This window comes from Pelophylax lessonae, assembly GCF_965119305.1.
Source record: "Pelophylax lessonae genome assembly, chromosome: 3".
Lineage (NCBI taxonomy): Eukaryota > Metazoa > Chordata > Amphibia > Anura > Ranidae > Pelophylax > Pelophylax lessonae.
In genome coordinates, this window is record NC_138770.1 from 95120541 (window position 1) to 95264719 (window position 144179).

General features: G+C 44.7%; 1 protein-coding gene across 1 annotated transcript; it reads right to left on the reverse strand.

Annotated features, from left to right (window-relative positions):
• Positions 1-15126: 15126 nt before the first annotated feature.
• Positions 15127-66391, reverse strand: XKR5 (XK related 5; the record flags this gene model as incomplete). The annotated part of the gene is made up of 7 exons (XM_082250551.1): positions 66313-66391; positions 46467-46650; positions 44457-44644; positions 36652-36861; positions 33425-33594; positions 24727-24838; positions 15127-16265 (listed from the first exon to the last, which is right to left on the reverse strand). The coding sequence occupies exons 1-7, from the start codon at positions 66380-66382 to the stop codon at positions 15127-15129; spliced, it is 2073 nt and encodes a 690-aa protein (XP_082106677.1). The 5' UTR covers positions 66383-66391.
• Positions 66392-144179: the final 77788 nt, after the last annotated feature.

Here is a 144179-nt window from a genome sequence, read left to right on the forward strand (position 1 = left end):
AAGAAAAAAGTACTCTTCCCCCCTGTGAGACCCTTAATGAGGTCATCCAGGGTAGCTCTAAACAGGCGATCTCCTTGAAAAGGAAGATCAGATCAGTCAAGGCCTTCTTAAAAGTCTGGTCCGCAGACCAGCATTTGAGCCAGAAAATACGCCGAAGGACCACTGCTGAAACAGAGCCTAGTGACTAGAGGAGCCACATCCACAGAGCCATTACAGATAAAACTGAAGCCCCTGGACCATCTGGATCACCAGCTCAGCAAAGGCAGGGGGGAGCTTCTTCCCCTCCAGGTCACAATGTAAAAGCTTAGCCCACTCGGTCAGAGTTTGTGACACTAGTGCAATGGTAAATACCAGCCTCAGTGCCGAACCAGCCAGGGTGTACATATTGCGGGCCACAGCCTCGGACTTCCTGTCAGCCGGGACCTTAAAGGTCGGGGACTCTTCAACCGGAATCATGGTTGCTTTGTTCAATCTAGAGACGGGAGGATCCACCACCGATGGAACAGTCCACTTTTTAAGAGACTCCTCATAGGGTAACCGCATAGCAAATTGCTTTAGGGACCACAAGGGGACGTTTTGGCCGTTCCCACTCTTTAGAGAAAATTCTGCTGCTCGGAATGGCTTGTGCGTGCCAAAAGGGAACCGACGCCTCCGTCGCAGCTTCAGCTGCTTCCTCCATTTTTAAGGTCTCACGCACAGATACAATCAGTGCATCTACCAGCTCCTTTTCGTGCACGGTTGCAGAAGTGGAGGAATCATCCTCACTATCCGAGAACTCAGGGCGCGTGGTCGTAGACCCAGCAGTGTCCCACGTCTGTGGAGGCCGAATCAGATTCAGGATCTGAGGAGACAGGTGAGGCAGGGGTGCTTTTGCTAGCCTGTTGCCCAACAACCACCTCCACCCGGGAAACAAAAAAACTCCAGGACCGCCATTAGTGCATCGATGGATGGTTGAGACCCAGAGGGCTCCGCAGCCTCTGAGAGGGGACCAGGTGGCGAAACGTGCTCCAAAGACTCCATGAGTCACCAGGGGGACCCCACAAGAAAAAGGTGTAAAAAACACTAAGGGATAATTCACTGCTCCAGCAGCACCACTTGGTCGCCAGTAATTCAGCACCTAATCAATCCTCAGCAGAGAGGGAGAGGTCCCCAGCCAGCAGAAACAGGCACCTGCAGCCACCAGGATAATCTGCATTCCATGTGCGGCGATCAGGAAGTGAAAAGATCCAGGAGTCAGCACCAGGGGATGAGGAGGGGCTCCCACCGCCAAAACTGCCGCTCACAGGGCTCCACTGTCATGGCCGCCACTATTTTCAATGGCAAACCACCGCAAATAGGACACCGGACTATACAAACATGGCCACCGTGCATTGAACACACAGCCTACAGCAAAATGGCAGCACCAGGAGGGATCCCTAAGCTTTAGAAAAGGGGACAGGCAGGAAGGAGGGTCCCTGGCAAAAGCCTCCACCAGGTACAGCCCTCTCCCATAGCCAATTGCCGGACCCCCTCATCCCCCAGCACAGCACCCTGCCTCCACCACAGGCAGTGGACCAGGCCACCCCACAGCCCCAGTAAAGGAGGAGGGGGGGCGCGATATGGCCCACAGGGACCACCAGACTGATGAGGGGGGGTGCCTAACACGAAGCAGGGGAACCCAGGGGTCCGATCGCCCCATAGAGGGGCCCACGTCCACCCCTCAACCCTTCAGGGGGAGAGAGAGGAGAAAATCACTTACCATACCAGGAGGGCACCGCTCCAGACAGAACCTCCTCTCCATCGAAATGGGGGCTGTCGGCCAGGAGGAACACTGACACGGGCCAAGACCCGATCGTATACGACCTCGCAAAGTGTTTAACTTGCAGGCCAGTCTCCGTCCGGTAGGGCTATGTTGCAGCCGACCTAGTGCGGAGCTGAGGTCTGCGCTCGCTCGCTGGCCACACTGGGGTGACCACTGGATCTAGATTATCCAGCCCGTCGCCCAGTCCAGCAGTTTATTGTGGATCTTACAGAATAGAGCAGGAGAAAAAAAAACTATCTAAAAAGAAAAAACATTGCCAGGACCAGAGATCCCAGCAAGGAACTAGGTACCTATAGCAGAGAGAGGGAGTATACCCCCTTGGACTGTCCATATTTTTAGCCAGACTTTTTCTGCCTAGTGTCCTACTCCTGTAGGGGGCAGTATAACCCAATGGCTAAGATGATCAGGAGCTGTGCCTGTCAATGAACAAAAGAAATACTGATTTTAACTTGTAAGCAACAAGTGTCAGAAAAAGGATTAATCTTTAAGTGGTTAAACTGACCTCATGTGTATACCAACGTTTATCCCTTTGATCTCTAAAAGAACAGAAGGATACAATGTTTCTTTTTATCGCTCTTTCAGTGGCTATGTTGTTGGACAAACATTTCTGGCTGCTTTTGACAGTTGTGAGCAGGAGAACTGCTCTGCACTTGTTAAATGAATCGTGGAAATGCTGGATTAAGCGGGAGGGGGCTTAAATCGAGATTGCGATTTTTTAACGAACGTGCAGCTCTAATTAGGAGAATGAAGTTACACTTTAAACTGAATCAGTGCTTTGCTTAGGTTAAAGGAGCTGTAAAGTCAGAAGGTTTTTTATCTTAATGCATTCTATGCATTAAGATAAAAAGGCTTCTGTGTGAAGCAGCCTCCTCAGCACCCCCTAATACTTACCTGAGCCCCATCTCTGCCCACAAGTCCCTTGGCCATCTGGGACTCTCCCTCCTGATTGGCCGGAGACACAGCCATTGGCTACTGCAGCTGTCAAAATCAGTTAGCCAATCAGGAGAGAAAGGGGTGGGGCCGAACCGCAGCTCCATGTCTGAATAGGAGGGAGGTGCAGCTCGGCTCGAGTGCCCCCATAGCAAGCTGCTTGCTGTGGGGGCACTCGATAGGAGAGAGGGGCCAGGAGCAGCAAAGAGGGACCCGAGAAGAGAAGGATCCGGCCTGCTCTGTGCAAAACCAACTGCACAGGGCTGGTAAGTAGAATATGTTTGTTATTTAAAAAAAATAATAAAAAAAAATAAAGACTTTGTCATCACTTTAAAAAGGAAGAGTTTTTACTTTAATGCAAGCCCCAGCAATTTCCGTCATCAATAATTGCACCTCTGAGTTTGTCTGGAAGGAGCAAAGAGAGGATGCCCTATGTAAATTTCAAGTCTTACCTTAGAGCTTACACAGAGCTAAGGAGTCTCTCCCAATCCCCATGTGACTCTGGAGCAGCCAATCACCAACCTCGTCTCATTGGTGGAACCAGAGCGAATCACATTCTCCCCCTTCTCAGCAGTACCAGCTAATAAAAAGGTTCTGGGCACAGAACAGAAAGTTTGCTTTATCACTTATATGAAGCCATTCCAGGGCTCAACTGGCCATAAAACATGAAAATCTGTCAAAATGTGAGCTTTTACATCTACCGTCCATTCCCAGAACACATGAAGAGAAGGCAGTAAGCCACAGACAAGAAACGTGAGACCTCTTAAGAAATAGTCAGTACTTTTAATAAATATTTTAGAATACAAACCGTGGTAGTGTATGCGAAAAAAGTTGACCTAAAACATTGATTAGAATACGGTATATTATGTTATGCACACTACAAATACATGTTTAATACAGAGATATTTCGTTTCAGGATTTTAATCCAAGTCCAGTACATATTCATGTTACAAAATAAAATACGAAAGGAAAAGCAACTGGCTACCGAAAATATTTAGCAAAGTATCTTCCAATACCAGAATTCATTTGCAGAGCCCCTGCTGGTGAAAGGTGAGAATTTTCTGTCATTACTAAATAGACAAAATTGTCGATTTATGAAGGATATTGATCATGAAAGTATCTACAAATACATAATAAGACACTAAAATATTACATTAACTGCCAGCAACTGCCCTTTCCAGTTATTATAGGAGCGTAAAGAATTGAAATGTAAGGTCCACATAAGTAGCTACCTCCACCTCCTGGCAGCCAAAACACTGCGTTACAGAAAATCTTTTAAAGGCTTACCTAAGTAGTCCCCACGCTCTCCCAGGTAAGGGGACATTGGTGGGTCTTGTGGAATTCTGGGAAGAATAAGAATCCCAAATCCCACAAGAGCTCCTGTACCATGCAGTAGTGAGAATTAGGCATCACTCCTGAGAATTAGGCATCCTGAGCTTTCCGAAGATCCCTCTGTAAGATTCAGTGATGGAAAGTGAGTCCCAGCTACTTTGTATTCGTGTGTTTTTTGTTTTATTTTTTTACTGTAATGCAGTGAACAGGGGGGTTGGGGACAGCCATATTATATGGACTTTGCATTTTAGTGCAAGGTTCCCTTTTACCCACTAAACATTTACATAACATACAAACATTTAGATATATAATCTAACCAAGACCAAAATCATAGGGGGAAAAAAATTGGATCTTTACTAGGGATAGACCAATTATCGGCAAGGCCGATATATCAGTGGCCGATATGCACTGTCCTCGATATATCGTTATCGACCCCGGAACAGGCCAATATTGCCAATATTTTTGTGACGTCATTCTGCCTTCTTAGGCCGCCTCCCTCGCCTTGGACAGCCTCGTCTGGAGTCGGGACTAGTCTTGTGGGAGTGTATCACAGCCATACATCCACCCACAGCAGCCCCATGCCAGCCACCCACATCCAGAGACCCTGTACCAGCCAGCCACAGGCACTGTACCAGCGAGCCAGTCAGCCACCCACAGGCCCTGTACCAGCCAGCCACAGCCCCTGTGCCAGCCAGCCACCCACCACAGGGTGCCAGCCAGCCACCCACCGCAGGGTGCCAGCCATCCACCGCAGGGTGCTAGCCAGCCAGCCACCACAGGGTGCCAGCCAGCCAGCCACCACCGGGTGCCAGCAATCCACTGCAGGGTGCCAGCCAGCCATCCACCGCAGGGTGCCAGCCAGCCATCCATCCACCCACCGCAGGGTGCCAGCCAGCCACCCACCACAGGGTGCCAGCAGCCAGCCATTAATCATTAAACAAAAATTAACATGTTTAGTACCAGATTTGTGTAAAAAATTGTCTTTATTTTTCAAAACTTTACTTGTACAAAATATCGGCCGATACCGATACGTTGTGACCAAAATATCGGCATCGGCGCTGAAAAAAACATATTGGTCTATCCCTAATCTTTACTATATAGCCTATAGCCAAAGTTTTAGCACCATGGAGGTACAACTTTTTTTTTTTTAATGCACGTTTGTGCATCCTGTATTTCAATGGACATATGAGAAATGTACAAAAAAGGTGCCTGCACCATTTTAAAGAATCGTGCAAAACCTAACACACGTACTGTGGTACCATGCGCTTTGTAACACACGAATGCAGTAGAAAGATGCATGGGGTGCCATTAGGAATTAATGGCACTGCCGCACATCTGCAAAACAGCAGCACATAAGAGTTTGGAAGAATTACCAGCAGTGTCAAGTTTCTAATGATCCAAATCCCCATTGTTTTGATCTCCCCCCCCCCCCCCCCCTCTCTATTTGCATTGGTGATAACACCTGAAACAGAAAGTGGATTTTGCAGTGGTCATCCTTCCAAAAAAAAAAAAAAAAAAAAAAAGAAAAAAAAAAAAAAAAAAAAAGGGAACTTTTTTCGATGGGGACACCCATTTTAGTGACAGCTATTTAAGAGGAGGAAGTGCCCTCACAATAGATATTTCTACAATCCCAAAAAAGTTGTGATGCTGTGTAAAACACCACAATAAATTCACAAATCTCACAAACCCATATTTTATTCACAATAGAAGATAGAAAACAAAGGAGGTCATTTTGAAATGAATGACAGCAACACATCTTAAAAAAAGTTACTAAAAGCTGGCAAAATGAGTAGTACTAACAAGGAAGAGCTGGAAAAACATTTTGCAACGAATTAGGTTGATTGACAATTAGAGCCCATTCAGACAGGGGTGACACGACTTGCTGGGGCGACCTGTGAAGTGATGTAATTGAAGTCAATGCAAGTCGCAAAGTAGTACAGAACCCTTTTTCTAAGTCGGAGCGACTTGTGTCGCTCCTATTAGAACGGGTCCTGTGCTAATCAATGGCAGGCGACCGACCGCGACTTGTCAGGCGACCAAGTCGCCTGACAAGTCGCGCTAGTGTGAATGGACCCTTAGAGCTGCATGATTAATTGAGGCTGCTAGATAACTATAAACACAATGTTTTACAATATATAATTTCCTTCTTTTAGATCAGGGTTTCTCAACCAGGGTTCCTCCTGAGGTTGTTAGGGGCTCCTTGAGCAATGGGCAATTTCTGCCTCTCAGATAAGTTCCCAATGACACCATTGTTCCTTTTAGCTCTCTGTAAGGGGGTAATTCTTCCCAATGATGACAAGAGTAAGGAGCATTCTTCCCACTGACTGTCACACTAATGTCCATACCAGAAATTTTTGGGTTCCTCCGTGTTGAAAAAGGTTAAGAAAGGCGGTTTTAGTTTAAAGGAATGAACCATAAGAGTCGGTTCACACTGAGGCGACACGACTCCTTACTACTTCGGGGGCGACTTGTGCATTACATTGCACCACGACTTTGGAGCGACTTGCAGGGACTTCACATAATGGAAGTCTATGCAAGTGGCTCCGAGTTCGCCCCGAAATAGTACAGGACCCTTTTTCTAAGTCGGAGCGACTTGTGTCGCTCCTATTAGAACGGGTCCTGTAGCGGTCAATGGACCGCGAGGGAGCGCGACTTGTCAGGCTGACAAGTCGCGCTAATGTGAACCGGCTCTAAGGCCTCATGTACACTGCTACTTGTAAACGACCGTTTTGGAACAGTTGGGCGTTTTTTTTTTTTAGAAGCCCCTGAACCCTCCTCCATGTTATCTTATCTGTCCATGTACAAACGGTCGTTTACAGTCATTTAGAGGTAGTTGAGTTCAGTGTCGTTTTTTGGAAAGCAATTATTTGCGTTTAGGATGTTCAGAACGTGTGTTTACCAGCGGTTCAAACGCAAAACGCGACCGAACACGATCACCCGCGTTTAGCGCTTGTGTTTTTCCATTTTAAAAGGGGAATGATTTTTTTTACCTCTAAAAACGTATCTGAGCGCAAGCGCCCGCTAAACGCGGCTGCAAACGTGACACAACGGACGTTTTAAATGTCCTTTACATAGCTGTTAAATTCCAGCGTTCAAAGGACTTTTTAAAACATTCCGTGTACATGTAGCCTAAGGAATATCTATAAGTGAGGGCTCAGGGCAGTTTAACCTCTTAAAGAGAGACTAAGTTTTTCTGACACTTGTTGCTTACAAGTTAAAATCAGTATTCTTTGCTAAAAAACTAGTTAGAACCCCCCAAACGTTATATATCTATTATTTTTTTCTTAGCTAGAGAAAAAAAACAGCAATCATTGCAATCTTTTATGCCACACTGTATTTGCGCAGAAGTCTTCCAAACAGCTTTGGGGGAAAAAAATACACTTTAATTAAAAAAAAAAAAAAACTAAAACAGTAAAGTTAGCCCAATTTTTTTGTATAATGTAAAAGATGATGTTATGCCACGAATCGTGATCTTTATTCTAAGCAAAAAAATCGTGATTCTTATTTTATCCATAATCATGCAGCTCTATTGGCAACAGATCAGTAACATGATTGGGTATAAAATGAGCATCTTAGAGAGTAAAAGTCTCAGAAGAACGGATGGGCAGAGGTTCACCAATCTGAAAAGCTGCGTCTAAAAATTGTCAAACAATTTCAGAATAAATGTTCCTCAACATAACATTGCAAAGATTTTAAATATATGGTCATATTCAGTACATAATCTTTGGAGGATTCTCTGTGTGCAAGGCCGAAATGCAATATTGGATGCCCATGATCTTCGGGGGCCCTCGGACAGCACTGCATTAAAAACAGGCATGATTATTTGATGAACATCACTGCATGGGCTCAGGAATACTTCCACAAATCACTGCCTGTGAACAGTTCTCTGTCATCCAAAAATATAAAAGGTAAAGCTCCATCATGCAAAGAAGCCATATCTGAAGATGATCCAGAAACGTCACCATCTTCTCTGGGCCAAAGCTCATTTAAGAGGGTCTGTTGCAAAGTGAAAAACTGTTCTGCGGTCAGATGAATCAAAATTTGACATTCTTTTGGGCAACCATTGGCGCCATATCCTCCAAACAGAAGAAGCGAGGGACCTTCAGGGTTGTTATCGGAGCTCGGTTCTCGAAGCCTGGATCGCTGATGGTATGGGGGTGCATTAGTGCCTATGGAATGGGTAGGCTCCACATTTAGAAGGGCACCATCAATGCTGAAAGATATATCCAGGTTTTAGAGCAGCATATGCTCCCACCCAGATGTCCTTTTCAGGGAAGGCCTTGCTTATAACAGCAGGACAATGCAAACCGCATACTGCATCTATGTCAACAGCATGGCTTTTGTAGTAGAAGAGTCTGGGTGCCTAACTGGCCTGCCTGAGGTCCAGACCTTTCATCAACTGACAATATTTGGTGCATCTTGAAACAAAAAAAATATGACAAAAGGTGACCCAGGAGCAGCTAGAATCCTATATCTGGAAAAAATGGAACGCTACTCTTCTCCCAAACACCAGCAATTGGTCTCCTCAGTTCCCAGACATTTAGAAAGTGTTGTTTAAAGAAGAGATGATGGTACACTGTGGTAAACATGGCCCTGTCCTAACTTTGAGACATGTTGCTGTCATCAATTTCAAAATTACCATATTTTTTCTCAGAATGGTACATTCTCTCAGTTTACATTTTTTTCTATTGTAAATAAAATACAGGTTTATGCGATTTGCCAATCATTGCATTCTGGTTTTTATGTAGAGATTACAAAGCAGCTAATTATTTTGGAATTGGGGTTCTATATCTGGGACAGGAAGTTAAATCTCCCCCCAACAGGACACAGGCAGGCAGAAAATAAGCTGACAGGAGAAAGGAAACCTCAACTTAAGACAAATACAGAGGAAGCCACTGCTGACCTCATAATATAAAAATATAGACAGACACTGACCTAGAATAAGTGCACAATCAGGAAATTCCATATCTTTATACTTGCTCTGAGTCAAATGAAAAGTACTAAAGCTGCTGGATCAGCATAACAGGCAGAAAGTTAAGCCTAGTACACACTATCACACGAAGGCGCCTGCTGTACTAACTATCTGATGTTAGTACAGCAATATCCACGCTGAGCTATTTGATCATGTGTACAAGGCTTAAGATGCAGACAAGTTAGATTTCTTAGGACAGTCCAGGGTGTCCAACAATGAAAATATTGTGTGTCTGCATCCTGTATTCCGTCAAGCAGCTGCACAGCTTACACTGAGATATAGGCTCCTTTTGCAGAAAAAAGTTATCTTTTTTTTCCTGGACCAGACCTGTCCAGCTCCATTGCATGCTGAAGAGTACTAATATATAGTCCAAAAATTGAACAGACATAAGCCGGCATCTGGTTTCTACACAGGAATAAGCAGCGATTCGGTTTTAAATGTATTATGGCTTCAAAAGAAGCTTATAAAGCATAGATAATAAAATCATCCCCAGTAACAGGACTTCGTTTGTACCCTAGGCATAGGTGCAACATGTACACTTTACAATAAACACACACACACAAAAAAAAATGATATACGATCATAACTAACCACTTTCCACATTCAGTGAAAAAAAGTCTCTTCCTGTTCCACCAAAGGCTCATAAACAAATACTTAAGCCTCGTACACACGCAACGATTGTTGGCCGTGAATTTTCGGCCAACGTCCGATCGGCCGATTGTCGGCTTGTTAGTATGATGCTTCCGACAACCGACTGCGACTTTTCGGCCGAATAAAATCTGGTGTGCAGGCTATAAAATTTTTGTTGGCCGTCACCACAACGGCCGATTTTTCGTCAGTCAGTACAGATTTCGGCAGACAAAAATCTGATGAGCAAGTCTGGGCATGCTCAGAGAAGAAAAAACACACGGAAAATAAACCATCACATGACATCACTTCTGAAGTTGGTTTTTGTTGGCCAACAAAAGTCCAGTGCAAGTCTAGAGCACATTTCAACCAACACAACACTGGACAAAAGACGGCCGATCGGTCGGCCAATAATCGTTGCGTGTGTACGAGGCTTTAGACCCCATTCAGAGTTGTGGTGTTAAAGTAGCCCATTCATTGTGTGGTCAATACATCACTACCTATAGAGCACCACAATGCCAGGCACTGTGGCGCTTTATTGTGTTGTGCTTCCACAAAAGCGTGTTTCTTCAGTACATTGGAGTGTTATTCAAAATAAAATTCAAAGTGCACTACTACACATCCTGGTAATGCAAAGGTGTGAATCTGCTTTTGAAAGGCACGTGTTTTTTTTTATCTTAATGAATTAGGATGAAAAGCCTTCTGTGTGCAGCAGCCCCCCCCCCCCCCCCCCAGATATTTATCTGAGCCCTATCAAGATCAAGTGATGTTGTAGGAGTGTCTCAGGTGCCCGGGACTGCCCTCCTCATTGGCTCCTGCTGCTGTCAAAGACAGTCAGCCAATGAGGAGAGAAAGGGGGCGGGGCTGGGGCTCTATGACTGAATGGACACGGAGCTACGGCACGCAACAGGAGGGAGGGGCCAGGAGCACTGAAGGGGGACCCAAGAACAGGAGGATCTGGGCTGCTCTGTGCAAAACCACTGCACAGGGCAGGGTAAGTGTGACTTTATGTCTAGAGGAAAAGAGATTTCATCCCCAAATACTGAAAGGTTTCTTCACAGTAAGAGCTGTGAAAATGTGAAATAGACTCCCTCCAGAGATGGTTCTGGCCTGCTCACTAAATTGATTTAAAAAAGGCCTGGATTCTTTCCTAGGTGTACTTAATATAAATGGGTACTAATATTTTTAGGTAAAGTTGATCCAGGGAATATCCCATTGCCTCTTGGTGGATCAGGAAGGAATTTTTCCCCTGCTGTAGCAAATTGGATCATGCTTTGCTGGGTTTTTTTTTGCCTTCCTCTGGATCAATGCGGGTATAGGATTGGGTATATGGGATTGTATGGTTGTATTTGCTCTACGGTTTGTTTTTTTATTGGTTGAGCCAGATGGACTTCTGTCTTTTTTTAGCCTCACTATGTAACTAGGTTTGTTTTTTTTTTTGTTAAAAAGTAAGCATGAGACTTTACAATCACTTTAAGGTCTGTAAAAAACAAAAAAATGTGACGTACACTATAATACAATATTTAAAAAAGGGGTTGCAGCGCCTAAAACAAGTAAATTGCAACAATTACACACATTATCCCAGTGAGGGGATTATAACAAATCATGTGATGAGAATGTTCATTCAAAAGATATTAGATTAGAAAGTTATTCAAAATATATATATCTTTCTAATATCTTTTGAATGAACACTCATCACCTGATTTGTTATAATCCCCTCACTGGGTAATGTGTGTAATTGTTGCACTTTAATAGGTTTGCAACTTAAGGTCTGTGTCAGGGTGATGCCAGTGTAAAGCCTAAAGTCTAGGTAAACTGAAGAGTAGAGACCCCACTAGCTTTGTGCATTCTCTCGGGACTCCAGCAGTCAGAAAGACACCTTTAATCTTGCAACAGCTATACTGCTGACAGAGCCAGGAGCAGAGATCTCCATTGGACTTTATTATATATATATATATATATATATATATATATATATATATATATATATACACACATACATACACACACTAAAAAAAAAAGAAAAGTGTACCATACATGTAATATGGGGTCCAAGCCAACTGCACCACTCCTCAAGATCCTGCTCATAAGGATGCAATCCCCTTTGTTAAGTAGGACTGATCTGCTCCCTGTTCTACTGTATGCTGTGTCTGTGACAGACAGAGTACTGAAGAGTACAGCTGGAGCTGCTTTCTCCAGTCTCTATGCCCTACCCTCATCCAGCTGAGATCACAAGGAGGGAGGCTGTGCAGGCTCTGCTCATGCGGTGTATGCACGAGTAGACAGAGGGAGTACCTACAAGTCACATACCCTGGCAGGGATCTACAGCAGTTTACTATATTGAAAACTGCCGCAATCTCTTAGTTAATTAGGTGCAGAACTTGCTCTAAAATGAAAACTGGTTTGAGTGGCACAGATAGACCTGAAACAAGTCAATCTGCTTTATTAATGTGGTGCATGCTGCTTTCACTAGTTTTGGTTCAGGAAGCTTAATTAAGCACTGCATTGTTTGTGCACTGGTGCGCAGTCATGTTGGAACAGGAAGGTGCCACCCCCAAACTGTTCCTACAAAGTAGGAAACATTAAATTTTCCAAAATGTCTTGGTATGCCGACGCCTTAAGAGTTCCCGTCGATGCAACTAAGGGGCCAGGGCCCAACCCCTGAATAACAACCCCACAACATAACCCCCCCTTTACTAATTGGTTTGGACCAGTGCACAAAGCAAGGTCCATAAAGACATGGATGAGTGAGTTTGGGGTGGAGGAACTTGATTGACATGCAAAGTCCTGACCTCAACCCTATAGAACACCTTTAGGATGAATTAGAGCGGAGACTATGAGCCAGGCCTTCTTGTCCAACATCAGTGCCTGACCTCACAAATGCGGTTCTGGAAGAATGATCAAACATTCCCATAGACACTCTTAAACCTTGTGGACAGCCTTCCCACAAGAGTTGAAGCTGTTATAGATGCATAGGGTGGGCCAATTCAATATTAAACCCTATAGACTTAAACTGGGATGCCATTAAAGTTCATGAGCGTGTAAAGTCAGGCGTCCCAATACTTTTGGTAATATAGTTTATTGTAGCTGCTGACTTTTAAAAATCAAATACTTACCAGTGCATTGGCTCTGCCGCGGTTTTCCTGCAGTCCGTTTTACTTACCAATGCAGGTCCCCGGTGCCGCCATCTTGGATACGGGACCTGGCTGCCTCTTCCCAAGGAACCCTAATGCACCCTAATGCACAGCACTTTGAGAATGGTCCTGCAGCCTCCTGGCTGGCATGTCCCAGGAAGCTACAGGAGGGGAGGGGCCAAGGCAAGGGGCGCCATCTTATCCTAGGTGAAGATTTCGGCAGTGAGAGCAGGTACCATTATTTAGAAGTACTTGCCCCCCCCCCAAAAAAAAACCCAACTCATTTACAGGCTGCGGGAGGAAGAGAGTCAGCGGGACTTCGCTTTTTGAGAGAAGTTCCTCTTTAAAGCGGAGTTCCTTCCACCCGAAAGTGGAACTTCCGCTTTAGGTAGTGCTAACTCCCACATGCCACATTTGTCATGTCATTTGGGGGGGGGGGGGGGAGCGGGTACCTATTTTTAACAGGTACCCGCTCCCACTTCCGCTCGGAGCGCCGCGGCGCCCTGAGCGGAAGTTCTCCTCTCCCCCTCCCTCCCTGCAATCTTCTGGGACATGTCAGAGGTCCCAGAAGATTGCCGGCCAATCACGACGCGTAGCGCAACTCGCGCATGCGCAGTGCATACCCGGCTGTGAAGCCGCAAACTGTCACAGCCGGGTGCCCACACGAGTGATGCCGGCGCCGGAGAGCAGAGAGGGAGAAGAGCGAGGCTTCGGGCGGCCGCATCGCTGGACAGGTGAGTGTGTTAGGCTGGAACTCCGCTTTAACTCCCCTGTCTGTTTTAAGTACTTTGTACTTACGTACACTAAGCCCATTATTGCTAAAGCTGAACTCTAGGCAAACCGCTAAATACAAAGATGAAAAAACATAAGAGATTGTGTTTTACTGTTAAAAGGATTATATTTCAGTCTATCCATTTTTGGGATCTCAGGACACCATAGGACAGCTAGAAGGGTGATGCCACTTTATTAAGGAAACAAAGATGTTGGTGTCATCTGCCCATCCTTAGCCTTCTGACTGGACAATGCTTGCTCTCTCCTTTTATCAGCATGCTCCTGGTCAGCACATTTGAATGCTGCACACCTAAATTAGTTCTCAGTCCTATCCCTACCGCTGCCATTCTGAGCTCTGCTGTCTAGGGCAGTGGTCTCCAAATTGCAGACTAGGGGCCAGATGCAGCCCTTTGCCCCATTGTTGGTGTCAGTGGAAGGAAAAGTGCCCCAAAAAAAGGCACGCAAGGTTCCTGCAGCTAAAAAACAGTGCGACACTATTTTTCCCATTGACGCCAATGATGGAACACTAATCCTCAAACTTACACCAATGAGGGAGCACCATTTCTTCCATTGACACCAACGACGGTGCACTATTCCTCCCACTGACACCAGCGATGGGGCATTATTCCTCCCCCTAATACCAAAGATGCATTGTTTATTCCCACAGGACAATTCCTACTCCCAAAGGCCACAGTCCAGCCGCGCTAAAGTCTGGAGGACTGTAAACTGGCCCTTTGTTTAGAAAGTTTGGAAACCCCTGGTCTAGGGAATTGTAATAGGCTGAAAACAGCTCACAGGATAAATTATCCCCCAGACTAAAGGGGGAAACATGAGGACAGCTCTCCAGAATGTAAATACATCAATAATGTACACCAACAACTATTTCTTTTGGATTGGGTCATAGGTGCCTACAGTAAATCTGACTAGGCTATATGTGACTAAGCTTAAGGCAAGTTTTATGGCCTTATACATCACATGTATGTGCGCAGGAGGAGGAGTGGGCCTAGTCAAATCTCAGCAACCACAGATCCACTCTGCCTAAAATTTACAGCACACCCCCCACATTCTAGGCTTTTATATTACAGTCAACAAAAGGCACCAGTCCTCTGGCTTCTCAATACTGCCTACTGAAATGCACTGACCTCTAAATACATATGGTTATCGGATGACAGAAGCCTGGCAACATTGCCAAAACGTACCACTAAGACTAGATACAAAACACAGATTTCATAGAAATATAGAATAAATAATATACATTGGCGTTAAAAAAAAAAAAAGCTTTAAATATTATTTCTGTTAATTGCACACCGGATTGAATGTTGAAAAGGTCATGTACCATCAACACTGAATTCCATCACAACAAATCCTTCATACTCTACTCCACTGGACGGGATTCTACCATTATACCATCAGTATTAAAAGCAGAGATCGAAATGGATATTCCAGGCATTTTAAGACATACTATATGGAGTAGGCTCCAAGTCATGCATCCTATCAGATGGGTACTGCATCATGATCATGAACCAACTGCTATCATAGCTTAGAAGACCTTCATGTGTCTAGATTCTCTCAGTCAACTGGTCCAGCCTTCTCCTGGCCTTTATGGACTCCCGTGGTTCCGATTCCACATTGGTGGCTTGTGGTTTGGGGGTGGAGGTGAAACAAGGCTTCTCTTCCTGGACAAGCCTTCCTTTTACAGATGAAGGAAGGACACCAGATGGTAGCAAATGGTAGCCCCGTTTTGACATAGGCTCCTCTATTTCTGGAATTCCAGAATCATCATGGGAAATATCGGACTCCTCGCACAAACTTCCCGTATCTTCTCCGATGCTCCTGTGGAAGTTGCTGTTGGTGGCCAAACTCAGAATAGGGCTGACACACATAACCGGAATATTCTCTGTCTCACTCTCTGGCAACTCTTTTAGTGGGCTATCACTCTGAGGTTTCATGCAAATTTCTGGAAAATCTAAGTGTGAATCCTTCCCAGGATGAACCGTTCCTTCAGTGTGAGCGCTAAAGTACAATGTTGGGCTTCCAAGGGCTCCGTTGCTAGGAGATCCACCAGCATAAACATCTGGGGATTTTCCACAGTACCCCAACCCGTCACAATCCATTTGGTTCTGCACGTTCTTCGGGATAACATTTTCAGTTTTGGAGTTTTCAAGTGTAACATAAGCAGAACATTCATGTAGAATGTACTTCTGATCCTGCCCAATGTCAGTTTGTCCTGGGTCTAACATCCATGGGGTAGACTTTAAAGAACTCGTTTTAGCATTTTCATGTTTTTTTTCATCAGCTAAGGCACAGTTCTGAATTAATGGCTGCTGGACATTTTGCGCACATCCAAGTGCAAAAAGGTCCCCAAAACCACCCTCGCCAAAGGCAGCATTGATTTTTGATATGTTTCCAGTTTTCATGGCGAGTTTCAGTAGAAGCAAGTGATGCCGCTGATCCGCAACCTTCTTCCAAGCGAAATCTTCGTCGCCTGCAACACCCTCATGGTTTGCAGTCTTTGGACCCAGTTCCTCTCTCCCAAATAAGTCATTGACCTCTTTCTTGGAAGTTCGGCTCCACCATCTGGAAGAGAGACTAGATGCTTCTGGTTTGGCGTGCTTTGTTCCAGTTTTCTTACAGCTTTGGGAAATCTCTGTGGATTTCGGGTGCAGGAGAGTATAGTAAATAATTAGGGCAGCACAACCTGAAAATGATAAAAAAACAAAATAAATTTTTCAAAAATGTGAACCTACCCTGAGATACCTGGAGGCAAATTATACAGTTATCCTACAAAATGCTAGTTGCTTCCCTGTTATGCAAACCCTCTTGATTCATTGGCCCCTGAACAGATGCATACAAGGGCTCATGACTTTTCCTTGAGAAGAGTGGACCAAAATCCCACCTGAGATGTGTGCAAACCTGGTCACCAACTACAACAAACAATGGTTTCCCCACCAAGTACCAAGTCATGTTTTACTTGGGGATGAAATACTTAATTTTACTCACTGAACTGCAACTCAATTTATAACAATTGTATCAGGTGTTTTTTCTGGATTTTTGGTTGATATTGTATCTCTATCATTTAAAATACACCTATGATAAAAAATATAGACCCTTCATTTTTTTTGTAGGTGGGCAAACTTTTTTTTGCTTTTTGCCCCCACAAAAGTGGAGTTACCCTTTAAGTGTATTGAAACCCTAACAAAATAACTTATTTTCCTTCATTATGGGCTTTTAAAGACCATGGTTACAACTGTGATCACATGTAGACTTAGAGCGTTGCTCAAAGCTGGAGGATAACCGGTGTTAAAGTGGGAGCAGGCGTCAGGCACCAATTCAAAAGCGTGGACTTATGTGGGGTAAGACGCCGCTCAAAACCAACCCAGTGCTTTTCGATGTGGATATGTCTGTGTATGGCCTCCGCCAGCACTGGTCCCGCTATGCCCCCTGACATGTTTTGCCTCGCCTACGGGGGGCTTGACTGAAGCCATACACAGCCATATCCACATCTTAAGCACTGGGTTGGTTTTGAGCGAGGTCTTACCCCACATATGACCATTGTTCTAGTTCTTTGTTAACTGACAAATAAAAAAAAGGGGGATCCTGCCACAGATCCAGCAATCCTGGAACATTCTGTGCAAATTTTAATCAATGTCTCTAAACTAAAGAACACCTAAGTTATTGAGGTGAGGGGAGTGAAAGGTGTTCAGTAGCCCTAACACATCCTATCCTACAGTGAGTGAGTATTGTCACCCTAAGACAGAGTGTGTTACTGGCAGGATCAGCAGGTAAAAGACAAAAAGGTAAATGCCTGTGAAAAAAATTTGAGTCATTATACAGTATCTAAGACCAACAAAATTAAAATATATTAAATTACCTTTTTGTTCTTGGGTGTAGATAAACTTTAAAGTCAGTTGGCACAGCTTTCAAAACATTATCAAGAGCCAATTACTGTTAGCGGTTTGTTACTGCAATACCAAAATGCAGCAATGTAAATAACACAAATTAGACTGGTCAGACATTCCAAAGTTTTGAATTAACAGTCTAGTTTAATAGTAGGTACCACAAGCTTCTTTTGAAGTTTGTTAGCCAGTTTGATTTAAAGCCCCAATCCTTCTCTTCTTGGGTCCCTCGCTGGCGCTCCAGGCCCCTCCCGCCAAGTGCCCCCAGAGCAAGCAGCTTGCTGTGGGTCCATTCAGACAGAGCCGTGGCTCGGCCCCATCCCCTCCTCTCTCTCATTGGCTCACTGGCTGTGGTTGACAGCAGTGGGAGCCATTGGATCGCTGGATCCAGAGGGGGCTCAGGTAAGTAATAGGGGGGCAGCTGCACATAGAACATTTTTTACCCACACGCATAGAATGCATGCAGGTAAAAAAAACCTTGCGCCTTTGCAACCACTTTAAAAATACGATTTTTGTAAGATCTTACCGTAAAATCTTTTTCTCTGAAGTCCCATCGACAGACGCAGCCTGATCTTCAGCTAAATGGGTTATGCTGCCCCCTGCAGGAGTAGTCTAGGCCAGTGTTTCTCAACTCCGGTCCTCAGGGCACACTAACAGGCCAGATTTTAAGTATTACCTTGGGGAGATGCAGACTAAAATACCGCAATCACTGAGCAGCAAATGATATCACCTGTGATGCATTTCAGTTTTCTTGCAAACCTGACCTGTTAGTGTGCCCTGAGGACCGGAGTTGAGAAACCCTGGTCTAGGCAGTACAAAAAATGTACATGTACACGCCCACAGGGCTGTCCCAGCAGGCATAACCCACCCACACTCAGCTCAGCAAACCAGTTTAGTTGCAAGCATAAGAGCGGCGGGTGCTGCGTCTGTCGATGGACTTCAGATAAAATAGAATTTTTGTAAGAACTTAACGTAAAATTATTTTCTCTGAGACCTCTGACAGTCGCCGCCCACTCATACAATCTGCACGTCTGGGTATTGGCCTTCTCCACAGGAGTAAGCTAGGCAGAATATTTTCAAAAGCTTTGTAGAGACACACCTACAGGGGGCTGTCCCTCTGGTCCAATACCCCCAGCTAGCTTCATTCCCAATTCAGTTTGGTAGCAAGCAGTATAGAGATCCACGAACCCCAAAAGAGGGGCGGCGACTGGCAGAGGACTCCGAGAAAATAATTTTACGGTAAGTTCTTACAAAAATTCTATTTTCTCTTACGTCCTCTGACAGTCGCCGCCCACTCATACAATCTGCACGTCTGGGACATCCTAAAGCAGTGTAGATGTGAGGGGTGGGAAAACGTAACCGTTAAAAAGGCAACGCAGCACCCAGGTCAGAGAAAAGAACCTTTTCTGAACCAGAAAGGTAAACACTGGGCAACAAGAAGGCTCAACAGGAGCGAAAGCCCAGGAAAAACAAACAAAAAAGGGAAAAATCCCCAACAGGAGGAGACAGGCCAAAAACTAAGGCTAAGGCACTGCCGCACTCAAAACTTTGCGGCCAAAAGAGGCAATCCGCCGATGCCCAAGACATCAAGTTTGTAAAATTTGGTAAAAAAGGTATGCACGGAAGACCAGGTCCCCGCTTTGCACACCTGGGTCAGCGACGCCCGATGGTGGAAGGCCCAAGACGCACTAACCGCTCTAGTAGAGTGCGCTGTGACAGGGAAAGGTGGAACCTGATCCCTAATTGAATAGGCCTGCACAATCGTCTGCCTGATCTATTTAGAAATGGTTGCCGCAGACGCAGCTGTACCCTTCCGAGGTCCCTCAGGAAGGCCAAAAAGACAATCCGACTTTCTGAAGGATTCAGTAGACGACAGGTTAACCCTGATCGCCCGGACCACATCCAAGGAATGCAAGGCAAACTCCTTAGGATGCTTAGGCTTCGCACACAGCGAAGGCAAGACAATGTCCTTGTTGAGATGGAAGTCAGAAACCCCTTTCGGAAGAAAGGACTGATGAGGTCGCAAGACCACTTTATCCCTATGAACAACCAGATAGGGGGAGCGGCAAGACAGGGCCGCCAAATCCGACACTCTGCGAGCAGATGTGATTGCCACCAGAAAGGCAACTTTACGTGACAGCACCGGCAGAGGAATCTCCCGGATGTTCTCAAAGGGAGGACGTTGCAAAACGGACAGAACCAAATTCAGGTCCCAAGGGGGACCTCCTAGGGGGAGCCAAATGACGCACCCCTTGAATGAAGGTCCGGATCAAGGAATTCGACGCCAAGGGGCGCTGAAAGAGAATGGCCAGCGCAGACAACTGGCCCTTAATAGTGGTCAGCGCAAGACGCTGCTCCACACCAGTTTGCAGGAAAGCCAACACTCTCGCCACCGAAAAGGAGCATGGATGGAACCCCTGCGACTCGCACCAGGCGAAATTAGCCTTCCAGGTATGATAATAAATCTTACCAGAAGAGGCCTTTCTGGCCTTGAGCAAGGTAGGAATGACCGCCGACGAGAGACCTCTGTCTCTCAAGACCTGGCTTTCAACAGCCATGCCGTCAAAGCCAGCGACTGTAAAGCAGGATGGAAGATCGGTCCCTGAGACAGGAGATTGTCTCTTAGCGGGAGCCGCCAGGGAGGTTCGACGACCAAGTGCATGATGTCCGCGTACCAAGACCGGCGCGGCCAGTCTGGGGCCACCAGAATCACCAACCTCAGTTCCGAAACCAACCTGCGAAGGAATCTGGACAACAGCTGAATCGGGGGAAAGGCATAAATCAGCCGATACCGAGTCCATGGCACTACCAACGTGTCCGAGGCGCCCGCCAGAGGGTCGCGCGTTCTTGCCACGAACCTTCCCACTTTGTTGTTGAGACGAGACGCAAACAGATCCACGTCCGGGGATCCCCACCGCGCACACAGCATCTGAAACACCTCTGAGTGGAGGGACCATTCCCCTTGGTACAGGGTCTGGCGACTCAGATAGTCCGCCTGCCAGTTCTCCACACCTGGAATGTGAATTGACGAAATCGCCGGGACCTGCGTGTCAGCCCATGACAGAATCTCGGCCACTTCCTAGGCCGCCGCAGTTGCGTTGTCCGTCTGCACGTGCACTGGGCAGCCCCGCAGAGGATCCGACCAACGGAGCAAACAGAGCCCGATTGCACGCAGTTCCAAGACATTTATCGGTAGGGAGGATTCCCCCTCCGACCAAGTGCCCTGGGCAGACAAGTTGCCCAGAACTCCACCCCAGCCCGACAGGCTGGCGTCCATGGTGACCACCCTCTATAGCAACGGACGAAAGGACTTGCCTTCCATCAGAGCCGGAGACTGGAGCCACCACAGGAGATCCGATCCGACTTGGGGGATCAAGGAGATCCTCCTTTCCAAAGAGTGAGGATGTCTGTCGGGCCAGAATCTCTGCTTGAAGAGATCTCGTGTGAAACTGTGCAAATGGGATCGCCTCGAAAGCAGACACCATCAAGCCCAGGGACCGCATGCAGGTCCGAAGCGAGGAGACTCGGTGTCCCTGAGGGACCTGACCTCTTCCTGCAGGATCCGGGAGTTTGTCCTCCGGAAGAAAGACATTTGCCTGGGCAGAGTCCAGAATCATCCCCAGGTAAGGGAGGCGAACAGAAGGGGAAAAGGTCTACTTCTGAAAATTGATGGTCCACCCGAACTCCTGGAGCGTCTGAACCGTGATCGACAGATCTCGCAACAGAGGCACTGGAGCTCGACCTTAATAGAAGATCGTCCAGGTAACCGAGGATGGCAATCCCCTGTACCCGCAGCAAGGCTAGAACAGGAGCCAAAACTTTGGTAAAAACCCTTGGAGCCGAAGCGAGGCCGAAAGGCAACGCCACAAACTGAAAGTGCTCCTCAGCTATTGCGAATCGGAGGTACCTTTGATGACCCTCGTAAATAGGGATGTGTAGATACGCATCCTTGAGGTCGATGTAAGCCAGGAAATCTCCTGGACTCAGAGGTGTCACCACCGACCGGAGGGACTCCATTCGGAACTTCTGGACCCGCACAAAGCGGTTTAGAAACTTTAAGTTCAGAATCGGACACACCTTGCCCTCCTTTCTGGGCACTGTGAACAGATTCATGTAAAAACCCCGAAACCTGTCCCGCTGTGGAACCGGGACAACCACCCCGTGGGCGAGGAGATCCTGAACCGCCCGGTGGAGATCTTGGAAACAATCTAGGGTCAAGTGAAGATTTGAGGGAAAGAATCTGTCTGCTGGGCGTGATCGAAATTCGATGTTGTACCCTGACTGAATGAGTTCTTGAACCCACCTGTCCTGAATCTTGGCTAGCCAAGGCTCGGGAAAACAGTGCAGACGTCCCCCCCATCCCTGAAACGGGTGAGGGCGCCCCTTCAGGTCGAGACGTACTGAGCCGCCATGCCAGTGTGGGCGGCTTTTGACTTGCCCGCCCAAGGCTTCTTCTGGCCACCAGAGGCCTTGAAGGACTTACCTTTGTCTTGTGCCTTGAAGGCACGAAAGGACCCCTGGTTAGGTTTAAAGGAGGGACTCCGCTTGCCCCCAGTGATCCCCTTAACCAGTTCATCCAGAGAGTCCCCAAAAAGACGACTCCCCGCATAAGGGATGTCAGACACGGTCTTCTTGGAAGACTGGTCGGCCGACCAGCTTTTCAACCAAACGATGCGACGAATCGTAACTGCGACTGCAGAAAGTCATGCAACTAAAGGGGCCTCATCACACAGCTATAAAACAGCCTGACCTATTTTATCCACCATCTCCAGTGCAGCAGGGGAGGCGGAGTCAGCAATCAGAGTGCACTTAAGCGCCTTGGCCCACTTGCAAATCACTCAGATATCCATGTTTTAGAACGTAGACTTCAACTGCCATGCCAATAATGCCAGAACGACATGGGTAAAAGGTACTGCTCTGAAGGAGGCCATTATTAGCCCCAAGACTCCACAGAAGTGCAGAGTGTCAGACAGCTTCTTGAGTTCGAACCCATGAACAGGTTTGAAATGTTTCTCCCAGAGAAGAGATTTTAGCCTGAGACATGACTATAACCAGATCAAGGTACCCCCTAAGCGAGTCGATTAAAGCAACGGTGTGTGAAGGTTCACCTGAACCTCTAATGATGACATTTAAAGACAATGTTGTCTTTCAGTCTTCGCTGACCCGAGGTGCAGAGGAAATGCCCAAGAGCAAGGAACTGGTAGCGTAGTGGACCCAACAACAAAATGTAGAAATTGCGGATTTGCTGAAAACAGGAACACAAGCAAGTAAGCGTTTGTCCACCTAAGCCAAAAAAGTCTTTCTGGTGGAGGGAAACTATGACAGATCTGGTGGATTGAAATTGGGAATTTTTGGACTCAAAAATGTAAACACACATTCAGAACTTTGAGATCCAAGTTGGAGCGCATAACCCCTGTCATTTTGGGAGAGTGAAAACACCTAAAATTGTTCTGCTACAGAGACTGGGGAAATTAAACTTTGATCCAGAAGACCTGGGAGGGTTTAATGACAGTCTTTTTGGAGACACGGGAATGCTGTAGGTGAAGAGACGAAGAGTGGGCAGGGAGCAAAACTTTAATTTTTAGCCCTGGGACACTACCCCCTGCACCTAGGCATTTGGAATACAAGCTGTCCCAAACTGTTTACAAAGTTTACTCTGGAAAGTGGGGACACACCTTCATGCAGAGTAACCCTAGGTTCACACTTCTGCGTGTGGCTGCAGGCATCGCAGCGATTCTCTCGCCCGCAATGAAAATTAATTGCTCTGCAGAAACATGCGGGGCTGCCATTTATTCTGAATGGCACCCCCACACATGTAAAATCGCAGTACATTTGCATTAACCGCATGGTCAAAAAGGCCATGCAATTTCCCAGCAGCCGCGGTTTTGAAAAGGTGCAAAAGGAAACGCAGGCACAGCAGCCCATTGAAACTAATGGGCTGCCGTGCCCAAGCAAACACGCAGAGATGTGAATCTAGGGTAAAGCTGGCCATACATGGATGAAATTCTGCCGCTTCAGCAGGGGCTGGCAGAGTTTCCCCTCCATGTATGGGCAGGGTGGCCCTTGCTGACCTATGGGAATTTTTCCTGCTCAATCAGCACTGCTGGCTAAAGCCATCAGTACTGATTAAGGTATTCTGATGGTGGGGAAATCTTACAGCTGTCAGAACACTATAGCTCAGTGGGGAGGATTACACCATTCACCTTATATGTGTAGATGGGAGGGGAGGGGGGTGGGGGGTTCTTAGACAGGTTTTTTTATTCAACTTGCTGGGGGACTGAAAAAAAAAAAAACTGAATAATGTATGGCCTGCCTAAGGCATGTCTGGGGATTTTTCAGACTTGGGATACCAAAAAAGAAAAAATTGAGAGAAAGAAACGAAAAAGAAGAGAAGTTGAGGGTGCTTGGCAGAGATTAGAAATGCAGATAAAAAAAAAAAAAAAAGAAAGAAAAAGCCGTCTGTGCTCACCGTCTAGGAACTAGCATGTAGCAAGTAAAGTGTCAGGACACTTACACATATTGCAAGTAGAACGATGGCCAAACTTTAAAAATTCTGGGAAGGAAGGAAAGAAGGAAGGAAATTTGAGGGTGCTTGGAAGAGGTTAGAAATGCAGTTAAAAAAACGTAAAAGCTGCTTAGCCATGTTCACTGCCTAGGAACAAGCATGCAGCCAGTAAAGTGTCAGGACACTTGACATATATATATTGCAGGTAGAACGATGAGCACAAGCTTGTAACCTTAAAAATTTGGTAAAGGCAGCTCCTATGTTGCAAGTTTTACTCACCAACCCACACTCCCTGCTGCAGAAATCCATCCTGATTTTGGAGCTTACCTGAGTGGATGACATCAACATTCTCCCCCCACCAAGGGGACCATGTTCAGGACCTTAAAATTGGCTACAGAAGTTAGTGAACCATCACAGGAGGGGGGTCAGGTGCTTCCTCCTACCTGGAAGCCTCACTCTGCAAGAGCAACAAGGCTAAGGCTCAGTCGGAGCGAGAATTGGCGAGGATATATTGCTCTGAATAGCCAGAGTGACAATGCAAAAACAATTAAAATGCAAATGTGACAAACCAACTAGAATACAAGTGTTGTATTTTTTTGTGGTTACTTAAAAGCAGTTTCACATACAAACCATGAGAAATGCAGATAATGACTGTGGTTCACGTTAACAAAGAGCCCCATTGAAGCAGGGCTTTCAGGCTGTTACACTGCTAACAAGGCAAACTGAATTATGACCCTGACGAATCTTCGTTCACTCACCAATCAGGAATCCTGACATGACAGCTACAGACAGTTTCACGTTACTCCACACTGCCCCCTGCAGGAAATTCGTAGCCAGCAGCAGCAGAATGCAATTCTCCAGCAACATAATCTAAAGAGAACATAGGAGAAGAATAAAATATATTCAGGCACCATCACACAATAAGCACTCCTACCTGCAAAGGCTCAATTTTAATCTTTGCACTGTGGTAACATGTAGTAACCAAATGCGGTGCATTGCAATGTTTTGAATAGGTTGCCAATACAAGCAACCAGCACAAGACAGCCAACGTCCATTTTAGTCAACCACAACCCACATTAGAGATCCAAAAGAAAATATAAAACACAGCTTTTTCTGTAATATTCAGCTTCAATTCAGAGACTCTTGTTTCCTGTTGCTACATGTCCTCCATCATTCAACCCACTTCCTCTGAGCCCAGGGCATCCTAGAGCTGCCTGTGACTGGACAGTGAAAGGATACGAAGCAGTGATGCTCTCATCTGAGTCACTCGGCTCTTTACTCCTATCAGCATGAACCTTTTGAGCTGCTTCTCCTCATACTCCAGCCCTGCTGTACTGGGATACCAAAAGGCATTATAATACCAGGTCACATTTAGGGACTTACACTATTTGTATTTAAAAATGGGATTTGTGACTTACCGTAAAATCCATTTCTCTGATGTTCATCGATGGACACAGCTCCTGATTTTTATTAACCATTGGGTTATACTGCCCCCTACAGGAGTAGGACACTGGGCAGGAAAAAGCTTGTCTACGCCTATGGGCAGTCCCAGGGGGTATATACCCTCTCTCTCAGTTATAGGCACTCAGTTTTGTTACAAGTAGTGTCAGAAGGATTACAACTTCACAGAGGGGTGGGAACTGTGTCCATCAATGAACATCAGAGAAAAAGGATTCTACAGTCAAAAATCCCATTTTCTCTTTCGTTCATTGACAGACACAGCTCCTGATTCATAACCACTTGCCTACTGTGCACTTAAACACCCTTCCCATCCAGGCCAATTTTCAGCTTTCAGTGCTCGCACACTTTGACTGACAATTGCGCAGTCATGCTACACTGTACCCATATGACATTTTTATCATTTTTTTCACACAAATAGAGCTTTCTTTTGGTGGTATTTAATCATCTCTGGGTTTTTTTTTTTTTTTTTTTTTGTAAAAAATAAGAAGAATAAAGACAGAAAATTTTGAAAAAAAAAAAAAAAAAAAAAAAAAAGTTTCTTATTTTCTGCGAGTAAATTTTGAAAATAAATTTTTCTCCTTCACTGATGTGCGCTGATGAGGCGGCACTGATGGGCACTGATAGGCTGCACTGATGGGCACTGATGAGGTGGCACTTATGGGCACTGATGAGGTGGCACTTATGGGCACTGATGAGGTGGCACTTATGGGCACTGATGAGGTACTAATATGCCGCACTGATAGGCGGCACTGATGAGCACTGATAGGCGGCACTGCTGGGCACTGAGAGGTGGCACTGCTGGGCACTGAGAGGCGGCACTGATGGGCACTGGCAGATGGCACTGATGGACACTGATGGGTGGCACCATCAGTGCCCACACTCAGTGCCCATAGTGCTGCCAGTCAGTGCTCATCAGTGCCTAGATGAGCAGGCACTGATGGGCACTGACTGGCAGCACTATGGGCACTGATTGTGGGCATTGATGGGGGGACACTGATGGCGGGCACTGTGGGCACGGTTGGGGGCAATTTGTGTATTTTTTTTACCTTTTAGTAATCAGGGCACTGGTGATCAGTGCCCTGATTACATATCTCTGTGTCCCCGGCGCTGTGAGGCTCCCCCTCCTTCCTCACACTGCAGGCTCTGTGTGAGGAAGGAGCGCCGGCGATGAGAGATGATCTCATATGTTTACATATGAGATCATCTCTCATTGGATGGTCCGATCACGTGGTGAATGGCCGCTGCGATTGGCCATTCACCACGATCTGTGATCGGCCGTGTCCAAGGGACACGGCCGACACAGATTCTCCCCGATGCGGGAGCGCGCGGGGAGCGTGCTTCTGGGAGGCCGTTTAAAAACGGCCTCCCGAAAATTCGAGTCCGCGCTGCAGCCGTATATAGGCTGTAGCGCGGATGGGATGTAGTTAACCATTGGCACATTCCAAAGCAGTGTTAAACATAAGGGGTGGGAAAACATCAGAAAAAAAAAATTCCCCAAGACTAACCATAGCCAACCAGGTAACCGAGCTCAACCATAAACAACCGGAGCTCACCTGAAAAACAAGACACCCTCAACAGAGGACCAGGTCCTCTAAACAGCAGCCAGCAAAACCTTGCGGCCAAAAGATGCATCCGCAGATGCCAACACAACCACTTTACAAAAAAACTTTGTAAAAGTGTGCACCGACAACCAGGTGGCCGCCTTGCAAAACCTACATCACTGACGCTAGAAGACGGGAAGACCAGGAGACTCCAAGCACCCTAGTAGAGTGCGCCTAAACAGGGAAAGAAGGAACCTGACCCCTGATGCAATAGGCCTGAACCACCGTCTGTCTGATCCATCTGGAAATGGTTGCAGAAAAAGCGGGCAACCCTTTGAGAGGTGCGTTTGTGAGCGCAAATAGAGAGTCTGACTTCCTGACAGACTTCGTAGCTGCCAGGTACACCCCAATTGTCCGAACCACATCCAAGACATGCCAGTCAATTTCCTTTAGATGTTTAGGCCTGGGACACAGGGAAGACAACACAAAGTCTTCATTCAAATGACAGTCAGAGACCACCTTAGGAAGGAATGATGAACAGAGGCAAAGCACCACCTTATTCTTGTGAAGCACCGTAAGGTGAACAACTGAATAATGCCTTCAATGTAGACACCCTACATGCAGAGATGATAGCCACCAAACAAGACCACCTTCTGGGGCAATGTAAGCAGGGAAACCTCTCGAATACTTTCAAAGAAAAGCTTCAGTAGACCTGAAAGCTTCACATTAAGATTCCAGGACGGCAACCGAGCCCGCACTGAAGGAACCAAATGTCGGACACTCTAAAAAAGGTACGCACCAGGGAGTGTATGGTCAAAGGTCGTCGGGAAAAAAAACGCTAAAACCTGATACCCGGCCCTTGATGGTACTCAAAGGCCAATTTTTGCTCAACCCCCTGTTGAAGGAAGGTTAAGATCTGATCCACCGAGAAGAAGCGAGGATGAACCCCAAGAGACTCAACACCACGCAATGTACGTCTTCCACTTACGATGGTAGATCCTCCTAAAGGCATATTTCCAAGCTATTAACAGCGTAGGAATCACCAATTCAAACAAACCTCCACCCTTCAGCACCTGGCGTTCAATAGCCAAGCCGTTAAAGCCAGTGACTAAGGCAGAATGGAAGACTGGTCGTTGGGACAGCAGATCCTCCTTGAGAGGAAGTCCCCAAGAAGCATCGGCAACCAGCCATACCAGATCGGCATTCCAAGACTGGCGAGACCAGTCTGGAGCCACTAGAATGACTGGAATCCCTTCTGCCTGAATCCTGCACATGAGTTGTGGCAGAAGTCACCTTAGAATGCCGGCTACTTACCCAGCCGCCAGGACACTTCTTGTGCCCCCTTGGTGATTGCAAACACAAAACAGAGGTCGTGGGACATTAAATAAGGCAGGTCACGGACTAAGATATACATAATTAGATTATAAATGTAATAATTTATTATACATACAGTATTTGATACAAATGTTGACAGTTCCAAATATGATGCAGACATGTATACAAAAAAGGCTGACAAAAAAATGCATATAGTAAAAACATTGTTATAATAGTAAGATATATTCAGTAAAAAAGTACATGGTCGTTGTTAAATGTTACATCTGTGCGTCTAAGTAGCTCTACGCGTTTCGTGGAACCCTGTCCACTAATCAGGAGCCTAAAGCCAAAGATATACCCAGCATCTGTGGGGGGGCGGGACGAAATGTACATGCCAGGGCAGACGTCTGATCCGGGGCTGTGGCAAGGATGAACCACCCATTCCAAGGGGAGGGAAGGGCTGGGAAGGCAGCCAGAGGGCAAACCAGGACATGAGGAACTATTCCGTGAGAACTGAACATACGTGTAGACAGGTGCTAATCAGTAGTGTAAAGAGTTTGCTGCTGTAGGTGCTCCCAAAATCCCCACCACATAAATAGCTGACCTGGTCTGGGTGGTTCATCCTTGCCATGCCCCCGGATCAGACATCTGCCCTGGCGTGTTCATTTCGTCCCCCCCAGATGCTGGATATATTTTTGATGCCGACATGTGTAACTCTTTGGCTTTAAGCTCCTGATGAGTGGACAGGGTTCCACGAAACGCATAGAGCTACTTAGACGCACAGATGCAACATTTAGCAACAACCACTTACTTTTTTTTTACAGAATATATCTTCCTATTATAACAATGTTTTTACTACATGCATTTTTTTTGTGTCAGCCTTTTCTGTCTACATGTCTGCATCATATATTTGTAACTGATGTCAACATTTGTATCAATTACTGTATGTATAATTATTAAGTTTTATAATCTAATTTTGTAAATCTTAGTTTGTGACCTGCCTCATTTAAAGTCCCACGACCTCTGTTTTCTGTTTGCATTAACCATTAGGGATGGAAGCACGTCACTGTATGCTACGGATCATATTCCTCCCTCTTGGTGATTGACGGTCGTGGCATTGTCCTAATGAATTTGTACCGGACACCCCTGAAGACGATTGTCCAATGAGCCAAAGTATGATCGCTCGAAGTTCAAGTGAACCAAGCCACAGCCTGGGCTCTGCCAGAGTTCAGACCCCCTGAGCACATCTGTGCTGAGGACACCTCCCCACACGGACAGGCTGGCATATATGGAGACAACCGTTCAGTACAGGAGGAGAAGGATTTTTCCTGTCAAAGTGCTAGAGAGCGAAGCCACCTCTTGAGACCGTGGATCCTTGACCCATTTCAGCAGAATCTCTTTAGCAGAGATCTTGTGTGAAACTTTGCAAACAGACCGCCTCTAAGGTTGACACCATCAAGCCCAGCATGTGCATGCAAGCCTGGAGGGATGACCGTCTGCTGAACAGCAGAAGCTGAATTACTTCCTGCAATATTTGGAGTTTTTCCCGAGGAAGAAAGACTGTGGCTGAGGCAGAGTCCAGAGTCAGACCCAGATAGGCCATTTTTTGTGGACAGAACCAAAGCAGACTCCTCAATGTTCAGGATCCTACCAAACTCCCTCAGAATTTGCAGCGCAATCTCCAGTAGTCCATCAGAGCAGTTGGAAACTTTGCTCGCAGAGGATCATCCAGGTACCCCAGTAACGCGATCCCCCGCTGACAAAAAAAAAAAAAAAAAGCCAGCATCGGGGCCAACACTCATGTGAAGAACCGAGGTGCAGAGGCAAGACCAGCACCACAAACTGATCATACTCCTTGTCCACGGCAAAACGGAGGAAGCGCTGGCGACCAGCACATATTAGAATGTGCAGGTAGGCATCCTTGATGTTGAAAGAAGCGAGGAGAAATCCCCCTGACGCAGGGACGCCACAACCATGTGAATGGACTGATGCGGAACTTCTGTACTCGCACAAAGCAGCTTGGCGCCTTGAGGTCCAGGATTGGACGTACCTTGCCTTCCTTCCTGGGGACTGTAAAGAGATTTGAGTAAAAAAAAAAAAAAAACCCTTGAAAATGTCAGAACCGGAACAATCACCCCTTGAAATAACAAGTTTTGCACTGCTCCAAAGAGACCCCATAAGCGATCTGGGGACAAGTGCAGGTTTGAAGAGAAAAAACAAAAAAAAAAAACAAAACAAAACCTTTCCGGAGGACAAGACTGAACTCAATCTCATAGCCTGACCGAATAAATTTGTAGACTCACTTGACCTGTACTATGGAGGTCCATGGATCCAGAAACCACGGAAGATGTGCCCCCAACCCCAGATACGGTTGAGGGCGCCCTTTCATGCAGAGGCAGCCTTGTCCGCAGGTCTGGAAGAGCCGGTTTGTGGCTTGCCAGACCGGGTCTTCTTGGAACCCCTGACTTTTGATCCCTAATCTTGAGATCCTGAGAGGAAGAGGCCACTTAAGAGATGAGGAGAATGGCCCATGTCTAGGACGGGGCTCCTTGCCCTTGGTAGCCTGCAGAAGAAGAGTATTTAACAATGTCATCCAAGGAAGCTTCAAACAGGCGACCTCCTACAAGAGCAAGATCAGACAAGGCCTTCTTAGAAGTCTAGTCCGCAGACCAGCATTTCAGCCAGACAATACGGCGAAGGACCACTGCTTATACAGAAAGCCTAGAATCAAAAAGGAGCTGCATCCAAAAGAGGCATCACAAACTGTAGCCCCTGGACCAATCGGTCCGCAAAGACAGGCGGAAACTTTTCTTCCTCCAGGTCCCAGCGTAAAAACCAAGCCCACTCGGTCAGAGTTCACGTCATCAGGGCAATAGTAATTACTGGCCTAATTGCCGAACCAGCCACAGCACACATATGGAGGGCAAGAGCATCCACCCTCCTATTAGCTGGACCTGTAAAGGTTGGGGACTCCTCAACCAGGATGAATATAACTCAAATTTGACCTGGAAAGTGGCACATCCACTACAGGTGGGACCGTCCACCTTTTTACGCATTAAATCCTCATAGAGATATCGCAAGCAAAAAATGCCTAGCAACCACAGCGTTTTGGACAACGTCACTGTTTGTGACAATGTTGTCTAGGTAAGGAGAAAGATGAACACCCTTGGCTTTGGTGGGCCTGTGGGTGCCAAAAGGAACCGGTGCCTCAGACGCAGCAAAAGCCGCAACTTCCATTTTAAAGTTTCACGCACTGACAAAAAGAGTGTATCCACCAGCGCCTATTTAAGCGCGGCTAGAGGAGCTGAGAAATCATCCTCACTATCTGAGCACTCAGGGTGCGTTGACGCAGACCCAGTAGTGTCGCTATATACTAAGCTCACCCTGAAAACATAACAATCATGGGAGGCTGCCGACTGCGATCTCGCAAATGGGATGCTGGCCAAGAGTCTACAAATGGACCACCTATTGGACCCCGCAAAAAACAAGTGGGGGGGGGGGTCACCCTCCATAGAGGACATAGCCCCCTTAAAAGGGGGCCGCCCTCCGTGACGCAGACACGCAGGCAGGGTACCCTTGCTAAAACAAGGCAGGTGCCCCACACAATAACGGCAGCATGACTGTCAAAAATGAAGCACCTCACAGCGCCACCCGGTGCGAGGAAGGTGCCAAGCTGACCATATGGCCCAGCAGGCCACAAGTCATGGCCTAAATTTTTATGGAGACCCAGACGCAATTGCACAGATCCTCAGCCCAGCAGATGCACAAAAGAAGATTGGGGGCTTCAGCTACACGCACTGGGGCTGTCCTCCCAAAAGCGGCGCCTGAATAGTAGGCTGCAAGCCACGGCCTAAATTTTTTAAGGGAGCCTGGCCGCCAGCCTCAGCAGAGCCGACCACCCAGGGGCAGCGCAGGGGAAGGCAGATGCCCAAACGGGAGGCAGTGGCTTCAGCCATCCTCACAGGGGCCGCCTCACATAGGTTCCGACAAGTAAGCCACAAAGCCGCGGCCTAAATTTTTGGCCGGATCCATCCGCTTGAGGCGCGTACCCGCAGATGGCAACATCCGCTTCCCCAGCCCAACAACCGCCACAGGGAGCCCCAGAGGACATCCCCGCCCTAGTCACTAATCCCCAGGATGGCAGGGAACCCTGCTCAACCCCCCTGTTGCACACCAGTAAAACCTGGTCAGTAGCAATTCCAACCAGCCCCCCTCAAGAGCATGTGTGACAAAGCCAGCTCAACACCTCATCTGGAGGGACTGAAAGACCCACAGTGACCGAAATTTTAGAGGGGTTGGGGCGGAACCTGGTGGTCCAACAATCCCAGGGAGGGGCACATGTCCACCCCAAAACCCTCCAGGGGTAGTGGGGGGGACAGCTACTTACCACACCAGGAACAGAGTGGGTACCGCTCCGGACAGGACACTGCTCCATCGTAATGTGGGTGCAGTTGGGCAGAAGGAAACGCTGCAACTCAGGTCAAAGCCAGTTCATATGCGTCCTCACGAGACGTTTAACTCGCGGCCAGCCACCGTCTAGTGGGGCTATGTCGCAGCCCACCTAGCGCGGATGTATATAGAAGGATCACAGGGGCTCTATGATCATTGCAGGGAGAAGAACGGTCAGCTGTGTTTACAACAACCGACCATTCTCTCTCAGCGGGGAACGATCGTGGATGTCAGGCAGCAATCGGAGCTGCCTGTCACACGCATCGGCTTCCCCGCTGATGAGCAGGAGCGCGCCGCCGGCTGCGCGCACTCGCCCCCTAGCCTCCTGAGAGCGAGCGACGTATACCTACATCGCTTTGCTCAGGAGCGGCTGCCTGCTGCAGTATATCTGAAGCGGGCGGTCGTAAAGTGGTTAAGGCTGTCAGCAGATCGGCCTCTACAAATTCGGCAGAGCCTCAAAATAGAGTGCAACTGAGCATGTGCAGAGCAGGGTGCCAGTGTAATCCTGGATTTTAAACAGTATAGACATTTATTTTTAATGATTTACATTGCTATACCTGCAAAAGGGGCCAGCCTGAAGTGATCTAGCAGGACCTCATTTTCTGACTTAGGTTTCACTTAAATCTTTTAAACAGTGGAATTTCCCTTAACTAGGTGCATGAGGGTTAAACAAAGTACAGGAATGCCTTACCACATAAAAGATAGCAACACGATACCGTGAGGGCCCATCCCTGACGTTAATAAAGCAGAAGACATAGACAGCTCCGAGGAGGATATTGAAGAGTCTCCAGTAACATGGCCTGCTGATAACATCGGTCTGCTGAGCCACCAGCCAGAAAGACATCACCAGCCAGTGAGCACCTGTACAAAGAGACACAGACACTTAGAACATCTTTGCAAACTCAACACCAAGAGACTGATAAGATACCTGGCTGTTCTGTCTATTTAACGATAAAAAAGGTACACTGCAAACATAGAAAAAAAAAAAGCAATAAAACAGCTTAAAGTGATATTAATAACAAACATGTTATACACTTTCCTGCTCTGTGTAATTGTTTTGCACAGAGCAACCCAGATCCTCGCCATTTTGGGTCCCCTGCCAGCGCTCCTGGCTCCACCCTCCTGTCAAGTGCCCCCAGAGCAAACAGCTTGCTTTGCGGGCAACCATGCTGGCTGGATCCCAAGCCACTGCTCTGGCTGTCCATTTGGACACAGAGATGTGGCTCAGCCCCACCCCCCTCTCCCCTCATTGGCTGGGATTGACAGAAGCGGGTTCCAATGGCTCCCGCTGCTGTCTCAGCCCATGAGGAGGGAGAGTCCCTGGAGAGCCAAGACTCTTGTGCACATCACTGGATCGCAAAGGGGCTCAGGTGGGGATTTGAGGGGGGGGCTGCTCTACATAGAGTGCATGAAGGTAGAATACCTTGAGCCTTTAGAACCACTTTAACTGTTAAGCCTGGAACACACTAGTTACTTACTTTTTTAGATTTTTAATGCACTTGAAGTTATTTTCACCCACCCCTGCTAAATCCATGTCTTTATGGACCTTGCTTTTTGCACTGATGCAGTCATTTTAAAACCAGAAGGGGCCATCCACAAAATGTTCCCACAAAGTTGGGAGCGTGACATTTTCCAAAATGTCTTGGTATGCTGACGCCTTAAAGAGTAAGTAAACTTCTCTTTAATGTTTGTACCTATAGGTACTGTAAATATCTCCTAAACTTGCACCATTTAGGAGATATTTACTGTATACTGTGGCGAGGACGTCATCGTTGCATGTGCTCTGAAGGAACGGTCGCCCGTGCTGTTTCTTCAGAGCCCTATGCCGTGACTGATGGCTCCTGGTGCACAGCCGGAGTCCGCAGACCCAGAAGGAAGATGAGCGCAGAAAGATGCAGCCTCCAGCGGAAACAACGAGGGCTTCATTTGCAGGTAAGTGTCACATAATATGCTAGCATGCGAGGCCTATTAGCACATTATGCCTTTACTAAAAAAAAAAAAAAATAATGACAAACCCCCCCCCCCCCGAATTTACTTCCTCTTTAGGAGTTCTCTTCACTGAAACTAAGGAGCCAAGCCCAACCCCTGAAAAACAACCCAACACCATAATCCCCCTGTACCAAATGATTTGGACCAGTGCACAAAGCAAGGACCACAAAGACATGGATGAGGGAGTTTGGGGTGGAGGAACTTGATTGGCCTGCACAGAGTCCTGACCTCAACCCGACAGAACATCTTTGGAATGAATTAGAGCAGAGACTGTGAGCCAAGCCTTCTCTTTCAACATCAGTGCCTGACCTCACAAATGCTCTTCTGGAAGAATGGTTAAACATTCCCATAGACACACTCCTAAACCTTGTGGACAGCCTTCCCAGAAGAGTTGAAGCTGTTATAGCTGCAAAGGGTGGGCCAACTCCATATTGAACCCTACGGACTAAGACTGGGATGCCATTAAAGTTCATGGGTATGTAAAGGAAGGTGTCCCAATACTTTTGACAACAGTGTGTGTTTGAGCTTATATTTTTTTTTTAGGGTAACAAACTCTTTAAGGTTTGCTATAGTGGCAGGTTGAGAAGAGGAAGGATATTCCTCAAGTGGCCGCGTGAATTGTAATGAAGAATGGGACCTAGCTGGGAGCCATTCACCTCCTTCCTGCCTTCCTATATTTTTTTAAAGTGGAAGTAAAATTTTTATTGCTTGTTTGTACCAATAGGTTAGTCTTATTGGGAGATATTTACTGTATATGCAGCCGTTGATGTCACGGCGCATGCGCTCTGAACGAACGGCCAACCAGTGCCATTTATTTATATCCCTATGCTGTGACCAGCGGCTCCTGCACGGTAGTGACATCCCGTGGCTCTGGCAAGTCACACAGCCGGAGTCCGCGGACCAAGGACGAAGACAGCGGAAGATGGATGCGGCCTCCAGCGGTGACAACGAGGGGTTTGCAGGTAAGTTTCACATGATGTGCTAATATGCGATGCATACTAGCACATTATGCCAAGTACTTCCTGATACCAAATACACCTTTGCGGTGCGGTTTGCATCTCACACTGCATAGAATTGCATGCATTTTGAACAGGAATGCTGTGCGATTCCCATGCAATTTTCCCCACCACTCCGGTGTGTGAACCTAGTATAAAAAGGGAATCTAGTGAGCAATGGGCAGTTTATTAAAAATGTTATAACAATGCACAATAAAGTACACATCTAGTCAAATCTGCATAGTATCCCCATCCCGTAGATAATAGAAAACCATGGCCGCTGGAGATGCTCACGGGGCTGAAGAAGTTCCGGGACCCCTGTGGTTATAGGGCAGAGATGATGTCAGCTTGGGGGTGGACCACCTACTCATCTCCTCCAGCGGCTGGATTTGCTATCATTGGCAGGATGGGGACACTATGAAGATTCGGATATAACTAGATATGTACTTTAATGTGAGTGGTTATAACATTTTTAATAAACTGCCCATTGCTTCACTAGATGGCGCTTCCCTTTCTATACTGAGTTTGCACACATAGGAGCGGTGGGGGAAATGACATGCGATTCGGACAGGAATCACATCGCATTCCTGTTCAAATTGCATGCCATTCTTTGCAGTGGGATTTGCGCCCATTCATTTTGTATGGACGCAAATCGCACCGCAAGTATCAGTTTTATGCATCGGGAGCATTTTCACAAGTACTTGTGAAAATACTCAGTATTGGCACCGATGCATCCCTAAAGAACATCATACGAGTATGCAGACCAGAAAATTCAGTTGTCTCAATCTATACATTTTTCCAGATAAGTAATCCAAATTGTTTAAAAAAAAGGTAGGGAAGGTGGCATGCATGCAGGCATTATCAGAAGGAAAGGTCATCAATAACAGCCTTCATACTTGGAAGTGTACAGTAAACATGTAAGATGATTTCTCACCTCCCACAGCAAACACCCAGAAATGAAAGGCTCTGGCAAACACTACCAAGACCATCACACGGGTTCCAACCATGCCCATCCTCCACAGCAGCTGGCACAGCACTGACGCCCATGGCAGACACAGGTTTCCAGGTCTCAGGAGGCACAGGAAGTGACTGAAGGAGACTAGTGCCCAGGACACAGACAAGAGGCATGACAGGGAACAGCTGGCTGAAAAAAAAAAAAAGACACACAACAGAAACAAGAAGTCAGATTAGCAGATATATTTATAAAACGTTTTACAAGACATTCCAAAAACAGTTCAGAATAATGCAAGACAGTTGGACCTCATTAGCAAAGACCTTCTAAAGGCCCAATGACTCTTGTGCACGGAACTTATAAATGTGTTTTATTAAAAAGGAGGGAAAGAAGTCCTTCCTGTAAATATATGAAGCTACCTTTGATTTTACTTGCATTTCCGGCCTCAAAAATTATTTTTCGATAAAAATACCCCCGGGACAGTCAGGGCTAGTGCATTTCAGCAATGATAGCCTCTGAACTGTCCCCGGGTTCACTTACCTTTTAGAAGAAATACTTACCTTGAAAAGGTCTTGTCCAGCGCTGTCTCAGTTGTGGGCAGCTGAAGCCAGAGCGTCCTCTTCGGTGACGACGGTCGACGGAGTCCCAGAATGCCCTGCACCGGCCCTGCTCGTCACTTCCGTGCAGGCGTGTCATCCCTGCACAGCTTCTGGACATAGCAGGGAATGACGCGCCTGCACCGGAATTGACGAGCAGGGCCGGTGCAGGCGCACTGACTCCTGGGAGCGATGACGTTCAGCTCCCAGGAGTCAATGCAAGCAGGAAGTGATGGCGTGGGCCGCGGCCGCAGAGAGAGAGGAAGTGGAAGAAAGGGGAGTATATTTTCTTCAAAAACAAGGTAAGTAAAGCAAAAAAAAAAAAAAAAAAAAATCATGATTATCCAATTCTTTTTCAGGTTACTTAGAGCAAGCGGATGTCAAATTTTCGTTTTGAGGCTGGAACTCCGCTTTAAAGTGTTACTAAACCCAGGACCCTGCATTCATTACATCTGGTCTCCCACAATACACAGACATACAATTGTTTCAATAAATATAAACTGCTAAATCCCTTTTCTCATCAGCAGTATATAGCATTCCTGTGACTTCTATCAGTGTCTGGTTAAAGTAGGAGGGGTTTTCATTCTACTCTGACTGTCCGATGAGGCTGCAGGACCCCTAACCCTCTCTATCTGGGCAGTACTGATTGGTCCTGTACTGATCACATGCACCCTACCAAGAAAAACATAACACACCACACAACTCTAGCTATACACACAAAAGTGAGCATGTGCAGAATGACTGCAAAGGCTCCGATTTATCAGGAGATGGATTGGGGACAGTGGAAGAAGGGGTTGAAGACAGGATCAAACAGCCTTTTTTACACAATGCAGAGGATTAACCCCTTAGGTTCCACAGCGAGTATAACAAGTATGCTTCATTGCATATACAGACTGATTTTACTGTTACTGTATCTCTAGGTAGGTGTGTACAGGGCAACCGAACAGAAACTGCTGTGGCATGCAAGATTTAAAAAAGGAAAATAGCAGTGAGTGCATAAGATGGACGTGTATTGAACAGCTCTGCACCAGTTTGGGGAACAGCAGGTTGAATAGATCGAACTGCTGAGATTTCAACAATCGGCCATTACACCTAAGCTGCCATGTTTGCTCAAGATGGCAGCCATGGATATGGAGAAGCACCCCCCCCCCCCACTTTGTGGAACCTTCAGATTCCATGGAGGAAGAGACCTCCTTCCAAACAAAACTGATTGCCTCACAAGTGTTAAATGAGCAATTTAAAGCTACAGGCAGCCCTAGACAGAGTCTCAAAGGGAGTTACATTGCAATTGATTAAGGTAATATGGGACACTGGCAAGAGTTCCTTGACCCTATAGAGATGCAGTAATAACTTCTGTCCTTGATGAGCAAGAGGATGAAATTGAGCACTTACAATCAGCTAATTTTTTTCCCTTTTGATGCAAATGGAAGATTCCATAAAACTGCGAATCCATCCTTAGGCTCCATGGTATACCAGAATCCGTTGGTAGACTTACAATGAACGTTGACCTCTCTACTCCAGGAGCTAGTGCTATATGTGCCCATCGATCGAACAGCGTTTGACAGAATTCACTGAGCCCTCACAGGAAGGTCCCCAGAGGGCCCTCCACATGAACAATATTATCGTACCTGAGAGCGGCTTCTTTAAAGGGGAGCTGCACTGCATCTGAGCACCAAACCAAAAAATGCTATTTAATTTGTATATTATATATATATATATATATATATATATATATATATATATATATTTTTTTTTTTTTTTTCAAAGCAAACTCCACCATCCATCCATATCTCAATGCTTTATTTTGCTGAGAAATCGCTTCGAAAAACACCTCCTTAGCATTTCTGGCCGTGGTCATCTTGAGTAAGGGCAGATAATTCATGTAGCATCTCCTTCCTGGAATCCATCTGCCCTTAGATCAGGCATGCAAGCAGGAGGGCGTGCTTAGCTGAGAAAACCCCTCCTTCCCTCCTAAAACGTATATTCAATACAAGTAAAACTGGATTTTTGTAAGAACTTACCGTAAAATCCTTTTCTCTAAAGTTCATCGACAGACGCAGCGCCATCTAATCAAAGACTATAGGGTTATGCTCCTCCTATCAGGAATAGGCACTAGGCAGGAAAAAAGCTTAACCACACCTATGGGGGCTGTCCCTGCAGGCATAACCCCACACAGCCTTCTATCATCAATCAGTTTAGTTGCAAGCAGTGTTTAGAGTAGAAAAAACCCTATTCACTCAGAAGTAGAGGGGCTGCATCTGTTGATGAACTTCAGAGAAAAGGATGATTTTACGGTAAGTACAAAAATCCAGTTTTACCTTTAGTTATACTTTAAAGAGGAAGTAAACTCCCCTGAACAACTTTACAGCATGCAAACCATTTTACAATCACTTACATGTAGGTGGCTTTAAAAGTAATACAAACTGCGCTGTTTAAGAGATATTGCCGTTGTTTGTGTCCGTGACGTCACTCGCGCATGCGTGTTTTGTCCCTCATTGCCGTGCCTCTGATTGCAAAGCTCCACGGCATTACAATCCCGCGAGATACCAGTGTTCTTGAAACACCCCATGTGACCAGCTAGGTCACAGGGGGTGTGAACAATGACATCCATGGTTAAGAGGGAGGATATTTACATGTGTACTCCTATTGGTTTGCTGGCCTTTGTCACCAAGGTAACAGTATACTAAAATGAGGCTTGGTTAGTTTTTACTGAGCATGCATGGGATTCTGGCTGTGACAGAGAGGAAAGGGCGGAAGTACAGATAAGGCTTGAATTGGAAGGCAACCACAAACATGGCGCCGGCTTCAGCCAGAAAAGATGAAAAAGAAACCAAGCTGCACAATCAGTAAGAAAGATCCTGTAGGGCTAATTCATATCCTTGTGAGTTTTAGAAATGATATACATAGTGGCCATATGATTACTGTGAAAATTTCTTCAGGGTTTACTTCCTCTTTAAGTATGCACATTATGAAAGTGCTTACAAAAATCCAGTTTGCTCTATCGTTTATCAACAGACGCAGCTCCATCTAGTCAAAAGACTATAGGGATGTCCCAAAGCAGTATTTTCATGAGGGGTGGTAAGACAACGCAAATGGAAACGTAACTCCCCAAAAGGCTAAACTTAGCCAACCAGGGAACATGGAGCTCAACCAGAGCTCACCCTGAAAACACAATACACCCTCAAAGAGAAACAAAACAAAAAAAAAACAAAACAGTTCTCTTTAAACAGCAGCCTGCAAAACCTTGCGGCCAAAAGAAGCATCCGAAGATGCCAACACATCTATTTTGTAGAATTTTGTAAACTTCATTTGGAAAGAAAGAAAAATCACTTCTGCCCTATAACAACGCTTGATTTTAAAGCTGGTTTACAGGGGTCCCTGGACTTCCTATATCTCCTCCAGCCCTTTGAGCACCACCAGCAGCCGTGGTTCTCCCATCATCGGCAGACACTATGACCATGCAGATTTAGGTTTAACAGATTACAGATACGTTCTTTTACCACGCGAGTTATAACATTTTTTTGGTATATGCTGGAAATGTTCACACCACACAAGAATATTGCATCCTTTCGGGAAACAAAGGTATATGGTGGAGAGTGGTTGTCAACTTAAAGTGTTACTAAACCTACAACAGTATACAACAGTAAAAATCAGTCTGTATATGGCAGCGCCTCTCTCAATCTTTTCAACACAGAGGAACCCTTAAAATACATTTTCAGATCTCAGGGAACCCCTTCTAATAAGGACTATATCTACAACTCATGAAACATTAGTGTATTGGTCAGTGGGAAAAATGCTTCTTACACTTGTGGGTTTTTGGGAAGAATTACCCTCTTTAAAAGATAGTTAAAAAAGATCAATGGTGTCAGTGGAAATTTATCCAAGAGGTGGAAATTGCTCATTGTTCAAAGAACCCCTAGCAACCTTTTGAGGAGCCCTGGTTGAGAAACCCTGATATAAAGTAAAGCATGCTCGTTATACTCACTGTGGAACCTAGGGGGTGAATTCTCTGCATTGTGTAAAAAAAAGGCTGTTTAATCCTGTCTTCACTGATCCTCCCCTTCTTCCACAACCCCCAACCCATCTCCTGATAGAAGAGAGCCTTGGGGACAAGTTTGGTGTGTATTGTTAGAGCGTTTTTTTTTTTTTTTCTTCTTCTTGGGAGAGTGCATGTGATCAGCACAGGGCCAATCAACACTGTCCACACAGAGGATCAGGGGTCCTGCAGCCTCATAGGACAGTCAGAGCAGAATGAAAACTCCTCCTACAAGCTTTAACCAGACACTGATAGAAATCACAAGACTGCTATATACTGCTGATAAGAAAGGGTATTTAGCAGTTTAGATTTACTAAAATAATGTCATTTCCATGTTCTGTGTACTGTGGGAGAGCAGATATAGTGAATACAGGCTCCTGGGTTTAGTAACACTTTTGGATGTACAACTGCGGCTCTTTACATCAAAAGGCTGTTCAGTATTTATATTGCTAGAAGACTCTCACACTGCAGAGATACAGTAGAATGTGCAATTTAGCATGCAGGAAAAAGGTCTGCCTAATAGTTGCCCTACATTCTGACTTTTTAAAAATCCAAACATCGATGAGTGATTGGATCAGAACAATCGAATTAGCAAACAATAGTCATAACTTCCTAATTGATTTAGACTCAATTTCAATCAGATTTGATCAAAACAAGTCGATTGGCGGAAAATAAATTGATCATTTTGCATCAATACTTTGTTTATAAAATAAGATCTTATGATCTTATTTTGATCGATCAGATTTTGAAACTACATGGAAGAAACAAAAGTAGTAATGGAAGACTTACGATTGTAAGTTATGATCACATGTTGTGGCAATATAAAAAGCAAAGGACCACACATTGAAATTCCCCCTATAAAACATACAAAGCCGCTGAACACTTCGATTAACACACACAAAAAAAAAAAAAAATTTAAAAATTCAGTACAGTGCTATAAGCGAGCCAACCCAAAGCATGAAACCATGCAATAAACTTCAGAAAATAGTTAACCTCCCTGGCGGTATGATTCTTTTGGATTTTAGGTGCTGAAAGCGGTACCATTATTTTGCATGTAATTCTTGTGAATGAGCAGCCCAAACCAACTGTATACATACATATATATATATATATATACACATAAATACACATTATATATATATATATATATATATATATATATATATATATATATATATATATATATATATATATATATATATATATATATACACATACATACATACACACACACACACACATACATACATATACACACACACATACATATAATAAATGTATACAGTTGGTTTGGGCTGCTAATTCACAAGAATTTTTTATATATATATATATATATATATATATATATATATATATATATATATATATATATATATATACATACACACACACACACACACACACACACACACACACACACACACACACACATAAAAGGTACGGTAGAACTGCAGGAAAGGGCACTGGGGGGCAAACTAATATGATTTTTTTTATTTTGAATAGCATCAATGTGTTTGGTGTCTTTTTACATTTGAATTTGCCGCCAGTTCCACCCCCCTGCGAACGTCACGTCGCAAGAGAAGGAAGCCGGGGCTCGCAGACGACCGGGAGGAAGATCCACCGCGAGACACATCGCTGGATCCTGGTGACAAGGTAAGTAACCCTGCTTACAGGATCCAGCGATGCTTCTGGCGGTACCCCGAGTGTGGCTCAGGGTTACCGCTTTTGGCTCTGAAATCTAACCCCGAGCCACGCTCGGGAATACTGCTAAGAAGGTTAAAGTATGCCATAATAGGTCAATAACCAGTGAATGAATAAAGCCCCGTAATAGTGATTCTTCACAATATCTTGCATCAATACACATAAAAGTGCCTGTGATACCCAACACTCCTGTTAGATGCGCCACATGTCTACACACAGCCAAAAAAAAAAAAAAAAAAAAAAACACACGCTCACCCCTTTAGAGACCTCCACGTTATAAGAAGTCTTAAGTGCACCAGAGGTATAACACATTTCCATTGATCCAAGGCTTCCCCCACCACAGCACCAAGAGGCTTCCCTCCTTAGGTCAATAATGCACTCTTCCTCCTCCGTCTGAGACAAAAATAAACACTCCTAGTGCCCTCTGTATAATGCTTTATTAGAATATACAGCACTATTTTACTTACATAAAATATTAGCACATAGCTTTAAGACAGGATCATGTAGCGACCAGGTACGTTTGGGTATATCCTCCACACTGACTCACACAACGGCTTTGGGATAGCGTGAGGACATCATGCGCCTGTCTCCACCTTACCGTTATGTCCACAAGGCGAGGCTTTGTCTGGCACTCCCTGATTATAACTAATCAAATCAAGCTTGGTTAAAAAAAAGGGAGAGCAGACAGAGGCATATACACTAGCATTCTGTACATTGATATGGGGTACAATGGGGCTGGGGGCATGGCTGTAATTGACTACAGAGTTACAGGCACGATGTGCAACAGAACCGCATCTTGTAATTCCAAGAGGGAATGACTTACGGGGCAAACTGACCACACTAGCAGACATCTGCTTCCATGCTTGGTGTGGTCAGATTACAGCAGCAGGCAAGGACTGGAAGGATGACCAGGTATTGCTAAGGAAACTAGCAAATAAGACAAAATAAGCTGCAGGCATACACACCAACTAATGCCTCATACATTATCGGCCGACCGATCGTCCGACTTTTCTCCAGAGTGGTGTTTTGTTGGTTGAAATGTACCTAGACTGCACACAAATTTTCTCAGCCAACAAAAATCTACTTCAGAAGTAGTTTTGCTGGTTTACTTTCCGTGTGTTTTTTCTTCTCTGAGCATACCCTGTCTTGCTCATCAGATTTTTGTCTGCCGAAATCTGTACTGACTGACGGAAAATCGGCAGTTGTGGTGACGGCCAACAAAAATTTTATAGCCTGCCAGATTTGTTGTCGGAAGCATCATACTAACAAGCCGAAAATCGGCCGATCGGACGTTGGCCAAAAATTCACGGCCAATTATCGACGCGTGTGTACGAGGCTTTAGAATTGCATACACAGAATAATCAATTTTAAGCCTAGAATTTAACAGTGCATTCGAGGTTTTGCTCTCCGGTGTGAAGAGCTGGTTTTCTTCCATTTTCTGTCACACAGCTTACCTGCATAGAGATCCGCCTGCTCCAGAGTCATATAAATGTAAGTCTGAAATAATAACTGGGGGAGAGCTTGAAGAAGAGCTTCCATGAGCCGCAGAAGGGACAGGTCCCCTTGCTTCATCACCAGCTCCCTCGCCTGACAGGTCTCATCATCTCTTCTGCACAGGGCCAAATGCAAACAATCTACATGCCTGAAACACAAATACATACATCACTGATACCTTGGAAGTGGATTTGAGGACAGCCACTTGTAGAAAGGAATTACAGGATATGTGTGCGTATAGAGCAAACATACATGTGGGCATTATAGGATCGGCATACAGACTAATGATTGACCAATATCCTTTTTTTAATGCCAATACCGATATTTTGGTCATCGGATATTGGCCAGGGGGGGTTTACACACATTAGCAGTGGCTGCAGCCACCAGGATTATGTGTAGACAGACTCCTGGCTGTCTGGTGGAAGCATTCAGGTGACTATGCTGCTGCCCGCTTGCTTGTACACACCCCGCCGTGTATCCTGGACTCAGCTTGCCCATCTGCGGGCCTGGAAACAACATAGTGGGTGCTGCCAGGTAGAGGGGGGCAAGCAGAGGGGACACACACCCGCCTTCCTCCACTCCTTGTTGCTGACCCAGAATGCAACATGTTTGACGCCATCTCGGGGTCCACCTCTCAAAGTCCCTCAAAGGGGAGATATCCAAGGTCTTTTAGATGTGAAGAATTTTTTTTTTTTTTTTTTTTATAAATAGTAAAAGATTATAGTTACTCAAAAATTTGAGATGCCCCCACTTCCACATATATGAATGTAAACGCATGCGTAGTGGTTGCCTACGCATGAAAACACAGATTGTGATACACGTTACATATCACCACGCATGCTAGATTTAGAGCAATATGCCTAGCACCAGACCTCCTCCGTAACACTAAAACTGATTACCTTTAGGGGGCTCCTAAAGTGTTGCCTTTGGAAAATACAGGGTACTGACGTTTGTCGTCTATTAACGAATGCACATTTTACCAAAGAACTGGTTCATTTATTGCATTTGTGTGCCCTAAAATTAACTTTAATGTATTCCTTACTGAAATTGTGTATTTCTTAGACTGTTGCGGTAATATCAAGTGAGATAAAAAAAAAAAATTGGAACTACCACTATTTTATTTTATAGGGTGTCTGCTTTCAGATAATATAGAATATTTTTTATGTAATCTTCAGGCCTAAAATTATTTTAAGCATGTGTGCAAAAAAAATGGCTCTAGCAGCAAAAGGGTTAAAGCACCATATTTACTACCAAAAATTAGATAAGCAGCCCAAGTCAAACAACTTCCTGTTTTATTGGGTTTTAGCCATTACACAGGATACATTTCTATCGAGCAGTGAACTTGCCGACACAAAAGGAATCTGAAAATCAGCTGCATAGAAAGGATTTGCAACCTTCAAGGATAAGTTCTCCTTTGGAACATGTTTCGGCATCTGCAGAGACTCACCCTTGATTACCCCTCCCTGTGACAGTGGGTGAGGGGTCTTCTCCCTGCTGTCACCATTTGGAAACAACGAGGTCGTGCAGGGCTCCTCCCACACAGCCACATTATTCACAGTTTCCTGAGAATGAACAGCTACAAGTATCGCCATTCATTGCGGCTGATGGCTGGTAGTTCTCAAGGAGCTGCTAGGATGCTGGCGAGCACTCTCGTACTACATTGATCGTCCTGCTCTCAGGCAACTGCCTGCCCATACGAGGTACAATATAAGCAGACAGCTATGTTGACAGTCTGCAGGAGCCTGAGATTGCACCCACAATCTGCTGATCATGGGTGCAATGCTCTGCAGGCTCCTTTAAAAAATAAAATAAATGCACATTTTTTTTTTATCTGCAAAGAGTGAGCTTACTCTTTCAATGTAGCTACTGCTGCAGTTTACTATCACAAAAGAAACACCCAAACACAACCCAACATGACAAAATGTAGTAGTAAACTCAGTCCTGGCTGGAGTTGTTCAGTCAGTCCTTACCTCTTCAAGATGCCCAGCTGGAAGATGTGGACCAGGCTCAGAGCGAGGCATCGTGGATGTCCATCGGAGTGCAGCCAGACAAAGCTGAGAGCCTGAATGAGGCAGCCAGGAAGGAGCAGGCCGAGAGTCCATCCTGCCCACAGGTACTGGGCAGTAAGGAAGTAATGTACCACCACTGCACACTCTGTCAAAAAAAAAAAATAAAAACCAGCATGAGAAGTTTAAAAACATGTGTAGAGGAAGATTCCCAAAAACCCCTGCATGCGTCCTGTCTGTGCAACAGGCTCCAAAGTGGATTCTGCTCCATTTCTATGCCAATGGAACCCTAAAATCCTTTCAACTTCAGAGTTGTTTCTTCATCATAAATGTTTCTATCAATATTTACGATGGCATCATGTGCTTCATATGTAGGGTTTGAGTCCTTCCATCTTCTTTTCTCCCACACCTTTGGTTGATACGCCTAATCAAGCTGACTCTGCTAAGGGGCATGCATTTCCATGTTCTACGTACTGGGGGAGACCAGATATAGTGAATGCAGGGTCCTTGGTTTAGTAACAAGGATGGTTAATATTAGGGATGCACCGATCCGATATTCAGATTGGATATCGGCACCGATATGGCCATTTTAGATGGATCAGGGGGATCGGTAACATTGACCGATCCACTGGCCGATCCGGTTTTTGCTGAGTAACGGCTCAGCCATCCCTTACTAGGTGCAGTAATAGTATGGGAGCCGCTACTTCCTGTATAGGTCTGGCTCATAGGCGGAGTGATATCAGATGCACTCCCCCTGTGAATGGAGGAGCCCTACACATGAAGCAGCGGCACTGAAGCCGCTTGCTTTTTGTGTAGCTCCGGATCGGTTCCGGTATCGGCGATTTCACAATGCCAGATATCGGTATCGGGTCCAAAAAAGTCGGATCGGTGCATCCCTAGTTAATATACTGCTAACTTGTGGTTATTGCACCATGCTTTCCTTTTGTTCCGTCCCATCTATGATGTATTTCCCCTTCTTTATTACATTGTCTTTATGGGTTAAGATGGCCGCGTGTCTCAAGGCCACATGCTAATCTGAATCTGCTTGCATCAGGAAATGCATTACCATGTTTTGACCTGCAAATACTGTCCTTTCAATCATCTGCCACATCCTGCTGTCTGCTGTAACCTGTACATTCAATAAAGATCTTCGTTGCTGAGAAAAGTATTTGGTGAGTTCAGTTATCTAAAAGACTGTCTGCAGTGATTATATCTGCTTATACAGGCCAGGCATAGGAGGTCTCAGCAAGGGTCACTATTACAAACAGTTAAAGTCAAAATAGCAAGATTGTCACCTAAAATCACAACAGTGAAAGTGAATTAAGTTTATTGTAATGAAAAGAAATGAGCCAATAAAAAACAAAAAAAGTTATGTCTTGACCACTCACTCCAACACAATATAAAAAAGCACCGGTTAGGGATTATAGAATTCGGAAAAAAGTAGTTGACAATGACTGCAGAGAGGTCAAGAGTGCAGAATTGGTTAGGATCAGAGAGGAAGTAGCAGCTAGGCCCCGAGAATCAGGGTTGGATTTGACCAGATCATGCATTTTTTACATTGGGAATCAGTAGTTTTCTCCCAGGAGGCCTAGATGGAAAGATGGGCGGTCAGCCCAAGAAAGGTGTTGAGAGACCCACAGCCCAGTAAGGTACTGACCAAGAGAGAGAAGAGGTATGTTTTGCTGGGCGGCGCGTGCGCAATGACGTGTCGGGGCCGGGCGGCGCCATTTTTAAAATGAAGGCGCCTCTGGACAGCCGCACTAGTATGCCCGCAACCTCGTGTACCATGCTTGCCACCCTGAATTCTCCTGTACCATGCTTGCCACCCTGAATTCTCCTGTACCATGCCAGCCACACTGCATTCTCCTGTACCATGCCAGCCACACTGCATTCTCCTGTACCATGCCTGCCACCCTGAATTGTCCTGTACCATGCCTGCCACACTGCATTCTCCTGTACCATGCTTGCCACCCTGAATTCTCCTGTACCATGCCAGCCACCCTGCATTCTTCTGTACCATGCCCGCCACCCTGCATTCTCACCCTAGGCTCATACTCGAGTCAATCATTTTCCCATCTTTTTGTGGTAAAAGTAGGGGCCTCGGCTTATACTCGGGTCGGCTTATACTCAAGTATATACGGTATATGAACAACAGAAAATCACATGAAATTTGCAGAATATCTTGTGCTGAACACAACCAGCTCTGGTTTTCACACCAGCTTAAAACAATTCATAAAAATTTCAGCACTAGTGGTTGTCTTGAGGTATCCTTGGCTAGCTTGCGCTCATCTCTAACTGCCAATCAGTGAGAGAGATCTGACTGACAGATAGGTTGTGTTTGTTTGCTGTGACCCCCGAGACACGACACTTTATCCAGCCAGCATGATTCCAACAAAACTGCCCACATTTATAATGTATAAAGGGCAGAACATCTCGGGGAGGTCAGAACACAGTAACAGAATCGCACAGTAATGCTGCAGAGTAGGTCCGGGAGACTGCACACTAAGCAATGGACAGACGCTCAGGCTTTGCACCTACTTATTTACTAAGTGGGGAAAAATGACTAAATTTCACTTCATTAACAATTATTCACTTTATATATAATTGGGAATATTTTTGTTTTCAAGGACCAGGGCTTTCCCAAGGTTGTTGATAGAATATCAACAGCTTATACTATACAGCTGGCTGCCCTACTAAATCAAGCTGCTGATCTTTATTTTCAATTGTAACTGGGGAAGTTTTCTGGCTTGAGCACCCTTCAGACTCAGAGCTCACCATGCTTCACCATCAAACAGTAGAGCAAACAAGAAAGGTTACTAAGTAGTACAGAGGATCATTTGACAAGAGGATGCAACTCTCCCGAGAAGTAACAAGGGCTTGCCACATCTAACTATAATGGATGGTATGAAACTTAAAATAGGGTAACATGGTTTTGGTTTAACTTTATCACAACTGTAATGTGTCCTGGAAGAAGTTTCAGGTTACAGATTTTCCCCTGGACCTCGATGTTGATCCTTTATTTGCGTACACTAAGCATGTACATCAACATTAATACCTGACCCATTGCCTGCACCGCCAATATTATTTTTTCACCCATGAAGTGCTTCATAGGATACAATGATGAAGCAGAATGGTTTCCTTCCAACTGCCACGTTGCAGCAGTTGAATACAGAGAAGCAGGATCAAGAAAGAAAAAAGACAGATGCATTAATTACGAGGCGGCCTCTCTCTCTCTCTCTGCCAGGCGAGGCAGCCTCTCTCTCATGGCTGCCAGGCGGGGCAGCCTCTTTCTCTCTCATGGCCGCCAAGCGGGGCGGCCTCTCTCTCATGGCCGCCAAGCGGGGAGGCCTCTCTCTCTCATGGCCGCCAAGTGGGGGCGGCCTCTCTCTCTCTCATGGCCGCCAAGCGGTGCAGCCTCTCTTGCTCTCTCTCATGGCCGCCAGGCGGGGCAGCCTCTCTCGCTCTCTCTCATGGCCGCCAGGCGGGGCAGCCTCTCTCGCTCTCTCTCATGGCCGCCAGGCGGGGCAGCCTCTCTCGCTCTCTCTCATGGCCGCCAGGCGGGGCAGCCTCTCTCGCTCTCTCTCATGGCCGCCAGGCGGGGCAGCCTCTCTTGCTCTCTCTCATGGCTGCCAGGCGGGGCAGCCTCTCTCGCTCTCTCTCATGGCCGCCAGGCGGGGCAGCCTCTTTCTCTCTCATGGCCGCCGAACGGGGAGGCCTGTCTCTCTCGCTCATGGCCGCCAAGCGGGCGGCCTCTCTCTCGCTCTCATGCCCGCCAGGCGGGGCAGCCTCTCTCGCTCTCTCTCTGCCAGGCGGGCCAGCCTCTCTCTCTCTCATGGCCGCCAGATGACAAAGTAGCTTTCCTCTAGATGTCAGATGAGGTGGAACTTGAAAGGAGTTGCACCAAGAATGTCCAAATTGTGGGAGGCTCCAAATTGGAACTAGAATATTTGCGGAAGGATCATAGCTTCCAACTGACTTGGGAGTACCTGAAAATCCCATGAATAGGTGGGAGGCCCATTGCTGGTCAAAGGAACTCTGGACTGTGTGCTGCTGTGCCAGCACCACCCACACAATCATTTTATAATCGGATTTTTTTTTTTTTATAGAGAATCAGAAAAGACAAGTTCTCATTACACCCCCCAAATCACTAACTAATATTCACACCTCTGTTGGAGCTCTTCCGGGTATGTGGAAGCAGGTAACCTTCCCCCTTTATACTAGTGATTGACCAATATCGTTCATCGAATATCGGTATCTGCCGATATTTTCGGACATTTGAAAAAAAAATGTTTATTTACACAGGTACTTAGGTGGAGGGATCTGGGGTCTAAAAGACCCCAAACCCCTCCTCTGCACTTAAAACGCCAAGTTTGGCTCTTTTGAATGCTTGCATTTTTTTGAATTTGCCGCCGAGTACCCGGAAGTGATGTCATGACATCACTTCCGGGTTTTTCATGGAGACCAGATCAGAGCCGAATGCGGCTTTGATCAGGTATTCTCTTCGGCGGCCATGCAGGTAGGATGCCCGGGTCTCCCGTCCCTCCGGAAGGCAGTAAGGGGGGGGGGGGGTTACATCCCCTCGCACTCCTTTTAATGACAGCCAAGCGGCTTTTCAGCCGCATCGGTTGTCATTACAAGACAGCCAACCGTCGGCTATGGACGCCTCTAGCTGCAGGCATCACTCCGGTACAAGCACTTTCCCAAAATATTGGCAATATCGGTAAAATCAGGGGCCGATTTGTAGAAAGTGCATATCGGACCCCGATATAATCGGCATTACCAATAATCGGTCAATCTCTACTTTATACCCAGAAAGCAGTACTCTGACCTGGATGGCCAACTGCCATGCCCAAAACCCATCACATGGGAGAAAGGATGAAGGTGAGTAACCCTGTGCAAGTTCGGACAGTCTCTAGACAAACCAATGGAGTTGGCAGGGGAACACGGGGAAGGGAAATATCATGACCAGAATTTTTTTTAGAGGCTGGCTATGTAGTAACAAACCCCTGGATCATTGGTGTGCTGCTGTCTTTAATTCTAAAACCATCCCAAGGCATGGTAATGCACCAATGTGCAATTTAAAAAAATACTGCAGGGTAGATTTTCTTTGTCCACTCTGGGGCGTTGGCAGTCTATTGAAATGAATGGGCTGCCTTAATGGAACACAATAGAGCAGACAGATGTGAAGCTAAGAAACTTGATTTTGAGATGAACACTAGAAGAACTTGGACACAAACGATTGCCACTTCAAAAGAAGGAACGGAAAAAAAAAAAAAAAAAATCATAGTTCTTTAGATCAATCCAGCGACCTTTTGTCTCCTAGATCAAAGATTCATCTCAAAGCCAGGCATTTCTTGTGCTAATAAACCCAAAAGAGAAATTCAGCTAAAAAGCCTAAAATGCAGCTGGCACAACAAACAATAGAAATTGTGGAATAAAAATCAAAAAAATGCTGTGCTAAAATAACAGCATACCTAAATTCATATAAATAAAAATATGTGCAAGTTCTTGTGCATGTTCAAAGATAATAGGAATAGTCCCAAAAAAAGTTACGATACAAACTGTCACAAATGGTGAGTCTATGGGGAAAATATATAATCTTGATCGGCACAATCAGTTGGTCCCCAAACACCACAGACACCTTAACGTGGTTCTAAAGCCCCCCTTCATAGTTACCCAAGTCCCATATGGATCCAGCAATTTTGCTTGAGAGTCTTGGCTGTTTGGGACTCTCCCACCTCATTGGCTGAGACAGCAGTGGGCAAAATTGGCTCCCTATGCTGTAAGTGAGCAGAGAAAAGGGGCAGGGCAGGCCGAGCCGCAGCTTCATATCTGAATGGACACAGAGCAGTGGCTCGGCTGCCCCAATAGCAAGCTGCTTGCTGTAGGGGCACTCAGCATGAGGGAGGGGCCAGAGGAGCCAGCCCCCAAAAGAGGATCTGGGCTGTTCAGTGCAAAACCGATGCACAGAGCAGGTAAATAGGACGTTTGCTATTTTTAAACAAAAAAAAAAAAAAAAAAAAACACACACAACCCAAATTACTTTAAGTGCTCCACCACCTTGTTCACAATAAAACTCTTACCAGAGTCACATCTGGACATTGAGCCCCCCGACAACAGCAGATGTGACGAAACGCCTAGAGCGGAGCTATCACTTGTGAAATCATCATGCACCATGTAACCAGGAAAGCGGCCCCTCTGACTCTCAGGGCAGTTCTCTCATAGAGAAGCGCTTATCGTTTTTTAACTTTGTAAGTGGTTAGTACTTTTTATAAAATTTTACCATACGGTTTTGCACTACGTGGCTCTCCTGGCTCTTTTTCCTAGATCAGGGTTGAACACCTCTGGTTGGAGGATGAGGCACCCATGAGGATGTAGCAGAAACCCAAAGGAGTTAAAGAGTCCATTCGCTTTGGTAAGGGTTTTATTGTACACAAGGAGGTGGAGCACTTAAGGTTTCATGTTTGAAATACCAACTGATTGTGCAGCTGAAGATATTTTCCATGGATTTATTCATCATTTGGGACAGTTTGTGTCATTGTCAGATGGAAAATGGCTGGTGATTTACATACCAAAAAACATTTTGATATTGTCGTAATCTGTTGAGTCAGATAGTATTAAAATGAAAAACAGACGGTGTCCTCGCAGCCTGCCAGTACACAAGCGACACTGTTCATTTCCTCCGCTGAGCCTCAACACAGATCTGCCACATATGCAACCCATTATAAAGGGCGACCATGTCCATACGGGAGTCATATCCTTCACACAGGTCTCAAAACATCAGCATGCCATCCTCTACAAAGGGCAGATAACATTACAGTCTCCTGGGAGCTCACTTTCACTGGAATCTGACAGAATATGATTTCTTAGGACTGGCCACAGACAGGCAGAGGTTTCACGGAAAACAACAAGTGGGTTGTCGTTAGCAGTTCTGTCTCGGAGCACTAGGGCGCTTGATTTAAATCCTGGTCAGGACACCATCTGAATGGAGCTTGCATGTTCTGCCTGTGCTTGCATGGGTTTCCTTCCGGTGCTTCCACACCCCAAAGACATGCTGGTAGGTTACCTGGCTCCTGTCTAAATTGGGTGGCTGAGAACCAAAATTTTACAGGGAACTTGTTGCTTTACCCACTTACCGCAAAGTGAAGTATATTTACGTCGGCAGACTTTGCGGGGTTATACCGGAACAATACCTCTAGCTAGAGGCACCATCCCGGTACCGTGGTTTAGAGCCGACGGTCGGCTTTCCGTCGGTAACGACCGATGCGGCTCAGGAGCCGCTCGATCGTTACCCGGGTGAGCGGGAGGGGAGAAAAAGATTAGTGCTGCTCAGCACCCTGCTCCTGTGCTCAGAACCTGGTCCTCAGGCTGCCTCAATCTTGGAACTTGTACTCATACTTGGCATCCACTATGGCTAGGCTATGCTACATCCCCCCCCTCCCGCCGCCTTCTGTGATTTTGCCCGGGCCTCCCGTCCCACCAGGAGACACGAGCACCCAGCCGGCGCACCTGCCGGCTGGATGGATGGAGTCCCGATCTAAGCCGGAAGCGGCTTTGATCGGGTCTCTGATGACGTAACCCGGAGGCGGCGTCACTTCCGAGTTACTCTGCTGCAAAAGATTTAAAAAACGGCTGTATGCAAAAATGCCGTTTTCAGCGTTTTGCATACATGGAAGTGTAGTGGAGGGGTCTGGGGTCTTTTAGACCATCGATCCCTCCATAAAGAGTACCTGTCACTACATATTGGTGTCACAAGGGATGTTTACATTGCTTGTGACAGCAATAAAAGTGATCGGATTTTTTTTTTTTCTAAAAACCTGTAATAAAAGTAAAAAAAAATGTTTTTTCCTATTTATGCCGCCCCCGTCACCGTTCGCTCGTGCACGAAAGAAAACTTATACGGAAGTCGAGCCGCGAATGAAATCGCTGTTCAAACTACACATGTGAGGTATCGCCACGATCGTCAAAACGTGAGCAATAATTTAAAAAAAAAAAAAAAGAGCTACTCTCTCACTCTAAACTAGTAACCGTTAAAATTTTTTAAAGAGTCGCCTATTGAGATTTCTATTGACCGTTGTCACCATCCCACGGGTGTGCGCAATTTTAAACCGTAACATGTTGGGTATCTATTTACTCGGCGTGACATCATCTTTCACAATATACAAAAAAAATGGGCTAACTTTACTGTTTAGTATTTTTTAAATGCAGTGAAATGTGATTTTTTGTAATTTTTCCATAAAAAAATTGTGTTTTAAAGACCGCTGCGCAAATACCGCGAGACAAAAAATATTGCAATGACCGACATTTTATTCTCCAGAGTCTTTGCTAAAAAAATATATATAATGCTTGGGGGTCCAAGTAGTATTCTAGGAAAAAAATACAGATTTTAACTTGTAAACAAAAAGTGTCCGAAATAGGGCTGGGGCTTAAGTGGTTAAGGATCAATTCCAGAGAAATCAAGAAGAAAAACTTAATACATTGCAGCCTACCAGTTACTAGATGCGGTGCCTGCATTAGTGTCCACTTTGGTGATCCTGCTGGTAAACACATTTCCTGTCCTAGGGTGACAACACTCACCAAATGCATCTATGGAGAAGCAGTGTTGTCACTAAAGGATAGGACTACAAAACAATGCCTCCATAACAAAGAGGGACATGATGGTTCTATAGTCTTCAGGAGGTCACAGGAAACAATGTACCTGATAAAGAGAGCAGCACAGGACATTATCAGATTGAAAATGTACATATTGTCATACACATACAATATATATTTAAAAACGAATGTATATGCGCGCACACACACACACACACACACACACACACACAGTCTTGCAAAAGTATTCATACCCCTTGACATTTTCCACATTTTGTCATGTTACAAACAAAAACGTAAAATTTATTTTATTGGGATTTTATGTGATAGACCATCACAAAGTAGCACATAATTGTGAAGTGGAAAGAAAATAATAAATAGTTAGTCTTTACAAATAAACATTTGAAAAGTGTGGCGTGCATTTGTATTCAGCCCCCTTTACTCGGTTACCCCTAACTAAAATCTAGTGGAACCAATTTCCTTCAGAAGTCAACCAATTAGTAAATAGAGTCCATCTGTGTGTAATTTAATCTCAGTATAAATACAGCTGTTCTGTGAAGTGCTCAGAGGTTTGTTAGAGAACCTTAGGCCCCTTTCACACATGCTGTCTGTTTGTCCGTTTTTCATCCATCCGTTGACGGATGAAAAACGGACCTCAATGCATCTCTATGTAAAAACAGAGGACAACGGATGATCATCCATTAACATCAGTTTTTATCCGCTTCCGTCAATGTCCATTTTTTGAAACGGATGAATGCCCTATTTTTCATCCGTCAAAAAAACGGATTGGACGAAAAACGGATGTAAAAAAACGGACAAATGGTCCGTTTTTCATCCGTTTTTGCATTGGTAGTGGATGTAAAAAAAAAAAAAGGATGAAAAAACTGATACATTTTGACGTGACTGAACTGATGAACTGAACAGACCGTATGTGTGAAAGGGGCCAAAGTGAACAAACAGCATCATGAAAGCCAAGGAACACACCAGACAGGTCAGGGATAAAGTTGTGGAGCAGTTAATAGCAGGGTTAGGTTATAAAAAAAATATCCCAAGCTTTGAACATCTCACGGAGCACTGTTCAATCCATCATTGGAAAATGGAAAGAGTATGGGAAAATGGAAAGAGTATGGCACAACTGCAAACTTACCAAGACATGGCCATCCACCTAAAATGACAGACCGGGTAAGGAGAGCATTAACTACTTGCCGACCGCTCACTCGAGCTCTACTGCAGCAAAGTGGTTAGTTCCCGTCCATCGACGTAGACCTACAATCGCTGGACTCCTCCCCTTGTGGGCGGCGCACGCGCGCTGCCGGAGGCTCCCTTCCGCTGTATTCAGTCACAGCGGGAGTCGGGCCAGGGGAGGAGCGGCGGTGATCACCGCCGCTCTTCCCCGACCGTCGGGGAATCAAGTTTGGAGATCCGTCCGCTTGTGTAAACAAAGCGGGCGGATCTCCTAAGTGACAGACAGTGACAGATTGCAGGGTTCAGCATAGCTTAACATGCGATCTGTCCCTGTGTCACTCAGTCACCTCCCCCCACACACGTTAGTAAGCACCAGGCATACATTAACCCCTCCCTCTCCAATAAAATTAACCCCTTCCCTGCCAGTGTCATTTTTACAGTAACAGTGCATATTTATAGCACTGATTACTGTAGTAATGTCACTGGTACCCCCAAAAGTGTCAAAAAGGTTAGTCCAGGGTCCGATCTGTCGCAGTCCCGCAAAAAAAAAAAAAAAAAAATGCAGATAGCCGCCATTACTCGTTAGAAAAAAAAAAAAAAAAAAAAAAAAAAAAAAACACACCAAAAATGACAGAAATCTTTCCCTTAGTTAGTAAACGCAATAACTTTTGCGCAAACCAATCAAAATACGCTTATTGTGATTTTTTTTTTACCAAACATAGGTAGCAGAAAACAAATTGGCCAAAAATGTAAAAAAAATTTTGATTTTTACATTTTTTTGGAGGGGGGAATTTCATATAAAAAAAAAATTTGAAAAATTTTATTTTTTCAAAATTTACGCTATTTTTATGTTTATAGCGCAAAAAGTAAAAATCGCACAGGTGATCAAATACCACCAAAAGAAATCTCTGTTTGTGGGGGGAAAAAAGGACGTAAATTTCATTTGGGTACAGCATCGCTCGACCGCGCAATTGTCAGTTAAAGTCGCACAGTGCCGAATCGCAAAAAGTGGCCTGGACGTAAGATAGCAAAATCCTCCGGTGGTAAAGTGGTTAATCAGCGAAGCAGCCAAGAGGCTCATGGTAACTCTGGAGGAGCTGCAGAGATCCACAGCTCAGGTGGGAGAATCTGTCCACAGGACAACTATTAGCTGTGCATCCATAAATCTGGCCTTTATAGAAGAGTGACAAGAAGAAAGTAATTGTTGAAAGAAATCCATAAGTCATCCCGTTTGCAGTTTGTGAGAAGCCATGTGGGGGACACAGCAAGCACGTGGAAGAAGGTGATCTGGTCAGATGAGACCAAAATTGAACTTTTTGGCCTGAAAGAAAAATGCTATGTGTGACAGAAAACTAACACTGCACTTCACCCCGAACACACCATCCCCATCGTGAAACATGGTGGTGTCAGCATCATGTTGTGGAGATGCTTTTCTTCAGCATGGACAGGGAAGCTGGTCAGATTTGATGGGAAGATTGATGGAGCCAAATACAGGGCAATCTTAGAAGAAAACCTGTTAATCTGCAAAAGACTTGAAATTGGGGTGAAGCTTCACCTTCCACCAAGACAATGATCCGAAACATACGGCCAGAGCTACAATGGAATGGTTTAGATCAAAGCATATTCATGTATTAGAATAGCCCAATCAAAGTTCAGACTTAAATCCAATTAAGAATCTGTGGCAAGACTTGAAAATTGCTGTTCACAGACGCTCTCCATCCAATCTGACAGAGCTATTTTGCAAAGAAGAATGGGCAATAATTTCAATCTCTAGATGTGCAAAGCTGGTAGAGACATCCCCAAAAAGACTTGCAGCTGTAATTACAGCGAAAGGAGGTTCTACAAAGTATTGACTCAGGGGGGCTGAATACAAATCCCCGCCACACTTTTCAGATAATTGGGAACAACTTTGAAAAACCATTTATCATTTTCCTTCCACTTCACAATTATGTGCCACTTTGTGTTTGTCTATCACACAAAATCCCAATAAAATATATTTACATTTTGTTTTGTTACTGTTGTAACATGACAAAATGTGGAAAATGTCAAGGGGTGTATAGCATCAAGTCAGTTAAACTTCTGGGATATTGATCTGGTCAGTTTTTAATTTTCTGTCTTTAGCGGTTTAGCAGAAAATAAAAAAAACCAGTGGCGATTAAATACCACCAAAAAAAAAAAATCTCTATTTGTGTGAACAAAATAAAAATGTAATTTGGGTACAGTGCTGCATGACCGCACAATTGTCATTCAAAGTGTGACAGCGCTGAAAGCTGAAAATTGGCTTGGGAGGGAAGGGTGTAAAAGTGCCCAGCAGGCAAGTGGTTAAAAGGCCCTGTAATCTAATTTTCATTAAATGGTTTCTGTGTTTTCTGCCCCCTTGTAACATCTTCCATGAGCTACCATATCTCTCCTTTGTCCCCCCCTTAATTCCATTTGTTTGAAACAAGCAGTCCATTGTCTAGCAAGAGAGGGTGGCTACATTCCTATGTACAGTGGTACCATGGAGAACAAATGTAGCCACCCTCCAACAGGAAGTCGGATCACAGAAAAAAAAAAAAATCATCTGAAGATTTGGAGGAGGCTGAGAGCAATAGAAAAGGTTTTTCTGAGTTAGGCCCCATTCACACTAGCGGACCGTTCAGATCCGCCTGTCAGTTTTTCAGGCTGATCTGAACGGATGCCCCATGCATCTCTATGGGGCAGCGGATGTCAGCAGAGACATGTCCACTAACATCTGATCCGATCCGTCAAATCTGGACGGACGGAAACCCCATTTTCCATCCGTCCAGCGGATCGGATGAGAATGGACAGTCTACGTTCTCATCCGATTTCCCCATAGAGAACAGCGGAACCTGACAGCTGTGTCTCCGCACACATTGCGGAGACAGAGCAGCCATCCGCCTGCTCAGCGGGGGATCAGCGGATCGATCCCCGCTGAGAAAAACTGAGTCCACCGACGGATTCCCCTGTGTGAAAGGGGCCTTAAAAGTGATTAAAGGCAATCTAAAAAAAAATAACTAACAAACATGTCATACTTCCCTGCTCTGTGTAACAGTTTTGCACAGAGCAGCCCCGATGCTCCTCAGGTCTCCTGTCGACATTCCTGGCCCCTCCCTCCTAACCAGTGCCCCCGAAGTAAGCAGATTGCTATGTGGCCACCCAAACCCAGCTCACTCCTCAGCTGCTGCTCTCCATTCACACACAGAGCTGCAGCTCGGCACCACCCCCTCTCCTGCTGCTGTCTCAGCCAATGTGGAGGGAGAGCTGAGGCTAGGGATGTAACGATATCAAAATCTCACGGTACGATAGAATTTCGATATTGACCTCACGGTACGATATTTATTGCGATATTGTGGAAAAGCTCACGGTATTGTTTTCTATGGATCGGTGTTCCAGAGATGTGTGATTTTATGCAGACGTTTGCATACAAGAACACACATAAATGTGCATAAAGGCAACAAACCTCTTGCCTACAACAGTTGAGTCTTAGGAAATATACCTTTAAAAAAAAAAAACACACACATTTATAAAAATGCATAGAAGTGCCCATAGCAATACACATAAATGTGCGGAAATGTAGTGAAATGCAGGTGCATTTGTGTTGTCCTCTGTTAATGTAATGGGCCCTGAGCCTAGATTAACATTGATGCAGTCTGGGATTTGCAGTGATTTCTGTGCACTTAGTATTAGTAGTTCCCCACACTGCTTTACAATCACACTCCAGTCAGTGACTGTCTATGCTGCCTGGCAGAGGTGCACAAACTGCACAAATCACAAAAATGGCTGGGCATAATGGCAAATTATTTGGCAGATAAGACATAACAGGAAAATGAATAATAGGTGTCATCATAGTATGAACCGCTATCGAGTCATCATAAACTAACTCACCGGCGGTCCGGTGTCACTGTGTCTTGCCGTGGTGCTGTCACGTGGTGCCTGAAGCTGCTCCGCCGAGTCCGACTCCGCCGCTCTCGTGCGCTGGCTCCGCCTCCGCCCCACAAGCCCGCCCACCCACACTGCTCCAAACCAACTGGCAGCCGCTCGCCTCGGCTCGGCCAGTAGCAGACAGTGTGGGTGACCGTGACAGACAGCAGGAGGAGCCGACGAGACACAGATACGGCGGCCCAGACCAGTCAGAATACACCGTGCACCCACCACGACGATATCGGGCCATGTTAATAACCGCGATACCGGCAATATCATTACATCCCTAGCTGAGGCTCTCATACACATTGCTGGATCGTGATGGGGCTCAGGTAAGTATTAGGGGGGGCAGCGGCACACAGAAGGTTTTTACCTTGATGCATAGAATACATGAAGGCAAAAATCCTTGAGCCTTTAGAGCCACTTTAAGAATACATATTTAAACAGATTTAAAAAAAAAAAAAAAGTTGAAAGTCCACGCCACAGAAAATCGAATTTTACCCCGCCCCCCATGCTGGCAGTCTAAATAGCCCTGATCTTCTGAAGCCAGCAATATACATCCAAGTCCCCCATCCAGGTCCCTTACCACCACAGATTCTAGTGCAGGGGGACTCTAATCTATTGCTGCGATGGCGCCCCCTACCGTACCCCTCTTTTCTCTCCTGAGAGGACCCCGCCAGCAGCTATATAGGAAGTGTCCACGTCACACAAGCAGTGATGTGGGCCCCTGAAGCAAGAAACAAACAGAAGAGAAGACTCGAGGCTGTGGTGTCACATGACTGTGGATTAACCAACTTCTGCTCATGTAACACATACCTGCGGCAGCAAAGAGTGTGGTCTTTAAAGATAAGTGTCCATGGGTGGCAGAGGATTAGAGCCCTGTTAGGGGATACCAGGGCTGGACAAGACAGGGTTTTATATAAAATTTGTAGGGTTGTACCGATACCAATATCAGTGCCACAACTAAGCATTTGCACAAGTATCAGTACCCGTTACTCACAAGTAACGGGTACTGATTATGGGTTACTCACTGCACAAGTATCAGTACCCGTGCAAATGCTCTGATACCTGAAAATGATACTTGCAGGCTTGGTTCTGTCAGTGGGATTCCCCCAATGACAAAAAAAAAATATATATAAAATAATTATCGGTTGTTAACCACTTTAGCCCCAGCCCTATTTCGGACACTTTTTGTTCACAAGTTAAAATCAGTATTTTTTCCTAGAAAACTACTTAGAACCCCCAAACATTATATATATTTTTTTAGCAAAGACTCTGGAGAATAAAATGTCGGTCATTGCAAAATTTTTTGTCACGCGGTATTTGCGCAGCGGTCTTTAAAACGCCATTTTTTTGGAAAAAATTTGAAAAATCACATTTCACTGCATTTAAAAAATACTAAACAGTAAAGTTAGCCCATTTTTTTTGTATATTGTGAAAGATGATGTCACGCCGAGTAAATAGATACCAAACATGTTACGGTTTAAAATTGCGCCCCCCCGTGGGATGGCGACAAACTACGGTCAATAGAGATCTCAATCTGCGACGCTTTAAATTTATTTAACGGTTACCAGTTTAGAGTTAGTGTGTAGCTCTTTTTTTTTAATTATTGCCCACGCTCTGGCGATCGCGGCGATACCTCACATGTGTGGTTTGAACAGCGATTTCATTTGCGGCTCGACTTGCGTATACGTTTTTTTTTGTGCGCGAGCTAACGGTGACGGCTAAATTTTTTTTTTTTTTTTTCCTATTTATTTTTTCTTTTTTTTTAAACTTTATTACAGGTTTTTTAAAAAAAAAAAAAAATCTGATCACTTTTATTGCTGTCACAAGCAATGTAAACATCCCTGGTGACAGCAATATGTCGTGAAAGGTACACTTTATGGAGGGATCGAGGGTCTAAAAGACCCTAGACCCCTCCACTACACTTCCCTGTATGCAAAACGCCGAAAACGGCATTTTTGCATACAGCCGTTTTTCAAATCTGCCGCCTTTTGCAGCACAGTAACCCGGAAGTGACGTCATGGACGCCGCCTCCGGGTTACGTCATCGGAGACCCGATCGATGCCGTTTCCGGCATTCATCGGGACTCCATCCAGCCGGCGGACGTGCCGGCTGGGTGCTCGGGGCTCCCGGTGGGACGGTAGCCCCGAGCAAAGCCGCGGGAGGGGGGGGGACGTCCCCTCCCGCCCCCCGGGTAACGATCGAGCGGCTCCCGAGCCGCATCGATCGTTACCGACGGAAAGCCGACCGTCGGCTTCAAACAACGGTACCGGGATGATGCCTCTAGCTAGAGGCATCATCCCGGTATAACCACTCAAAGTCAGCCGACGTAGAGGTTACGTGACTGGTAGTAAAGTGGTTAAGGAGTGGGCCGCCGCATCCTTAGCAACCGATGACTCATTCAGCTGTCAGTGGGGTTCCCCTATTGACAGCAGAAGTGTAAACAAAGTCCAGGAGCTGTCAAAGAAAAAAAAAAAAAAGTGCTAAAACAGAAAGGTAAAAAGAAACATTGTTTCATTTTTTCTGTTGCTTCATCTACAGATCAAAGGGTTGAACTTCCATCTGCAGATGAAGTCAGTTTAAAACAATCTGTCAAGTTTGTGTTTTTCATTAAATGTTCCTCCGTTTAAACCATATTAAAGCAGTTGTATCCCCTGTGTAAAAAAACCCTCCTGCAGGACAATGGTATAATGCGCATGGAATACTAGCACATTATAAAATACTTACCTTAGAACGAAGCCCCCACACCGCTGAGGGAGCGGACATGTTACCTCTGCGTCTCTTTCAGGTTCAGCGGCTCCAGCGCTGTGAGTGGCCGGAGCCGCGATGATGTCACTCCCACGCATGCGCGCAGGATTTCACTTTCCGGCAAGGAGCTTTGAAGGTCTGGCATGATACGCCGGACCTTCAGAGTGCATGCGCTGCTGGTGTCAGCGGCTGCATGCAGGGTGAATATCTCCTAAACCGTGCAGCTTTAGGAGATATTAATTTTACCTACAGGCAATCCTTACTATAGGCTTACCTGTAGGTAAAAATTAAAAAGCGGAGTATACTACCGCTTTAACCATTAATTTACTCCAGTCAGCCCTAATAAAATACTAAATAAAAATAACAAACATGTTACACTTACCTGCTCTGTGCAGTGGTTTTGCACAGAGCACTCCAGACCCTCCCCCTCCTATCGAGTGCCCCCACAGCAAGCAGCTTGCTATGGGGGCATCCAAGCCTAGCCACAGCTCCCTGTGTATTCAGAAACCGAGCCAGAGCCCTTTCCCCACTCTCTCCCCACTAACTTTGATTGACAGCAGTGGGAGCCAATGGAACTTCGCTGCTGTCTCAGCCAATCAGAAGGGAGACTCCTGGACAGCCGAGTCTCTTGTGCAAAACGCTGGATTGAGATGGGGCTCAGGTATTAGGGGGGCTGCTGCAAACAGAAGGCTTTTTTATCATAATGCAAAGAATGCATTAAAGCTGTAATAAACCGCTGGAAAACAAACAAAAAAAGAAGAAGAATGCCCAAGGGACTTTGTAAGACACGAACCACAAATGTATAATATGTACAAGATGTATTACATATTAAACACTTTGGTACATACAATTAAAAATGATTCTGATAGACACACACACATATATATATATATATATATATATATATATATATATATATATATATATATATATATATATATATATATATATATATATATATATATATATATATATATATACATACATACATACACACATATATGCATGGGTTTTTTATAATTACATAAATCAAAGTATGACTGATAATCCCAAGTATAATATATATAACATTTCTCAGCGCGTTTCGCGAAACAATACTCGCTTCCTCAGGAGATACATATATAAATGCAATTGTGTATAAATAGTCCTAACGAACTTCCAAACCAGGGTAAACAGTCAAGACCCCCAGGCCACCAGAACTAGTGTCCCCATTGGAAAATTGTGACAACCCAAAAATGGGGTGAATCTCCATAACTGGGGCACAGACAGCAACAACAACAGACAGGTGTTCCAATTCATCTCCACACTAACTAAAACTAAAGAGAAAAGGATTTGCCTTCAGTTTACTTTAAGATAAAAACCGTCAGACTTTACAACCACTTTAACGCCTTATTCTCCTTCTCCATTTAACTATTACTTTTCTGCTGATTTTTTTTTTCTTCACTTCTATTTTATAAACTATTAATAAAAAAAAAAAAAAGAATTTTTGCTTGCTTTGTTAATATTTTTATACCTTTAACATTAATTTACACGTTTTACATTAAAAAAAAAAAAAAAAAAAACAGTATTGGTGCATCCCTACAAATGGGCATTTAGAATTGGATTTTTTTAACCCCCCAATGGTTACATAGATCCAAGAGTAAGGCTTTAAATCTCTCAAATATGTGTCACCAGGACATGGAGAGCACATTTGTCAGGGTGTCACCAGGACAGGAAGACAAGTGTCACCGGGAAGAGAGGACGCCGGGCAGGGTGCCCTCGGGACGGGAAGAGAGGACGCCGGGCAGGGTGCCCTCGGGACGGGAAGAGAAGACGCCCGTCAGGGTGTCCTCGGGACGGGAAGAGAAGACACCCGTCAGGGTGTCCTCGGGACGGGAAGAGAAGACGCCCGTCGGGGTGTCCTCGGGACGGGAAGAGAAGACGCCCGTCGGGGTGTCCTCGGGACGGGAAGAGAAGACGCCCGTCGGGGTGTCCTCGGGACGGGAAGAGAAGACGCCCGTCGGGGTGTCCTCGGGACGGGAAGAGAAGACGCCCGTCGGGGTGTCCTCGGGACGGGAAGAGAAGACGCCCGTCGGGGTGTCCTCGGGACGGGAAGAGAAGACGCCCGTCGGGGTGTCCTCGGGACGGGAAGAGAAGACGCCCGTCGGGGTGTCCTCGGGACGGGAAGAGAAGACGCCCGTCGGGGTGTCCCCGGGACGGGAAGAGAAGACGCCCGTCGGGGTGTCCCCGGGACGGGAAGAGAAGACGCCCGTCAGGGTGTCCCCGGGACGGGAAGAGAGGACGCCCGTCAGGGTGTCCCCGGGACGGGAAGAGAGGACGCCCGTCAGGGTGTCCCCGGGACGGGAAGAGAGGACGCCCGTCAGGGTGTCCCCGGGACGGGAAGAGAGGACGCCCGTCAGGGTGTCCCCGGGACGGGAAGAGAGGACGCCCGTCAGGGTGTCCCCGGGACGGGAAGAGAGGACGCCCGTCAGGGTGTCCCCGGGACGGGAAGAGAGGACGCCCGTCAGGGTGTCCCCGGGACGGGAAGAGAGGACGCCCGTCAGGGTGTCCCCGGGACGGGAAGAGAGGACGCCCGTCAGGGTGTCCCCGGGACGGGAAGAGAGGACGCCCGTCAGGGTGTCCCCGGGACGGGAAGAGAGGACGCCCGTCAGGGTGTCCCCGGGACGGGAAGAGAGGACGCCCGTCAGGGTGTCCCCGGGACGGGAAGAGAGGACGCCCGTCAGGGTGTCCCCGGGACGGGAAGAGAGGACGCCCGTCAGGGTGTCCCCGGGACGGGAAGAGAGGACGCCCGTCAGGGTGTCCCCGGGACGGGAAGTGGGGGGAAATCACCCCTGAAGGGACACAAGCAGCAATGAAGAGAGATACTTACAATTCCTTCTTCTATAATTCCATTCTGAAGGTGAAGCTGTCATGTGACTGAGCCCCATCAAATGCCAAGTGTCGGAACCCTCCACACATCAGTAGACGGTTTCTCCTCTATAATAAAGGATGGGGGGGGGGTGTATTCCCAGGTGTGTGGTGTCAGAAGCTCAGACACATCTCTCTATCTGCACATTAAGGGCTATTCACCACACACAGCATCTGGAGCAGCAACCAATCAGCTTCCAGCTCTCATTCTGAAAGGTAAAGTGAAAAAGCTGAGGGTGAAAGCTGATTGGTTGCTCCTGTATTGATGAATCCTTAATTGTCTCCTGTGTCATGTAAGCAATCCCCAGCATTAGTCAGGTAGGTGGCATTGACACCCAGCAGCCCATTATATGCCCCCACTTCATGTGTGTGACACCCATCAATAATACTACACTGCTGTGTATACAGGAGCCCCCCCTCCCCCGTACCCCACCACATGCTCTATACTCACCCGCCCCCCGCTCTGCCAGGTACAGTACCAGCGAGCCCGCCGCCAGCCAGCCGGAGCCCGCTACCCCCATCCCGGCCACTGCCACCCGGATCCGTATTTACCGCCTTCCCGCCTCACCGCCACTCACACCGAAAACCCCGCCCATTGGAACGATCGGCCCGCCCTCACAGCGATGTTATCCCGTGCTAAACACGCCTCGTAAGGCTTTTCCCTCCCCGCCCCTTAGCAACCTGTCTCCGCCCACATTGATAAGTCAATGCCTTAGGCCACGCCTCTGATAGTTGGAGAGGATGGGTAAACTCAGTGTAGCGTTCTAGCTCCTCCCACACTTGTTGGAAAGTGAGGTATTAGGCCACACCCCTGATAGATTGGGTCAGATTAGTATAGCGTTCTGTCTCCGCCCACACTAATTGGAAAGTGTTGCAATAGACCACGCCCTTGATAGCGGGATAATCTGGTAGTTTAGTGCTCTGTCTCTGTCACACGAGTTTGATTAGTCCACGCCCCTAATAGCGGTAGAAATTGGGGGCGGGTTAGTATAGCGTTCTGAATCCGCCCACACTAGCTGGAGAGTGTTGCAGTACAATAGTTGGAAAGAGAGTTATTAGGCCACGCCCCTGATAGATTGCGGGCAGTTTATTATATTCTCCGCCCACACTAGTTTGATAAGTCCACGCCCCTGATAGATTGTGGGCAGTTTATTATATTCTCCGCCCACACTAGTTTCATTAGTCCACGCCCCTGATAGATTGCGGGCAGTTTATTATATTCTCCGCCCACACTAGTTTGATTAGTCCACGCCTCTGATAGATTGCGGGCAGTTTATTATATTCTCCGCCCACACTAGTTTGATTAGTCCACGCCCCTGATAGATTGCGGGCAGTTTATTATATTCTCCGCCCACATTAGTTTGATTAGTCCACGCCCCTGATAGCAGTAGAGTTTGGGGGCAGTTTAGTATAGCGTTCTGTCTCCGCCCACACCAGTTGCAAAGTGTTGCAATAGGCTACGCCCACGATAGCAGGAGAGACTGGTAGTGTAGTATAGCGTTCTGTCTCCGCCCACACTAGTTGGACTAGTCCACGCCCCTGATAACGGGAGAGATTGGGGGCGGGTTAGTATAGCGATCTGAGTCCGCCCACACTAGCTGGAGAGTGTTGCACTAGGCCACGCCCCTGATAGTGGGAGATGTGCGGGCTGCTCAGTGTAGGCGTTCTGTCTCCGCCCATACCAGTTGGAGTTTGTTGCGTTAGGTCACGCCTGGTGGGAGAGGGTGATTTGTCTCCGCCCACTCTAGGTGGATTAGGCCACGCCCCTTATCAGATTGATTGATCACCTACTTTACTGTAAAAGAAAGAAGCATGCTTAGACTTGTGTAGCATCTGAGACCATATGAGAAGCAGCTAGCCAATCAGAAACATAAAACTCTGGGGAGATGCAATTCCACTCATACTCTCACAACATAGTCTACTAAAATATTAAAAAAAAAAAATAAATAACCAAAAATAACTCAAATTTGTGCAACAATCAGTGACAGTCCCCAAAGAGTCACCAAAACCTTCATTCATGCTTGAAGATCCTTCATGAAATATGACACCGCGGTGCTCCACCACCATGTGTCATGTATGTCACATGTATCACTTAGCAAAGCAAATGGACTCTTTCAGTAAATTGTATTACTCAATAGTCCCCATCTGGGATACCGCGCACCTCCACCCCGCATTATACACGTATTATAGTCATAACCCAGGGGCGTAACTACAGGGGTTGCAGGGGTTGCGATTGCTACCGGGCCCCATGCTCCAGGGGGCCCAGTAGCAAACCAGTGGGTGAACTTCCAGGATTGCAAAAGTCACACTTGCGACCGGGCCCCGGCATTGCACCACTGTGGGGAGGCCCCAAGATTGCAGGAAGGGAGCCCACTGCAGAACTTGTGAAAGGATCCTGCTGCGGGACCGTAATAAAAGGCCATGCAACGAGAGTAAAGAGCCCCAGGATTAGTGGGAAGAGCCCTGGGCTTGAAGGGAAGGGCCCCGGCCAGGGATCTGGGGGGGCCCTTCATGTTTTCTTGCATCGGGGCCCTGAAGGCTCTAGTTACGCCTCTGTCATAACCTCAGGTTTGCAGAGTTGCCAACATTCTCAAAAATATTTCAGGTACACTCTTTTTTCTGTAGGTGCAGTATTATTTTAATTAGGGGAGGGGGATTCATTTGTAGGCACGGTCTAGAAGGAGCAAAAAAAAAAAAATGTGGCACTAAATATTCGGCATGGCTCAAAGAGGGTGTGGTTAAATAGAGTCTGAAAGTACTTACATAGTGGAGAATGTGGTAATATATAGGGAAAGAAAAAAGGAAAGAAAGAGGAATGGAGAGAGAAATAAAGAGGGTTGGAGGCAGAAAGAAAGAAAAAGAAAGAGAAGGGGGATGGAGGAAAAGAGCAAGAAAGAAAAGAAAAAGAGATGGAGGGAAAGAGAAAGAAGGATGGAGGGAGAGGGAAAGAAAGAAAAAGAAAGAAATGGAGGAGGGAGGGACGGAGAAAGAAGGATGGAGGGAAAGGGAAAGAACAAAAAAGAAAGAAAAGCAGGAGGGAGGGAGAGAAAAAGAGGGATGGAGGGAGAGGGAAAGAAAGAAAAAGAAGGAAAAGGAGGAGGGAGGGAGAGAAAAAGAGGGAAGGAGGGAGAGGGAAAGAAAAAAGAAAGAAAAAGAGATGGAGGGAGAGAGAAAGAAGGATGGAGGGAGAGGGAAAGAACAAAAAAGAAAGAAAAGGAGGAGGGAGGGAGAGAAAAAGAGGGCTGGAGGGAGAGGGAAAGAAAGAAAAAGAAGGAAAAGGAGGAGGGAGGGAGAGAAAAAGAGGGATGGAGGGAGAGGGAAAGAAATAAAAACAAGAAAAAGGAGGAGGGAGGGAGAGAAAAAGAGGGATGGAGGGAGAGGGAAAGAAAAAAGAAAGAAAAAGAGATGGAGGGAGAGAGAAAGAAGGATGGAGGGAGAGGGAAAGAACAAAAAAGAAAGAAAAGGAGGAGGGAGGGAGAGAAAAAGAGGGCTGGAGGGAGAGGGAAAGAAAGAAAAAGAAGGAAAAGGAGGAGGGAGGGAGAGAAAAAGAGGGATGGAGGGAGAGGGAAAGAAAGAAAAAGAAAGAAATGGAGGAGGGAGGGAGAGAGAAGGAAGGATGGAGGGAGAGGGAAAGAAAAAAAGAAAGAAAAAGAGATGGAGGGAGAGAGAAAGAAGGATGGAGGGAGAGGGAAAGAACAAAAACGAAAGAAAAGGAGGAGGGAGGGAGAGAAAAAGAGGGATGGAGGGAGAGGGAAAGAAAGAAAAAGAAAGAAATGGAGGAGGGAGGGACGGAGAAAGAAGGATGGAGGGAAAGGGAAAGAACAAAAAAGAAAGAAAAGCAGGAGGGAGGGAGAGAAAAAGAGGGATGGAGGGAGAGGGAAAGAAAGAAAAAGAAGGAAAAGGAGGAGGGAGGGAGAGAAAAAGAGGGATGGAGGGAGAGGGAAAGAAAGAAAAAGAAGGAAAAGGAGGAGGGAGGGAGAGAAAAAGAGGGAAGGAGGGAGAGGGAAAGAAAGAAAAAGAAGGAAAAGGAGGAGGGAGGGAGAGAAAAAGAGGGATGGAGGGAGAGGGAAAGAAATAAAAACAAGAAAAAGGAGGAGGGAGGGAGAGAAAAAGAGGGATGGAGAGAGAGGGAAAGAAAAAAGAAAGAAAAAGAGATGGAGGGAGAGAGAAAGAAGGATGGAGGGAGAGGGAAAGAACAAAAAAGAAAGAAAAGGAGGAGGGAGGGAGAGAAAAAGAGGGCTGGAGGGAGAGGGAAAGAAAGAAAAAGAAGGAAAAGGAGGAGGGAGGGAGAGAAAAAGAGGGATGGAGGGAGAGGGAAAGAAAGAAAAAGAAAGAAATGGAGGAGGGAGAGAGAGAGAAGGAAGGATGGAGGGAGAGGGAAAGAAAAAAAGAAAGAAAAAGAGATGGAGGGAGAGAGAAAGAAGGGAGAGAGAAAGAAGGATGGAAGGAGAGGGAAAGAACAAAAACGAAAGAAAAGGAGGAGGGAGGGAGAGAAAAAGAGGGATGGAGGGAGAGGGAAAGAAAGAAAAAGAAGGAAAATGAGGAGGGAGGGAGAGAGAAAGAGGGATGGGGAAAAGAGAAAGAAAGAAAATGAGAAGGAAAGAACAGAGGGAGAGACAAATGAAAAGTAAGAGAAAGAAAGAGAAAGGAAGAAAAAAAGAAGGAAAGAGCATAATGCAGGGAGAGAGAAAGAAAGAGAGAGAGAGAGAGAGGGGGGAGGAAGGGAGATTGGAAGAGAGAGGGAGGGGGCAAGGGGGAGAGAAGATAAGAGAGGGAGAGATAGAGAGGGGGAGGGGGAGAGAGAGGGGGGAGAGAGAAAATAAGAGAGGGAGAGATAGAGAGGGGGAGGGGGAGAGGGGGAGAGGGAGAGATAGAGAGGGGGAGAGATAGAGAGGGGGAGAGAGAGGATAAGAGAGGGAGAGATAGAGAGGGGAGGGGGAGAGAGAGGGGGGGGAGAGAGAGAGAGATGGGGGGGGGGGGATCCCTGGGTTTAATGCAAAGGGAATGCCCTGCTGCCTACTAAATACAGGTTTGGCCATAACACACTTTGTTTTTTGCAGACAGAGAGAGATTTTAGAACTGTTTGGCCATAATAAACGTTGTTCTTTCGCACTTATGGGCACTGATAGGCAGCAATGATAGGCACTGATAGGCGGCAACTGATGTGCACAGATGGGTGTCACTGATGGGCATTGATTGATGGCACTGATAGGCGGGTGATTGATGAGGAGGGACTAATATGCAGCACTGACGGGAACTGATATGCAGCACTGATAGGTGGCACTGATGGGCACTGTTAGGCAGCACTTATGGGCAATGATAGGCGGCAATGATAGGCAGCAACTGATGTGCACAGATGGAAGCCACTGATGAGCGGGACTGTTGAAGAGGCAGCGATGGGCACTGTTTGGAATCAATGATGGGCACTGAAAGGCATCACTAGTGGACACTGAAGGACATCACTGGTGGGCACTGACAGGCATCACTGATGGGACTGTACTCATAAGTAGGGTACTGATTACTAGAATCAATGCGCGCGATGATGTCACGAGCATTGGCTCCACCATAAACGTTTCGTCATATCTGACATCGTCTGAGGCATTTGATTGTTGTGAGTATCTACTACATTATAAGGGTATAATCTGGAATGGAGGTGGAAGTGCACGGTATCCCAGACGGTGAGAAATACAAGCGCATTTTGACTCTTTTCATTCACTGAAAAAGTCCATTTGCTTTGGTTAGCATATCTATGTGGCACATGGTGGTGGATCCCAGCGGAGTCATATTTCATGAAGGATCATATATTCAAGCATAAATGAAGATTTTGATGACTCTTTTGGGACTGTCACTGATTTTTGCACATGTGTGTTTGGTTGCTAATTGTTGCACGTTTGCTTGAGGCAATTTTCTTTTATTTTTTTAGCGCTGCACTTTTGTTTACATATATTTGTCAATTTGTTTTGGCTGACATGTAAGCTAGTCAACATATTTTCTAAGCCCAATTTTCTTTGAGATTCATTTGTTTTATAAACAATCCAGTTGGCCCTTGCCAAACGTACTGTACATGTAGCTGAACCAAAGTTCACAGTACATAATATGTATATTATGCTCCACAAATACAGTATATTAGTAAATTTTGTATAGTTGCGGTTTGGTCTTGAAAGAATGTCTACTGTTATAGCTGCACCAAATATGTTGCTGTGTATTGTGGATATTGTAAACACTTGGGAGGGTTTTGATTAAATATTGTATAGCTATTCATCCTTTGAAACTGCATGTAAATTGGTTTTGTGTGAATGGGGCAAAATCATATGTTCTCTGGCTATACGGTCTACTCAATTCAAATGTGTAAATGTGGAAATTGCTGCGTTATGGCCACTAGATGGCACTGGCTATCATAGAAAATAAGTTTGCTCCTCATTGCCATCTAGTGGCCACAATTAGGTTTTTTTTTTTTTTTTTTTCCATGCTCACATTTGAATTGCAGAGAATAAAGATGGAGAACATTAAATTTTCTTTCATTTGCACAGAACAAATGTACATGCAGTTTCATTGGATGAACAGATATGCAGATTTGTTATAAATACACTCCTTGATGTGCTATTGCAAAGTTATTACAGAGTGGTTTTTAGAAATAGCACTGTTCACATAACATATACTGGATCCACTAGTGATAGATCCACATTGGTGCAACCTTACATATACTGCAACAGTCGCCACTGCTCAGCATGAATAGTTATATAAAATGGAGCATTCTTACCCAATACCTAGGACTGCAGGATGTTTTGTAATGGTAGAACTCCAGTTAGTGGCGACTCTAGGAACAATATATAGGACATAAGATACCACAGTCAAAACTGAGGGGGCACACATAATTTTCACCACTATATCGTACCACTGAAAAAATAATAAATAAGTACAGTATCTCACAAAAGTGAGTACACCCCTCACATTTCTGTAAATATTTTATTATATATTTTCATGTGACAACACTGAAGAAATGACACTTTGCTACAATGTAAAGTAATGAGTGTACAGCTTGTATAACAGTGTACATTTGCTGTCCCCTCAAAATAACTCAACACACAGCCATTAATGTCCAAACTGCTGGCAACAAAAGTGAAAATGTCCAAATTGGGTACAAAGTGTCAATATTTTGTGTGGCCACCATTATTTTCCAGCACTGCCTTAACCCTCTTATGCATAGAGTTCACCAGAGCTTCACAGGTTGCCACTGGAGTCCTCTTCCACTCCTCCATGATGACATTACAGAGCTGGTGGATGTTAGAGACCTTGCGCTCCTCCACCTTTCGTTTGAGGATGCCCCACAGATGCTCATTGGGTTTAGGTCTGGATACATACTTGGCCAGTCCATTACCTTTACCCTCAGCTTCTTTAGCGAGGCAGTGATCATCTTGGAGGTGTGTTTGGGGTCATTATCATTTTGGAATACTGCCCTGTGGCCCAATCTCTGGAGGGAGGGGATCATGTTCTGCTTCAGTATGTCACAGTAAATGTTGGCATTCATGGTTCCCTCTATCAACTGTAGCTCCCCAGTGCCGGCAGCACTCATGCAGCCCCAGACCATGACACTCCCACCAACATGACTGACTGTAGGCAAGACACACTTGTGTTTGTACTGCTTGCTGCCACACACGCTTGATACCATCTGAACGAAATATGTTTATTTTGGTCTCATCACACCACAAGACATGGTTCCAGTAATCCATGTCCTTAGTCTTCTTGTCTTCAGCAAACTGTTTGCGTCTTTCTTGTGCATCATCTTTAGAAGAAGATCCTTCTGGGACAACAGCTATGCAGACCAATTTGATGCAGTGTGCGGCATATGGACAGGCTGACCCCCCACCCCTTCAATCTCTGCAGCAATGCTGGCAGCACTCATCTATTTCCCAAAGACAACCTCTGGATATGATGCTGAGCACATGCACTCAACTTCTTTGGTTGACCATGGCGAGGCCTGTTCTGAGTGGAACCTGCCCAGTTAAACTGCTGTATGGTCTTGGCCACCGTGCTGCAGCTCAGTTTTATGGTCTTGGGAATCTTCTTATAGCCTAGGTCATCTTCATGTAGAGCAACAATTCTTTTTTTCAGATCCTCAGAGAGTTCTTTGCCATGAGGTGCCATGTTGGATTTCCAGTCACCAGTATGAGAAAGTGAGAGCAATAACAACAAATTTAACACACCTGCTCCCCATTCACACCTGAGGCCTTGTAACTCTAATGAGTCACATGACACCGGGGAGGAAAAATGGCTAATTGGGCATTTGTTTTGGACATTTTAGCTTAGGGGTCACTTTTGTTGCCAGCGGTTTAGACATTAATGGCTGTGTGTTGAGTTATTTTGAGGGGACAGCGAATTTGCACTGTTATACAAGCTATACACTCACTACTTTACATTGTAGCAAAGTGTAATTTCTTCAGTGTTGTCACATGAAAAGATATAATAAACTATTTACAAAAATGTGAGGGGTGTACTCACTTTTGTGAGATACTGTATATATATATATATATATATATAATATGAGAGTAATGCAGTATGCAATGATACCTTTTTATTGTACTAACCTAACATTTAAAAGACAAGCCTTCAAAAGTTTTCCTTTCTTTCTCAGGTATTGCTTCAGACCTGAGAAAGAGAAAAACTCTTTAAAACTTTTCTTTTAAATGTTAGGTTAGTACAATAAAAATGTATCATTGCATACTGCATTACTTTCACATTTTCTAACCTTATTTCTCTATATATACTTAGTTTTTTTCAGTGTTATGATAAAGGAGTGAAAATTATGAGTGCCTCCCCAGTATTGACTGTGGTATCTTATGTGTCCCCCCCCCTATATATTGTTCCTAGAACCGCCACTGCCTGGAGTTCTACCATAGTTTAAAGAAATTTCAGCAAACAGTTTACGCAGTAATAACCCCAAGTATTGGTGCCAGTTTATGCAGTAATAGCCCCTAGTATTGGTGCCAGTTTACGCAGTAATAGCCCCTAGTATTGGTGCCAGTTTATGCAGTAATAGCCCCTAGTATTGGTGCTAGATTACGCAGTAATAACCCCTAGTATTGGTGCCAGTTTACACAGTAATAACCCCTGGTATTGGTGCCAGTTTACGCAGTATTAGCCCCTAGTATTGGTGCTAGATTACGCAGTAATAACCCCTAGTATTGGTGCCAGTTTACACAGTAATAACCCCTGGTATTGGTGCCAGTTTACGCAGTATTAGCCCCTAGTATTGGTGCCAGTTTACGCAGTAATAGCCCCTAGTATTGGTGCCAGTTTACGCAGTATCAAACCCCTAATAATGGTGCCAGTTTATGGAGTAATAACCCCTAGTATTGGTGCCAGTTTTTACTGTAATAGCCCCTAGTATTGGTGGTAGTTTACGCAGTAATAACCCCTAGTATTGGAGCCAGTTTTCACAGTAATAACCCCTATTATTGGTGCCAGATTATGCAGTAATAACCCCTAGGATGGTGCCAATTGATAACCCCTAGTAATGGTGCCAGTTTATGTAGTACTGTAATAAACCCTAGTATTGGTGCCAGTTTACGCAGTAATAGCTCCTAGTATGTGTGACAGTTTTCACAGTAATAACCCCTAGTATTGGTGCCAGTTTACGCAGTAATAGCCCCTAGTATTGGTGCCAGTTTACACAGTAATAGCCCTTAGTACTGGTACCAGTTTATGCAGTAATAGCCCCAAGCATTGGTGCCAGTTTACGCAGTAATAACCCCTAGAATTGGTGCCAGTTTACACAGTAATAACCACTAGGATTGGTGCCAGGTTTTCACAGTAATAGCCCCTAGTATTGGTGCCAGTTTACGCTGTAATAGCCCCTAGTATTGGTGCCAGTTTAGGCAGTACTAACCCCTAGTATTAGTGCCAGTTTACGCAGTAATAAAGCCTAGTATTGATGCCAGCATACGCAATAATAAAGCCTAGTATTGATGCCAGTTTATGCAGCAATTACCCCTAGTATTGGTGCCACTTTACGTTGTAGAAAAGCCTAGTATTGGTGCCAGTTTACGCAGTAATAACCCCTAGTATTAGTGCCAGTTTACGCAGTAAAAAAGCCTAGTATTGTAGTATTGGTGCCAGTTTATGCAGTAATAACCTCTAGTATTGGTGCCAGTTTATGCAGTAATAGCCTCTGGAATTGGTGCCAGTTTACGAAGTAATAGCCCCTAGTATTGGTGCCAGTTTACGCAGTAATAGCTCCTAGTACTGGTGCCAGTTTATGCAGTAATAACTCCTAGTGATGGTGGCAGTTTATGCAGTAATAACTCCTAGTATTGGTGCCAGTTTACGCAGTAATAATGCCTAGTATTAGTGCCAGTTTACGCAGTAATAAAGCCTAGTTTTGGTGCCAGTTTACTCAGTAAAAAAGCCTAGTATTAGTACCAGTTTACGCAGTAATAAAGCCTATTATTGGTGCCAGTTTACGCAGTAATAACCCCTAGTATTGGTGCCAGTTTACACAGTATAAACCCCTAGTATTGGTTCCAGTTTACACAGTAATAACCCCTAGTATTGGTGCCAGTTTACGCAGTAATAAAGCCTAGTATTGATGTCAGTTTACCCAGTAATAACCCCTAGTATTGGTGCCAGTTTTCACAGTAATAAAGCCTAGTATTGGTGTCAGTTTATGCAGTTATAACCGCTAGCAATGGTGCCAGTTTACACAGTAATAAAGCCTAGTATTGGTGCCAGTTTACGCAGTAATAAAGCCTAGTATTCATGCCATGCTCTCAGCACAGAGGAGGTAGCGAAAAATATTGAGACCTGCCAACCACAGTAATGAAAGTGTTAAGGCCAGTCGCGACAGTGGCGGCGGTCTTAACACTTTTATCAACTTCATGGGAGATCTTTATGATTATGATCATGGGGAACATGAATAAAAACACTACAAGGGTTTTAGACAAGTCCTTTATTAAAAAAATAAATAAAAAAAACAATGCCCCCCGATGTACAGTAGATACATATTTGAGCACAACGCCCAACGCACCCAGAAAAAAAAAAAGCTCCGCCCATGACAAAGGCCGACTGCCGAATGCCTCCTCCGCCGGGCAACAGTTCTTAAATAGGTAAGGGGCGGAGCCATCAACTGGTGGCCCGGCCCCCTTGTGTCCTCACCGACCGGTGTATGCTGGGTCGGTGACATCACAAGGATCGGGACCACCAAGTAACGTCACCAGGTGGCCCGCACCTTACCAATTTAAGAACTCTAACCCGGTGAAGGAGGCATTCAGCGGTCATTCGTCAAAGAGTACGGTAAGTTTCTTTTTCCCCGGGTCCAGCGGAGCGTCGTGATTGACCATAGATCTACATCGGGGGACATTGTTTTTTATTTATTCACTTGTTTTTTTAATAAAGGACTTGTCAAAACCCTTGTAGTGTTTTTATTTATGTTTGACAGTTTTTTAAGTGAATAAGTAGGGGTATAATGTATCCCATATTCATTCACATAGGGGGGTGACGAGATTTTGTTAAGGGGGCTTCCAGATTTCAATAAGCCCCTGCCCACAGACCCCCACAACCACCGGCCAGGGTTTTTGGGAAGAGGCCCTTGCCCCATCAACATGGGGATAAGGTGTTTAAGGGCGTGGGGCCCCCCTCCCCAAAGCACCCACCTGCCTGCCCCATGTTAAGGGCCTGTGGCCTAGTATGGTTCATGAGAGGGGGGCGTTCGCTTGTCCCCCCCCTTTCCTTGCCTGCTGGGCTGCATGCTCAGATAAGGGTCTGGTAAACGCTGTTTCTTTTTTTTTTAAATTTTGGCGTGGGGTTCCCCTTAAAATCCATACTAGATCCAAGGGTCTGGTATGGATTGGGGGGGCACGTTTCTTTTTTTTTTTCTTTTTTTAGTTTTCCTTACCAGACCCAAAGAGTCGCAGCATTGAGGTCTATGGAAGCCGAATATGAGAAATAAAAAGTCCTCATTTTAATGGCCTATATGCAAGTTATTGGCCAAAAAAACTTATCGGATTTGGGAACTGGCCTGGGGGACATGTATAAATGCAAAAAATTCAGCCCATCTCTACTTATCACAGCACATCAGTGCAGCCTCATCACAGCACATCAGTGCAGCCTTATCATTGCAGCCTCATCACAGCACATCAGTGCAGCCTCATCACAGCACATCAGTGCAGCCTGATCATTGCAGCCTCATCACAGCACATCAGTGGAGCCTCATCACAGCACATCAGTGCAGCCTCATCCTAGCAGCCTAATCACAGCACATCAATGCAGCCTCATCACAGCACATCAGTGCAGCCTAATCACAGCACATCAGTGCAGCCTCATCATAGCAGCCTCATCACAGCACATCAATGCAGCCTCATCACAGCACATCAGTGCAGCCTCATCACAGCATCTCAGTGCAGCCTTATCATTGCCCATCAGTGCAGCCTCATCACAGCAGCCTCATCACAGCATATCAGTGCAGCCTCATCACAGCACATCAGTGCAGCCTCATCGTAGCAGCCTCATCACAGCACATCAGTGCAACCTCATCACAGCATTTCAGTGCAGCCTTATCATTGCCCATCAGTGCAGCCTCATCACAGCAGCCTCATCACAGCACATCAGTGCAGCCTCATCACAGCATTTCAGTGCAGCCTTATCATTGCCCATCAGTGCAGCCTCATCACAGCAGCCTCATCACAGCACATTAGTGCAGCCTCATCACAGCACATCAGTGAAGAAGAAAAATTACTTATTTTACAAAATTCAATAACAGAAACAAATAAATGTTTTTTCTTTTTTTTTTTTTTTTTTAAGACTTTGGTCTTTTTTTCGTTCTTTTTAGCAAAAAAATAAAAAACCCAGTGGTGATTAAATACCATCAGAAGAAAGCTCTTTCTGTCTCAACAAAATGATAATAATTTCATACGGGTACAGTGTTGCACTACCATGCAATTGTCATTCAAAGTGTGACAGCACTGAAAGCTGGCCTGGGCAGGAAGGGGGTAAAAGTGCCCGGTAGGCAAGTGGTTAATGGTTATAGACACCTCCAGGATCATCCGTCATGTGCGCCTCTGTTGATCTAAGAAGCTTGCTATATTGCTTTCGTAGAATAAATACAATTATACTGTTTTTAATTACACCAGCTCTTTCAATGAAGCAGAAGACAATGTATAATTAAGTGATTAGGGGTGAAACTGTAGCTACTTTGGCCAATGAACACGATGTATAACGCAATGTTCTTGTAGACGAGGTGTGAACTCCCCCTATTCACAAACTGTTCATAAATACTCTCTGCCATAACACAAAGGTATAGAACGCCACTGCAAATCTACAGTAACGTCCAAGCCCGAGGATACCATGCGTGTCGTGTGGATGGTGTGCACTCCATTACTCTGGTGTGTCTTTGCAGGTAAACAGTTAGGGACATATTTATAAAGTGGTGAAGGTGACTTTCACCAAACATTCACTGGTGAATCCATCACTGCCATTTAAACACATGCATCGGGAAGCTTCACCTGCAGTGGGTGGTTAGGGAATGTCAGATTAAACACTTTATAAATATGACCCTTAGAGTTTCTATTATAGGGTATGCACACTGATCAGCCATAACATCTTGGCCACTGACAGTTGAAGGGAATATCTCGATACAATGGCATCTAAAAATTGGAGGGATATTTTAGGCAGCAAGTGAACATGTTGTCCATGAGGTCGATGTGGTGAAAGCAGAAAAAAATGGGCATCGCAGTTTGTTGTGTATGGGGCTTCACGCCCACGGTGACCCATGTCCGCAGCCAAAGGCTTCTATAATGGTCACATGAACATCAGAACTGGACTACGGAGCAATGGAAGAAGGTGGTCTGGTCTTTTACATCATGTGGATGGCCAGGTGCGTCACTTACCTGGGGAAGAGATGGAACCTGGATGCGGTATAAGAAGGCAAGTCGGCAGACGTAGTGTGATGCTTTGGGCAATGTTCTGCTGGGAAACCTTGGGTCCTGCCATTCATGTGGATGTTACTTTGGTGTCCATGCATCAATGGGTCGGGGCTGTTTTAGCAAAAGGGGGCCATACTCAGGCTACATTCACACCTGAGCGTAGCGTTTTCGCGCATTTTTTACAGCGATTTTACAGCAATTTTTACCGCGATTTTTACCGCGATTTTTGTGCAGGCGTTTTTAGATTGAATAGAGACCAATGGAAAACGCCTGTAATTTGCCCAAAAAGAAGCTCATGTACTTTTTTGAGCGTTGGGCGTTTTGCTCGCAGCGTCAAAACGCTCAGATGTGAACAGGGGCCATTGAAATGAATAGGATTTGTCTTGTTGGGCGTTTTGAGAGCTGATCCTAGAGCAGAAAAACTCCCCAAAAACGCCCCAAAACGCCTACATGTGAACGGAGCCTCAATGTTAGGTGGGTGGTCATAATGTTATGGCTGATGGATGTTTATAAAGAGCTTGTCATGAGAGAATGTGTGATCAAGTATTGTCTTTTTTTTTAAATCACTTTTTTTAAATCAAATTTTCTTTAAAAAATTTACATTTAAAATTTAAATTTAAATTTCTTTAAAAAATTGAAATTGTCTTTTTTTTAAATCATTTTTTTTAAATCACTTTTTGAATCACACATAAATTTGACCAATGACAGGGTAGTCATATATAGTAAGGTATTTTTTTTTTTTTTTTTTTTTACCCAGGTCAGTCCTTAAATTACTACATTACATTTAATTCTTTATTACACTGTGTATGTTGATTTGTATCATAGTTACATAGGTTGCAAAAAGACACAAGTCCTATAATAATGGGCCAATTTGCTCCAGTGGGGTGAGAAAAAAAATCCTTCCTGATCCCCCAGGAGGCAATTGGATATTCCCTGGATTAACAATCCCCGGTGTTATTATCTATAAATTGTATTATTCAGTAATATTCTGTGCATTTAGGAATGCCTCCAGTGTTTAAGAGCTTCTCATGCTTGAGAAACAACAATGAATAGAAGGGAGCTGCAACCATCTGTTTAGATTTCTGTATATTGGAGGTGTCTTCCAGTTGCTTTTCTACACAAGAACCATAAAGTGATAAAAGTTATAACTGACTACAAAATAAATCAATATTATTAATATTATTAACCATTTAAGCTCTAGAAGATTTTATCACTTTCATGACCAGGCCATTTTTTTCTATTCAGGACTGCGCTAGTTTAACTGGTAATTGCTCGGTCATGCAATGCTGTGCCCAAACAAAATTTATATAGTTTTTTTTACACAAATAGAGCTTTATTTTGGTGGTATTTGATCACTGCTGGGTTTAGAAAAAAACAAACAAACAATATTTTTTACTATTTTCCATAAAACATATTCAATAAAAAAGTTTAATCAATTTTCTTCATACATTTTGGCCAAAACTTATTCTGCTACATGTTTTTGATAACAAAAATCCTAATAAGTGTTTATTGGTTTGCGTGAAAGGTATAGTGCCTACAAACTATGGTATATACTGTAGCCTGGAATTTTTATTTAAAACATTTTTTTTTATACTACTAATGGTGGCGATCAGCGACTTATAATGGGACTGCGATACTGCAGCGATCCATCTGACACTAACTGACGCTGGGGGGAACTGACTAACTGCCACTGACATTATTACAGTGATCAGTGCTAATTATATACACTTTCATTGTACTAATGACACTGGCTGGGAAAGGGTTAACATCTAGGGCGATCAGGGGGTTCAATATGTGCCTATCTGTGTGTAATGTGTGTAAAGTGTGCTTTTACTAACTGATCTCTAAGTTTCTAAGAAACACAGATTGTTCCCTGTCTACAGAGCTCAGTGTTGAATGTCAACACAGAGCTCTGAGCTGTAATTGTGCACAACCAATCAGCATGCCATGAATCTTTGCTGACAGGCTCCTGCTGTGTACAATTACAGTGGGAACCAGGAGGGTGGGGGCGCATATGGCTGCGCCTTAAACACGGAAGTGGGCAGCAACATGTGGGTATGTCGATTTGCCTACAGCCGCCGCTGGCGATTGGCTGAAGTGGTTAATAATACAGTATATCACAAAAGTGAGTACACCCCTCACATTTTTGTAAATATTTTATTCTATCTTTTTATGTGACAACACTGAAGAAATGACACTTTGCTACAATGTAAAGTAGTGAGTGTACAGCTTGTATAACAGTGCAAATTTGCTGTCCCCTCAAAATAACTCAACACACAGCCATTAATGTCTAAACTGCTGGCAACAAAAGTGAGTACAACCCTAACTTAAAATGTTCAAATCGGGCCCAATTAGCCATTTTCCCTCACTGGTGTCATGTGACTCGTTAGTGTTACAAGGTCCCAGGTGTGAATGGGGAGCAGGTGTGTTAAATTTGGTGTTATCGCTCTCACTCTCTCATACTGGTCACTGGAAGTTCAACATGGCACCTCATGGCACAGAACTCTCTGAGGATCTGAAAAAAAGAATTATTGCTCTATATAAAGTTTGCCTAGACTATAAGAAGATTGCCAAGACCCTGAAACTGAGCTGCAGCACGGTGGCCAAGACCATACAGTGGTTTAGCAGGACAGGTTCCACTCAGAACAGGTCTCGCCATGGTCAACCAAAGAAGTTGAGTGCACGTTCTCAGCGTCATATCCAGAGGTTGTCTTTGGGAAACAGACGTATGAGTGCTGCCAGCATTGCTGCAGAGGTTAAAGGGGTGGGGGTCAGCCATACGCCACACACTGCATCAAATTGGTCTGCATGGCTGCCGTCCCAGAAGGAAGCCTCTTCTAATGATGATGCACAAGAAAGCCTGCAAACAGTTTGCTGAAGACAAGCAGACTAAGGACATGGATTACTGGAACTGTCCTGTGGTCTGATGAGACCAAGATAAACCTATTTGGTTCAGATGGTGTCAAGCGTGTGTAGCGGCAACCAGGTGAGGAGTACAAAGTCAAGTGTGTCTTGCCTACTGTCAGGCATGGTGGTGGGATTGTTATGATCTGGGGCTGCATGAGTGCTGCCGGTACTGCGGAGTTACAGTTCATTGAGGAAACCATGAATGCCAACATGTACTGTGACATACTGAAGCAGATCATGATCCCCTCCCTTCGGAGATTGGGCCGCAGGGCAGTATTCCAACATGATAACGACCCCAAACACATCTCCAAGACGACCACTGCCTTGCTAAGAGGCTGAGGGTAAAGGTGATGCACTGGCCAAGCATGTCTCCCAGGGGTGTGGAAGCTCATTCAAGATCCACCCCCCCCCCCCACCTCAAAAATAAAAAAGTGCATTCCTCATATTTTTGTAAATTATATCTTTTCATGTGACAACACTGAAGAAATAACACTTTGCTACAATGTAAAGTAGTGATTATATAGCTTGTGGCCACACAAAATATTGTCACTTTGGGCCCAATTCTGACATTTTCACTTAGGGGTGTACTCACTTTTGTTGCCAGCGGTTTAGACATTAATGGCTGTGTGAGGAGTTATTTTGAGGGGACAGCAAATTTACACTGTTATACAAGCTGTACACTCACTACTTTACATTGTAGCAAAGTGTCATTTATTCAGTGTTGTCACATTACATTATTGTAATCACTTCCCCCTTACATCAGTGACACCCCCCCTCAGACTGGCTCACTGGCCTCCTCTCAGGTGCACTCTGCAGGGCTCAGTTAGACGGCTCTAGGTTGGTGGCTCTGGTTTTATCCTATAGTCTCCTCTCCACGTCCACACACCTCTGACTTCTCCCATAACCCCCATCCCCGCTCTCACTCTTGATTCCTCTCCAGACTCCCCCTCAGAGACTGCAGACATGATAACAGACAAGAGATGGTCAGAGATTGCAGACATGATACAGGAGGTTGTTAGAGACAGGATACAGGAGGTGTTAAGTGGATGCGCACAGGATACAGGAGGTGGTCAGAGGATGCAGAAATTGTACAGGTGGTGGTTAGAGGATGCGGACAGGATACAGGAGATGGTCAGAGGATGCGAACAAGTTACAGGAGGCTGTCAGAGGATACGGACAGGATACAGGAGGTGGTCAGAGAATACAGACAGGATACAGGAGGTGGTCAGAGGATGCAGAAATGGTACAGGTGGTGGTTAGAGGATGCGGACAGGATACAGGAGATGGTCAGAGGATGCGGACAAGTTACAGGAGGCTGTCAGAGGATACGGACAGGATACAGGAGGTGGTCAGAGGATACAGACAGGATACAGGAGATGGACAGAGGATGCGGACAGGATACAGGAGATGGTCAGAGGATGCGGACAGGATACAGGAGATGCTCAGGGGATACGGACAGGATACAGGTGGTGGTTAGAGGATGCAGAAATGGTACTGGTGGCAGTCAGAGGATGCGGACAGGATACAGGAGATGGTCAGAGGATGCGGACAGGATACAGGAGATGGTCAGAGGATGCGGACAGGATACAGGACATTGTCAGAGGATGCGAACAGGATACAGGAGATGGTCAGAGGATGCAGACAGGATACAGGAGATGGTCAGAGGATGTGGACAGGATACAGGAGATAGCAAGACAGAGATTGTGAACATCTGTGATTCTGTACAATCGCACCACTGCCATTCTTGTCTTATAACTGCTGCTTGTGCCTGCCAGTGGACATCACATAGATAGCAGTCAGCCAAGCAATGGATGGATGGATGGATGGATGTTGCAGGCCAGGTGGTGGGCTCACTCTAAGATCAAGTTGGCTTGTATGCTTATACTTCATTTACTCACCAGGGGGCTGCAGCCAGGACAGGGTGTGCTTAGCGCAGAGAATGCAGACAGAATACAGGAGGCACTCAGAGGATGCAAAAATGGTACAGGTGGTGGTCAGAGGATACAGACAGGATACAGGAGATGGTCAGAGGATACGGACAGGATACAGGAGGCGGTCAGAGAATGCAGAAATGGTACAGGTGGTGGTCAGAGGATGCGGACAGGAAACAGGTGGCGGTCAAAGGATGCAGAAATGGTACAGGTGGTGGTCAGAAGATGTGGACAGGATACAGGAGGTGCGACGAGCCAGAACCGCAGGGGCAACAAATGAGGTGCACGGTGGGCCGATGAGAGACAGCAATGACACAGTTCATCGGTTTACTCACGGTTAGCAGAAAGCCTCCCTGGGCTGGTCGCACAGTGAAGAGGAAGACAGCACGAAATCCTCCGGGGCACGCTCTGTGATAGGGAAACGCCAGCCAAGATGGTGGTCGAGGTGCCCGTGATGACAGTGGTGTTTAGAGTGCTTGTGGTGGCTGGGTCCCTTGATGGTATTTGTCGTGACGCCAGTACCGTTAATGGTGGTACAACCAGTTGTAATAGCAATAGTGAAGAATGAGGTAGACAGTGGTAGGATACAACTCACAACTTTTACTGTGACTGGTTTTGATTGCAGCATAAACATCCAGATAGAATACAGTCTCTGGGTAAATAGAGGAATTCTGCTGATCCACTGTTAATAGGCTTTAGTAATGCTGGACTCAGGCTGTGACTCAGTATAGTGCTTACTTGTAAGTGATCTGGCTTCTGGTACCTTTTGAATCCAGGGAAATTTGGTGAGATTGCCAGTGGCTAAGAAATCCTTCACCTTTATTCTCAAAGGTCAGTTGCTGCCGTTTGGTGGCTTTTACCCTTTGATTTAAGCAGTTCCAATTTGTCCCTTCTTAGGACTGACCTTCTCTAACCTTCTACATTCTGCTTTCTCTCTGTACACTGACTTCCTGAACTGCACAACTGACCACAGATAAACCTGAGCTGGGATAGATATCCCAAAGTGGTGCTATCCCCATCTTGCGTGGGAAGTATGAAGCACACTTGACCAGCCTATGAACAGGGATACCACAGGTGTAGCAATGCACTTGCAATACAGCAATGACAAAGTAGTAATACATTTGCAGTTCCCACGTGTCCTGAGTGGGACGCTGCATACCCCAATGGTAAAACATGTGTCGACCTCGACACATTTTTGACTCGATGTTGTGTCTTCCTGTAAGATATAAGAGAAAGGGAAAAGCATGCATGCATAGGAAATAACAACATAACCCCATTCTTGTACTTCTTGTATCTGCAAGTAAAATGGGTTAGGCAAACATATCTCAGGCAACAACGAAATGTGTCAAAAAGGGGTGTAGTTTTTCCTCTGAAGACTGGTGATATATGGCAAAACCAGAATAGTCCACGATGAGATGCAAAAAGGAAAAACAAAACAAAAATAACATCTCAGGAGGCTCACAGGGTATGAGTCCGTTCCTTGGGCACAGGAAAATGTGAACAGAAGAATATCACGGAGGCTCAGGTACGTGAAAGTCTATCTCCGGGTGCAGGCTTGAACGTTGCAAAACAGTAGGTAAGTAGTCCTTTTAAAAAGGAAATGAACATGACATCACAAGTACGTCTTCTTCTCACTTTGGAACTTCAGACGATGTAAGGATGCATTCAACGATGAGATGGCAGGGCTGGTAGTTGTCTTCTCGGCTGCTGGTGCAGGAAATCCTTATAACGGACAGGTGGTTGTCCTCTTGTAGTCCTGTCGGATCTTCGTAGCGGCTGAGTTTCTACAGGTCTTGTTTCAAGGGAACTTGGTGTCTCTTGAGCTGTAGTAGACACTTCTTGAGATAGCTCCTCTGGTTGAAGTGCGGTTGTATTGGTCTTGGCAGGCACTAAGATATTGAGCCATGGTGTAAGGAACCACTGTAAAGGATCAGAGTCTAATAATGCTTTTCCAAAAGACTGTAGTGGATTCTCTGAATCAGATGATTCTGTAGGCTCTGGTTCTATGGATTGTGTTTCTTCTTGGACAGTTTCTTCTTGAAGAGTTTCTTCTTGAGTACTTTCCTTGAGACATAACTTAAGGCGATTGCGATGTACTACACGTGATTTGTTTTCTTTGGTGATCTCATAAGTATGAGTCTCTGGATTGAGAATAGCTGTAATGGTGTAAGGTTCTCTCTCCCATTTGCTATCTAACTTGCTGGTGCAATGGTCGTTTTTTAACCATACATGGTCACCAATTTTGAGAGGTTCTGCTTTGGCAGATTGGTTATAATCTTTTTGTTGCTTTTCATGAGCATGTTCCATGCGATGTTGAACAATTTCTTGTGCATCAATTAGACGTCTTTGGTGCTCACTCACCCAATCAGTCTTTTGTAGAGGGTTGATTGCATCAGGCACTTGTACGCCCAAAGTATGGTCAGCAGGTAGTTTACCTTGTTGGCCAAACATGAGATAGTAAGGTGTATATCCAATAGAACAGTGAATGGTGTTATTGTAGGTGTACATCAATTGAGGCAATAGAGTAGGCCAATCACATCTTGTAGCAGGTGGTACTGCTCTTAACATCTCAATTAAAGTTTGGTTAATTTTCTCGCAAAGTCCATTCCCTTGGGGGTGGTAGGCTGTGGTCCTGATTTTCTGGCAATTGTGAAGTGTACACAGTTCTTTGAAGAGTCACGACTCAAAGGCAGATCCCTGATCTGTAAGGATTCTTTCTGGGCATCCATATGGCAATAGGAAATGTTTCCAGAAGGCATCTGCAGTTGTCTTAGCAGTCAAGTCCTTGACAGGTACGGCTACAACAAATTTGGTATAATGATCAATGATGGTCATGGCGTATGTGTAACCTGAGCGACTTGGTTCCAGCTTCACATGGTCAATTGCAACTATTTCTAGCGGTGTTCGGCTTACAATAGGGTGTAAGGGTGCTTTTTGGTCATGTTTTTCATTTCTTCCAACAGCACAGGTAGAACATTCTCGACACCACTGTTCAATGTCTCCTCTCATCCCAATCCAATAGAATCTTCTACGGATGGTAGCTTCTGTCTTCTGCACACCAAAGTGTCCCGATTGGTCATGGTACATCTCAAGAATGATTCTTGCATCTCCGCGTGGTATTAAGATTTGGTATAGACAATCCCAGGTAATTGGGTCTAAAGTTCTTCTTAATAGTAGGCCCTTCTGTAGGAAGAGATGTTTTCTGTGTCTCCAAAGTTTTGACAATTCTGGATCAGCATTTCTTCTGCGAATTCTTTCAGGTGTTCTTCCGCTGGTGAAGAAATCTTGCAGTTCTCCCAACATTTCATTTTGCAGCTTGATCCACCTTTCTTTGTCCACTTGGGATCTTGGATCCACTTGTTGTTGAAGGTTAAGGACTTTTCTTCCTTTGATGGTGATAATGTCTTGTTGGGCAAAATTTTTGTAAAAAGCTGGCATTTCTACCTCTTCCCAAACATCTTCCTGTGTAGTAGGGTCTTCTTGGGTAGGCAGACGGGATAATGCATCCGCATTTTCATTTGCTTTTCCTGTTCTGTATTTTATGGTGAAATCATAGTTAGCTAGGCGTGAGGCCCATCTTTGTTCCAATGCTCCCAGCTTGGCGGTATTAAGATGTGCTAGCGGGTTGTTATCTGTAAAGGCCACAAATGGTGTTGCGGCAAGGTAATCTTTAAATTTTTCTGTAACAGCCCACACGAGTGCGAGGAATTTCAATTTGAAGGAACTATAGTTTTGGTCGTTTCTTTCAGTACCTCTAAGAGATCTACTAGCGTAGGAAATAACTCTTTCTTTTCCTTCTTGTACTTGGCGACAGGACAGCTCCCAGACCTTTCTTACTAGCATCTGTGTAAAGATGAAATGGCTGCTGGTAATCTGGATAGCCTAGGATTGGTGGTTCTGTTAACTTCTTCTTTAGGAGCTGGAAGGCAATTTCTCTTTCTGTGTTCCATTCAACTGGTATTGGAGACTTTTGGTACCTCTTAGGATGTCCTCTCAGAAGTTCTAATATTGGCCCCGCAACTTGGGCAAAATGAGGAATAAAGCGTCTGTAATATCCTGCGAAACTGAGAAAACTCCTCACTTCTTTCACTGTAGTAGGAGTAGGCCAATTTCGGACTGCGGCTATCTTCTCTGGATCTGGTTTAACACCTTCAGAGCTTACAATATGCCCTAAGTATTTGACTTCTGACTTCAGTAGATAGCACTTAGATGGTTTGACTTTGAGTCCATGTTTAATGAGGATTTGAAAAACTTCGGCCAAATGTTTCAAGTGATCTTCATAAGATTTGGAGTAGATGATGACATCGTCTAAGTACAACAGGACGGTTTCAAAATTTTTGTGTCCTAAACAACGCTCCATTAATCTTTGAAAAGTTCCGGGCGCATTGCAAAGTCCAAAAGGCAAGCAGTTGAACTCAAATAGGCCCATAGGAGTGGTAAATGCAGTCTTCTCACGATCTTCAGGTGCCATTGGTACTTGCCAGTATCCACTGGTTAAATCAAGGGTAGAGAAGTAGGCTGAAGATCCTAAAGCTGTCAAAGATTCCTCTATGCGTGGTAAAGGGTAAGCATCCTTGTGGGTGATTTGGTTAATTTTTCTGTAATCCACACAGAATCTGATGTTACCATCCTTTTTACGTACAAGGACTAGAGGTGCAGCCCATGGACTATGGCTGTCTCTAATGACATTGGAGTCCTTCATTTCTTGGATCATTTGCTTTACGGATTGGTACATAGTTGGTGGTATAGGCCGATATCTTTCCTTGATCGGTGGGTGTGAACCTGTAGGGATGGAGTGCTTGATGATATCCACTTCTCCATAGTCTGTGGAATGCTTACTGAAGGCACTGTGAAGCTCCTTCACAATTTTTAGTACTCCCTCAATTTGGTTTGCTGGTGTGGAAGCATCTCCCACATGAAGTTCTTTCCACCAGGATGTGTTTACATTTTGGTCCTGTGGGTTCTGTCTCTTGGTAATTTGCTCTGTGGTAGCTGTAGCCACACTGATGACATCTTGAAAAGTGACTTGGATTAGTTGTGCAATAGGACGGTGTTTTGTTAGCGTTACACTGCTATCACTCAAGTTTAGGAGTCGTATAGGCACTTTACCTTCAGAGACGGTTACTAGGCTCCTTGCAGCTCTAACTAGAGGATAGTCTTCCAAAACAACAGGCTCTACCAGGGCTTGGTAGTCTTGACCTTGAATTCCGACTACAGCTCGGCACCACAAGAGAGTTTCGGTGTTGGGTTTGAGGATCACAGGTTGCTTATCCCGGATGCGGGCACAGCAAATTTCTCCTTTTTCGTTGGTGAATCTCTGTTGCGCATTTAGTACACGGATGGTTTGTTGGATCACCTTCTTAGAATCAGGAGAGGCAGTAGGCACTAACTGGTGCAAGGCTTCTAGCATCTCAACATAACAGTTCCTGAGGACATTCACTCCTAGGACTATTGGAGGGTTAGGGTTATTGTCTCTGACTCGTACCACAATAAGGCCTTGTCGAGGTAGTGTAGTTCCTCCTACTTGAATGGTAGGTTCCCAATAACCATGGACTGGTACGGTTTGCCGTTACTGGCTATGAGACTCAGCCAGGATTCTGGAGGCTGGGTAAGCTGATTTTGATCCCAGTATTTTTCAAAGGCTGCTTGTTGAATGGTGGTGACTTGGGATCCTGTGTCAACTAGGGCAACAAAAGGAACTCCATTTATTTGAAGTGCCACTTCTGGACGGGATCCTACGTATCTTGGCATCCAGTGGGGATCTTCTGGACCTATTGGTTTACCTCCCGAGGGGTGGTCCTTGGCCTCGGGGGTTTCCCGTTTAACTGCCAGCAGGTTGCTTCTGTATGGCCTGGTTTGTGACAGTACGTGCAGATTGGCCGCTTAGGGGTACTAGTGCGGTCAGGGGGGCGTCCGCCAGAATTTCTGGAATAAGTCTCTCTATAATTAGAGGGGAAGAGTCTTCTGGACACAGGTTTCTCATCCTCTAGCATTAATGGTTTCTCCCATTGTTCCAACTTTTGGTGGACTTTCTCCAGACTTTTAGTCAGGAAATGAACTTGCTCAGTCAAAGAAGCAACTGTGTCAGGAACTGGAGCTTGGGTTGCCTGACTGACTATAGGTAAAGACTTTGCAGGGGCAACCAGCTGTGATACAGGCACTTTAACAGATCTAACATGTTCTGTTGGTGGGCTTTTTCCCAGTATGCTGATAGCTAATTCTTTAAAATCAAAGAAGGTAGCTCCTGGATGTTGGGCGGCTAACATTCTTAGTTGGCTCTTTAGATTGTCTGTATGGACGCCTTCAATAAATTGTTCTTTCAGGGTTTTGTCCTGATTCTCTGCCTCACGGGGGTCTACTTGGACAACAGCTCTAAGGGCTTCCTGCAAAGACTCTGAGTGACTCACCAGATTGCTGTTTCTTGCTGAAGAACCTCATCTTGACCTCTGACACGGTTCTGGGTTCAAAGGTGGTGTAGAGACGTTCAAAAATCTGCTCCAGGGTGTTTCTCTCTGAGCTCGGCCAAGATTTCACTTCTCTGAGCGCAGCTCCTTCCAATTGCGCAAGAAGAATCTCCATCTGTTGCTCTGAGGATACAGGGTACATTCTGAACACAGCAAGAATTTTTTCTTTAAAGTCCCTTAAAGTATGAATTTCTCCAGAATATCGTGGGAACCAGGGGGCCCCAAAATAATAAGGCATGGTTAAAGGCATTAAGCTTGGTGCTGCAGTGGTTGGTATTGCACTGGGACCGACTGTGGCTGCTGCAGGGGGTCCGCTGAGGTCAGGCTGCACGTCATCTTCCTGCACAGACATGGTGACAGCAGGTGAATTATAGTTAGGTAAGTCAAATGCGTTTTTAGACACTTTTTGTGCGGTGTTGCTATGGGCAACCGCTGTCTTGCGGGTGTATGGCCCTTTAAGAATTTAATGCCGGCTGAATACAATGCTGCAGTAACATTGATTTTGGGTCTCTGGCAGAGTTCCTGCTATTAGTGCTCCTTATAGTTAGTAGAGGCAACTGACAGGTTGCGATTACTGCTCGGACAGCAAGCAATGCGATTATTTTCTCTTCTTTTGCTCGCATGCGAAGTCTCGCGACTTCTGGGGCGGGCGCTTGTCACACTCTCCTCCCAGGATTGACACAGCAAAGGTAAGGCGGGCTGGCCGGACAATTTTGCATAAATGGGTGGCACCAAACTTTCCCGCTCTCCAGGGGGTGTTACTAACTTATCCACAGTGATGGCGCAGAAATTTTTGAACAAGAAGGTCTCCGGCAACCATTTTAAGTGAATAGAAACAGTCAATTCAAATACAGCAAGCAGTTTTGTTGACACACAAATGTCTGATTTCCTCTCTTTGGATGCTGCGATTTTTATGCTGATAACTGGGATAACAATTCCATGCGACTTTGAAACAATTTAAACAGTTCTGTGGCCCCACACAGTGTGCAATAAGTAAACAGTCTCTCAATAAAGCAAAGGGGCTTATTCTGATGCGACAGTCTTTTAGATAAGGCGCAGGGGTTAATATCCTGTTCGTGACGCCAAATTTTTATGCGACGAGCCAGAACCGCAGGGGCGACACGTGAGGTGCACGGTGGGCCGATGAGAGACAGCAATGATACAGTTCATCGGTTTACTCATGGTTAGCAGAAAGCCTCCCTGGGCTGGTCGCACAGTGAAGAGGAAGACAGCACGAAATCCTCCGGGGCACGCTCTGTGATAGGGAAACACCAGCCAAGATGGTGGTCGAGGTGCCCGTGATGACAGGGGTGTTTAGAGTGCTTGTGGTGGCTGGGTCCCTTGATGGTATTTGTCGTGACGCCAGTACCGTTAATGGTGGTACAACCAGTTGTAATAGCAATAGTGAAGAATGAGGTAGACAGTGGTAGGATACAACTCACAACTTTTACTGTGACTGGTTTTGATTGCAGCATAAACATCCAGATAGAATACAGTCTCTGGGTAAATAGAGGAATTCTGCTGATCCACTGTTAATAGGTTTTAGTAATGCTGGACTCAGGCTGTGACTCAGTATAGTGCTTACTTGTAAGTGATCTGGCTTCTGGTACCTTTTGAATCCAGGGAAATTTGGTGAGATTGCCAGTGGCTAAGAAATCCTTCACCTTTATTCTCAAAGGTCAGTTGCTGCCGTTTGGTGGCTTTTACCCTTTGATTTAAGCAGTTCCAATTTGTCCCTTCTTAGGACTGACCTTCTCTAACCTTCTACATTCTGCTTTCTCTCTGTACACTGACTTCCTGAACTGCACAACTGACCACAGATAAACCTGAGCTGGGATAGATATCCCAAAGTGGTGCTATCCCCATCTTGTGGTGGGAAGTATGAAGCACACTTGACCAGCCTATGAACAGGGATACCACAGGTGTAGCAATGCACTTGCAATACAGCAATGACAAAGTAGTAATACATTTGCAGTTCCCACGTGTCCTGAGTGGGACGCTGCATAGGCACTCAGAGGATGCAGAAATTGTATAGGTGGTGGTCAGAGGATACATACAGGATACAGGAGGCGGTCAGAGGATGCAGAAATGGTACAGGTGGTGCTCAGAGGATGCGGACAGGATACAGGAGGCACTAAGAGGATCTAGAAATGGTATAGGTGGTGGTCAGAGGATACAGACAGGATACAGGTTGCGGTCAGAGGATACAGACAGGATACAGGAGGCGGTCAGAGGATGCAGAAATGGTACAGGTGGTGGTAAGAGGATGTGGACAGGATACAGGTGGCGGTCAGAGGATGCAGAAATGGTACAGGTGGCGGTCAGAAGATGCGGACAGGATACAGGTAGCGGTCAGAGGATGCAGAAATGGTACAGGTGGTGGTAAGAGGATGCGGACAGGATACAGGTGGCGGTCATAGGATGCGGACAGGATACAAGAGGCACTCAGAGGGTGCAGAAATGGTATAGGTGGTGGTCAGAGGATAAGGACAGGATCCAGGAGGTGGTTAGAGGATGCAGAAATGGTACAGGTGGTGGTCAGAGGATGCGGACAGGATACAGGAGATGGTCAGAGGATATGGACAGGATACAGGAGGTGGTCAGAGGATAAGGACAGGATACAGGAGGTGGTTAGAGGATGCAGAAATGGTACAGGTGGTGGTCAGAGGATACATACAGGATACAGGAGGCGGTCAGAGGATGCAGAAATGGTACAGGTGGTGCTCAGAGGATGTGGACAGGATACAGGAGGCACTAAGAGGATCTAGAAATGGTATAGGTGGTGGTCAGAGGATACAGACAGGATACAGGTTGCGGTCAGAGGATAAAGACAGGATACAGGAGGCGGTCAGAGGATGCAGAAATGGTACAGGTGGTGGTCAGAAGATGTGGACAGGATACAGGTGGCGGTCAGAGGATGCAGAAATGGTACAGGTGGAGGTCAAAGGATGCGGACTGGATACAAGAGGCACTCAGAGGATGCAGAAATGGTACAGGTGGCGGTCAGAGGATGCGGACTGGATACAAGAGGCACTCAGAGGATGCAGAAATGGTATAGGTGGTGGTCAGAGGATAAGGACAGGATTCAGGAGGTGGTTAGAGGATGCAGAAATGGCACAGGTGGTGGTCAGAGGATGCGGACAGGATACAGGAGATGGTCAGAGGATATGGACAGGATACAGGAGGTGGTCAGAGGATACGGACAGGATACAGAAGGTGGTTAGAGGATGCAGAAATGGTACAGGTGGTGGTCAGAGGATGCGGACAGGATACAGGAGATGGTCAGAGGATGCAGACAGGATACAGGTGGCGGTCAGAGGATGCAGACAGGATACAGGAGATGGTCAGAGGATGCAGACAGGATACAGGTGGCGGTCAGAGGATGCAGACAGGATACAGGAGATGGTCAGAGGATGCAGACAGGATACAGGAGATGGTCAGAGGATGCAGACAGGATACAGGTGGCGGTCAGAGGATGCAGACAGGATACAGGAGGTATTCATTTAGATTAATGCTTATGGCATGTAAGTTATGCTATAAATAAAAAAAAAAAAACTTTTTTACTTATTGGCTTCGTGTGGTGCGGATTTGTGTTTCTCCATGTGTGTATCGTTCAATTTAAAATCTTGCGAGGAGGTTGGGGGTGCACTTTGACATCCTCACCTTGAGGACCTCATTCCCTGAACAAATGAGATCCTTCACAGATTTGTTCTTACATCATACAGACTTTACACTTTCATGCAGGTAAATCAAGAAAAAAAAAAAATGCACCTTATTTATAACAACTTTCTCAATGTTTTCCAGAGACTCAGATTCCTGATGTGGTTGCCAGCGCAGATAACTCAGGTGAGTTTGCTTTCCAGCTTTACTTTCCAGGGGATCATTGTAAGGCTTTATTGACCTCATCATAGAAGCACAGAGAATGCTGTTAAATAACTTCTCCTTTTGAAAATGCTAGTTCCATGGCTGTCATGATGATCTCTTGACTTCAATGCTTTCTAAGCCACTGTTCTGAAAAATGTAATAAGATCTGCATGTAGGTGGCTGCGGCGGCAATAACAGACACTCAGTCCAGATGCAATTAAAAGAACTTGTATTAAAGTCAAAGTAAGGCCCCTTTCACACTTGTGCGACTTATCCTGCAACTTGGGGCTGCAAAGTCGCATGACAAGTCGTACTCCGTGATTTTCAATGAGTAACGTTCATATCTGTGTGACTTCAAGTCGCAGCGACTTCAAAGTAGTCCCTGCACTGTTTTGGTCTGACTTTAATGTGACTTGAGGTCCATAGACCTCAAGATTACACAGGCATTGCTTCAAGTCCAGTCAAAGTCACGTCAAAATCGCGTCAAAGTCACAGCAAATCACGGCAACAATTGTGGCAAAATCGCGCAAAGTGGTGTGACTTTCAGGGGCACAAGTGTGAAAGGGGCCTAAAATAGATTACAACAAGACCGGCGGAAGGAAGCCCAACTGGGAACACTCACAAATGACAGCAGTGTGTAGCGGAGCAGGTTTCAGCCGAGCTGACAGCGCCTATCTTGAGAGGCGGATTGAAGCCTGGTCAGCCTAAATCCATGTGGGGAGGTTTCCGGGAAGAGTGACGGATCCCTACACTTTCCCTACTCATCTGGAACCTCTCCCTGTCGCTAATAATGTTCCTGACAGATGGGTAACCTGCCCCTAAACTATCCACATGCTAAATACATGCCAAACCCAGGATCCAGGATCTTAAAAAGACTTTGCCTGACCCAAGATGGCCACCAGAGTCACATGGGCTGTCAGCATCCAACAAGATCGCTGCCCCAGGGACCCAGGAAACCATAGAGGAACCATGTTCCTCCTTTCCCACTACACTGCTGCTGCGGTTAAGCGCCGCCTGCAGTGGAGAAAATAGCCTACATGCAGTACAACTTTCCTGATCTGAATACATTTCAAAGCCTTTGATTCAAAAAGTATTGGAGTCAATGATGGGCAGTCTTTTGCAGCCTACATATTTCTTTTTTCCTTTAAATGGGAATCTATATTCTTATCTTTAAAAAAATATATATGTGTGAATATGTGTAGCACTGCCCCCTTGTGGGCTGCTGGATAATACACTCTCGGGTCCCCCTGGGTTACCGTTAGCAACATTGGCATTCACAATTTAACACTTTACTTCTTGGCTCAGTCAATGATCAGTCCAGGGGTTTGTAGTTGTTTTTGGTGTTTTATTTAAATTAGGGATGGGAGAAGGGAATAGTGGGATACTCCAAAATAACTATTCACAATGCGGAGGACGCCTACTTCTGACGATGCTGCCAGGCTGTGTGTTCACCATGCCACTAGGTGAATTTGGATTAAGTCTCTATCCAGATGACTTGATGGACTAGATTATCTTCAGGATACTCTCCTAGTATCCCCTTTCACTTGACACACTGACACCCGTCCTCTGACTATCCTACACTGGGGTGGCTTCCCTCAGGTCAGGCTCCTGGACATGATCCCCCTGTACTCACTATACTGTTTTTCTAGGGTCTCCAGTGTCTCTCCCCCTCTAGTCAGCTCTCCTGGACGTCTGGGTTCAGTTCCATTTGTCTGGTCCCCAGGCCGATCGCCTGCGACCACGTGCCACTGCTACAGAGGAGGAGGCAGCCGCCCACTCCCTCCGGGATTCTGCTTACCAGCCAAAGACCCCGCAGCACATGTGCTCCTGGCTTTTATACAGTATCCCATAATGCACCGAGGCAGCCAGTCTCTGCCAACCACCAGGACTGTATCAAAGCCTATGTATCCATTGGTCAGGTTTCCTCCCACTGTCCAACATGCCTCCCTATTGGACCAGGGTGAAACACTCTCTAGACCCAATGAATCACACATTGAGCACGCTGAGCAGACCTCACTCACAGATCCTGCTCTCTGGTAGGCAGAAAGCAATATAGATTTTCCTGCTGCTCCTCTGATAGGCAGACAGAGCCAAAAACGATACTCTCTCTCAAGCACCTACCTAGGGGGGGGCTACATATGATCAGATGTGGAACATGGAACCAAAAATCAACTCTTATTACCAATGGAATAATGGTGTCACTTAGGGAGCACAGTCAAGATTTAACCACTTTACCACCGGAGGATTTTGCTGTCTTACGTCTGGGCCACTTTTTGCGATTCGGCACTGTGCGAATTTAACTGACAATTGCGCAGATGTGCGACGCCGTACCCAAACAAAATTTACGTCCTTTTTTTTCCCACAAACAGAGCTTTCTTTTGGTGGTATTTGATCACCTGTGCGATTTTTGCTTTTTGCGCTATAAACAAAAAAATAGCGTAAATTTTGAAAAAATAACAATATTTTTCACATTTTTTTTATATGAAATCCCCCCCAAAAATGTAAAAATAAAATTTTTGTTAAATTTTTGGCCAATTTGTTTTCTGCTACATATGTTTTGTAGAAAAAATCGCAATAAGCGTATTTTGATTGGTTTGCGCAAAAGTTATTGCGTTTACTAACTAAGGGAAAGATTTCTGTAATTTGTGGTGTTTTTTTTTTAACGAGTAATGGCGGCGATCTGCGATTTTTTTTTGCGGGACTGCGACGGACAGATCGGACCCTTGACTGACATTTTTGACACTTTTGGGGGTACCAGTGACATTACTTCAGTAATCAGTGCTATAAATATGCACTGTTACTGTAAAAATGACACTGGCAGGGAAGGGGTTCATTTTTATTAGTGATCAAGGGGTTAATGTATGCTTGGTGCTTACTGACGTGTGTGGGGGGAGGGGACTATGTGACACAAGGACCGATCGCAGGTTCAGCTATGCTGAACCCTGCAATCTGACCCTGCCTGTCACTTAGGAGATCCGACCGCTTGTGTTTACACATGCAGGCGGATCTCCACACTCGATTCCCCGACAATCGGGGAAGAGCAGCGGTGATCGCCGCCACTCCTCCCCTGGCCCGACTCCCGCTGTGACTGAATACAGCGGGAGAGAGCGTCCGTCGCGCGCCGCCGAGAAGGGCGAATGTCTGGTGACGTAGGTCTACGTCGCCAGACGTTATCGAGCCACTTTGCCGCAGTACAGCTCTAGTGAGAAGTGCGGAAGTGGTTAATTAAGAGTGTCTAATGTTTTTTTAGATGCAAGTGTTGTTGCTGTCATCCTAATTAGGCTTTTCTACCCAATGAGCCAGTGACCATCCTTTCAAACTTCCTTCCTGCTTATCTCTGCCAGGTCAGCAACTTATTAGGTTGTAAGAAAAGGACTAGGATAATGACAATTCTGGAGCCTGCACCTTTAAAAAGCAAGTCAAAAACAGCAGCACCCATATATGAATCCTCATTGATTCCCTTTAAATATGATCATGAAATGTTGCCCCCTAGTGGACAAATAGTAGATAACTTCTCCTTAAAAAGCTAGTTGAAACCTATTAGTAGTTCAGTTGTAATGGCAAGCCTTTTGTATACCTTCGTATTTGGACTAACATCTTTCAGGATATTTTTGTAATATTATAGTTTTTGGAACTCGCATTAACCTTACCCAATTCTCCCACCTTACAGAAAACTAAGTATACAATGTAACTTGTATCTGACCGAAACTAAAGTATATAAAAAATAAAATAATAAAAATTGAGCGGTCGAGCTCTTTATTGTATAAAAGCCATGCAATGCCTCTTCTGCAATAATATAAACCATCCTGTCTGTTCATAGTCTTCTGTAGAATCTACAAATTTACACTGAGCTGTGCAGCATCAGTTTACATTCTAGCAGAGTGCCTGTATTCTGTAGACTGTACATCATTCTGCACTGGCCAGTAAAGATGGCTGAAGACTGGCACCTGGAAGAAGCCATGGAGAGGGTGCAGGCACCAGCTAGGGACCTTACGGGCTTCAGACTGTTGAAGTAGCATTAAATATTGCAGACTTTAGTTCCGATTTCACTTTAACCACTTCTGGACCGGAAGGATTTTCCCCCTTAATGACCAGGCCATTTTTTGCAATTTGGCACTGCGTTACTTTAACGGACAATTGCGCAGTCGTGCGACGCTGTACCTAAATAAAATTGATGTCCTTTTTTCCCAGAAATAGAGCTTTCTTTTGGTGGCATTTGATCACCTGTGTGATTTTTATTTTTTGCGCTATAAACAAGAACGACAATTTTGACAAAAAAAAAAAACAAAACATTTTTTTCACATTCTGCTATATAACACCCCCCCCCCCTCCAGAAAAAAAATTAAAAATCTATTTTTTCATCCTTTTATGCCAATTTGTATTTTGCTACATATTTTTGGTAAAAAAAAAAATCCCAATAAGCGTATTTCGATTGGTTTGCGCAAAAGTTATCGCATCTACAAACTAGGGGAAAGATTTATGTCATTTTTATTTATTTATTTTTTTTTTACTAGTAATGGCAGCAATCTGCGATTTTTAGTGGGATTTGAAACAATTGCGGCAGACAGATCGGACCCCTAACTGACATTTTTGACACTTTTGGGGGGACTACTGTAATCAGTGCTAAAAATATGCATTGTTACTGTACTATTGACACTGGCAGGGAAGGGGTTAACCTAGGGGTGATCAAAGGGTTAATTGTGAGCCCAGGGGAGTAGGGGTAGGGACTTGTGAAATGATCATAGAGACCTGTGATCCTATATAGAAGAATCATAGGCGCTCTGTGATCATTTCAAAGTGAACAACGATAAGTGTGGGGGGGGGGGGTAGGGACTTGTGAAATGATCATAGAGACCTGTGATCCTATATAGAAGGATCATAGGCGCTCTGTGATCATTTCACAGTGAACAATGATCAGCTGTGTTTACAACAACTGACCGTCCTTCTCTCTCAGCAGGGAGTGATCGCGGATGGCCGGCGGCAATCGGTGCCCCCAGTCCCATGGATCAGAATCCCCACTGCCTAGTGGGGGGTGAGAGCGCACTGGCGGTGGCACGCGCTTGCCCGCCCCCAGGAGCTCTCCCGCTGATCGCCATACAGGTACGGTGATTTGCACAGCCGAGTCAGCCTGCCGCAGTATATATGCGGTGGGTGGTTGGCAAATGGTTATTACAGACTAAAGGCCTAGGCAAGATAGCAGCCTTGGCCCCTACATCCCTTTAATGGACATTGTTGACGATGTTGCATCATGGGAAAAGTCCAGGTAGGATTCTCAAGTTGTAAAGTCCATACTGAAGCAAAGGACCCTTGCTCTTTGTGTACAAGCAGTGTGTTCCTTTTTGCAGAGGTCTGATGCAGCCCTGGTGGGTCAGAGCTAGGACTCCCCATTCAGCAAAGTCCATACTCACTGCCGATTGGAGAGCTCTAGCTCTAAATCAGCAGGGGGGGGGCGTGTCATACCTTTACCTTTAGGGTCCTTCACTGCAACATGGTGGCAAGGGACAGGCTTTTCTAATCAGGCTGTGTCTTTTATTGTAAGACTTTGAACAACTTTTGTTTTGAAGCATCTGGAATGTATTTAGCTGTTTTAAACTGAAAATGTAACTGAGCTTTAATGGTTAAGGACACCTCCATGTGTCATGTGTGCCTCTGTTGATCTAAGAAGCTTGCTAAATTGCTTTGGTAGAATAAATACAATTAAAAGATTTTGTGTAATTAAAAACAGTATAACGACGTTGAAGACAATGCACAATTAAATGATTAGGGGTGACACTGTTACTACTTTGGCCAATGAACACGATGTATAACACAATGTTCTTGTAGACAAGGTGCCAACTCTTCCTATTCACAAACTGTTCATAAATACTCTCTGCCATAACACAAAGGTATAGAACGCCACTGCAAAATCTACAGTGATGTGTCAGGCCAGAGAATACCATGCGTTTCCTGTGGATGGTGTGCAATCAATAACTCTAGTGTGTCTTCGCAGGTAAACAGGAACATGCTTATAAATTGGTGGATAGGACATTCACCAAACATTTACTGGTGGTGAATCAATCGCTGCCATTTAAACACATCCACCAGGAAGATTCACCTGCAGTGAATACTTGGGGAGTGTCAGATTTATTGCTTTATAATATGCTCCTTAGAGTTTTAGCAACCTATAATTTAGGAATGCAAGTACTGTGTTATTGTTGTGCACTCATAGTATAAGGGTTTCATTATTTGGTATGTACACCGATCAGCCATGACCTTATGACCACCCACCATAACCCTTCAGGGCATGGACTCCACTAGACCTCTGAAGGTATACTGTGGTATCTGGCACCAAGCCGTCAGTAGCAGATTCTTTAAGGCCTGTAGGTTGCAAGGTGTAGTCTCCATTGATTGGAATTGGACATTAAAGACATTAATGGCTGTGTGTTGAGTTATTTTGAGGGGACAGCAAATTTACACTGTTATATATTATATATAATATTTACAAAAATATGAGGGGTGTACTCACTTTTGTGAGATACTATATATATATATATATATATATATATATATATATATATATATATATATACACAAACCCAATTCCAAAAAAGTTGGGACACTGTACAAATTGTGAATAAAAACAGAATGCAATGATGTGGAAGTTTCAAATTTCAATATTTTATTCAGAATACAACATAGATGACATATCAAATGTTTAAACTGAGAAAATGTATCATTTTAAGGGGAAAATATGTTGATTTTAAATTTCATGGCATCAACACATCTCAAAAAAGTTGGGACAAGGCCATGTTTACCACTGTGTGGCCTCCCCTCTTCTTTTTATAACAGTCTGCAAACGTCTGGGCACTGAGGAGACAAGTTGCTCAAGTTTAGGAATAGGAATGTTTACCCCGTTATTAGCAAACATAGGCAAAGACCTCAAGAGCTGGAACACCAAGAATTTTTCTTGGTTTGGGAGAGCGGCTATTTTGATGGTAATTCTTCCCCGCCTACTTTATCTTTTTCACGCTCTGCCGGTCAAAATTCCAATCAGCTTTTTTTGTAAATTGAATACTATTCAGAGACAATTTTTATGGGCGTTGAAGAGACCGAAATTAAAACTCCAGATTTTACAACGATCTAAACCCTACGGAGGTATAGGCCTACCAAATTTTTCTAAATACCATCAAGCCTCTCACATTACAAGAGTTGTAGATTGGCATTGCCACTTGTTACAGAAGGACTGGGTAGCCCTGGAAAGAGATTGCTCTAGCTTTCCTACACATAATTTACTCTGGACGAGTCCCGGGAGCTACCCGATAGAGATCAAACAGCATCCATTGATATCCACCACTTTAGACATCATCAACCGCGTAGCAACTAAAAATCATTTAATAACCAAATTTGGGATAATGACCCCTATCTCAAACAACCCCGATTTCACTCCAGGACTGGATTTCAGGTCTATGAATAGAGACAGGACCCACCCCCAAGCACAGTTACGAGTTAAGGACTGCGTGAATGGTTCCAGGTTACTTTCTCTTGACGAATTTAATAATTTGCAACCCAAAGGATTTTGTCTTTCCTTTTGGAATTATCTGCAACTTCATAATTTTTTTCGAAATTCAAAGCCCAAAATGCAATTGGGCACTCCCCTGACGGTTCTTGAAGAGACTTGCTTTAGGCAATTACCCTGCACTAAAACTACTTCACAGGCCTATCAATGGTTGTCCCAGCCTATTGGGGCTCTACCTGACAAATACAAATTAGTGTGGGAAAAAGATTTAAACCGCACCTTTACTGACAGACAATGGGAAAAGGCTTGCGTCTTCACGCATAAGTGCTCCTTAAGCACGAGAGTGCAAGAAACTTCTTTTAAAATCCTAAAACAATGGTATATTACCCCTGTGCAACTTAGGGTATGGTCCACGCAGGTCTCAGATAGATGTTGGAGATGCCTGAGAGAAAAAGGAACATTCCTGCACTTGTGGTGGTCCTGTCCTGTCATCCAAACATTCTGGAGTGAGATCATACATATCATAAAATATATCACCAACACCACTTTATCCCTAGATGCTGCTTGCTGTCTTTTACACTTGCATAACTTAACTTATAGGAAGTACAAACAATCTCTTGTTAGACATTTACTTAATGCTGCAAAGGCAGTCATCCCTCTACACTGGAATGCTCAGTCCGGACCTTCCACAAAGGAATGGATTGAAAAAGTAAAAGCTTTCTATGAGATGGAGGAGATCCTCGCTATTAAGAGGGAAAACGACTCAGCTTTTCACAGAACTTGGAGGCCGTGGTGTGAATTCACACTTTCTGACATCTTCACTAGATTCTCTGACCATTAGATTCGAATACTACTCTTGCCTGTTGGTTCTCAGCATTCTGAAACTCACATATTTGGACGATATGTTTACTGAGCTTGTTTTTGTACTCACCATGCTCACATGTAACTCTCCCGTTCATTACCTTGATCCTCACCCCACCCCACACTTCTCTGTTTCTCTTTCTCTTTATTCTCTTTATTCTTTCTCACACCTTTTCTTCTTTTCTTTATCTCTTTTTCAATTTTCTACGGCACATTAGCCGTTGCTGTGGGCTTCGCCCCCAGCTTTTGAATGCTTTATGTTTATTGCTTTCAGGGATTAGGTCTCAGCACTTAGCTATATTTATAACTTGTTATGTAGCACTCCTGTGACCATGATTCCTTCCTTGGTATATGTTTATGATATTCACATGTCTCAATGTACTTCAATTTGTACTATTGGTGTTGAAGCCTATGTTTGTATTTGAATTTCTTGCAATAAAGCTTCTTATTGGAAAAAAAATAAATAAATGGAATGTTGTCCCATTCTTGTCTAATACAGGCCTCTAGTTGCTCAACTGTCTTAGGTCTTCTTTGTCACATCTTCTTCTTTATGATGCACCAAATGTTTTCTATGGGTGAAAGATCTGGACTGTAGGCTGGCCATTTCAGTACCCGAATCCTTCTTCTACGCAGCCATGATGTTGTAATTGATGCAGTATGTGGTCTGGCATTGTCATGTTGGAAAATGCAAGGTCTTCCCTGAAAGAGACGACGTCTGGATGGGAGCGTATGTTGTTCTAGAACTTGGATATACCTTTCAGCATTGATGGCGCCTTTCCAGATGTGTAAGCTGCCCATGCCACACGCACTCATGCATCCCCATACCATCAAAGATGCAGGCTTCTGAACTGAGCGCTGATGACAACTTGGGTTGTCCTTCTCCTCTTTACTCCGGGTGACATGGCGTCCCAGTTTTCCAAAAAGAACTTCAAATTTTGATTCGTCTGACCACAGAACAGTTTTCCACTTTGCCACGGACCATTTTAAATGAGCCTTGACCCAGAGAAAACGCCTGCGCTTCTGGATCATGTTTAGACATGGCTTCTTTTTTGGCCTATAGAGTTTTAGTCGGCAACAGCGAATGGCACGGTGGATTGTGTTCACCGACAATGTTTTCTGGAAGTATTCCTGAGCCCATGTTGTGATTTCCATTACAGTAGAATTCCTGTATGTGATGCAGTGCCGTCTAAGGGCCCGAAGATCATGGGCATCCAGTATGGTTTTCCGGCCTTGACCCTTACGCACAGAGATTGTTCCAGATTCTCTGAATCTTTGGATGATATTATGCACTGTAGATGATGATAACTTCAAACTCTGCAATTTTTCTCTGAGAAACTCCATTCTGATATTGCTCCACTATTTTTCGCTGCAGCATTGGGAGAATTGGTGATCCTCTGCCCATCTTGACTTCTGAGAGACACTGCCACACTGAGAGGCTCTTTTTATACCCAATCATGTTGCCAATTGACCTATCAAGTTGCAAATTGGTCCTCCAGCTGTTCCTGATATGTACATTTAACTTTTCCGGCCTCTTATTGCTACCTGTCCCAACTTTTTTGGAATGTGTAGCTCTCATGAAATCCAAAATGAGCCAATATTTGGCATGACATTTCAAAATGTCTCACTTTCAACATTTGATATGTTATCTATATTATATTGTGAATAAAATATTAGTTTGTGAGATTTGTAAATTAGTCAATTCCTTTTTTACTCACAATTTGTTCAGTGTCCCAACTTTTTTGGAATTGGGTTTGTATATACATACACAGGGCTTTTTTCTCAGAGAATAGGTGCAGGAACTCTTACTCACCTCTGAGAACCATTCCTTGGTTCCACCCCTACCCACCTCCCAGTACTGCCTTTTTAGACAATACAGAACCAAGTATCATTTTGTGGTGTGTAGCACCCTACAGGTAGATGCTAGGCAAATGTATAGTGGGCCTTGTCTGCATAACAGCAGGGCTGTGATTTGTTTAGTCAGGGTTTCATGGTTTCCAGGTGTGTCTGCTGAAGGGGGGAGTCTCCCCACTGGCTCCTGTGAGAGGCTTCTCATAGGGCAGTGGAGGAAACCCAATCAGGGGAACATCCAGGCTTGTAACTACCCCAGAAGGCAGATTATGCTGCAAAGGATTCTGGGAGTGGATATAAGTTTGGGGGTGGCGCATGACACGATGTCTTTGGTGGAAGCAGAGTCCCAGGAGAGAGAGTGCGGCTGTCTCTCCTCCTGTCTGAGGAAGGTGGATGTCTCAGGGTGTCGTCTGAGTGTCCAGAGAGTGCTGAGTTGAGCTGAGGGGATCCGGTGTGCCGAGAGCCTGCAGAGAGAGAGAGAGAGGGGTCCAGTCCCAGGAAAGCCTACACAGGTCATGAGTATCGAGGATTGCCCCTGGGGGTCTGCCTGAAGTTAGAGGGGACCACTCCGGAAGAGGTTCTGTGATCCAATGTCAGCTAGCTGCAAAGGGGGTACATAGTCAGTGGACCCTGAAGAGTTTGAGGTTAAAGGGGGCACCTGCAGTTTGGGCCCTGAATTGTACTGAGCGTGCCAGTTAGTTACAGTGATAGCTATACAGAGTTCCACTATAATACTACCTCAATTTGTGCCAGGCAGGGGAATGTATTCAGTGACTTTCACAGTGCAACAGTGTCAGGAGTTCTACAGTTCTCAGTCTTGGATCTTCTGGACTAGAAGTCGAGGAATTAGTAGCACTTCTTCTGTTTCACAGAATATTCTCAGTGTCAGTGATCGTTGGCTGGCGCCGGCTGGCGCCGGCTGGCGTCAAGGAAGCGCCAACGGGCATTTCAGAAGTAAAGTCCCAATTGTAATTCGTTTCAGCCTCAAGGAGTATCCCACTCATTCTCTTCTCCCATCCCTCTTCATTCATACACAGGGCTTTTTTCTCAGAGAATAGGTGCAGGAACTCTTACCCACCTCTGAGAAACATTCCTTGGTTCCACCCCCTACCCACCTCATTCTCTTCTCCCATCCCCTAATTCCAATAAAAACCACATACAAAGATGCCAGAGTTGTCGCTGCTTCAGTTATCACTACCAGGGCCACAGCTCACATGGGCTGGAGAGATTACCGCTACTAATGGATGACCCACATCAGGCCAAAGGCCTGGAAATCTTGCTACAGGTGCTAAGTATTTTGTATGGAATTTGGTAATGATAACAAGAAAAGCAGTAAAATAGGAGTCCTAACAACAATTAATCACCCTCAACAACATTCCCCCCCCCCCCCCCAGCTATAATAGACTCCCCACAGCCAGCAGCAATAGACTTTCCAGTAGCCAACAACAATAGACCCCTCCCCAAAAAGCAACAACTGACCCGCCCAGCAATATAAGACCCACCCCCAGCAACACTAGGTCGCCCACTAAAAACAATAGACCTCCTCAGCAACAATAGACCTCCCTGCAAAAATAGATCCCCTCCAGCTAGCATAGATCCCCCAGTAGTGAGCATCAATAGACCCTGCAGCACACCCCAGCACCCCTTTCCATTACAAACAGTGAGTCCTGGAGGTAGCGGAACTGTGTTTCCCCGCATTCCCACTAAAAAAGAAAAAAAAACACTGCTCAAAAAAAGGAAAGGAACACTTTGAAAACACATCAGATCTCAATGGGGAAAAATCTCATGCTGGATATCTATACTGATAAGGACTGGGTAATGTGCTAGGAACAAAAGGATGCTGCATCGTTTGATGGAAATGAATCTGATCAACCTACAGAGGTCTGAATTCAAAGACACCCTGAAAATCAAAGTGAAAAAATGATGCAGCAGGCTAGTCCATTTTGCTGAAATTTCATTGCAGCAACTCAAAATAGTACTCACTCAGTAGTTTGTATGGTCCCCACGTGTTTTTATGCATGCCTGGCAATGTTGGGGCATGCTCCTAAGAAGACAACGGATGGTGTCCTGGGGTATTTCCTCCCAGATCTGGACCAAGGCATCACTGAGCTCCTCAACAGACTGAGGTGCAACCTGGCAGCGTCAGATGGACCGAAACAAAATGTCCCAGAGGTATTCTATTGGATTTAGGTCAGTTGAGTGTGGGGCCATTCAATGGTATCAATTCCTTCATCCTCCAGGAACTGGCTGCATACTCTCGCCACATGAGGTTGGGCTTTGTCATGCACCAGGAGGAACCCAGGACCCACTGCACCAGTGTAGGGTCTGAAAATGGGTTCAAGGATTTCATCCCGACACCTAATGGCAGTGGAGATGCCATTGTCTAGCCTGTAGAGGCCTGTGCATCCCTCCATGGATATGCCTCCCCAAACCATCACTGACCCACCACCAGACCAGTCATGCTGAAGGATGTTACAGGCAGCATAACCCTTTCAGGTCTGTCAGGGTGAACCTCCTCTCATCTGTGAAAAGCACAGGGCACCAGTGGTGGACCTGCCAATTCAGGTGTTCAACGGCAAATGCCAATCAAGCTCCACGGTGCCAGGCAGAGAAAACACAGGGCCTACTAGAGGACGTTGGGCCCTCAGGCCACCTTCATGAAGTCTGTTTCTGATTGTTTGGTCAGAGACATTCACACCAGTGGCCTGCTGGAGGTCATTTTGTAGGGCTCTGGCAGTGCTCATCCTGTTCCTCCATGCACAAAGGAACAGATACCGGTCCTGCTGATGGGTAAAGGACTGCATGTCTCCTATAATCTCCTCCATGCTCTTGAGACTGTGCTGGGAGACACAGAAAACCTTCTAGCAATGGCACGTATTGATGTGCCATTCTGGAGGAGTTGGACTGCCTGTGCAACCTCTATAAGGTCCAGGTATCGTCTCATGCTACCAGTAGTGACACTGACTCTAGCTAAACGCAAAACTAGTAAAAAACAGTCAGAAAAGATAAACAGGGAAAAAAATGTCAGTGGCCTTTGCCTGTAAAACTGTTCCTGTTTTAGAGGTTGTTTCATTGTTGCCCATCTAGTGCACCTGTTGTTAATTTCATTAACACCAAAGCAGCTGAAACAGATTAACAACCCCCTCTGCTACTTAACTGATCAGATCAATGTCTCAGAAGTTTAATTGACTTGATGCCATACTGCCAAAGTGTTCCTTTCATTTTTTTTTTTTTGAGCAGTGTATATACAGTATATATAGTATATTTTATGGGACGTTCAATATTGCAGGATTTAACGCAGAACTTTACCCAAAAGAGGAAGTTCAGTTTTTCTGCATTAACCTTTGACATGTTTTTTTTTGGGTAATGGGTACCTGGTTTTGACAGGTCTAGGAGATCCTTTGTCCACAGCATTCTGGGACACGTCACAGGTCTCAGAAGGCTGCAGAACATTCACGAAGCACAGAACAGCTTGTGCAGTGGGAAGCCAGCTGTGAAGCTGCAAGAAGTCACAGCCGGCTTCCCACACTAAAGGTCCTGGTGCCGGGGACCCGAAGACCAGCGAAGAACCAACTTGGATAAGGATGTTGCTGAATCCCTGAACAAGTAAGTGGCCTTTTATTATATGTCAACAGCAACAATATTTGTAGCTGCTGGCTTTTAATTCTTCCCTTTCTGGAGTGATGATCCTCTTTAGGAATGCAGTCATTTAATTCTTGTATCAGGATGGCGGCGCATTCTTTTGACAGATTTTTTAAGGGTAAGGGTGGGGATTTTTTTCTCATACTTATAGTATGTAAGTTATGCTTTAAATAAAAGATGTAAACTATTGGATTCATGCAGTGCTTTCATTTATGTGCCTTTTAGAGTTTACAGAACAAGTCCAGTTAACCACTTAAGCCCCAGCCCTATTTCGGACACTTTTTGTTCACAAGTTAAAACCAGTATTTTTTCCTAGAAAACTACTTAGAACCCCCAAACATTATATATATATATATATTTTTTAGCAAAGACTCTGGAGAATAAAATGTCGGTCATTGCAATATTTTTTATCACGCGGTATTTGCGCAGCGGTCTTTAAAACGCCATTTTTTTGGAAAAAATTTTAAAAATCACATTTCACTGCATTTAAAAAATACTAAACAGTAAAGTTAGCCCATTTTTTTTGTATATTGTGAAAGATGATGTCACGCCGAGTAAATAGATACCCAACATGTTATGGATTAAAATTGCGCCCCCCCGTGGGATGGCGACAAACTACGGTCAATAGAGATCTCAATAGGCGACGCTTTAAATTTATTTAACGGTTACCAGTTTAGAGTTAGAGTGTAGCTCTTTATTTTTTAATTATTGCCCACGCTCTGGCGATCACGGCGATACCTCACATGTGTGGTTTGAACAGCAATTTCATTTGCGGCTCGACTTCCGTACACGTTTTTTTTTGTGCGCGAGCTAACGGTGATGGGGGCGGCTAAAATTTTTTTTTTTCCTATTTATTTTATTTTTTTTTAACTTTATTACAGGTTTTAAAAAAAAAAAAATCTGATCACTTTTATTGCTGTCACAAGCAATGTAAACATCCCTTGTGACACCAATATGTAGTGACAGGTACTCTTTATGGAGGGATTGAGGGTCTAAAAGACCCTAGACCCCTCCACTACACTTCCCTGTATGCAAAACGCCGAAAACGGCGTTTATGCATACAGCCGTTTTTTAAATTTGCCGCTTTTTGCAGCACAGTAACCCAGAAGTGACACCATGGACACCGCCTCCGGGTTACGTCATCGGAGTCCCGATCGAAGCCGTTTCCGGCATTGATCGGGACTCCATCCAGCCGGGGGACGTGCCGGCTGGGTGCTCGGGGCTCCCGGTGGGACGGGAGCCCCGAGCAAAGTCACGGAAGGCGGCGGGAGGGGGGGGCGTCCCCACCCGCTCACCCGGGTAACGATCGAGCGGCTCCCGAGCCGCATCGGTCGTTACCGACGGAAAGCCGACCGTTGGCTGTTAACCACAGTTCCGGGATGATGCCTCTAGCTAGAGGCATCATCCCGGTATACCCCCGCAAATTCTGCCGACGTAAATATACGTCGATATGCGGTAAGTGGTTAAGGCTCCTTTGACACTTGTACGACTCCAAAGTTGTGCCAACTTTGCAGTGCAACTTTGATGCAACTTTGACGCAACTTTGGATGGGTGTAACTTGGGTATGACTTTGGCTTTGACCAGTTTTAATGGACAACTGTTGCATACAAGTTGCATTGTATAACATTCAGGTATGACTTTAATACAACTTCTGAGGTTTAACAGTCTATGGCCCTCAGGTTGAAAGTTGGACCAAAGTAGTGCATGAACTACTTTGAAGTTACTGCAACTTTAAGTTGCGCATATACTGTATGAATGGGTATCATTGGAAAACATGGGGAAAGAGATGTTGTGTAACTCTGATGTCCAAAGTTGCACGACAAGCTGCACAAGTGTGAAAGAGGCCTTAATGTGAGTAACTACTACTAGCTTTCCCAAGACCTGGACCAGGACAGCTAGAGGCAGAAGAGGCACCAAACTTACCAGTGTCAGTGACTGCCACCTGCTCTGCATCAGTGGCATCATGTATTCCTGAAAACTGAGATCTGTAAACTAGCTTTCAGCCCTGGTTTACACTATGAATTGCCTATGAATTACACAGAAATGTGCACCCCATACCTGTGCAATTCACATGCGATTCTGTCTGGTGCAATTTGAGCTCATTCATTCATGAATATGCTCAAATTGCACAGCATTGAACCAAAGCAGTGCATGCACTACTTTTGGGAATGCACTGCAAATGGATCCAGTGCAGGTAAACGCAATTGACCTGCGATTGGGCTGATACCTGCTGCAGATCGCAAGGGCAGTGCATTCTGAATGCGGTGCAGGAAACATGCATGTATCGCGGATATTTAGTGTGAACTAGGGCTCGTTCATTAGTGTGACACTAAACTCTGGTTGAAAAAAAGTGGAACCAAGAAACGGTTTTAGAGGTGGGTAGGGGCGGAGACAAGGGGGGGGGGGCTTAGAAAGGGGGAGTTCCTGCACCTATTCTCTGAATATTGCTCATGTTTGTGCAGAGAACCTCATCCCTGTACTGGCTTGGACAAATGGGATATTTTATACCATACAGTTTTTACATTTTTATGTAGGTAAAAATTTTTTTTTTTTAAATAAATCAGACCGTATTTAAAACATGCATTTTCTCAATGTCTTCCAGAAACTCAGACTGATGACGTGGGCGCCGACACACGCAGCCCAGGTGAGTGTTCTTTTCACTTTTAATTATCGGGATTAATGTAAGATTTCATTGGCCTCACTGAAAAAGCATGGACACTCTCCTTTTGAAAATGCTAGCTCACTGGCTGTCTGGCTGCTATGACGATCCAATGGCTTCAGTGCTTTTTAACCACTTGACCTCTGGAAGATTTACCCCCCCCCCCCTTCATGACCAGGTCATTTTTTGCTACATGGCACTGTGTTACTTTAACTGACAATTGTGCGGTCGTGCGACGCTGTACCCAAATAAAATGTGTGTCATTTTTCCCAAAAATAGAGCTTTCTTTTGGTGGTATTTGATCATCTCTACGGTTTTTATTTTTTACGCTATAAACAAAAAAAGAGCTACAATTTTGCAAAGAAAACCCAGTATTTTTCACATTCTGCTATATAAGATTCCCAAAAAAATTTTAAAAATCAAAATTTTTTAACATTTTAGGCCAATTTATTTTCTGCTACATATTTTTCGTAATCGCAGTAAGCGTATTTTGATTGGTTTGCGCAAAAGTTATTGCGTTTACTAAGTATGGGAAAGAGTTATGTCATTTTTCTTGTTTTTTTCTTTTTACTAGTAATGGCGGCGATCTGCGATTTTTTTGCGGGACTGCGACATTGCGGCGGACAGATCGGACCCCTAACTGACATTTTTGACACTTTTGGGGGTACCAGTGACCTTACTACAGTAATCAGTGCTAGAAATATGCACTGTTACTGTAATAATGACACTGACAGGGAAAGGGTTAACATTGTTAGTGATCAAGGGGTTAAATGTGACCCTAGGGGAGTGATTCTAACTGTGGGGGGGGGGGGTGTTGGATTTGTGAGATGAATACAGAGACATGTGATCCTATATAGCAGGATCGCATAGTCTCTGTGATCATCCGAGGGAGAAGAACGGACGGCTGTGTTTACATCAGCCGTCCATCCTTCTCTGTCAGCGGGGAGAGATCACCGGTGTCAGGTGGCAATTGGAGCCGCCTGACACCTGCACTGGCTTCCCCGCTAACGATAGGGCTAAAAAAAACATATGCAATAAAAAAAATAGAAAAAATGGAATTTCTTCTTCAATTTATTCTGCTACATATTTTTGGTAAAAAAAAGAATCCTAATAGGGCGTATTATGATGGGTTTGCACAAAAGTTATCGCATCTACAAACTATGGGATATTTATATTTTTCATTTGTATTTTTTATACTAGTAATGATGGCAATCAGTGACTTATAGCGGGATTGCGATATTGCAGCAAACAGTTGGACAATAACTGACACTTTTTGGGGACCAGTGATCATTTTTATTTATTTATTAATTTTCACTAGTAATGGCGGCGATCAGTGACTTATAACGGGATTGCGATATTGCGGGGGACAGTTGGACAATAACTGACACTTTTTGGGGACCAGTGATCATTTTTATTTATTTATTTTTATTAGTAATGGCGGCGATCAGTGACTTATAGCGGGATTGCGATATTGCGGTGGACAGTTGGACAATAACTGACACTTTTTGGGGACCAGTGATCATTTTTATTTATTTACTTTTACTAGAAATGGCGGCGATCAGTGACTTATAGCGGGATTGCAATATTGCGGCCGATAGCTGGACAATAACTGACACTTTTTGGGGACCAGTGATCATTTTTATTTATTTATTTTTACTAGTAATGCCGGCGATCAGTGACTTATAGCGGGATTGCGATATTGCAGCGGACAGTTGGACAATAACTGACACTTTTTGGGGACCAGTGATCATTTTTATTTATTTATTTATTTTTACTATTAATGGCGGGGATTTTTAGCAGGACTGCGACATTGCGGCGGGCAGATCGGATACCTAACTGACATTTTTGACACTTTTGGGGGGACCAGTGACACTAATACAGTGATCAGTGCTAAAAATATGCACTGTTACTGTACTAATGACACTGGCTGGGAAGGGGTTAAAATCACATTACTAAATTGTGGGAGGTGCTTTTACATGGATCCATGTCTCTGCTTTGCAGGAACACAGGATTAATGCCTTCCCTACTAAAAGAACGGCAGTTGGCCTTGTTTACATAATCTGCCTGTGTGATGAATGATCACTGGGTGGCGGTGGACATCGAGTCAGCAGTACCCGCCTATCAGCTCCCACTGTGTATAATCAGAGCGGGTCACTACCCACGTGCCTGCGCGCCTCCAACCCGGAAGTGCTGGATAGGTGCGTGATCCAGAGCAGTAGAGCCGGCTTATTGCGGTATAAGTGATACGGTCGGCAAGCGGTTAAGCCTCTTTCCTGAAAAATATAATAAGATCTGCAGTACAGCTTTCCTGCTATGGATACTAATACAAAATATTCAGAGTTAACAACAGTGGGCTGCCCACATATTTCCTTTTTCCTTAAAATGGGAATCTATCTTCCTTTTACATTTTTTTTATTTTTTTAAAGCTATTCTGCACATGTAAGTATGATCAGCTTAACCACTTCTTGAACGGAAGGTTTTCCCCCTTAATGACCAGGCCATTTTTTGGGATACGGCACTGTGTTATTTTAGTTATTTTAACTGACAATTGCGCGGTCGTGCTACGCTGTACCCAAATTAAATTGATGTCCTTTTTTCCCCACAAATAGAGCTTTCTTCTGGTGGTATTTGATAACCTCTGCGATTTTTTTTTTTTTGCACTATAAACAAAAAAAGAGCGACAATTTTGAAAAAAAAAAAAAAATATATATATATATTTTACTTTCTGCTATAAAACATTCCCAATAAAAAAATGTAAAAATCAAATGTTTTCATCATTTTAGTCCACTTTGTATTCTGCTACACATGTTTGGTAAAAAAAAATCCCGATAAGTGTATATTGCTTGGTTTGCGCAAAAGTTATCGCGTCTACAAACTAGGGGAAAAAATTATGTCATTTTTTTTTTTTTACTAGTCTGCGATTTTTAGCAGGACTGCTACATTGCGGCAGACAGATCAGACACCTAACTGAAATTTTTGACGCTTTTGGGGGGACCAGTGACATTACTACAGTAATCAGTGCTAAAAATATGCACTGTTACTGTCATAATGACACTGGCAGGGAAGGGATTAACACTAGGGGCGATCAAAGGGTAAATGTGTCCCTAAGGGGTGCTCTCTAACTGTGTGGGGGATGGGCTTGCTAAATGAACACAGAGGAGGGACACAGGATTCTTGTATTCATAACATTGTTCTGTCTCCACGGGGAGCGTTTTCTGGTGCCCGGAGGCAATCACAGCTGCCGAACTGTAGACTACCCACTACCACTGAGCTACAGTACATCCCCTTAAGGATATGTAGCTTTCTAAAATCTGCAAGAATAAAATATGCAAGAACTAAATGAAATGAATTAATGTCCCACTCACAATTCCATTCTACTGGCATCTGATTACCCAATGGAAAAATCCAACAAATCTAGATTTTATACCTCCCCTATCACACATGGACACCCCTTCTACACCCTAAATCATAGACGATTGGGTATTCCTCCCCATCTGAAATGTTTTGCAACATTGGAGGTTAGACAAGTCAAGGGCCCTTCTATTTACAGTGGATGATATTTTATGCTATTAGGTCAGTGGTGGTCGACTGTCTTGTGGGGAAAGAGAGTCCTAAAAGTTGTACATCACAGCAAAACCCTATGAGGAGGTTTATGATAGCCTTTCAACCAGCCCCCCCCCCCCCCCCCCAAAAAAATGTTTCAGTCCACACCTGGAACTTAACCATAATTAAGTTCCATGATTAACCGCTTTCAGACCGGAAGTATTTTCCCCCTTAATGACCAGACCCTATTTTGCGATTCGGCACTGCGTTATTTTAACGGACAATTGCGCGGTGGTGCGACGCTGTACCTAAATAAAAATGATGTCCTTCTTTCCCCACAAATAGAGCTTTCTTTTGGTGGTATTTGATCACCTGTGCGATTTTTATTTTCTTGCGCTATAAACAAAAAAAGAGCGACAATTTTGCAAAAAAAAAAAAAAAAAACCCCAAGATTTTTCACATTCTGCTATAAAAGATTAAAAAAAAAAAAAAACGCAATAAGCGTGTTTTGATTGGTTTGTGCAAAAGTTATTGCGTCTACTAACTACGGGAAAGATTTATGTAATTTTTATTGTTTTTTTTCTTTTTACTAGTAATGGCAGTGATCAGTGATTTTTTGCGGGACTGCGACATTGCGGCGGACAGATCGGACCCCTAACTGACATTTTTGACACTTTTGGGGGTACCAGTGACCTTACTACAGTAATCAGTGCTATAAATATACACTGTTACTGTAATAATGACACTGGCAGGGAAGGGGTTAACATTGTTAGTGATCAAGGGGTTAAACGTGACCCTAGGGGAGTGATTCTAACTGTGGGGGGGTTGGACTTGTGAGATGAATACAGAGACCTGTGATCCTATATAACAGGATTGCATAGCCTCTGTGATCATCCGAGGGAGAAGGACAGACGGCTGTGTTTACATCAGCCGTCCATCCTTCTCTGTCAGCGGGGAGAGATCGCCAGTGTCAGGCAGCAATCGGAGCCGCCTGACACCCACACTGGCTTCCCCGCTAACGATCGGGGGTGGGAGCGCGCCGCCGACGGCGCACGCTTGCCCCCTAGCTCCTCCCAGGCAGAAGACATTTTTAATGTGATTCTGCCTGGGGCTGCCACTTTGCCGACATAAATATACAGTGCTTGGTCGGCAAGTGTTTAAAATGGTTGTAAACCCAACTGTTCTGCTTGTACATATAGGTAAGACTATAATAAGGCTTATATATAGGTACTGTAAATATCTCCTGAACTTGCATCGTTTAGGAGATATTTACATTGCATACAGTCGATTACATCATTGGCGCATGCGCTCTGAAGGAACAGCCGCCCGTACCATTTCTTCAGAGCCCTGTGCCGTGACCGGCGGCTCCTGCTGCCTCTCAGGGAAAGCTCCCTCCAAACTGTTTCAGTTGTAAGGATCCTTCCAGGCCAGCACCTGAGCTCCAGCCAGAGGCAGAGCACCCCCCTAGACTAGGGGGTTCACCTCAAGGGCCACCGACAGTCCCCTCAGCACTCCATCTCTATCTTCTACCCGACTCTCCTGCCAGCATGACTCATCCATACTTATGGGCCAGGGGATTGGTCAAGTTCCCCTAAGTATGCAGATAAATCCTCCTGGCCTCCGCCCACTAGCCTCTAGAAGTTTCTCCAAACTTCCAGACCCAGGGAGAGACACCAGAGACTTGTCTGCATGAGTCACTCAGCCTTGACCTAAAGTAAACCTATGACTAAATTAAGACTCACAGGGTAAGCATGAGTCAACATAAATTTACCTAAACTACCACTAGTAGCACACTAGAGGGTTCTACAGGGGTATGACATGAAACCTTTACTTAGCCTTAAACCCTTTAATGACCATTGGAGCCTGGATGCTCAAGCCAAATTTAGCTGTGTCAGTATGCATCAGTTAATATAGCAATAACACTATGACTACTTTGCACGCCTAAATAATTTAAAAAATATATTTTTATAAGGACATATGAGGGTTTTATTTGGTATACTGTTTTAATAAAGAAAAAGTGTTCTGTTTTGTTGGTTAATGGCTGATATAAATGCACAAAAAAAAAAAAAAGTTTTTCTAGTTTTATACTTCAGTCCATGTGACATATTTATGTGATAAACAAAAAGAAAGCAGCGCCAGCTTAGTGAAGCATAAGGTTTATTAATACCAAAAACACATAGTGACTTACTCTTAGGTAAGTAAAGGCCGGTACGGTAGGTGGGATCATCCATCTTCTTGTCCTGGATACCGTTGCAGAAAGGAGGGGTGCGGGGTGTCGGTGGTGCGTGTAGGCTGTTGTCTGGTGTTGTCTGGCAGCCTATCTGATGGTGCTGTGGTGGTGGAGGACTCTCAGTGGGGCTCCACTTCCTACTTCCTGTCAGCCCGACATCACTTCCTGTGGGGCGGAGGGAAAGATGGGCGTTGCTAGCTTTCGGAGCATCCGTGCTCCTTTATTAAGCGGTCATTGACTTTATATTTATGTGATAGCTGACCTAATGATCACAAGACTGGTAACCACTCTGATCCATTTCTAGTTCTTAATGAGGACCAGAGCTGTCAGCAACAACCAGGACTGAGAGCTGACATATGGGGGAATATAAAAGATTGAGGGAGGAAAATAGGTGATTAGACAGACCACAGGCTCACAATAAGCTGGCGATGATGGATGGTGTCTACTGTTTCTCATGTAACTTGCCCAGTGAGGAGTAGAATCCTAATTTTAATATACGGTTATGGTCCACTTACATTTTCTTCACCTAAATATATTGTAACCAATAGATTTTTTAATAATGTTTAATTGGATTTCATTTATTTTAATGGAGTTTAATTTTATTTGCCCATGTCTCTAGCTTGTAATAGTTCTGTGCAGCAGTGTTAATAATGTCTGTGTGTGTTGTTCAGATTTCCAGGGGGATTCATTCAAGTGTGGTATCATGGGTGGTAAGTGCCAGTATGAAATCTGCTCCCCTGGCATCCAACGCATTGGAAGCTGCCGAGCCCGAACGTTCCATTGCTGTAAGAAGCTACAGAATACGAGATAGCAAGCAATGACCAGAAGCCCTAATCAGTACAGAGACAACTATGCAATAAGCAACTAGATCACAAATAGAATGACTGTAGAGAAGTACCTCCGCTAGCTTCAACTGTATATGCTAAATGTGTTAAATAAAGCTTTCTAACCAATAAAGGTTTCTTACCATTCAGGCCATTGCTCTATGATCTTGTATACTGGATGATGTTACAAGCGCTTGTTTATTGGAAATTATGTAAGTTTTTTACTTTTCTAAATACATTTTGGAGATACAGTTTTACACTATGTGGAGCCTTTCTTTATCTTTATGGTTCAAGGCACTGTTTTGACGCCAATCTACGTGGAGCCGATTCATCGCGTTGTTACGCGTGGAAACGATTGGAGTCTTCTAGTACCACTCCTGGACACATTCAAAACGTGGTTGACCCAGTACCTGTATGGGTAACTGAGTCCATATGTTCTGGTAAGCAATCATTTTTACAAGTGGTGGAAGGTTTTCACAGTGAGGATTGGAGCACAGAAGGTGGCACGACCCTATTCTGCGATTATTCACTGCACTGGGATATATGTTTTATTTTCAGCGGACTTTATTCCCTTGGACTGCACTGTCATTTTATTATTTTTGTTATTATATATATTTCTTCCCTTTTTTTGTTCAGTTTATTGTGGGATATATATTTTGAGATTTGGTTTAGCGCTGCACTTTCTTTGATTATCTGTTTATTGCAATGACATGTCCAATGTAGTGCGAGCAGCTAGAGATACATTGGAATTAGCGCAGTTTCTGCACATTTCACACTAAAGCTTAAAAATTGTAATTTATCATGTTACAGTGATTCCCCAGCAGTCTTGCTACAGTATACTAATAGGTGAATAAAGAGATACTTACATACATTGGGGAAAATAATTTTTGATCTCCAGCAGATTTTGTAAGCTTGCCCACTTACAAAGAAATGAAGGGTATATCATTTTTAATCATAGGTGTATTTTATGTAGCACTACTCCCTTGGGAGCTGCTGAGTACGGGTTCCCCTGGGTTACTGTTCTGTTCTCACTACACATATGCCCCAGGCGTGTGCAGCTCAACATACAGCTAAACCTTCAATCCTATAGTAACCAGTCCTTTTGTAACTTAAGGCTTTATTCCAGTGAAAGAATGGTGGTCACGTGAAACAGGTTACAAGTCAGATGGATATGCAAATAAGATTGTGAATATGGTGAAACTGTAAATAAACAGATAAAGCATACAATCAGTATACAAACATAAACAATATATGCACTGAGTATATAACTGACAGTTCATGGGCATACCAGCGATGCTTCCAAGAAGGGTTCAGGAATCTTCCCACAGCAACCTCAGATGTTGTCTGCTTGTCCATGAGGTAGGTATAAAATGGAGATTTTCTCAGAGAGGGGTGGAACTAATACTCAGTTATAGAGAGCAAGAAATACCATAAAGTACTGTCCAACAATTGTATTTGTCACAGTGGCATCTTGTGGACAATATTGGTATTGCAAGCCTCAATAATAATAATTATCTTCTTAGGCTGGAGGCATGACAGTCACCATTAGCAAGAATAGAACAATCTGGCATGTTTCCAAGTGTTTGTACCTCAGACAAGGACCAGTTCAGTTTCTTTGGTTTTTATGTGTAGCATAACCCCCCAGGGGCTGCTGAGTGTGTTCATGTCCTCCTCACTTCCGTTACCCTGAGACCCATCCAACCCAACTGACACTATAGGTTCTGCCATGGTAATTGGAATAGGACAACAATAATGCATGAGTAGCAAAGAATCAGTTTTACTGATGCAATAAAAGAAAATAACAAGTATAAGTTCAACACAGCAGGAAATATAATATATAATGTAAATCCAAATATCCCAGAACCGCTGGGATAACTCAGGACTCAAATTCCCAAATACCCAGTGTCTCAATGACAGCAATAGATAATTTCTATCTAAATATAAAGGATTATCAATATATATACTTATCTCTGTAATAGTACAGTTCCTCTTTAACTATATGAGAGTGACTTGGCAGATCGTTATCTTCTAGATATAAGTAATGAATAAAACAGTTACAGTTAACTGAACTCAGCTGCAAAAAATGTTACTTAACCACTTTACCACCGGAGGATTTTGCTGTCTTCCGTCCAGGCCACTTTTTGCGATTCGGCGCTGTGCGACTTCAACTGACAATTGCGCGGTCGTGCGACGTCGTACCCAAACGAAATTTACGTCCTTTTTTTTCCCACAAACAGAGCTTTCTTTTGGTGGTATTTCATCACCTGTGCGATTTTTACTTTTTGCGCTATAAACAAAAAAAGAGCGTTTATTTTGAAAAAATAACAATATTTTTAACATTTTTTTATATGAAATTCCCCCCAAAAAAGATGTAAAAACCAATTTTTTAAAAAATTTTTGGCCAATTTGTTTTATGCTACATATGTTTGGTAAAAAAAATCGCAATAAGCGTATTTTGATTGGTTTGCGCAAAAGTTATTGCGTTTACTAACAAAGGGAAAGATTTCTGTCATTTTTGGTGTTTTTTTTTTTAACGCGTAATGGCGGCGATCTGCGATTTTTTTTGCGGGACTGCGACATTGCGGCGGACAGACCAGACCCCTGACTGACATTTTTGACACTTTTGGGGGTACCAGTGACATTACTGCAGTAATCAGTGCTATAAATATGCACTGTTACTGTAAAAATGACACTGGCAGGGAAGGGGTTAATTTTATTGGAGAGGGAGGGGTTAATGTATGCCTGGTGCTTACTGACGTGTAGGGGGGGAGGTGACTGTGTGAGACATGGACAGATCGGATGTCCAGCTATGCTGAACAGTCCGATCTGTCACTCCCTGTCACTATGGAGATCCGTCCGCTGTGTTTACACACAGCGGGCGGATCTCCAGACTCGATCCCCGACGATCGGGTAAGAGCAGCGGCGATCGCCGCTGCTCCTCCCCTGGCCCGACTCCCGCTGTGAATGAAAACAGCGGGAGCGAGCCTCCGGCGGCGCGCAAGCGCCGCCCAGAAGGGGGAGTGTCCAATCACGTTAATACTACGTGGCTGGACGATAACGAACCACTCTGCCGCAGTAGTATTACTGTGAGCGGTCGTAGAGTGGTTAATAGTATACCCTGGAGTGTGCACTCTGTCATCTATAGGGGGCCCCCTTTCCTTAAGCATTAACTGAGTCTCCTTCTGGGCAAGGCCTTGCTAGTCTTTCGCCGGCAGTGACTCCAATCATTCCAATCATTCCAGAAATTATATTTGTAATCCGAAAGGAAAGAGAATATTTGTAATCCAAACAGGCAACTTTAGATGCTGAATATCCAAGATCTGTCTAATATGTATACAGTCTATGTCACTGTGCAGACGTGGACTTGAAGCCTTTTGATTGCCACGCACCATTCAAATAAAAGTGTCTTTTGGCAACTGCTGTATCACAGCTACGTTCTCTCTCTATTAAACTGTGTCACAGGCCCTTATGGTGTATCGGTGAACTATTATAGTCAATGTAGTTGGATATTGTGACAGGAGTCACTTTGGGCATGGGGGTTGTGGACCCCAAATTCCTTTAAAGAGGTTGGGAGGCACTATATCCAGCCTTGTGTGGCTTTCTTATGTTTAAGTCACCCTGCATCTGTTATGGATGCAGGGTGACCAGGAGGGTGGTGAACAGTATATATATACTGTATATATATATATAAATATATACACATATATACATACAAACACAGTATATATATATATATTTGTCAGTTATTGCAGGATATATACCAAGCAGTGCAGTGTAGTGTAGGGCTGATTCTTATGACATTTAAACTTGCTGTAATGTATTGTCAGCTCCCAGCAGTACAGATAAAAAAAACATGAAAAAAACTGTGTGGGGGTCCCCCCCCCCCCAAATCCATACCAGACCCTTATCCGAGCAAGCAGCCTGGTTGGACAGGATAAGGGGGGGGGGGACAAGTGAGTGGCCCCCCTCCTCCTGAACCATACCAGGCCACTTGCCCTCAACATGGGGAGGGTGATTTGGGGTGCCACCCAATGCACCTTGTCCCCATGTTGATGGGGAGAAGGGTCCCTTCCCGACAACGCTGGGCTGTGGTTGTGGGGGTCTGCGGGGGAGGGGCCTTATCGGATTCTGGAAGCCCCCTTTTAACAAGGGGGCCCCCAGATCCCACCGCCCCTATGTGAATGGATATCGGGTACATCGCACCCCTACCCTTTCACAAAAAAAATGTACAGAACAAATAAAGACAAAAGCCAGTTTTTGACAAGTGCTTTATTAAAAAAATAAAAAAATAGTGTCCCCCGATGTAAATACATCGTCAATCATGTCGCCCGCTGCATCCTGAAAAAAAAAAAAAAAACGCTCCTGCCTCTTCAGACGCCTCTGGCGTAATCAGCTGCTGGAGCTGTGACAGCTCTTTTATAGGAATGGAGCGGGGACACCACCCCGTGGCACCAGCCCTTCTGATGTGACGTCAGGAATTTATTCACTGCGCCTGAGCAGTACATTATGGGGTGCTCGTGACGTCAGATTCCTATAAAAGAGCTGTCAAACTCAAACAGCTCATTACACGGGAGGCGTCTGAAGAGGCAAGAGCTTCCACACAGCTCAGGGTTGTCGAAAAGAGACCCTTGTCTCCATCAACATGGGGACAAGGTGCGTTGGGGGCACTCCAAAGCACCCTCCCCATGTTGAGGGCAAGTGGCCTAGTATGGTTCAGGAGGAGGGGGGCCGCTCGTTTCCCCCCCCCCCCTTACCCTGTTCAGCCAGGCTGCTTGCTCGGATAAGGGTCTGGTATGGATTTTGGGGGGGACCCCATGCCGTTTTTTCATGTTTTTTTATCTGTACTGCTGGGAGCCGACAATACATTACAGCCGTGTGCAAGTTTAAATGTAATAAGAATCAGCCCTACACTACACTACACTGCTTGGTATATATCCTGCAATAACTGACAAATATAAATATATATATATATACATATATATATATATATAATATATATTATATATGTAGCCGGGACTGGAATACCATATATATATACTGTATATATATTGCATATACATACGTATATTCAGGTTTACCGTTATTGTTGACATTGTCAGAGTACCCCTTTAGGCTGCCACCCGATATCCATTCACATGGGGGGGGATCTGGGGGCTTGTTAAAGGGGGCTTCCAGATTCTGATAAGTCCCCCACCCGCAGACCCCCACAATCACAACCCAGTGTTGTCGGGAAGAGGCACTTGTCCCCATCATCATGGGGACAAGGTGCTTTGGGAGGCACCCACAAAGCACCCTCCCCATGTTGAGGGCAAGGGGCTTGGTATGGTTCAGGAGGGGGGGCACTCACTGGCCCTTATCCTGTCCAGCCAGGCTGCTTGCTCGGATAAGAGTCTGGTATACACTTTTTTTCAATGCAATAACTTGCATTTAAGCCTTTAAAATGAGGACTTTTGATTTTTCATGTTCGAGTCCCATAGACTTCAATGGAGTTTGCATGTTCTAACGAACCTTTCCTCTGTTCGCGGTGTTCTGGTGCAAGCTGAACTGGGGGGTGTTTGGCTCATCGCTACTTGCAAGATCAAAGCTTTTTGACCTGTATGGTGTACATAACAGGAGATGCCATACCATACACCATGGATACCTGTGCAGGAATTACAGAAGTTTCAGACAGAGGAGCCACTGGTCTTGTAGTATCTTCCCTGAATGGCAGTGTAGAAATACCATTGCCCACTTTCATTGAGTGCAGCCTGATTCTAAATAACAGAAATTAGATCCCTACTTCTACTGGTGCCTCTCACCACTGCTGGTCAGTGTGGTGAGTGACCAGCAGTATGCTGAGAGGGGTATAAATATGCTGGAACTCAAAGCAGAAGTCTCTTGTTCCTAGGGCAGTAGGGCCCACCCTGGGCGCTGTGGCATCCCTGGGAAATCCAGCTGCAAGAATTTTTTATAGGTTCCTGGATATTGTTTGGTTGGGGGCCTCTGTTCTATTCTCCTGAAGCATTTGCAGAAAGTTTCCTAAAGACCCAGGATACAGGCAGTTGGAGTACAGAAACTGACTGATACTGCAGATGACTACACAGTTTTCTGGACAAAGTGAGTACCAGGCTTCTGGACTTAGAGACTTTCTTTGGCCTCTTTTGGGAGATTAACTTTAGCACCAGTACACTCAGGACTGTATTCCTGTTGAGGAATACCTGTTTAGTATCACGTTGTCTACACTTCAAAGGCTTCAAAACCAATGACTGCGAGCGCTGATCAGCATTTAGCCCCCGTTCACACTGGTTACAGTGTTAAAAGAGAACTAGGTTTCAATAAAATAAAAAAATCATACTCACCCGGGTAGATGCAGCATCGGTCTAAGACCGAGAACTGATCGATCAAACACTGCTGATTGCTCATCTCTCAGTCTTCAGTGGACATGTAGACAATCCACTTTGACAATCACCCCATGAACCATCACCTACCATAAGAAATGGACTCTTACCAGTGCAAGAGGATTCCACTACAGAGCCAGCCTGCATATCACAATCCCATCAAGCAGAAATCCGGCTCATATTGTTTGGCTGGAGTTCAACAATGTATCTCGTCTCCTATCTCATATCAATGGTACCATCAATGTAAACCATATAATGCAAGGAACTCCACATAGAATCAAAATAGAAGATTCAATATAGTGAAACACCAACCCCAATTTTTTTATTGCACTTCAAAATATAAATATTACTCACATAGATAAAACCAATATGCTCTTTGTATATATTACATTCCCAGGATGCATAGTAAAAAGTTCCAAACAAAGTTTCACAAAGTTACCAATCCAGATAGGCGTGGCGGCATCACGTGCGTTAGCTCCGCACAACGCGTTCCGTCATATGTCACATCATTAGGGGCATAATTGCCACACTTGTCCCAACGCCTGTATTTATATGTACTCAATAAGGTTTTTTTATCTGTACTGCTGGGAGCCGACAATACATTACAGCCGTGTGCAAGTTTAAATGTAATAAGAATCAGCCCTACACTACACTACACTGCTTGGTATATATCCTGCAATAACTGACAAATATAAATATATATATATATATACATATATATATAATATATATTATATATGTAGCCGGGACTGGACTACCATATATATATACTGTATATATATTGCATATACATACGTATATTCAGGTTTACCGTTATTGTTGACGTTGTCAGAGTACCCCTTTAGGCTGCCACCCGATATCCATTCACATGGGGGGGATCTGGGGGCTTGTTAAAGGGGGCTTCCAGATTCTGATAAGTCCCCCACCCGCAGACCCCCACAATCACAACCCAGTGTTGTCGGGAAGAGGCACTTGTCCCCATCATCATGGGGACAAGGTGCTTTGGGAGGCACCCACAAAGCACCCTCCCCATGTTGAGGGCAAGGGGCTTGGTATGGTTCAGGAGGGGGGGCACTCACTGGCCCTTATCCTGTCCAGCCAGGCTGCTTGCTCGGATAAGAGTCTGGTATACACTTTTTTTCAATGCAATAACTTGCATTTAAGCCTTTAAAATGAGGACTTTTGATTTTTCATGTTCGAGTCCCATAGACTTCAATGGAGTTTGCATGTTCTAACGAACCTTTCCTCTGTTCGCGGTGTTCTGGTGCAAGCTGAACTGGGGGGTGTTTGGCTCATCGCTACTTGCAAGATCAAAGCTTTTTGACCTGTATGGTGTACATAACAGGAGATGCCATACCATACACCATGGATACCTGTGCAGGAATTACAGAAGTTTCAGACAGAGGAGCCACTGGTCTTGTAGTATCTTCCCTGAATGGCAGTGTAGAAATACCATTGCCCACTTTCATTGAGTGCAGCCTGATTCTAAATAACAGAAATTAGATCCCTACTTCTACTGGTGCCTCTCACCACTGCTGGTCAGTGTGGTGAGTGACCAGCAGTATGCTGAGAGGGGTATAAATATGCTGGAACTCAAAGCAGAAGTCTCTTGTTCCTAGGGCATTAGGGCCCACCCTGGGCGCTGTGGCATCCCTGGGAAATCCAGCTGCAAGAATTTTTTATAGGTTCCTGGATATTGTTTGGTTGGGGACCTCTGTTCTATTCTCCTGAAGCATTTGCAGAAAGTTTCCTAAAGACCCAGGATACAGGCAGTTGGAGTACAGAAACTGACTGATACTGCAGATGACTACACAGTTTTCTGGACAAAGTGAGTACCAGGCTTCTGGACTTAGAGACTTTCTTTGGCCTCTTTTGGGAGATTAACTTTAGCACCAGTACACTCAGGACTGTATTCCTGTTGAGGAATACCTGTTTAGTATCACGTTGTCTACACTTCAAAGGCTTCAAAACCAATGACTGCGAGCGCTGATCAGCATTTAGCCCCCGTTCACACTGGGGCGACCTGTCAGGCGACCTGGTCACCTGACAGGTCGCCGTAGGTTGCCTCCCATACAGAAGCTATGGACCCGTTCTAATAGGAGCGACACGAGTCGCTCCAACTTAGAAAAAGGGTCCGGAGCTTCTTTGGGGCGACCCGGAGCGACCTGCATAGACTTCAATGTTATGAAGTCCGTGCCGACCGCACCAAGGTCGCGGTGCGAGCAGCGCGCCGCGACCTCTGTGGTCGCCTGGGGAAGTCGGATCGCCCCAGTGTGAACGGGGCCTTACTGCCAGTCTCCCTGTAAAAACACAAAGGCACAGCAGGGGGAGATTGCCACACTAACATCACTTGTGTTAGCACAGCGATCTGTCAGGTTTTATTTTGTTCAGCCTGTACTTGTAGTGTGTACCAGGCTTTAAGGAACTGGCAGGAACTTGACATGTACAGTCTTAATGAAAGAGAAGAAGGGGAAGCATGATTGAAAAGTGTTAGTAAACCTAGGACCCTGCATTCACTATATCTGGTCTCCCACAGGTACACAGAACATGGAAATGCAATAGTTCCAGTAAATATAAACTGCTAAATATCTTTTCTCATCAGCAGTTAAAGCAGTCTTGTGATTTCTGTCAGTGTCCAGCAGAGCACTGGTTAAAGCTTGTAGGAGGAGTTTTCATTCTCCCCTGATTGTCCTATGAGGCTGTAGGACCCCTGACCTTCTGTCTGTACAGTGCTGATTTGCCCTATGCTGATCACATGCACTCTCCCTAGAAAAAAAAAAAAAACTTTTGCAATACTCACCAAACTGAGCATGTGCAGCTTGCCCCCCAAGGCTCTGTGCTATCAGGACATGGTTTGGGGACAGTGGAAGAAGGGGAGGATCAGAGAAGACAGGATCAAACAGCCTTTTTACACAATGCAGAGGATTAACCCCTTTGGTTCGACAGTGAGTATAACAAGCATGCTTTACTGCATATACAGACTGGTTTTACTGTTGTGGGTTTAGTAACACGTTAAGGGTGTAAATAAGGTTCAGTAGGATAGGATTTTTAATATGAAGTTAAGATTAAGAACGTAGGAACATGAGCTCAAATTAGCAGGAGTAAAGTTCAAAACTAATCTTAGAAAAGTATTATCTTACCAAAAGAGTAGTTGAATAAACAAATATAATGGTGCAGCGCTAATGTGTTACAGTGTTAAAAGAGAACTAGGTTTCAATAAAATAAAAAAATCATACTCACCCAGGTAGATGCAGCATCGGTCTAAGACCGAGAACTGATCGATCAAACACTGCTGATTGCTCATCTCTCAGTCTTCAGTGGACATGTAGACAATCCACTTTGACAATCACCCCATGAACCATCCATCACCTACCATAAGAAATGGACTCTTACCAGTGCAAGAGGATTCCACTACAGAGCCAGCCTGCATATCACAATCCCATCAAGCAGAAATCCGGCTCATATTGTTTGGCTGGAGTTCAACAATGTATCTCGTCTCCTATCTCATATCAATGGTACCATCAATGTAAACCATATAATGCAAGGAACTCCACATAGAATCAAAATAGAAGATTCAATATAGTGAAAAACCAACCCCAATTTTTTATTGCACTTCAAAATATAAATATTACTCACATAGATAAAACCAATATGCTCTTTGTATATATTACATTCCCGGGATGCATAGTAAAAAGTTCCAAACAAAGTTTCACAAAGTTACCAATCCAGATAGGCGTGGCGGCATCAGGTGCGTTAGCTCCGCACAACGCGTTCCGTCATATGTCACATCATTAGGGGCATAATTGCCACACTTGTCCCAACGCCTGTATTTATATGTACTCAATAAGGTAGGTGACCCCATAATTGCTGGTCTCCAAATCACACACTTCCTGCATTCTAAAATGGCCAATGAATCAAGCCAAGCCTCGTTTTAAAAATAAAGTTGGCCATCCTGCCGGAACTTAATAGCACCAAGCCTCAATTTCAAGTCTAAAATGGCCAGTGGACCAGAAATGGCTTGGCCTCGTTTTCAACATAAAAATGGCCCGCGGATCAACATCCAAGCCTCGGTCTTAGTACTGAATGAAGCATATGGTTGAACCGAGCCTTGATTTCAGTAAAAACACCGGCCCAGCATAGGAGGGTATGTGAGGCCATTATACGATACAGCCAAAGTCAGCCCGAATAGCAATGAAGGCACATAATTAATAGAATCAAAGGGCTAAATAGATCAAAAAAGAATCAAGGGCAAGGACATAAACTACAAAAAGGACACAATGACTATAATATCTATCTATCTATCTATCTATCTATCTATCTATCTATCTATCTATCTATCTATCTATCTATCTATCTATCTATCTATCTATCTATCTATCTATCTATCTATCTATCTATCTATCTATCTATCTATCTATCTATGTATCTATCTATCTATCTATCTATCTATCTATCTATCTATCTATCTATCTATATTGCGGAATATATACCAACAATGAATATATTTATTAATGTATTATTTTAAAAAAAGAATTAAAATGTGAAAAACCTAAATAAGACAAAAAAAAAATGATATCCCTTATCGAATAGATACAAAATGTTTCCATAATTCAATAATATAAATATATCTAAAATACAGTGAATGAACAAGGAAAATAGGCGAATAAAAATATGCGGCATAGGCCCGTACCTAAAAGACAATCTAGAACCTGAGTAGGTTCATGCGTTATTTATAAACGCATTAATATCCCACTCAATATTTATACCATGTGGGCTGTAGGACTTCAACTCATAGATCCATCGGGTTTCCAGTTGGGAAACCTCCCTTTTTAATGATCCTCCCCTCCAAGGGTTCCTGTAGGATCCCTAATATGACAACATGGTTCATGTTTTGGAACACTATGCTCCTTCCTGCCCTTCTGTATATTTTTGATGGGCTCGTTAACAGGTACTGGGAAGGGGCGAATGGTCCTTCCCACATATTGCTTACCATAAGGGCAGCAAATGAGGTAAACGACATTTTTTGAGTCACAGACAATAAAAGCTTTAATGGAGAAGGTTCCAGAAGTTGTTGTGGAAGTAAAAACAAAAAACAAACACTGTTAGGCACATATTTAACCCCTTGATCACCCTAGATGTTAACCCTTTCCTGCCCAGTGCCACTGGTGAGGTCATTGACAGTTAGTTAGTTCCCATAAAGAGTCAGTTTGTGTCAGATTGCACGCTGTGCCACTAGAAGTCGCTGAACACTGCCATTACTAGTATAAAAAAAGATTATAACAATTCCAGTGTACAATAAATACCATAGTCTGTGGACGCTATAACTTTCACGCAAACCAATTAATATACACTTATTGGGATTTTTTTTTACCAAAGATATGTAGCAGAATACATTTTGGAAAAAATTAAGAGATTTCATTTTTATGGGATATATTTTATAACAGAAAGTAAAAAATATGGTGTTTAATTCAAAATTGTTGATCTTTTTTGTTTAAATAATAATAAAAACAAAATCCAGTGGTGATCAAACACTACTAAAAGAAAGCTCTATTTGTGTGAAACAAATATATAAATGTAATTTGCGTACAGCACTGCATGACCAGGCAGTGCTGAATAGCAAAAAATGGCCTGGTCATGAAGGGGTAAAACCTTCTGGTGGTTAATAATCCACTGCTGACTTCTCCACATGCCAAAATGTACATGGAGACTTAGGGCACAGTGACAAACTGCAGACACAATTATTGCAGATAAATAGACACAGGGTGTTTTCATAAAGTTTCTTTAGTACACAGTACTGGGCAAACACAACCACACATTTTGCAAGCAAACAGTGCAGAAAGCATTAGTTCCATGTTATTGTTTATTTTAGTATCAATATCTCTCACAGAACTGAGCTCATATGCACTGAATTATTAGCTCAGTTTTAGAAAGATTTGATTTCAGAGATTGGCCCCAAATGTATTCAACAAACGGACAATGACTCCAAACATACAGCCAATGGGATTGATTTACTAAAACTGGAGCACTTAGAATCTGATGCAGCAGTGCATGGTAACCAAACAGCATCTAACTTCAGCTTGTTCAATTAAATTTGACAATAAAACCTTAAAGCTGATTGGCTTCTATGCAGAGCTGCACCAGATTTTTCACTTCCCAGTTTAGTTAATCTCCCTCATAGTTAATGACTATCTTCAGCGTAAAGAAGAACAAGGAGTTCTGGAAGTGATGGTTTTGCCCCCACAAAGCCCTGATCTCAACACCATCAAGTCTATCTGGGATTACATGAAGAGACAGAAGGATTTGAGGCAACCTACATCCACAGAAGATCTGTGGTTGGTTTTCCAAGATGTTTGGAACAACCTACCTGCCGAGTTCTTTCAGAAACTGTAGACGTCAAAACCTTGAAGCCAAAGGGTAGTTATACTAAATATTTATTTGATTTAGACTTTTCTTCTGTTTGCTCACTTCACATTTTGTAAATTGATAATATATTTAGGAGGAACACAGGAGCCCTGTGTTGATTGCTGACAGAACACCATTCTGCCATGTATATAATGGCAGACTGCCATTCTGTCTTCCGGGGAGTCATCGCAGGTACCCTGCGGCAATCGTGGGCAAAGGCCAAGCAGATCAGCTTCCCCTCTTGTGAATCTCCTCTGGCGGCGCGCGCCCGCACCCATGCTTGCTCCTGGGGCGCGATATATGGGTACGCCCATTCCCGCAGCCAAGCTACCTTGCAGCAGTATATCTGCGGCAGGTGGTTGGCAAGAGGTTAAAAAAGAAGGTTGTATTGCACTTACATCAAAGAAGACAGGGATCAGCATGTATTGTATAGGAATGAACGGTTTGCGCTCCACCTGACCGGAAATGACATATCTCAAACACCACCCAACGCCGTTTTATCGCTCTATGTCTGACGTCCTCAGGGGTTACATGATTGTATATGTCTGATCACTTTTATATAGTTCGTAACCAGCCTGGGCCAATCCGATTGAATCTTCAGCCATCCTTAATTATTATGCATTCATAATCATGCATAATAATTCAAAAATACTCATCTATCATAACATTTTCCTATTTATATATTTATTGGCATCTAATTTTTATAAAATATAAAATCAAGCTTTAAACAAAACTCTTTGATCATGATGTTAGTTGGTACTGGCCTCTAGTGGCCGTTTTATATAATACCACTCAAGGATTAAAAGACCTCAAGGGGTCATTGAAGATATCACATTCAGTGTCAATAATATAAACTCAGACTTTACAAAGTAAAGATCATAATGTTGATTGGTACTGGCCTCTAGGGGCCATTTAGTATATCATCACAAAAAGATTAGGCTAAGGGAGACCTCAAGTGGTCATTGAAGATATTACTTTCTACTATACTAATTCAGAGTCAATAGAACAAACCCAGAATTTACAAAGTAAAGATCATAACATTGATTGGTACTGGCCTCTAGTGGCCATTTAGTATATTACCACTAAAAGATTAGGCTAAGGGAGACCTGAAGTAATCATTAAAGATATTACATTCTACTATACTTATTCAGAGTCAATAAAACAAACCCAGACTTTACAAAGAAAAATCTGAGATAAAACAATTTAAATCTATGTCTATATTTAAACCAGCGAGACTTAAAGTATTAGGGTCAAATATCCATTTTTTTCGTTCATGGAACCAGCTTGAGTCATATTCATACCTCTCCAATAATTCTCTATTCTATCTGTAGTACCCTCCTAGTCAGATGCTAGGTAAGAGAGTGTAGTTGTTGGCTCTCTCTGCTTGCCAGAAGAGCAGCAGGTAAAACATATGTGCACTCTGCTTATAAGGGAGCAGGATTGATAGTTAGGTCTACTCAGTGTGCCCAGTGTGTGATTCATCTGGCCTCAGGGATTGTCCCCAGCTGATCCAATGGGGAGGCACGTTGGATGCTGGAGGAAACCTAACCAATGACACACAGGCTTTTAGTACTGTCCTAGGGGGTTGGCACAAAGAGTGGTGAATTATGGGACAGGGAATAAAAAGCCATGGGCACATGAGGTAGAGGTCTTTGGGTGGAAAGCCAGGTCCCAGAATGAGAGTGGTGGCTGCCTCCTCTTCTGCAACAGTTGGTGGTGGTCACAGGCAGTCGCCTGGTGTATCAGGGGCGTGAGTCTGAACCCAGAGATCCAGGAGAAGCTGACTACAGGAGTTGGGGCGCAGCAGAATCATTGCTGTGTCCCAAATGGTCGTATGTGAATGATTTTAATGCACTAGGATGAGTCCATCGTTCTGTGTTTCTATTTCTGTCACTTCGTGTTATCCCTTAACCTGATTATACTCCTGGACTTTCTATTCCCTTCATATTATCCTTTACCACTAACAACACCATAGCAGTTATTCCTACCATTGCTCCCCTCCCCATCCAACCCATAATAATGCCTTAATTGTTGAGGCATTGCTAATGTAGTGCTTACACCCATAGGAGCCGTTGGAAATTTGCCCAGGTTCTTTGCCAGTAGATTTATATATTGCCAGTTCTTCCACGGCCATTTCCCTGTCAAAAAAGTGCAGAAAAATTGGTCATTGGGTGTTAATTGTGCCCACGAAACCTATACCAATAAATTACTTCCAGATAAAATCAACACTCACAAAGCTATGCAGCCTAGACAGTCTTGCAGAGATTCCAGATCCCAAAAACATTTAATCATCGACATTGGCATCAGGAGCTTAATAGCTGCTGCTAATCCAGAGCTGATTGATTTTGACAAATGTCAGCCGGTCAACAGAGTCTGTGGAAAGACACTCTCTTTTATCTCTTACAAAACCTCTGGCAGCACTGAATGCCCATTCAGAAAGGACACTGGATGCAGAGCAGCTCAGCAGCTCAATTTCATACTGGGCAAGTTCTGGCAAGTGGTCTGTTCTCAAGACCCAGTGAATTGATCACTGGAAAGCTCTCCATGTCTGTTTTCGCCCCTAGATAATCTCCACCATTTAATGCAGGCGCTGCCAATGGGATGTGGAAGCTGACAGCCCTGGGTGTCGAGGACTAAACATTTTTTTAAATGCATCACTGAGGCGGCCCCCTTCTCCAATGTTCCTCCTTTGACCAACAGAAGCCTCAAAACTACCTTTTCCATGACACTGTAACCTACCAAAGTCTGGAAAGGTGTTACATACATTTCTTTTTAAGAAGTCCTGAAGATATTTCATCTTGTGTTCCCTCTATTTGGGCAGGATGAGTTCCGAAAGACTTTCCCCTTTTAATGGTAATCAAGGAGGGTTGCCAACCAATAATAATCCTTCTCTTTGATGCCACGAATTTTCGGGTGCTTTCTCAGGCTTTGAAGAATAAGGGGGCCCATGCACTGCAAGTTTGCAGGGGCATGAGAAGAAGAATCCTCAGGGTCACTGAGAATTACACTATCTAGAACTGCCTCCTCCCAGCCGTGTACTACTCCCCAGGTTTCTGGGGAATAAAAACCATCTCTTCAGGTTTGATGTATATCTGCCTCCAAAACTGTCAGAATCCTCCTCCCTCTCCTCTTATGTGTTCTGCGGCAATGCCAGAATGGTGTCTGCATAAATCAAAAACAAAGGGATTTCCAGTCACTACTTACCAACCAGCCAGCAACCAGCCAAATTAACCTGTCTAACAGTATGCGTTAAAAACAGGGGTTTAGTTGCACACATTTGCTAATACATGCGTAAGCTGCAGGCCGCGCCAAGGCACCCTGATATCTGCAGTCCCTAACTCTACCTTTAAAGAGTCTCCACAATGGAAGCACATGCATTCTGATGAGATAGATGGAGGACAGGTGACTGGAGGGAGCCCACCCCTCCTTAAAGGCGCAGGGTCACACTGAACACTCAGCACATAGCACAATGGCAGCAAAGGTGTCAGTGCGTTGCCTGACCAATATAAACGTTATACGATATTGCAAAAAGTGGCCACCTCCCCCACCTATAACTGGTCTTGATAGTAAGGAGCACTGGAAGGGCAAACGCAGATCAAAAACGAAGGGATTTCCAGTCACTACTTACCAACCAGCCAGCAACCAGCCAAATTAACCTGTCTAACAGTATGCGTTAAAAACAGGGGTTTAGTTGCACACATTTGCAAATACATGCGTAAGCTGCAGGCCACGCCAAGGCACCCTGATATCTGCAGTCCCTACCTCTACCTTTAAAGAGTCTCCACAATGGAAGCACATGCATTCTGATGAGATAGATGGAGGACAGGTGACTGGAGGGAGCCCACCCCTCCTTAAAGGCGCAGGGTCACACTGAACACCCAGCACATAGCACAATGCCAGCAAAGGTGTCAGTGCGTTGCCTGACCAATATAAACGTTATACGATATTGCAAAAAGTGGCCACCTTCCCCACCTATAACTGGTCTTAATAGTAAGGAGCACTGGAAGGGCAAATGCAGATCAAAAACGAAGGGATTTCCAGTCACTACTTACCAACCAGCCAGCAACCAGCCAAATTAACCTGTCTAACAGTATGCGTTTCAAAAAGTCTACTGGGTTGGAAGGCAAGGTCAAAAGATCTCTGGGATAAAGTTGTGGATAGGCACAAGTCGGGAGATGGATACAAAAAATTGCAAAGGCTTTATCAATGCCTAGAAGCACAGTGATTATTTTAAAGGGGGTGATTCTTTTCTATACCTACTGTACAACACAGACCCTCCCTGGATCTGGATTTCGCTTAAATTTGGATGAAAGAGCCAGAAGTAAACTGGTCAGAGAGGCTACCAAAAGGCCTACAGAAGCTCTGAAGCAATTGCTGGGATTTATGACCATTGTGAGGCCGTTGTGTGCATGTGACAGCAATATCACATAGTTACATAGTAGTTGAGGTTGAAAAAAGACAACAGTCCATCCAGTTCAACCTGTGTGGTGTGTGTCGATGTATTAATTTCCCAAACCCCTGAATGTTTTGTTCTTGGAGATGTATGTCCAAGAGTCTTTTAAAAGTGGCCATACTCCCCGCACTTACCCCCATTTGTGGGAGAGAGTTCCACACTCTTATAGCCCTTACTGTAAAATACCCCTTACGTAGCCTAAGGGTAAATCGCTTCTCCTCTATTCGCATTCTATGGCCTCATGTCCTCTTACACTCCTTGCGACTGAATAGTTTTTTTTCTATGCTGAGATCACCGTTGAGGTATTTGTAAATTGCTATCATGTCACCTCTGTGGCGTCTCTTCTCTAGGGTGAATAAATCCAGTGCTTGTAAACGCTCCTCATAATTGAGGTCCTCCAATCCCCTAATTAGCTTAGTTGCCCTTCTTTGGACTCTTTCCAGTTCCAGCACATTCTTTCTGAAGATGGGAGACCAGAACTGGACAGAATACTCCAGATGTGGTCAGACCAGAGTTTTATAAAGTGGTAGGATTATAGTTTTATCTCTGGAATATATTCCCTTCTTTATGCATGCTAATATTTTGCTGGCTTTGGCATCTGCAGCTTGACATTGCATGCTATTGCTTAGCCTATCTTTTACTAAGACTCCCAGGTCTTTCTCCATTCTTGATTCCCCCAGAGGTTCCCCCCAAAGGGCTCTTTCTCACGGCCGTTCAGTTTTTTTTTCCGCTCCGGTGCTTTTTTTTTTTTTACACGGAGCGGATGACACTTGTGTCATCCGCTCCGTATGTCCGCATATCATCCCATCCATTTGCGGATGATATAAGGATATAATGTATGTCTATGAGCATTGCGGATGTCAGCGGATGACACTGCTGACATCTGATTTTGCTTCTTTTTCGTTTTTTTAATCGGAAGAAAAATAGGGTTCTGTTCCGTTCCAAAAAACTGAACAGAACTGAAAGGACGAAAATCGGATGTCAGCGGGTGGTCATCCACTGACATCCGCAATCCCATAGACATTCATTATGTCCGTAAATCACCCGCAAACGGATGGGGTGATTTACGGACATACGGAACATCCGTGTGAAAGAGCCCTAACACGTATTTTGCGTATATGTTTTTATTCCCTAAGTGCAATACCTTACACTTCTCCACATTAAACCTCATTTGCCATGTAATTCCCCACTCTGTTATTTTGTTCAGGCCATTCTGTAAGATTTCTGCATCATGATGTGAAGTTATTGCCCCGCTTAATTTTGTGTCATCTGCAAAAACTGAGATTGAGCTAATGATCCCTTCCTCGATGCTATTTATGAATAAATTGAACAATATTGGTCCCAGGACTGAGCCTTGGGGGACCCCACTTGCCACTCCTGACCAGTCTGAGTACGGGTTATTTATTACCACCCTCTGGACACGCCCCTCTCCACAAATGTGGCTTGTAATTTAACTAAACTTGAGCAGTTCTGCAAAGAGGAGTGGGCAAATATTGCAAAGTCTAGATGTGCAAAGTTAATAGAGACATATCCCAACCAACTGAGTGCCCGTTCACATACGAGCGACGCTACTTCGCACCGCGACCTCCGAGGTCGCGGTGCGAGCAGCGCGCCGCGACCTTGGAGCGGCCGCCACGGACTTCATAACATTGAAGTCTATGGCGGTCGCCTTCTGGTCGCCCCAAAGAAGCTCCGGACCCTTTTTCTAAGTCGGAGCGACTTGTGTCGCTCCTATTAGAACGGGTCCGCAGCTTCCCTATGGGAGGCGACCTACGGCGACCTGTGAGGCGACCAGGTCGCCTCAGTGTGAACCGGGACTCAAGGCTGTAATTAAAGCAAAAGGTGGTTCAACAAAATACTGACACAAAGGGTGGTGATCCTTTTTCCAACTCAGTGATTCTATTTTTTTATTTTTTCCGACATGTTGCTGTTATATCTTTCACTTGGATGTTATAAGTAACACTAAGTAAATACAACTTGGATAAAACAAAAACTGTGTTCATTTCAGGCTGAAAAGCAACAAATTGTGATTATTATAAAGGGTGTGATTCTTTTCTATACCCACTGTAGGTAAATAAAATAAAAACATATGTTTTTTTATAACAGCATTTTCTCCATGTTTTCCAGACACCCGGACTCTTGAGGTGGGTTCCAGCATAAACAACCCAGGTGAATGTTCTGCATACTTTTCAAAGCCAGTGACTCAGAAAATATTAAGTTAATGACTGCTAGTCATTGGCAGCTTATGCATTTTTCCTTTAAGTAGAAATCTATACTGTTTTCAAATTTCTTATTTTTTTAAGATATGCATGAATGTGAACAGCCTAGACCTTGGCTGACATTAGGACTGGAAAGTGAGAGCTTCTTCTATGCATACCTTTAGGTACTGAAAGCACAGTGAAACGCCTATATATCTTAAAGCAATACATGCACATCTAGGTGACTTTACAGAACCTCCGTTTTCTCCTGGATCTCCCCAGAAACCCTAAAATCCTGGTTGCATTAATAATAATGAAGACATTTATTCACTCATCCAAGCAGCTTCCAAGCAGTGTAACTAACTAATACTAATTATACCATGACCTAGACCAGGATTGAGGACCAGAGGACCTCACCTCAGCTTTGACCTAGATGAATGAAAATCTTCCCAGATATGTTCTTACAACATACAGTCTTTATACTTTTATGTAGGTAAATTCAAAAACAATTCAATTACATGGATTCACATAGACTCTCAAGACCAATTCTGGGGCCTAATTTAATTACACTTGGACTATACCCTCACAAGCCTAGGAAAATGTTGTGTGGTTCTTGCAGCAACCCCTTGTTTTTGTTTTTAACCAAGGTTTGTATATGAGGTTGTGTCTTTTGTCTTGGGAGTCTATGTGAATCCATGTAATTGAATAAAGCCTTTGTTCTCAGAATATCCATATGTCCCCAGTTGACTTTCTTTAAAGAAGATTCTCTTTCCTCCTCCCCTTTGTTTTTGCAGTACTCATATCGGTCAACGGACCCTAACCGTTTTTTACTTGTTTAGGTGGGTGTCTAGAGATTGGAGCTGGTGGTGAAACTATTTGCCCCGCTCAGTGTTACTTTTTACATAGGCCACTGGGGAAAGAGCAACCCTTTTGTTTCTGAAATACAAAAACACACCTTCTTTATAACAGCTTTTTCTCAATGTCTTCCAGAAACTCTGACTCCTAATGTGCAAGCCAGTAAAAACGACCCAGGTGAGCATTCTTTCCAGTTATTTTTTCTAGGGGATTATTGTAGGGATACTTGACCTTATTGAGGAAGCATATAGCACTTCTTTTAATGGCATCTCCTTTGGAAAATGCTAGTGCCCTGGCTGACATGATGAACCAATGGCTTTTTAAACCACTGTCCTAAAAAACTTATTCAGATCAAGAGTACAACTTTTCTGATCTGCACACTTTTCCAAGCCAGTGATTCTGAAAATATTGGAGTCAAAGATGGCAGGTGTTTGGTAGTCTACATATCCTTTTTCTTTAAATTGTAATTTATACTCTTTTTAAATGTTTTGTTTTATACGTGTGTATGTGAATATGATGAATTCAAAGTGAAACTCTGAGCAGAAACAAAAAAGAAACTCTTAATAATGGAAGAATAGTGACACTTAGGGCCAAAAAAAGCACAATTGGGATATTATGAAGTGTGCCTCTAATCTTTTACATGCCCCCAGAAATTATCAGTATAAGGTCTACATGTGAGCAGGAGGGGGTCCCTGCAGCCACTCAAACCACATTTGAATAAATGGACCCTTAAAGTGGAGTTCCGAGCCTCGGGGGTCAATTTTAGCTAAAAATACCCCCGGGACAGTCAGGGCTAGTACATTCCATAATGGATAGCCTCCGTACTGTCCCGGGTCGCACCTGTAAGAAGAAATACTTACCTTGAAAAGTTCTTCTCCAGCGCTGACATCTCAGGAAGCCGCAGCGTCCCTCTTCGTGTCCTCTTCCATGGTGTCGGAGTCCCACAATGCACTGCACCTGCCCCGCTCGTCACTTCCGGTGCAGACGTGGCATCCCTGCACAGCTTCTGGGCATGCCCAAAAGCTGTTTAGCAGGGAATGCCGCGCCTACACCGGAAGTGACGAGCTGGGCCTGTGTAGGCGCATTGACTCCTGGGAGCGATGACATTCAGCTCCCAGGAGTCATCGCAAACCGGAAGAGACAGCGCGGGGCGCGGCCGCAGAGGGAGGAAGTGGAAGGAAGGGGAGTATATTTTCTTCTATAATAAGGTAAGTGACCAAAAAAAAAAACGGCAGTATCCATTTCTTTTCCAGGTTGCACTCAGCAAGCGGATGGCCCAAAATCGATTTTTTCGATTTTGAAGCCGGAACTCCGCTTTAAGTACAAATGGGCCCTTGTGCAGTTGCCCATCCCTAATTTCACTATCCAGGATCAGGATTAACATTTTATAGGGGTGAGCAGCACCGTTGCTTTGAAGTTAACCTAACAATAAAGCCATTCCTCACTTGGTTTAACCACTTGCCTACTTGGCACTTTTACTCCCTTCCAGCCCATGCCAATTTTCAGCTTTTAGCGCTGTCGCACTTTGAATGACCATTGTGCGGTCATGCAACACTGTACCCATATGTCATTTTTTCACACAAATAGAGCTTTCTTTTGGTGGTATTTAATCACCACTGGGTTTTTCAATTTTAGCTAAACAAACTAAAAAAAGACCAAACATTTAAAAAAAAAAAAAAATGTTTTTTCTTAGTTCTGTTATAAAATTTTGCGAACAGGTAGTCTTTCTCCTTTAATGATGTGCGCTGATGAGGTTGCACTGATGGCCAATAATAGGCACTAACAGTCTGCACTGATGGGCACTGATGAGGCTGCAACTAATAGACTGCACTGATAGGCACTCATGAGGTAGCACTGGTGGGCATTGATAGGTGGCACTGATAGGCAACACTGATGGGCACCGATTGGCTGCACTGGTGGTCACAGGTTGGCATTGATAGGCAGCACTGAAGGGCACTGATAGGCAGCACTGGTGGTCACAGGTTGGCATTGATAGGCAGCACTGAAGGGCACTGTTGGGGCAGCACTGATCATCAGGACACTGGTGATCAGTGCCCTGATGATCAGTGCAGATGTCCCCTTTCACACTAGCCAGTTACTGGCTCTCTCCTCACGCCGTGATAGTGTGAGGAAAGAGGTGCAGATACCCGGCAAGTGTGTTTTATATTGTGATCGGCTGTGATTGGACAAAGACATTCATGTGGTAAAGGGTTACTGTCATTGGCTCTCTGGGAGGTCCGCCAGGTGATGTGCTGTGTCCTATAGACACAGCTAGCCATCAACCACCACGTGCCCCCCAGGCGTGCACATGCGTGGCAAGAATGGGAGGATGTCATAATTTCCTCCCAGAATTAGAGCGGTCATGCCAGGCCGTCATTTGGCTATACAGCGGGCAGGAACCAGTTAAAGATGCATGTTATATGGCTGTCATCCTGATCACAGCCTTCTAATCTAATAAGAAAGAAACATCAGCAGGGGTGCGCTATGCCCATGCACCAAACCCACTTTGACCTAAAACGTCACTTTTATTAATAACTGTATACAAATCTTTAATGTAGAAAATGAAAAGAAGTCAAAAGAATGCCAGGTGTATAACCTTACTGTATAGGGCAATGCAGAATTTGCGCAAAAATACAAAATGATGGAACAGATATACTTATACAACTGCCCTCAGTATAGGGAGATAACAAACAGCAAGTATGTCTTTAGCTGCCTTTAGTAACCTCTTTGGTTACTAAAAGGCTCAAATGCCCATCAAAATCAAGTAATCTTTTATCGAGGTCCTCCTTTCTGGGACCCTTTTTGATTTCCTGTATGGCTCAAAATTCCAAGCATTCTGGTTTACCCTGATTTAACCAAATGGCAATATTTTTTTGTCTTTCTTGAGAATTACGTCATTAATGTGTTCCAACACTCTTCGTCTCAATTGTCGGATCGTCTTTCGGATGTATAAGAGAGGACATGGACATCGTGCTGCATAGACTACCCCACTTGAACTGCAATTGTAAAAAGACCGAATGACTGTTCACCATTTTTGGGGTTCCTAAAATGCTTGATAGTTGGTATATATGCACATGCCTTACAGTGTCCACAGTGCAAAAAGCCATTTTGCCTCTTTGGGAACCACGAGGAATCATTTGCTACTTGTACATTCCCTACCATGGCCACCAGTATGTGTGTGTGTGTGGCTATTAATTTTGCTGCCTTGACCACCAATGCAGGGGGAAGAGGATGGGGGGGGGGGGTGTCAAGGTTCACAATTATTGCCCACTAATGCAAGGGGGTGGGGGTTTAAATTTCACTGCCAGCGACCACAGATGTGTGTTGGGGGGGTACTAACACCAGTGCCGGGCACTGTTATTGGGTCCAGTGACTGTTGTTGTACCCACTGACACCAGCACTGGGAGTTATTATTGCGTCCACTGACACTAATGTTGGGGGTTACTATTGCACTCACTGATATCAATGTTGGAAGTTTACTATTGGGTCCACTGACACCAATTTTGAGGGTTATTATTATACTTACTGACACCAGTGTTGGGGACTATTATGCTCACTTACACCAATGTTGGGGGTTATTTTTGTGCTCACTTACACCAACGTTGGGGGTTATTTTTGTACTCACTTACACCAATGTTGGGGGTTATTTTTCTACTCACTCACCAATGTTGGGGTTGTTATTGAACTCACAGACATAAATTCTGGGGTTTATTAATGGGTACACCATGTACACCAGTGGTTACTATAACACTCATTGACACCAATGTTGGGGGATTATTATTACACTAACTGACATCAATGTTGGGGGTTATTATTGCACCCACTAACACCAGTGCTGAGGGTGATTATTACTGTCCACTAACACCAATGCTGGGGTTGTTGTATTCCAACTTCTTCAATGCACATTGTGATACAGAGACAGATATTTTTGAGCATCGAGGTTATAACTGATTCAATTTGAATGGGCTTCCTAACTTCCTATAATGCACCTCAATGCATTAAAATGCATTGCTATGGTACAGCCTTATGAAAGTGTCAAGGAGTGCACTTGAGGCCCTCTATAATTTTCAAGTTGCCCACCATTGGTATGGGTTATTGTTTCAGAATTGTGTATATAGAGGTGCCAGCCTACCTAGATGTTGTTACACGCAATAATTTAATGTAGTAATATCATTAGTAAAGCATTATTTTATAAGGGACTTTTGGCAAAAATTAGATCACATTGGTTTATGGATGATATGGGGTGTCTGTAAATTACTTTTAATTAATCTAATTTTATTACTTAAATATGATTTATTGGGGCATTTGTCTATGAAAATTTGTTTTGGCTTGGCAACCTGACAGAAGAGAGAAAGGGAGAATAGGGCTGGATATAGACAGATTTCTAAAGAGTTATTTTTTTACTCTGCTCACTCCCGCCTGTCACACTGACACACTTATCATGTCAAAACTATAAATAATGTGCAAACTGGCAGAACTAACAGGGTCGCACAGGTCACACTTGCGACTGGGTCCTAGTGTTCTGCCCCTGTGGGGGGGGGGGGGGCAGCTGACTTCTCTAGTTACACTCGGGTTGGGAAAGGGACACTCACAGGGGCACAGCACATCGGACTCCCCACACAGTCTCTCCACCGGGTCCGCCCATTCAATTTGCAGCTGCAGTTATATGATGGGTTATGCCGTTGGATAGACAAATCTAGAAGAGAGTCAGCTAACCCAGTACTGCCACTCATCCCACTCTCCCCAAGCACTGCCACTCATCCCATTCCCCCAGCACTGCCACTCATCCCACCCCTTCAGCACTGCTACTCATCCCACCCCCCCCAGCACTGCCACTCATCCCACCCCCCAGCACTGCCACTTATCCCACCCATTCACTGGCACTGCCACTAATCCCACCCGCTCACCAGCACTGCCACTCATCCCACTCCCCCCCCCACCAGCACTGCCACGCATACCACCCCCTCACCAGAACTGCCACTCATCCCAATCCCCTCCGTTACTGCCACTTATCCCCCCTACTGCCACTTAACCAATACCCCCACCAGCACTGCCACTCATACCCCACAGTGCTACCAGGTTCCCCCCTCCCCTCTCCTGCCAGCTGCTGCGGGGGTTGCTTTCAAGATGGAGACCAGAGAAGGAGTAGTTAAATGTATGTCTTAATGAATAGAGTCTGTGATCCGTAGTAATTACTGACTCAGTTCATTCATAACTAAGGCAAAGTAAACTGTGTTTACTATGCTTCAGTTTGTGAATGAACAGGAAGCCTCTGTACAGAGCTTTTCCTGTCCATTCATTCTGTGCAGCTGAGGCTACAGAGATGGAGATTGGGGGCTGTGTAATCATGCTGCTTTCTCTGTTTCAAAGTTGAAATATCAGAGGTTTGTTTAGACCCCTGATATCTCACCCAAGCAAAAAAAATAAAAAAAAATAATTAGAATATAATTGCAAATAAAATAAATAAATGAAATAAAATGATAAAAAAATAATGAAAAATAAAATAACTAAAATAAAAAAATACTGACACCAGTGGTGGGACTACCAGGGTCCCAAAGGGTGCACTTGCGACTGGGTCCTGGCGTTCCGCCACCATGGTGGTGTCCTGGCTGGGGTTCAGGGGAGTCCTTTATGGTTTCTTGCACCCGGGCCCTAAAGGTTCTGGTTACACCTCTGTGTGCAAATGTACTTTCATTGATATCAAGTTCATTTAACCACTTCAGACTGGAAGGTTTGACCCTCTTAATGACCAGGCCGTTTTTTGCGATACAGCACTGCATTATTTTAACTGACAACTTTGCGGTCATGCCACGCTGTACCCAAATAATATGTTTTTTTTCCCCACAAAT